We start from the raw sequence: 113,655 nt of genomic DNA, 5'->3' as shown, positions 1-113,655 counted from the left end.
AACCCTAACCCTAACCCTAACCCTAACCCTAACCCTAACCCTAACCCTAACCCTAACCCTAACCCTAACCCTAACCCTAACCCTAACCCTAACCCACCCACTATTTTAATTATTTTGTTTATTATTTTATTATATATACGTATTTATTAATAATTATTATTATAATTAATATTATAATTATTATAATTATTTTTAATATTTTAAAAAATTTAATAATAAAATTAATATAATTATATAATTAATAATTATTTATTATAATAACGCGTTAATATTGTTATTATTAATAATTTTATTAATTAAATAATATTAATATTATTTTTTAAAATTTTATTAATAAATAATTATAAATTTTTAATTTATTTTAAAATTTTATTATAAAAAGTAAAAGTTAAAAAAAAAAAAGAAAAAATTTTCCGTTAAAATTTTCCGAAAAAACCGCTTAAACTTTTAAGTTTTAAAAGCGGTTATTTTATAAAAAAAAAAAAAAATTATTTTTTTTATTTTTTTAATAATATTTATTTTTTATTATTTTTTATTATTAATTTTTATAATTATTTTTCATTATTATTTTTATTTATTTTTTATTATTTTTTTTATTTTTAAATATCGGTTATTTTTTAAATTAACCATTTATAAAATTATTATCATTTTAATTAATTATGTAAACATTTATTTTAATAAATTTAAATTATAAATTTAAAATTGTTTATACGGTTATACTTTTTTTAACCATATAACTTTTTAATTAATTATAACTTTAACATAATTTTAAAAATAATCTCGAATTTATAGTTTAAAATAATTCGGGTAATTTTTATTATATTAAATTATTTAATATTAAAAACAATATTAAAATACCATTAAAAATAATAATATTAACGCGTTTAAAATAAGTTTTAATTAATTTAAAATATATATTAACTTTATTATTAATAAATATACACGTTTTAAAACTTTTCGAAATGTTAAAATTAATTATAATATTAATTATAACATTATAACTTTAATTATAATATTGGTTATAACACCGATTATAACATCGGTTATAACATTTTAAAAATATATTATGTTAAAACTTATAATATTATAACGTAATATTATATAAATATGTAAAATTATTAAAAAATTTAAACAATTAAATTAAAAACTTTAAATTATAAAAATAAAAAGTATTTTAAACGTGGTTATAAATGTAAACGCGTAAATGTAAATATTAATATAATATTTTTAATATTATTATATATTTTTAAACGTTAAAACTTGCGATATTATAACGTAATACCGTATAAATATATAAAAAAAATAAAAAGGTAAAAAAAGTAATATATTAACTTTAAATTATAAAAATAAAAACTATTTTATACGTTATTATTAAATATTAAATCATTATAAATATAAAGTTTAATTTTTAAAAAAACTTATTTTAATGTAATTAAAAACGCTTAAATTATTTTAAATTAAAATTCGTTAAAACTTAAACTTTATATTACTTTTTTAAACTTTAAACCCATAAATATAATAACACGGGTTAAACGTTTATATGGCGTTTATAACGTTACCGGATATTAATAAACGTAATTTATTAATTTAACAAATTTTAATTTAAGTTTATTAAAATAAATAAACATATAATTATAAAATTAAAAGTTATAAAATTAAAAGTTAAAAACGTTAAATAAATGCATTTAATTAAAACATATTACCGGTATAAAAGTTAAAAAAAAATACATTTAATTAATTATTTTTAAAATGTAAAAGTTAAAAAAATACATTTAATAAAAACATTTAAATAATGTATAAACGATGTAAAATATAATTAATTAAATTTATAAATGTTAAATTTTATTAATTTATTAAAATTTTATTAATGGTTTTATTAATTTTTAAATATTTTTTACGTAAATATATATAATTTTTCATTAATTATTTTATCATTTATTTATCATTTATTTTATTAATTATTTTATTAATTACTTTATTAATTAAAAAAGTTTAAACGTAATATTTTTTTAAAAAATGTGTTTAAAATAATTTTAAATTAAATTTTTAATATTTTTTTTAAAAAAGTTATATAAATTATAATTAATTAAAAAATAATATAATTATAAAAAATAAATTTTTTTAAATTAAATATCGAAATTTTAATTTAAAATTATTTAAAATAAATTATAATATACGTTATAAAATTTATATAAAAAAATAATGTTATATAAATATAAAAAAACGGGAAAATTTAAATAATAATATTATAAAATTATAAATAATTAAAATAAAAAACATTATTTTATATATATAATATTAATTATAATGTTTTAAAAATTAAATTTTTATAACGTTTTAATTTAATATATAAAAACGTAACGTTATATATATATGTAAAAAAATAAAAAAAATAAATTAAATATATTATTAATTTTAAATCATTTTAATTAAAATTATTTTATATATTTTCGTAATATATTAAATTATTTTAAATTAAATCTTTTATTATTTATTATTAAAATTAAAAAATAAATAATGTTTAAATTTAAACGACTTTTAAATTAAAATTCGTTAAAATTTACGCACGTGTTTTATAAATACAAACACACGGGCCATGCGTTTTATGGCGTAAACGGGCGTAACCCGCTTTAATGAATTTTAGTTTAAAAACTAAAATAAAGTTTAAAGTCACTTGAAATAAGTTTAAGGTCACTTAAAATAATATTACAGTTACAAATATCAGCGCTTAATTCTATGATATTAGTACGACGTGTGTTTTAACAATAATCGTTACTTGTGAATAATTGCCGTTCTTGCGCCGTCTTGCATCCGCCCATGTAAAAAGAGCCGCCCGCGCCTTAGCGACGTTATTAAATGCTTTCGTCATGTCCATTTGCATACATTCGCAAGTGGTCGAAATACTGCTTAATCCCGGTTCAGTCGAGCCAATATCTCTCTATGAAGTGATATATGCTACGAGGTTATGTCTGGACTGGTCAGTAAGACAGCTCATCACCAGGCCCAGCGGCCTTAGGAGCAAACGGTATACTCTCCAACGCCTTCGGTCGCAATGTATCTAGTAATTTGTACATCTAGCGGAATATTTTGACCGGGAGCCAAGCCCTCTCCATTCTTTGTTAGGGTTCAGGCAGATATTGGGACAACTCAAGATAGTTAGTGGTGTTCTTCTGAATTTGACTAAGGAGTCGTAGCGCAGGCGTGGACTGGGAAGTTTCCATGACTAGGTAGTTATTATATGGCAAAGGATAGCTGTGGCATCCAAACGTAATCTAAAGGTCCCACGAACTGACTGTTATATATTGAACAGCCGACTTTACGATCCGCAAGTATTTTGTGATAATCTAAGCAAACCTCCCGGCTTGATAGGCACTACTGTAATTATTCGTCGGATCCAAGCCTTCTCACACTATAATAACCATAAAGTTACATGTGTGAACAATGAACTCTCCGTATTATATCTATGGATACGGCCCAAGGCATGCTAACTATTATGATAATTTTTTACAACGGATTAATTGGCAAATTTTATATCACAACCACGGGTAGTTATAAGCAAAAAGGGGCATAAATTTACGGGCGTGAGAGGACTTTCAGTAAAGCGCAACCAGCTTCAGCTGCTACGTAGATGTATTGAAATATATGTACTAAAATGAATGTGAATATAGGAGGTACCTATGTATAATCAAGTCTATAGCGCACCTTAAGAACGCGAAACCATGAAATTTAGCATCTCTCCGCGCCAAAGTCCGTCAGTCAGCCCCTAGGAATCTTCATTAAATTATGCCGAGGTCGAAGCAGGCGAGACTGATGTACCGCTGGGAATTCCGCTCGGCACGCCGCTTGGAGGAGGACCGCCAGCACCACCGGCACCGCCGGCACCGGAGTCAGAGTTTGCGATACCACCTTCCTTGTAGTAGAAAGCAGCCGGAGTAACCGACTGAGACGCAGTGGCATTGATACCGAAAGCGACCCAGGCGAAGAGACCATCAGTGATGCTTTCGCCGAGAAGCGTGTATTCAAAGAACGGGTCGACACCGTCGGTAGCCGTCTCCTGGCTCAGGATACTGTCATCAGCATTCGAGGTGAGCTCTTGGGTATTAGTAGAGTAAGGCGCAGTAAGCTCAACAGCAGTGATCAGATCTTGGTCGAAGAAAGCTTGACCAACATGGCTGGCGCTCACGTTGTTACCAAGGGTCGAGTTGTCGAAGAGCACAGCATTCTGGTGGATCATGATATGGATGTGAGTGGCGCGGCTCGTATAGTGTCCAGGGAATATGGACTCGAACTGAGCGACGCCGTCGGAATCGGTCTTTTGGATGCCGCGGAGCCAGGTATTATTAATGTTAGTCTCGTCCGAAGAGTCTCCGTTACCGCTTGCGACGATACCGCTATATACGCCGGTAGCATTGCAATGCCACATCTCCACATAGACGTCGGGAACGGGCTCGCAGGTATTGACGTCGATTACCTGATAGTCGAGGATGGTGTCGAGTCCAGCCTGGTCCTCGATGATATTCTGTCGGACATACTCGCCACCGACGTCTTGATCCGGCATTAGTAATTATCACCCATTGGTACGAACTAGGGTACGTACAGTAAGGACCCTGAGTGACTTCGGGGGTTAAGAGGCAGGAATTATACCCAGAGAAAAGGGTGGCGGCGCTGGTGCAGGGCGTGTAGCCGAGGTCGGTAGCATTGTGGCTAGTAGCCAAGATAGAGCTGAGGTCGCGTTTTTTCAAGCCCCCTATAGGTAGGTAGTTAGCATTTCCAAGTCAGAATAGGCGCGCAAGACCCTTTATTTAGGTATCTACGTACTCTTGTCCCGGGCCTTTTCAAGCATAGCAGCTCGGCGCTGGACATTACGATTCGCGACACCGCGTGCTTTCAGCTGAGAAGCGCAGTGGCCTAGGCTAGTGCGCTTAACGGAGCCGAGAAATTCGCGACGCTCTTTAACTTCCTGGGAGATGTCGTGGCCGGGATGAGCAGCAGCAGAGCCGGCTAGCAAGGCTAAGCCAGAGACGATGGAGATGGAGAATCTCATTTTCGCTGGTCAATCGGTGGTAGATAAAGAATGATAAGTACTAGTAAACGAAGGGAGTATGACTGATAGTCTTTTCGATATAAGAGAGCGATGGATGTTGGTGCTGGTATTGTGTAGACAGACCCGGCATCGTCGCTCTCTTATACTGCCTCACTTCTACTCCATGATGATATCTCATTCTTCTCTTTGAGGTTCTCAAACAACCTGTGGGTCAAGATTCATCATCGTGAGATCTTGGCAGTTGAGGATTACGTATGTATTGGAGGTTTTATTATTGGTTGCTCCATGGGGCACAAGGGTGAATATTACGTAGATTTGATCAAGCCTATCCGACATGGCTCTATAATTGGTTACACTGTTCCCAAAACGGACCGAGCCCCTGATGAGCCCGGCATTCGATATCCTGCAACCGTAGGGCTAACAGCTAGACCGGGGGTTATCCCGGTGTTCTTACAACAACTGCCGCCGGGTTTCTACCAATAACAATTATTGTATATCAAAGTCGGTGGCAGGAAATAACCCACTTTCTACCTTGAGACCAGAAACCCGGTAGAAGCTGCGTAAGCCGATCTTAAGGCCTTTAAACCCACATTCATATACTAGCACTGACTTCTACTCTAGCTTCTTGTGCGAAATGTGGAAATATGGGGCATAGACGCGCGTAAATATCCTCTTACCAGGTCAACGTTGTCGCGTCAATCAGCCTCTCCGTCTTGAATGTCGAATGTTACATACGGTCCCGGCTACTCATTTCCCTCCAAGTATATACCATTCCCTAATGTACCAAGTCACGTATTAGATGAGGTGCTTATTACTGCATCATGATACTTAGTTGGTAGTTAAAAAGCGCTATACTAGAATAATCCTTAATAAAGCAATAGCATAAGTTGTGATATAATAATAAATACATCAGCAAGTTGAAAAGAAAAGCTCATAGATAGTTTAAAACAAGGAGCTTAACAATCTCTATCAATAGCATGCAGATCAACTTTACAGCAAGGGTTAATATCCATTTAGAAAGAATTATCAACTTCTCTCCTTTTCTTGCTTGCCTCAGTATTTCAGCTCTTCTTACGTTACCCGTGAAGGGATATGATAGTGCATTTATTCGTGACCAAACTGGTTTCCGGAAACTGCATTCAGAAATTAACGACCAGTTTTAATTCATCTTTGGACGCGTATTGTAGAGGTGTATACAGATAAAATGGTGCATTAAGGAGGGTCGACATACTCGTTCATCTTCTTTTAATATCAAATGTACTCCATGCCTTATTACTTACCAATGAAAACAATACTTCAACTGTACTTCGCTAAGCTATTATTATACCGTAGGCGTTACTTGTGCGTGATACGTGGCCGCTGCCGTCACGGTAAACGAAGACGAAAGCTGGGTAAGTCCTAAGGCCCAGTCCATCCAAGCTAAATTCGAGTGAAGGGACATTAGAGACAGTTCTCAAACTACTGTTAAAGCAGTATGCCATAAAACGGGCTTCGGAAACCTTCATGTCGCTCTCCACATGCTAACGTTAGCATAACAATACATTCGTCATCATTTCAGGAATACCTACACGCCCCATGACGCCTTCTCAAAATACCCTAGTTACCTAGGTACCTAACCTACGTGACGACACGTCCGATTGTAGAGCCGGATTGCCGATATGAACCAACAAAGATAGACACGCAGTAGATTGCTATTCGGTAAAACGCAGACGCATCCTTACAGCACATCGAAGCAAGAACCGTTATCATGTAGCCTTTCTCGCATGTATATAGCATGGGCAAACCCGAGGTGTGTCATTCTGGTACCTAAAACGTTTAAGTACAACTTCACTCCGTGTCACCTACTAATCTCTGTAGAACTGGGTAGGTTAAAATACGGGCACTCAAACAAATAGTTCCAGTTAGTTAATTATTTCGTGGTTGCCATATCTTAGTTTCCTTCATTAAATACCTACCTACCTAAGAGATGCTCAGGTATTCTTGCCTCGCAGAACGACATCATATGTTAGACATCTTATCGTTATGTTCGATTTTATACCCAGTCCTTTCCAGGCTATTTAGTAATCACGTATGTATAAACGCAAACGTTTAGCCTTGATCCAAGTTATTCAACCATGGTCCTCTTCGGTTACTTTTGTCCCGAAGGAATACTATGTCCGGTGGATACCAGGATTGTTCGTTCTGCCGCCAGGTGAGGAATTCTGCCGGGGTTTCCGCTCCCCTCGATAGGTCAGGATAACTGTACACGATTATTAGATATTTTCCTTATTTGGTTTGAGGAAGAAGGCACCTAGTGTTCCCGGATATTAGGGAATTTGATTTTACACGACAACATTTGTGCGATCTTTGAACGCATGCGCCGTAACAATACCGCCCCGGTTTAATTGCTATTATTACATGGCTTCAGGCATAAATCTAGGTATTGGGTAGGAAGTAGGGATTCGAGTATATATGAGTGTGCGAAGGGTTGGATATTGTGAGCATCAACATGCGCCTTAGATATATCTCTGTCTCTTTTCGGCATCTTAGTTGATACACCAGTCACAGTGTTAGGCGCATCCGCTGTTCTGGCCTTAGCATGCCTCAGCGGGGGTGCCCTCGCCGCGTTCGGGCTTACTACTACAAGTAACATATATAAGGTTTGCGAATTATTATTTAGGTATCTTACATTATACAATGCCCAGCTGATTATTGCTATACTAGGTTGACACAAATGGCGGATTGGTATTCGAGGTCGACAGGTCCTGACCACTACTCTGGTTATATGACCAGCCAAGCTAAACTATCATAGAGCCAATGGAGATATTACCAGTTTGGTATTCAACGGGGTCGAGTATCAAGGAAAGGGAAAGGCTTCGGCTATTAATTCAGGCCTCGGGACGTCGCAACTGTCCGCGGAGACGATAAGTAACAAGTATATCAAGATTACAGTGAAGGCCAATTCACTACCTGTAACACAGTACTATATAGCGAAGCCGGACGATCCGACTATCTACATGGCAACTTATATCACTGGGGAGGTTAGCCCGGGAGAACTTCGATGGCTTGGCCGCCTACGGCAGGAAAATTTGCCTACTGGTGTGCACGGGGACGTCGGCAACACCATCGGTTGCACCGCTTTTGAAGGCAAGGATACGTTTCGATGCCCAAATCAAGAAACTCGCTGCAAGATGTACACAAGCGATCGTTTTATCGACGACCAGATACATGGCGTCTCGGGATCTGTAAGCGTCTCGGCATAATCCATAACCTATGTAAAAAGCCGACTAACTTCGTACCTCCTGCAGAACGCGGCTGTATGGATGATCATGCCTGGTGTTGCGTATGAGACTTCGTCTGGGGGGCCATTCATGCGTGACATCAATAGCCAGACCGGTAGCAGCGATCAAGAACTATATTGGTACATGAACAGTGGACATGTTCGAACGGAGCCGTGGCGCTTTGGATTGATGGGACCATATGCCATGAAGTTTACGTAGGTTTCGAAACCTTCTATCCAAAAAGAAAAACCCATCTTATAAGCCTGACAATTTTACAGCAATAAGGCGGACAAGCCTTCTCCTAGCTTAGACACGTCCTTCTTTAGTACTCTCGATATTCAGGGCTACGTACCGGATAACCAGCGTGGCTCCGTCTCCGGTACAGCTTCCGGGGTTCCGAAAGATTTCGAAGCCGTCGTCCACTGGTACAATGATAAAGCGCAGTATTGGACCAAAGCCGCGAACGGAGCTTTCGAGTCCCCCTTGATGAAGCCGGGCACGTATACTATGAAGCTTTACAAGGGTGAGTACGAGGTAGCCAAAGACACAGTAACTGTTACGGCCGGGAGTGATACAGCCAAGAATATCGCTTCGGCAGAGCCAAATACTTCGGTCGTGTGGCGTATCGGAAATTTTGACGGACAACCCCTGGAGTTGAAGAATGGAGACAAGATTGAACGGATGCATCCCAGCGATGCTCGCATGGGATCTTGGGGAGGTACTTATACAGTTGGCCAATCCTCCGGGCGCGATTTCCCTATGGCCCTCTTCTCGAAGACCGGCGGCAATGTGAAGGTTAACTTCAACCTCGCCGCCAACCAAGTTCGAGATCTCACGTTGAGAGTAGGGACTACGCTTTCATTCAAGGGAGGTCGCCCATCGGTGGCCATTGGAAGCTGGACCGGAAAGGACCCAGGAGCTCCGGTAAGTCCACCCAGAGCGAGATTGCGCAGTGTTCTTTGCAAAGCTAAATGATATCTCAGAAACTAATCGATTCTCGCGGGGTTACTCGCGGAGCATATCGCGGGTATGGCGAAGTCTATACGTGGACAGTTCCTGCGAGTGCCTTGAAAACTGGGCAGAATACCCTTACACTTGGTGTATATGGCTCGGGTGATGCGGACTTCCTCAGTGCCAACTATATTCTTGATGCCATTGAGCTTCAAGGCCCGGCAGGTGCTGATTGAACCATCATTATGAGGCAGACAGCAAGTCAGCCATCCATTTAACTTTTTTATGTTCATTTCTAATAATCAGGAAACTAAAATGCGGAGTATGTGAAGATGAAAATTCTATCATATTTTTTATGCTCCCCTCGGTGAATGCTTAGTGCCACTTACAAGTTTATCCAGACAGGAAACTGGCCTTCAATTATATCCCGCGCGACGATAATTTAAATGGCTAATCCCGAATCTTTTAAAGTTATCATAGCAGGTGGAGGCATCCCTGGCTTAGTCTTAACCAATGCTTTGGAGAAGGCCGGTGTTGACTTTCTTCTGCTAGAAAAAAGAGAAATTGCTCAAACCGGGGCCTCTTATCATCATACAATGCCACACTGCGAGGATATTGGAGCAGTTGGGCATTTGGAAAGAAATATACGCGGCAATGTTTTCGCTCACGGGTCGCCTTCATTTCGATGAACAGGGAAATATGTTCGACAATTCACCCATTCTCAAGCTGGTAGAAGAAGCAACTAGACGGCCAATCGTGCTTATAGAACGTTGCTTCTATCTTGATACTCTATATAACGGTCTTAAGGACAAGTCTCAAATTCTCACGAACATCGGCGTAGCGTCTTTTCGGGGGGGCGAGTACGGTATAACAGTCATAACCGACCGCGGGGATAGTATCAGGGGTAGTATTCTCGTAGCAGCTGATGGTGTTCATAGCACAATCCGCAGTCTCTTAGCTAGCGCAGTATCTAAGGCTGATCCTGAGAGATGCTAATACCTTACCAAAGGTAAGTCAATTTGTTCTAGTAAGGAGGAGTCACCTTTAACATATCCCACAAGGGTTCACTTCTAGCTACAGGGCAGTCTTCGGTACGTTGACAAATGGGCCAAGTATTCATAAAGGAAGAAAATCACTCAACAACGCTCGACAGCCCGCGGTACACAGATACCGACACTACAGTAACTATTGAGAAGTATGGAAATTTATTTGCCTGTCCAGAGTACCCATTCCGCGACCTATGGGAGGCTAGATCTTATGCAGGCATGGTTTCCATGGAAGAGGGGGTGGTTCAAGGGCCTTGGAATAATGGCGGTCGGGTCGTACTTGTTGGAGACTCTATATGCAAGGTAAGACTCGGGCAACTCTTTAAGTCTACCTAACTAGTAGGTATCAAGTTGAAATTTGTTACAGACAACAATAAATTCCGGTTTTGGAGGTAACCTCGCTATTGAAGGGGTCTGCAATCTTGTTAACGGGCCAGTGTCACTGCTGCAAGGAAATCAAACGCCCACAACCAAAGATATCGTAGCTATCTGGTAACTTAGAGGTATCCAAGGAGAAAGTCACCGCAAGAATCGTAACCAAAGTAAGTCCATTAACTCATAAGGTGTGATGGAGTGTGATATCTTTACAGAAATATAGGCCCTCGGACGTTTTACTTGCTCGTATCTATCAAAGGTCAAAAGCTTTCTAATGGATCCAGCGCCTATTTTAGAATTTCTATCAGATTCCGACTCGAGCAGACCTTGACTCTGGCTAATTCATTTAATAAATATGAGTAGGAGTTTGAGATACATAACAGACCAAGACTCGAGAAGTTAACAAAGCCAACCTGCAAGAATCTACTCAGTTTGGAATGTTAAAGACCTCTTTGCTACAACTTATTTTCATGAGTTAGCGGATGCGCCATAAGTGAAATAACAAATTGTTATAATCACCAGCTCGGACTCCGGCTCACGTGGTCTTTCTTACAAGGACCCATTCATCTAGATGTCTAAGGAAAACATATTGAGCAATTACTTAATCTAACTAACCGATTTAACCACAAGATAAAGCATCCTTAACTGGGTATCAATTCCCATTCAGGATCTCTTGAAGACGGGCTCGTACCGTCTTTCCTTTGACATCTGGATATAACTCCTTGAAATCTAGGTATCCTAGATACGATGCGATCTCAGGAGTATTATCTCCTCGAAGTCCCCATGAATCTATGTATTGATTCAGCATGAGGCTAAACTTAGCATTCGGATCTCCTGGCTTCTTTTCTAGGGCAGATCGCGCCGAAGCGATGGCCTCGTGTACCTCGTCTGCGCTCATCTGGAGTAATGTTATATTAGCTTCACTATTCGTAGGGATCTTCTGGTTCTCAGCCATCCGACTTACATAATTTCTTGCGACCTTTTCTCCGCTAAGCTCCTCCAACAGGTCCCTCATTTGGATTGCACTGAGTGTTTCGGTATGCGCAAAAACCTTCTTGTTGAGGGTTCTTGGGTCGGCAATAATTTTCGCTACAAACGTTCCGATGTCTGGCAAGTTTGTATAGGCCATGGGTACCGATCCGTCGCCAGGAATTATGTCGAGCACTTTAATACTTACGTGATCTGTTCGGCCTGAAGGTATGGCCGGTACTGACTGGTCGATCCACCACCCAACATCTATCACAGTGTATGGCAAATACAGGCGTTGGATAGCCGCAAGGATATCATCTTTCTATGGCCATGGTAAGTTTCGCACCAAAACTACTGTTGGTATGGAAACTTACCTCGTCATGCATATCCATTACGCCTCTTGGTGCTGGCGTGCTAAAGTTGCATGGTACAAATCTCTTAACGCCAGCTTGTTTCGCTGCCTCGGCCAGGGGTATCTGATCACCCAGGCTAGAGAATACTATGCACGATATTATTATATCAATGCCTTTAACGGTTTTAACAAGGTCATCCTTCGGACCGGTCAAGTCTGCAGCTACGATGCGAATGCCGCGGCTTTTGAGTTCATTATTAGCCTCGCTATTGATAGATGTAGGTCGTGCAAGAACGGTAATATCCTAAGGACTCTAGTCAGCCAACTAGAAATGAATCATTGTATGAGGTATTCAAACAAATTGTGTCTCGGAAGCTAGCAACCCGTTCAATATTGAGCTTCCCGCTCGACCAGTGGCACCTACTATGCCAACCCTGATTGCCGTAGACATTTTTGCTGCGTTCGAATTCGATGGTGTTGGATAAGATGATAAGATGAGAAAAATAAATATCACGTATCAATATAATTCCAAGATTCTTTTCGATCCTCTCGGTCCTTTATATTCCGATACAGCCTCGACTTGGAGTTCTCAAGTCATTATTAATTGATGTCTTGCTTGTGTGTTAAGACGATGGAACTGTCGTATGCTAACCCCTTAATTGATAAGCAACACGAGAAATCTCACGCAGGGCATTTGTCAGCAAGACAATATAGGTTAGGTGACAAGCAGTGTATTTCAAATCGACAAAGTGATGGATGACAGAATAACGCCCGCATCCCCAACCATGATAAGCTAAATGAATGAGGAAGCGGTATGTAGTGGACAAGAGATCCCTGTCTAGTTCAAAAGCGATTCCTCCCAAACCCATATCACCGATTCATCAACGGCAAGATCAGATAATCATGTATTCCGAGTGCCTTAGAATAAATAGCATAGATTAAGCGTCAGCGAATTCCATGAATCATCTATGGAAAGGTCAATATCTCCGTCGTAAATAGTAACAATCATACCAGTATCGTTAACAGGTAGAGTAATTGCAAGAAGAGAAAACACCTACCTAAGAGGTTATACGGAGCAGCCAAGCTGTCCTCGTGAGGAATTCGTAATGTCCGACTGGTAAATCTAATACATGGCATAGCCCTACGCGAATGAATGGTCAGCACTAAATAAGACCCGGAATATAACGTAGGTAATAAGTCAACTTACTCCGGAGGCGCAGATTGTTTGGCCTGTAATCCAATCGCCATCCTTGCCGGCCAAACTCGCAACTATGTTTGCAACTTCAGGAACTGTTCCTATTCTGTTTTCGACCGCCGTCAGAGTCTTCTGGAGTTCCACGAGATCTTTTGGGATATTGTCTAGCATGTCGCTCTCGACGGGTCCCGGATTTACACAGTTGACCGTTGTTCCATTACCACCTAACTCGTGGGCCCATGTCCGAGTCAAACCCTCCAGTGCCGCCTTCGAAGAACCGTAGAGGCAAAATTTCTTGAAGCCGCCTCTTGAGGCGACGGAACCGATGTTGATAATACGTCCGTGGCTATTCAGATAAGGTAGAACAGCCTGAGTCAAGAGCAATGGACCGCGCACATTCAAGTTGTAGACGGCATTGTAATCGTCAACGGTTAGCTCAGCTAGGGTGGCCACATTTTCCACACCGGCATTATTAACGAGTATGTCGATCGCGAGATTTCGTTCGCTCCATACGAGAAGGTCGCTAATAAGGATTTGGGGGCCTTCAAGGGTACTAAGGTCGACTCGACAAGCGTGAGTGCGAGGCTTGTGCGGAAAAGATTCAATAGTTCGGCAAACTTCCTTCACGAGGACCTCGCTGCCTTGAGACACGTAGGTCAAAACTACCTTAACTCCAAATTAGTTATTATTTATTCTTTCAATAGACCATACTTCTGATAGATTCATACTGTTGCTCCTCGGCGCGCGAGCTCCACTGCGATTCCTTTCCCGATACCCCTAGATGCTCCGGTCACGATGGCAACTTTGTTAGAGAGCGGAAGACTAAATTCGGACATTTTAGGGACTCAGGATAGGTAGCTATGCTTCTAGGTTGATTTGGACTGTTTAGAGAAGGACCTGTGTCCTACATATATACTAAAGCTAACTTAGATTGCCCTCTTTTAAATATACGCTTTAGAAAAGATTGCCGTCATATTCCGATTCGGCTTTGATGCACTAAACGCCGATAAAGTTCCAATATCCGAACCATTGAAGTTTATTGTCAACATCCCTCGTTATCATGATCTAGAAGTTTCGTAGACTTGGAATAGGTGATAGTTGAACTTATCTCCGCGTAGCCACCATCGACCCATACCTAGTATTACATGACGTTATGCATTATGAACAGCAAAACCAACCTGCTAATTGACAACCATAAAAGAAAGTAGCAAGCAAGATCAACAAAATTATATTTAATTATTTCTCCACCTCACGATATATAGATGTATCTACTATCGTGTTTTCTGTGAGTACCGTACCTACTAGGTGGCCCACTAGGTGGTATTGCGAAGACGACGTAGATAGGTATGTAGAAAAAGGTGCTAGAGATAGAATTTTAAACATATCGCGGCACAGCACTGACTATCCCAATAGGGTCTCTAGATAGGTTACGAGAAAATAAATATACACAAGCTATGTTTACACACGTATATATATACATATACTCATTACGCCGGTCTTAAATCATCTATATATCCAAGCATATCCCGTTTCTCGTCACATACGCGTGCAAATTCGAGCAGTAGTCTCCAAACATAAAGCAACATGTCTTCCCTCCTGAGTACCTTTGAGCTCCAAGACCTACCTTCCTCAGCAATGAAGCGCGCGGAGACGTCGCCTTTTCTGTCCCGAGTAAAATAATCGAGGATGGCGTACAGATCCTGAAAGGTGTTATCCATAGGAGCAAAATGTAGCCACGGAACCAGGCGGTCATCATGCCACTCTGCGTATATGGTAGCCTTGAGCGGAAGGGATGTTGACAGCAGAAAACCTCTAAATCTCGCACTGAAACTATTCCCGTCGACATCGGGCATGAACTTATACTTATATTGCTCCTTCATGGGAACACTCTGCACTTCAGAGAAGTAAGGCCGGACATAGGTGCAGTTGGAATCCTCCGGAAAGCAGAGGAGATTGACAAAACCGGCGTTGGAGAACTCTTGCAACCAAGTGCCAACGGTCCCCTCGCGCCGTCGCGGGAAGTCGTACTTCTGCATTGGTGGCATCTCAAACGTCATGGCGCGGGAGCTGTGCTCCTCTATTCCCGATACAGTTGTTCCGTTTAGCATTTCTATAAGTCGATGCCGCTGGAAATGAAACCAGTTCTCTTTCTTATTTCGACCCCCAGATGCGACACCCCGCCATACGACGCCATTAGTCTTCCTCCTCCAAGACGGCCCGTGAGTATCTCCACCGGAATAGAAAGGGTCGTTTGTCAAGTACATAGCGCCGGGGATAAGTATCTCGTTATTTACAGGTAGCTTACATCCACCAAACAATGGGATAAGCTCCTTGCTCGTTGACATCGTCAGGGGCTCAACAAATGTGCCGTGCATGCCACGGAGGTGGGGCTGGACGCAGGGATCCGTGGCGGCCGTAAAGTTACGGACATATCCTTTGTACGAGTACTCAGGTTCCCAGTCTTCTGGGAACACAGGCGGCTCCTCCAAATTTTGAATTGGTGTCACATTACGTGACGGAGAATCGGGAGCGCAAGCCACTCGTGTAAGGTCCCAGTAACTTCCTCCAAGCCAATTCGGATTATAAGGTGAAGCATCGTCGGCCTTAGCATCAACCTGAGCAAGGCCGCTATATTTCGTCACCACCTCGCCGAGAGGCTTTGCCGAGCGGCTTGCCTGCTCTTTCTCCATAAGACTCGTCATGTCTTCCCAAGGAACAATCAGCCGAGATTCGTCCATATAATTAATAGGCATATCGACGTCCGGTAACCACGGCGCAGCCTCGGCCACCAAGCCAGTCCACAGTTGCAGCCAAGGAACCTTGCCTTGTGTGTTGCCTATACCGCTGGCGACGCCTCCGCGAACGCGTACGACATAATCCCACGACGCGGCTCGTTCGGCAGTCGTCCGGGGGTCGAGGCCCCAGAATGGCGAAATGTCAGCATATATCCTATCGAAGAAAGACTCGACAATTATCGCCTCGTGTTCTGTCGCATACTGGAACCAAGCATCAAACCCCGGAGGCGGATGTCGCCCTCGTCTCTCGCGATAGCGGGCTGCAGCCGTGGGAAGGTCGAAGCTTCGCTGCTTCAGCAAGTTCTCGTGGAAAGTGTGCGCATCGCTGATAAGTTGGTCGATGGGATGGTTCGCTGTGCGGTTCCAAAAGTATTCGAAGTAATGGGATCCGGTATTACGGAGGAAGCCCTCGGGACGGCGGAACAAGAAGATACCGGACAAGGTTATAGAGACTATAAAGGCGACGGCAGCATAGCGAAGCATAGATTGCCATCTCAGGGAACAGATGCGACTGTCTGGGAGGCTAGCTAGCCTGTCGCGAATATTATGGGCGCTTAACATCGAAACTTGTCGATATGGGAGAAGATTTTTTTTTCTTTCGTTTTTATTTCCCACTATCTCGACTAATTAATCAAAATAGGTATAGACCTAGCAGACCTCATGATGATGGCTACAGTTCGAAGCGAAGCGAAGCGAAGCAAATTAGCAAGCCGAAACAATGTACAAGATCGCTAGGAGTGAAAAGAATGGAATGAATATTTCATGTGGTGAATCAAGAGGAACAAAAATCTCAAGCTCTCATTAACGCGACTCATCGATGCCACCATACCACCCCTTACTCGCAATACTTATGCCTAACCCATCAGCCAAATTTCGCTATTGTGACTACACTACTAACAATGATGTTAGTCTAGCCCATGACAGACTTTCGAGCAGCACCAATCGAGCAGGAGCGTTGTGGTCTTGGCTGATTCCTTTACCCCAACTTCATGATAAAGAGGCATGTACTCACTACACTCGACGAGCTCAAAGCTGCCGATCATCGATCAGATAGAGAAGGACCATTAGGTACCCGGTACAAAACCATTGAATCGGGCGAAGCGAGAGGGATGGAAACCATGTTGAAGTAACCTATTTTAGGATTAGTCAATCGCCATCTCCGCAGGCTTCTCTCTTACATTCCTGGCTGCCTTGGCTGCCCAGCCAGTTGTATGCTGCCGTTTAGCTATCTGCTCTCCACTCTCTAGTCTAATCGTAGTGACGGAACAGGGGTCTTCGGGAAGAGCCCCCAGCCCCTTCATTCAAACATACATACCAGATGCTCGCAAATTAGGTCTTAGAAATGTATTTATGACCCTGCGGCATCATAAAGAACGAAGTATGACGGGACGCATATAAGGTACTTAATTCATATCACTTATTAGGCATTCAAAATACTCATTTCCTCAGTAACTATCCATTTGTGGTATGTTTGTTTTAAGTTTTAAGCCTCGTATAATAGACTGCCAGGAGTATTATTGGTAATAAGCTGCTAAGGTCTTAAGAAGTTCATCCGAACTCTCAACGCAAGACACAGTTTACGGATAACAAAAGTTAACTTAGTTAGTGAAGCTGTTAGATATACGTTAAATTTTTTAGCTATTAGACAGCCAAGCTAAAGGCCAGAATGTTAGGTCCTTACGCCTGTGATGCCCCTTTTCTTCCGTAAAAATTCGGTCTCTTTGTCTTTTCGCCATTGACAACTTTCCGCAAACTCACATGACCTACACTTATAAGTTTCTTCGATGGAGACGCCCTCAGCATCCCTCTCGCCGCGCCACCACTTGAGGTTCTGTCTGAGGTACCCCTCTAAAGCCTCAGGATCGTTAGGAAACGAATTATTACCGAGAATGCGACTATCCTCCCTATGGCGATACTGGACAGCGAGAAGTTCGCCGATAGTGGCGGCGCCCTGCGGGAAGGTTTCGCGCAGTTCGGACTGTAATAGCGGAAGTATCTGCGTAATGGATCGGTATCTGATCAGATCCTGAGGAAGCCGATTTGAAGACGGATCCGGCCAATCGGTATCACACCCACTACGCGTAGAATGCGACGACGAAGCACCCCCAACATCCGAATCCGCGTCGTAAAATATTTCATCGTGTAAGTCGCCTACCTGAGCCATAAAAGCATCAGAAAATAAGGCATCAGCTGTAAGGCCATATCGATCCAAAATAGCAGTAAAATCTACCACGCCGGAGGCCATTTCGCCCAAAAGTCGATGATACAAGAATAGCTGGACCCTGGCGGGCCTGAGCGCGGCGCCGGTAGGCAGTCTATCCGAACCTCTTGTCTTGACATCAGTCAAGTAAAACTTTTTACGGGGCGCTTCCAAAAAGTCTGTCATGGATGTCTGCTGCTTTGGGTAGCTTGTGGCGAAGCCCTTGGATGATTCGGATTGGCTGAGCTCTTGCTCAAAAGCGGCATTCGGACTATCATGGCTCACTTCGTCTATGATGCCGTTTACGACTTGACCTTCGATGATCCCCCATACCTCAAGCTCTCTAGTCATGCCAACATCCCGGAGCGTGCGGAGGCCCTGGATCACGTTCCATATTCGCAGTGCAAACGCCTCTTCTTTGGTGGTAATGCTGACTTGGACCGTGGTGTGTACCTGATCTTCCAAGGTTTGATGGACACGAGTGCCACCCCGCATCGCCGCCGTTCTCGTCTTCCTCCCTCCGGGTAGCAGGGTAAGCGTGTACCAGTACTGTAGCTCGCACCAAGCACCAGAAGCTAAGTCGGAGACCGTGAGCGGCTTTTTGGGAAAGGAACGAAAACGCTGCAGGGGAGAAGGGGCATCTTTCGGAGGCTCGACGGTTTCAAATTTGGACGTTGTATTAGATCTAGGATCGGATAGGATACGACTAACTAGACACTAGTAGTTAGTTAGACGTGCCATGTACTAAATACGAATATATAGGTATATATGTTGCTCAGAGAACTCACGATCTGGGTATTGAACGCCACCTAATAGCAAAGGCGATGTTACATACGGATTCGAGTTGGAGAATTCGTGAGCAGTCGTAGGCTCTTCGATCTTAGTAGGAAGAGTACCGGTAGGCCGAGTACACAAACTCGACGCATGGTGCTTATCATCTTGGGTAAGCGGCACGGGCGGGATAGACAAGCTACTAGCAGTCGTTGTAGTAGTAGTACTAGTAGGCGAGGCGATGGGAGAAACGACGGGCGAAACGACGGGCGAGACGAGTTGCGTAGAATTGAGAGCGGTAGTTGTAGTGTTGCTAAGCAATGGTGTATTATTCCCGAGGTCCTTTAGGAGTTTATTTACAATATCTTCCTCTCCTATCGAAAAGTCAGACCCGTAGTCGCTCTCGCCGTCGTCGTCGTCCAAGGTACGGCCAGCTGAGGGAGCCATGGATATCAGCTATTCGACCAGCAGACCATCACGCTGTATTCGAAGTAAAGGGATATATATGGAAGTTATTAGCTAGCGCGGTTATAGCATAGGAAGTCGAGTCATGATTGACTCATTGTTTTAGAATGTTGACGACAACACATTGATGATTTGATTGTTTTGATGATACTTTAGGTACCTAACCTTAGGTACATGTAGTACCTAGGGCTACATACGTACATTATGGGGCTGGGGGGGTCTATTGACATTATGTCAGCAATGGTGTCAGTATAATTACATAATTACAGGCCCCGACACTATGTCAAGACCATGTCAACAGGTCAACATAATGTCTGCAAGGCTTGTTGTACCGATTTCATTGCAGGTACTTACAAGTCAGTACTAATAGATAGTATGTCAAGGTATATATAATGTTAGCAATACTTTCCACTTCGTCGTAATTACCAGGCCTGTTGACGATGTCCAAATAGCCACTATGTCCACAACGATGTCAGGAATTTAACACGATGTCAGAGATTTAATACAATGTCAGCCCCGGGTATATACAGGTTAATTAAGGGCCTGGACTATGCATATATACTGCAATACGTCAAACTTTAATCATTCGTAATTCGTAATGACCTCGTAATGTAATGGTAAAACGCGTAGCCCGTAATCTCGTAATAGTAATTCAACGTAATCTTTTCAATTGACTTTTACATGTGCCTATGCCTTTTCTATACATATATAAGTATGTTGAACGCCCTGTATTAGATTACAGGGCCTTCTATTCTTTTATTTTTTATTAGATTACTTGGTCTAACATTATGTCCTGGCCTAACATAGTCTCGTACGTGACATATATCGATTAGGTGACCGTAACTGCCGTTGGTGACGATCTCTAAAAAGCTATTATTTCCCAATATATTAGTATTTTAAAAGTAATACTATTACAATAAGGTATAATCGTGTACGTACGGTAGCTATTTCAGACTTGGTCATCTTTATATTTTAGATACAATTACCCCCGAGGGTGACTATATTACACGTGCTAGCCAATCAGGTAGGGGACTGATTCTTAAGCGGCGCACCGCCGACATTATGTCCACACCTTATCACTATTGCTGACACCATGTCAATAGACCCCCCCCACCCCATAATGTACCTAGAGTGGTGGGGGTTAGGTACATACATAGGTACCTACCTGGTTAGAAAGCGATAAAATAGGTACCTAATGAGTACTCCGTATATTCCCCAGGCTCTCGACGCGCTAAAGCAGCCTAGTCAGTTGCGCAGTCGCGTCATCACATGGCCACTAGTAGGACCATGTAGGCAGCTGCTAGGCGATAGCCTACCTAAGGTACAGGGGGTTAGGGACCTCGGGATGAAATCGGGTACAAACCCGACTTGAAGCCACAGCAACAAGTTTAATCCAACTAATCCTCAACTCACTTATCCTTTAGAATAGTCTTGTTGCCTACCTATGTTACGTTGATGCCTAGTGATTATATCGCCACTTAAACTACACGTCCACTTGCGCATCGAGCCATGCTGGACTCTCAAACAAAATAGAGCTGAGCATTAACAGAGCTAAGCATTTAGGCAGCAGGATGATACAAAGCAACTGAAATTTCTCCTTCGCGTTCAGATGCAATAACCCTACCCAGGTAATCAGCAGTTTCATCAGGAGCGTTTTACAGTTGTCTTCATTTCGCTCCTTTTTTCATATTTTTCATCGTCAACCAGTTGGCTACCTGGGTCTATGGATATCCCTTGGCAGGCTTCTACTCCTATGGTCACTTAAACACGCCAGTCCGATAGTACATAACCCGACCTTGACAAGAGGATTACAACCCATCTAAACAATGGACATTATTCACCGTGGTCATATGTTTCAATTAGGCCTAGCTGGAAAACCTGTTACCATATCTCCCTCTGGCGGGGCAAGAAGCCTTGAAAGTTTACCACCAGAAATACATCTCCTGATCAGTCAACATCTCACGTATCCGGACGCCTTATCTCTAAAGCATGCCAGTAGATACTTCTACTGCCTTGTTGATACCGGGCTTAAGCTCAAGGTGGATTGGCTGATCGAGCGTCGGAGCTTGCACTTAGAGTGTCCAAACGATCGTCGCTGCGACCTGGGAAGCGACTTGAAGTTCTGCAGAGGTAGCGTCAGGTAAGGATTGTGCGGCGTACTTAGGGACGAATATGCCAAGGCAGCAGCCTCGTATTGTCCTGGGTGAATAAATGGCGTTACTAAATATTGATCTCAGGTTACTCATGCAGCGGCGCCGCGAACACGCAGAATGTGAATCCCGTCCCGGTTTAGGGTGCCTCGTATATGGGACGGCAAAATGTGCACATCGGCGCCAGCTAAAATGGCGCATCAAGCGATGGCTCCGTTCCCGTCTTACCATCGAACTCTGGTGGTGTCTAGTTCCCTTAGTTCCCGTTCTTTTAGGATGTCTATGGGTAGCAGAATTCGCAAGATGGCACGCCGAAGAATGAATTGGATTTAGCGGGTTAGGCATTATAATACCGAAATGACTATTTAGCCATCTTATATAATTTCACAGTCTTGACAGTTAAAGAGTTGACACGAACTGATATATATATACATTGCCCCTTTGATACTCTACACTAGACCTGAAGCTACCTCTGTATCTTAATATATGTTGAGTCGTCTCTAGATGTAACATTCGGGGACCAAAAGCGTAATAGATACTTGTCCTCGTGAATATCATAGAGAAATTATAGGTTGGTTGAGGGGTTTCCGATGGCTCATTATACAAGGCCACTCAAGTTGACTCAATGTCTTCATACATGTATCACTCACGTTCATGAATAGGGGATGCATTGCACAGTATAGATAAACAGTAAATATACTATCACGCACATGGCATATTTTCTAACCTATAATTTTAGATACAATCTTAACAACGTTCCCACTCAAACCTGCGATTTATACCTGAACTGATATACCTTTTTTGGTTTATATACAGTGACTTACACCTTTATTCCTTAGTAATTATATTGCCAATTATATTGCTAGCCACTCCAGGACCCTTGCCTGTTGTTCTATCATGTCTTCAACGAGGCACTGGTTGGACAAAGTCTACCTTGTGTATTTCCTCATCCATCTGCCCGTCTTGTTCTGTAAGTATATGATAAAGTATTTTCACTTCTTGTTTCTGTTAGATTATTTGAATAAAAAGCAAGGCTTTCCAAATGAATACTATGGTTTCAAGCAGCATGACAGCCGGATACCATGTGTTTCTCCAGCTTATGATCCTGTCATCTAACATTTGCAGGTGTTGACCTCGTACCCCTCTACCCAACATCTCTCTGGGTACCACCCTCGTCACCATTTCACTTTCTATACGAGTTGCGGGTCTATTATATAAATACATACAATGATCAGTTCTTCGCACCGCCGCCGGCAACCATCCCGAGCTTCTTCCCGCTATTCGCTTTCCTAGAGCTCGTTTTCCATCTACCGGTGTCGTTATGGGCAGTCCGTGCGCTCTTTAGTGGCGGACTGAACGGTAATGCCGAATTGCTGCTCCTTGTATACGGAATCGAGACGGCATTGACAACCGCGACCTGCATGTACGAGGCATTCCTCTGGGACCCAGCCGTGGTGACCGCTGAGCAGAAGGTGGTACTACTAGGTGGCCTATACGGAGGGTATCTTGCCATTGGTAAGTTCGATATGAATCAATTAGATGTGCCCAAGGCATACTAACTGTAGAGTAGCTGTCCTGTTGACTGTCGATATGTATACGCGCCTGCTGAAACGTGTCAACTCGCTTGATACTAGGAAGAAAATCCAGTAGGATTCCGTCCAAATTCGAAACGCGGAGATGCTAGTATCATGAGTGGACATTGCGGAATAGAGGATATGGGTATTGACGTTGTTTCATCGATTGTAGCTACCTTTTCCCCTTCGTTTGGTATCATTGCCGTAACTATATTTTAATACAACCGGTAGCCCCCAAGGTCATGCATAGCGACGCGCACAGTTCCTCGTCGTCTTCATAATATTTACAAGATTCCACAAGATTCCACGTCGAAGAGCTATGCTAAACGACTTTAATCCATTCTTTTTGAGTAACCCCATCCATTGCCTACGCCGTTTAGCCCGTAAGCTAAAGGCGTAGCACCACCGAGGCCGCGACTCTTCAGTCGCTTAGGCAGGATAATGCCAAAGAAATAAACGCCGGAAACCAGAACGCCGGCAATGAATGATACGAGGGCATAAAATACGGTGCTGGCGTAGATATGCCCACCCATACCCTGCCACTCGACTTTACCCTCGGTCTTGGGAAGTGCTGGGGTTGGGAACCACCTAACACTAAAACTTAGGGGTAGAGGATCGCCAATGACCAGCCTCTTGGTAAAGCTGCCATCCATATGGCTAAGCGGGCTCGTGCTATATGCGGCGCCGCTATCTAGAACGCCGCTATCGTGAGGATGGATGTGATGCTTTGGTGTGCTGTGCAGGAGGATATTGAGATGGGTGCTGATATGCAGATGGCTAAGCTGCAAAGTGCCGGCCAAGGCAAACACGAGCGGTATATACTCTTGCTCATACGGCTTCTCGCCGACCATCTCAATATGGGCAGGAGGCCGAGCAGGAAGACGACAAGCAAGGGGCGCGTCGCTGTGGATGTAGAATTCCAACAGATGGAAAAAAGGGTCGTCTATCATAGGGATAGTACAGTTCATCTCGTCTTCGACGCCGTAACCGAACTCGAGAGACTTGCCGGTCTCGTTGCAGGTTGGAAAAGGGATCCATTGGATCTCGTCCTTGGCATCCTGGATATGTTCGCCGGTCTCTCTGAGGACGTTGGGTCAGCAAGTGTCGGTTGGGTCGCGCGCAAATAAACTCACACGCTCCTATTCATGCATTCGACGGCGATCGGTGCGCCATAGTGGTAAGATGGTAGAATGCCTTCTTTGAGACTGGCGCTCGCTGTGGCTATGGAGATTATGGGGAAGAGGAGCGGCAACGCGCCTAAGATCAAGCGCGCAATTGAAGGCATAATTGATTGGCCTCGGTATTAATATTTTAACCGTCGAAAGGACATGTCGAGGTTTAGACTAACGGCTGTCTACGCCTATCGAGAGAATATAGAAATCATAGAAATGAACGAAGGACAAAGGGCTAACTTATGTATTAACCTTAGGTGTAGACGAGTAGACGACAGCCTGGTCAAATTGTTGATTGCGTTGCATTAAAACGAACGATCCGCTGCTACGGACAGGGAGCTACTTTGTACTACGACGAGTTTAATAGTCTTATCGATACCTAGATATCCATCCGCTTACACGCATACACTTTAGGGGGACTAATGCAGTATCTAAAGTAGTACGTACTCGAAAGTATGAAGATGAGGTCTTGTACAATGCCGTCTTATACGAAACAGTCCTTAGCAGCAATCAACTCTTCTATATTTTATTAGTACTGCCACAATTTTTCTAGCCAATCAGATCCTTAGAATCGCCCCGCAGTTGGCGACTTTTCCCTTTGCCATTCTATCGCATAAGGTCTGAAATACATGCAAATAGGATAGAAAGGTCATGCAAAACGCGCTCTATCTAACAATACCAATTATTAAAAGTTTTATACAATAGTATAGTAGGTCAATTGATTTTACAAAAAATTCATCGGACGTGCGCTGAGGTGTGGCTAGCCAATCAGAGGCCAGACTTATATGTGGCGTAAAAGGCACTCTTGAAAGTTGAAGCTACCTAGGCACTCCCCGTAAGCGCTTGCGCGAACGGGTAACGCAGCTAGTATATTACATATCCAAATCATACTATACCTAACTATCAATACTCTATAATCTCGCAATCCTACACCTCCTTTTCACGAACCCGGCTTCTGACAAGTAGCTAGAATCGCTGTCCAACTTAGGTCCCATCCCTCACCATTATACTTTTCTTTAAGATGGTTCACGATGTGCTCATCCAAAATGCCTTGCGCCTTCTGCTTGCTCTCTTCGCTCCAGTACGTATTGACCATCCAATCCTTCATCATTCTATAATTGTAGAGATAGTCCTCGGCACTATTCACGCGAACCACGTGAGGCACAGCTTTAACTTGAACATTCTCGAACCCATAGGCTTTCAGTTCTTCCTCTACACCCTCCGGATCCGTCCACTGGAGCTTCCCGTGAATTGCCATGGGTACCGGGTTAGGCATAGGTGCGTCGAATGGCAGCGCCTCGAAGCACGACCTCATATCAGGGCTCCATCCCTTGGTGTCTCTGTGCCAGGTGCTAAACGCTAACACGCCTCCTGGTTTAAGGATCCGCATCGTGTCTGGAAGTTTGTTAGAAACAATTCTCCCATGTTATCTTTACTAAGAACATACCTGCTAACACAGCCTCCGGCTTTGGGATTACGTGCATAGCAAAATTGAGGGTTACATGAGTGAAAGACTGTTCTAGAAAGTCCGAATGCTATTGGAATGGGTCAGGTATCAACTGTTACAGATACAGTCATGATTGAACAAACCTGAGCATCAACAACGGCCGTCTCAACATTCGTCCAGCCATATTTGGTAGCACGCCTCTTCAATATACTCACAAGGTTTTCATTGAAGTCAGCACAAACCACCTTGCTCTCTAGCAACAATTTAGAGTCAACGTGGTCTTGCAAGTGCGCCACGATAGGACCGGTTCCGCAAGCATTGTCGAGTAGTGTGAAAGGCTCGCTTGTCGACTCGTCGAGGCCCGCTTGTGTGAGCAGCAGCCCAGCAGGACCTCTCATGATTCGTTCCGAGCCTGCAATCGTCCGCTCCAAGTCTTCATCGGCAAGGCCTCCGGCGAAACTTCCGTGTAGCTTCTGTAGCTCTTTCTGTTCAGCACTAGTCATGATGAGCGACAGGTGGCTGGTGATAAGGAGAATTATATACGCTTTAAATACGGATAAGTAATATTATTAGCACAACAAGTCTACTTTGCTCCAAGTCATATTAACGACCGTTCCTCGTGTCTAATTTATAGACGCCAGCAAGCTACGTCTACCAGGACTAAGTCCCCGGAAAGTCTCCGAGTTGGGGCATTGGTAAAAGACCTTGAGGGCCAACAGCTAAAAGAGATTCCACATTGGGGTCCTAGGATTTTACGCGGTTGGGAGTAGGTACATACCGTTTAAAATTGTATCAATCCTAATTGTCCTTTGGAGCTATCCATGTCGTTTCAGCCCGAACGATATTATATACAGTAAACACTTGATATAACGAATTTATTATATAGCAAATTTAAAATATAACGAATTTAATCTTATATTTTTAAAAATTTGTATATATTTTAACGAATTTTTTTATATAATAAAATTCGTTAATTTTAATAATTAATTACCATTAAATTTATTATATAAAAAGTAAAGTTATACTTTTTTTAATTTAACATTTAATTATTTTAAAAAAAGTTTTATTTAATTTTACTTAAATTTATAATTATAAACCCGTGTTTAAACATTTTACTTTTTTAAAAAATATATTATTAATATATTTTTTTTATTTAATAATAAATTTAATATATAATAAATTTAAACCCATGTTTTTTACGATTTGTTATATCGAGTATTTATTATATAACAAATATAACCCATTAATAATAATATGTTTTTTTATTAATTACGTTACCCGTTTACGTAAACGTTTACGGGAAATGTTTAACTTTAAAAATACTTTTTACATACGTTACATATAAATTTAACCTTTTTAATTAATTAACCACACTTTAACGTACGTTTAATAAATTTTTTATAAAATTAATTAACTTATTATATTATTAAATAAATCTTTTAATAATTAATATTATTAAATAAAATTTATTTTATATAACTTTTTTATTTTATTTACATATATTTTAAACTTTATACGATAAAATGGTAAAAAAAAAAATCGTTAATTATAAAACGATTTTAAAAATTTAATTAACTGGAAAAATTATAACAATATTAATAAAATATAAAAAAGTTAATTATATTAATATTTTATATATTATTTACGTTTATTAATATAAACGAATATTTAAAGTTATAATCGTAACGTAAATAATTATTAAATAATTAAAAACATATTTAACTTATTTTATAATTATAAACGTTTTAAATCCTTTAAAATTATACCATAATAAAGCCATTAATTTATAAAAAAACATTTTAACAATCCCAACTCTAGTGAATATCTCACAACTTCATGCCTAAATTTGTTTAGATTTGCTTAAATTTGCCTAGATTTGCCTAAAATGTAATAGATTGCTGATCTTCTCAACCAGGAAACTTGAATCGATCACTTAGAGTTGAGTCGTGCGTGCCTCGCGGTATATTTGTCCATCCAGAGAACATGCTCCGCAGGATCCTGTATCTACTACCAATGCTGCCTACCCAACTCTCCATAGACACTAACCAGCGTCGTAATGCTGCTAATAGAATATCTGTCTCTTGTGATTCGAGTGCACCACCGACAACAACTCGCTTCGGCCAAACCAGGTCTGACCTTGCTAACACATTGAATGCACAGTATTCGTATACCAGAATGCCGAGACGCCTATTATCACTTTCTTTTTAACCCCATTGTATAGAGCCTTGCTATTCAAACACCCGGCACATATCAAGCCGCCTGATATCTCGAGCTTCCAAATTCTGAGTAATACGTCATACTAGAATTGCCCTTTCTCAATAGAAACCCATACTCCTATTAGCTATTGGTGATACGACGAAACCCTCCACAGCTCGTTTTATTTCTTTCACGCTCCGTGTGATATCTCTCATGTCTGCACCGCCCTCATTGCTAATTCGTAAGTTCGTAGACACCCAGCTTTCGCACTCCAGAATCAAGTCGTGAATCCAAGGTTCTAACCTCGCCTCCGGGCGACCATTCCTATTTAAATCGCGGATCCATTGACTGACAGCAAACGTAATCCATTCGACGATTCTTACGCGACCAGGGCCCCGAAAGGGTACTTCCTGTGCCTCGAACATTTGTTCAAGGACGCGAACCACCAGGTCGAAGCTCACTCCCAAATTGAGGAAGACTATTACCGGCCAGTTGACATCTGCGGCGATTCTTCTATCCTGCGCATTCTCAAAGGCGTAGCGACAGATCTCCGGTAAGAGAGTAGGGACGGGGAATATGAAAGAGTCGTTGGAAGAGCGGTGACAGATGTCTTGAATCTGGCCGACGAGCACTTCGTACGGTTGAGGAGGTGGATCTCCTGCCTGTGCTCCACGCTTGCGGCGCTCTACGTCATATGCTGACCACTGTTCCGCGACGTTCTCGTGAGTTTGCTGAATAAGGCTGCTCCACGTCTGAGCGATGGTGGTGGAGTTTCGGAAGTCGGCAACGTGGTAAATAAGAAGGCAGAGATCGTAGTAACCGGCTTGGTCGGCGTAGCCGTTGAAGAGCTAGTTAATAGATGTTAGCGACTCCGAAACCGATTTATAACTCTAAAATAACGCGCATATCTGCGCGTAGAAAAATACTCACTTCGGAGAGAGGTTGAATTTGGCCATCTAAGGTCTTCTCAATATCTGGGAGGCGTTCCGCAGGGATTCTGCTATCCACCCTCAGCCTCTCTAATAGGTCGTCCTGGATGTGAGCCACCTCGAGAAGCTCTGTCACCTTGTGGTTGAGGAGCTGCTGTTCTTGCCGGCTAACGCCAGCGGTCATAACACTGGCGTTGGTCTTCGCTTTGCTTAGCAGGGTAAGACGATCTTTAATAGAAATTGGGAAGTCGGATTGCGCGAGTTCAGCCTGGACCTTGGCAGCGTCGAAGTACTGCTTGCGCATAGTGTAAAACCTGCAAAGGAGGTCTGCATGCTCGACATCCTTGGAAGCTAGACGGCGGAGGAAGGTCGTGACATGCGGCGAGTCGATGCTAAGAAGGCGATCGGTCCACCCTTGCTGTATATACCAATCATATAGATCAAAATGGAAAACTTCGTCTGACGAGCTGCTGACGACATCATAAGCCTCTGCGCGCTTGGTTGCTATCAGTGTCGGTTTTCCGTCGATCATTTCGGGCTCCCGGCCGGAGGCGGCGTCGAGGTCCTGGAGAACGCGATGAATTAAGTCATAGCAGACTTTGCGCTGGTCAAAGAATTTTGCCCTGGGGTCACCGATGGGCTTACCATCGTTAACCCAAGAAAGTGCAGCGTTGCCCCGGTCCTTTTCGCTAGCAACGACAAGACAAAGCTGAATAGCTCCGGCGTAGTATCTCAAGCCGACATATTGCTCGATCGCATACTCGAGGTTTGCTTGCGTGAGGCTTTTCGCAACTTTCTGGAACAACCTCAAGCTCTCATGAAGAAGTGTACGGGAGGTGTTCGGATTGAGAGACGGTTCTGACGCCTTTTTTAGTTGCTCCTGGGCCTTGAATATGACTACGTCGTCGGGGCTGCAAAAACTGCCGCATTTGCGACGTAGCGCATCTGCTACGGTTTCGACATTGGACCCGTTCTCAATGTTCCGATTGACAATAGCCTTGACGAGGGTCTTGGCGAGTTCCTTTCCATTTTCTTGAGAGAATAGTTGCTCGTACGTAAGATCGCGAAGCTGCTGCCGCGACGTATCATCAAGACGAGCGAATATATCCGTAACTCGCTCATCGAACAGGGTCATAACGAAAGATATGCCTTCAGTAATACCCATCATCAACGTCTCCAGGGCACGCATAGCTTGATGCTCACCCTGGAAGCCAAGTTCCTCCTGCTTGCTTCCAGCTCTGCGTAAATCCGCGGGACCCGAGAGACCTTGGATAAACGACCGGTTCGCATCTAGGAAACTTCTTAGACCCTCTACGCTCGCCTGAACTTCCTTTAACTTATCGGTTGAAATGACGCTGGTTATCGCTAGCGCGCCGCTCGCATCGGTCCCCAATCCAACGACTCTCGAGTTCCATAATGATCGGACAAGCCGGCTAAGATACATAGTTAAGGCTGCGTGCCGAGTCGAAGGCTGGACCATTTCAACCGTCGCTGGTTGTCCATCCTGCTCGGGAAGCCTAGGATTTCCGCCGAAGTTGATATAGACTTGCTTTGCTCGGTCTTGGGTGGCTTGGTCGATCGCGCCACGGGCTATCCCAGGACGCCCATTATCTCCTTGGCGACACGCAACGGCTAATGCAGCCGTGATAGTCTCAACATGGCCATAAGCACTGCGAAACTTGCTCACCTCGGTTTTTACACCTTCATCCCCTGCAGCAGCCCTAATAGCCGAGGCGAAAATGTCTACCAGTCTTCTGCGACGCACCAAATGTATTCCCGTATTTGTCAGAATAGCAAACTCGCTACCGTTCGGATCATCAAATTGGACCGCTAATTCATTCCCAAAGCCTTGAGGTTGGTTGGTCGCAGCGAAAGGCTTGGTAACAAGACCGACATCTTCAGCTCTACTACCAATTTCGATCCAGTTGGCATGCTCATAGTACCGCATGTTCTGAGTCTGGCGCCCATGGTTGATCCGCCCGCTGTCTGGGGCCGACATAAACAAAAGATCAACGTTGGGTTGTTCCGTTTTAGATACAAAATCAAGAAAGTAGCCTGGAGGGAAGCGGATTCCTCGCCGACTCCCCTCGAGAGATTTCGCATGGATATCGACCTGGTCCGCAAGGCCCCCAAACCGGTCGACCCTAGACCTCCGTTGGTCAGTCGGAGGGAATTTGATGCATTGGAGCTGCATGCTCTGAGGCGCCTGGTTCGAAGAACCCAACATGTAGGAGGCAGCGCTAGTAGCGCTCATAAAGAGACGGCATCCCGTATTTGTCAGGGCCATAAGGTGAACCTTGAAATCTTCAATGGCAGAGATAGGACTAATCGACACGATATCGATGCGCTCGTTAAGCAGAGGCGACACAACGCTAAGCACGTGGGCGATATCGCGCAAAAAATCGTCCTTGGTCTTTTCGATAACTTTGGTGAGCTTGTTCGGCGGCTCCATGTGATAAGTGCGTACGGTCGACGTGTTAGAAAGGGAGTAGAGAAGACTTCTACTATCATCCACGACGATATCCACGATGTGCTCATTCGTAGCCTTGCCCCAAAGGATCTGTGACGGGTTAGGGACTGCTGCAGTCCATGGGCGATACGTGTGGTTGATCTTCTCCGTCCTGTTGGTAAACCATTTCTCTTCTTGCTGGTACTTAAGCTCATAAATATCGCTATCCGACAGGCCGGAGAAAAATATGCGGCCGTCTGCGGAACCGGCTATAACGCGCGCCTCTGTACCTTTTAGGGGTAACGACATCTTCGTACCATAGAGATCAATGCTCTTGGCGCCGCCTGGAGCATCTTTGGCCGCGACTCCTAAGAGGAATATCTCCGAGGTCGTAGCTACAACCAATATGTGTGTAATGACCTTATTGAACACGTCGGGCTTGGGGGCGACGAGTTTCACGGCGGTGATGCTATGCTGGCTGTCTTCGTAGCCAGTAAGCTCCGGGTTTGGGTGAGTGTAATCCCAAAGGTAGAGACAATTGTCAATCGTCACCCAGGCGTGGTTCAGCTCGGCGAACAGCCCCATCATCGTGGATACTTCGGCCCTGTTATACTGTTCGAGAACGTTTTGAGGAATGGGATACATATTTGTCTTCTGGAAAGGTGCCCAGGCGGAGTCGTCCCGAGTGACATCGTAGTCGGAGGATATTTCTGCGGTAGGTATGTTCTTTAGAACTAAACTTGTTAATAAGGATGTATAAGATATTACTCACGTCTACAGTAGGAATCAAGCTGTGGATAATCGCCATCTTTAGCCAGAGCATTGTTAATATAGGAAGCAGCCTTAGCTAATGGAGATTGAGGAGGCATGTTTTGAGCTTGTAGTCCTGCTCGTATGATCTGCTCTTCGGCAGGCTGGGTGGGAGCATTAAGCCCGAGACCGTGATCTTGACTGAATCTTGCGACTTCACCGCTAGGAGGAGCTGAATTATCCCGAAATAAGCGGCGACGAACCGGATCTTGCTGGGCGTTGAAGCGCGATGCAATAGCAGGAGTATGCAAGAAAGCGCCGGGCAGTGCATGAGACGGCGTCTGCGGAAAAGCCATGGCGACGATTCGTATGCGTATGCGTATGCGTATGCGCCTGAATATAACAAATCAGGCGCGGCAACGAGGAAGGAGGATGGGATTGGTCAATCAGTATTGAAAGGAGAGAGAGCCAATGCAGGCGGGCAAGGCACCGAGCTGCTATCGGATCATCAATGGCAACGTCGAAGCTTGGTTCCTTCTAGAATGCTAACAGACGAGAGCGCAGGAAGATGAGAGAAGGGAACCACGGTTATGCTCCCTCTTTATAAATTCCGACCCTAAGTCCCCAAAGTTCCCAAAGTCAAGAGGAGCTTATCTTGGAAAAAAAAAAGAGAGCTATCAGCTGTCAGCTTTGGACGGGACTTAGTTTTAAGATGAGGTATTAGTATTAGAGAGAGAAAAAGGCTGGAGTTGGAAATATGTTTAGCTTATTTTTTCGAAATTCGAAAGCGGGAGCTTTGACGACACGCGCTTCAAGTTTCGTTGCTTGGGTTGCTGAGGTTGTAGCTTTGTCCATTTTTTTCCCTTGTCGCGACTTAATCGTTCTAATCCCAATCAAGCTTCAAGCTGGGTTAATAAGTGGAACTACATGCTGAGTACTGCATACATGTACCCTACTTTATGCAGGTATCTAGGTATTCTCACAAGCAAACAGCAGCGTCATTGGCTCAAATCATTGGTTTAAATGCTCAAATCTTCTTTGACATTCACTTCAACTTTCCAAGCACAATGCTATTTAAGACATCAATAAAATACCTAACCAACCTCTAGGTACATTGTGTTACCATAACATATACCATAACATAAACTTCTGGCTGTGACTTGACAATTACCTAGGGTTAGGTAGTTAGTACTTACAATAGCTACCTATATAGTGACTACATACCTAAATACCTAATCATCTCGTGTTGAAAAATTGAAGGTTAGTACAGGCAGGTAATAAGTCATCGAATATGCATATTAATACGGTAATGACGTATTCGTTTCAATTGAACAAGCTTAGACGTAATAAACCATCTCTAAAACAAAAGAGCGAAAAATAATAATATCAAGTCAAATGTGAATTAGATACCTAAAGTACGACGCCAGTCATCTCTTTACCTCTATAAATACAGGCAGCTCCAACTGCAGCTTTTTCCATAGTTAACCAATATGAAGCCTACGGCTATTCCTTTTTAGTTCCTGGAGAGCTTTGCCTCGGGCTTAATTATTCCTTCTTGGCATTTCGGGCCGCCTTCTTCAGATAGCGGTCCCGGATATCCATTTCCATCTTCAAGTTGACCCAGATGCAAAGCCAGTGACCAACGCCAAGGGTATTCTCAATGACCCAGGCCATCAGCGCATGGCTCCAATGCGGTGTATAAGTATATGCCACGCTTTGCCAGCCTCCCAATCCCACCTTGCCTAGAGCAGCTCGCACAAATTGTTTCTGGCTAGGAATAAGTGCGCTAGCCCGTCGTACCTTACTCATTGCTGTCGTGACAAGGTAGCTGAGACAAAGTTGGACGTCGACGTTGCTCGGCTTGAGCTCGGCCGCAAGAGCAGAGGACCAATGCTGTAGGAATGCCTTGCTACCCGAGTAGGTGGCCAAATAAGGGGTTGGGATCCATCCGCCGAAGCTACCCATTGTGAGAATCAAACCACGCTTACGGGCCTGCATTCCCGGAGCGATGAGCTGTGTGACCTTGAGAGTGCCTAGGCAGTTGATAGTGACAATATCTTGAAGCTCCTTCGATTCGGTGAGCAGGAAAGGAACAGCGGTGTGGTGACTCTGACCGACATTGTTGATAAGAATGCCTATGTCGAGACCGGTGATCAGGTTGGCGAGACGAGCATAGTCGGCCTCGTCGTCAGCGGAGAAGTCCATGCCGAGCACCTTCGTCTGTAGTCCCGCATGCTTGGTTTCCAGCTCTTGCGATAGTGCTTCTAACTTGGATAAGGTACGGGACACCAGGACGAGGTTGAAGCCCTTGGCAGCGAGTTGAGCAGCAAATTCTTTTCCTAAGCCATCAGATGCGCCCGTTACAACAGCCCAGCTACCCTTCTTTCCATATTTCTTAAGCTAAATCGTGGGATTCCCAGGTGTTAGATGAAGATACAGCATACACGAGGGAGTAAAATAGTATATAAACAGAGACTTACGTTGGTCCCACTGAGGATGAATGTGTTTAAGAGTAAACGGAGAAAGCTCAACGCTTTGAATGTTGTAAAGAGAGCTCCCAGTCCCGCAAAGGTCAACAGCACGCTCTGCGGAATAGAAGCGAGACCATCGCTAACAAAATCCATATTGGATAGGATGAGATATGACAGGTACTTCCAATAGGCCGTCCTATAATTCGTGTTATCCTATCCAGTATATATGGAGGGAGTAAAAGTAGGAAGAAAGGTAAAATTTAGGTACTATCGATATTGTGTGCTGTTGTGCTGTTGGGGTTTTCCGAGTGCGAGTTACAAGTAAAAAGACCAATTGGAAGCTAAGGTGCAACATCAATACCTGATAGGTTAGCGACGGGCCTCGGAGCTTAGAACATTGAAGCTACCCAGTAGGAAAATTAACATATGCAACTTTATGTAATCACCTATAAACTGCCATACATATGTAGCACCTTGATGGCCTCTCTTTATATTTACCTAGATATATCAAGCATTCCCGTTTACCAACCAGAGTTTTAAGATCCACCAACGAATCAATCATCATGGATGTTCTTAAAGACTATCTTCCACCCGCCAAAGGCTATCTACCGTACTATATGATGCTGGTATGCGAAATTCGTCTTACCTTACCTTTCTAGCTAACCCCCTTTTTTTTATTACAGACCTCCATCCTCGCGGTTGGAAATGCCGTTCAGAATTATATAACATTACACTTTTCCCGACGCCTTTACAACGGCCAGTTCGTACCAAACCTCTCCCTATCTCCCAAGTCGGCTACCTTCGATCCGGAAGACTCGACTCGGAAACTTGTACCTGCGTCCGCAACGTCCAACCCCAAAGCCGGGCGCACTCAGGATCAGGTCACCCCCCTCGCTGCCAGATTATTCGGTACCTATACTACCGTTTCGGCTATCGTGCGCCTCTACGCTAGCTACAATCTGCATCTAGCTCCCGTCTACCAAATCACCCTGTGGACCTACGTCGTTGCACTTGCGCATTTCGGCTCCGAATTCGCCGTCTATAAAACGGCGCACATGGGTGCGATTGCGACAACCTTCTTCTTTGCCACCGTCGGTATCGTATGGATGACTAGCCAATATAATTTCTACGTCGAAGTATAGGCCTGAAGGAACAGGCTTTTCGCAGGGAGGGAGAGGTGTAATGGGTATAATATCATCAATAATATAAGTAATCAACATACACAATCGAAAAGTTTGATGTGGGACGCATTTATAATACCAAGGCCATGAAGTTCTGCCCATGTATGTTGCCAACTACTAGGCATAAATACCTAATCTATTGCTATAGTACCTTCGCCATTCGCTATACGCTCCCCCTATCATTGGAGCTTTTTCCGATATAGCTCTCCCGCGCAATCCCTCAACCTTGCCGAGGCTTGTTCGGGGGTAATATCTCGTTGCGGCTCGGCCATCAATTCGTATCCAACTAAGAATTTTCGCACGGTGGCCGACCGTAGTAGAGGTGGGTAAAAATGCATGTGGAACCAACTGTTTTCGATTTCCTCCTCTGTTCCGTCTAGCGGAGCCTGATGAATACCGGAGCTATACGGGAAGCTTGTCTCGAACAAGTTGTCATATCTCCTCGTTACCTCCTGGATCGCATCCGCAAACCTAAACCTCTCTTGTTCGGTCAGGTCTACTAACGCTCGCACATGCCGCTTGGCGATTATCATAACCTCAAATGGCCAGATCGCCCACCACGGACAGACCACTAAGAAGGACTCGTTCTGGTACACGATACGCTCCTGCTTCTCTAATTCTAGCTTGACATAATCCTCCAGCAGGTGTCGCCCTTGGTGCTCGGCTCTATATTTGGTCAACTGAACAATTTCTGCGGCTGGCTCTTCCGGCAGTGTACTGGTTGTCCAGATTTGGCAGTGCGGGTGAGGGTTTGAGCATCCCATTGCAGCGCCCTTATTCTCGAAAATCTGCATGTATCGCAACTGCTGCGAGGGCGGCGGCACGAGGGACTCGGGAGGTGCTTCGCGATTTAGGAGATCGAGCTTGGCGGCGACTTGGGAAAGGGGGTTATTCGGCGCAAGGTGGGCAGCATAAATCCTTGTCCACGTCTCGATAATTGGGAGAGTCTCGGCCGCGGGCATGTCGGCGAGGGTGAGGTTGTGCTTGGGTGAAAAGGTAAGGACAAAGCATTTGCCTTTGACACCCTCGGCGCGAAGTAGCAATGAGGCGAGATCTACTCGGATTAACTAGGCCCAACCATAAGTTAAGAGGCGGCTAGGGGCAAGCTCATTACCATGGCTTGAAGGCTCTGCCTCATAATCTTGCTGTTGTTCCTTTACGGCACTATAGTCGTTTACAAACACAAAGGTCTGACTATAATCAGGGTTCGCATCGCCTTGCGCTCGTGGGTTTCGAGGACAGAGGTAACACTTGACTCTGTTAGCGATCAACATCTCTGGTATTACGGGGAAGTGTCGCTTGCCTTCGGGTCGTATTCAGGCAGTGTGATGATTCCTGGGGCTTCTTGCTGACCCCTGGCCAAGAACCTGGTGAGCAACTCGTTTCCTCCTTATACAAAGCACAGATATATCACAGCACACTTACTGCCAAGGTCTCTTCGTCCTGTGGGGGGAAACTAAGAGCCATGATCCCCTCAGCGGATTGTAGCGCCGATGGGAGATATCGTCGAGGATTTTGTCAGGCATCGCGACGAGAGAAAAGACTGGGCTGGGCTATGAGGATGAAGTTTGATAGATGTATATAATGGATGAGAACGCCCTTGTAGCGCAGAAAGCGATGCGATTCGAAGCTTGAGCTAACACGATGAAGGAGTGAGGGTAGTTTCCTATTGGAAAGAGCAAGTATTTATCTCAAAGAACAAAGCAAGCAGATGTAAGGTTTGCGAAGATGTAAGGAGACGGATAGCTGCGGTGTATATTGCATTGTACCTGATTATCGGTCCACATGGCATAGGTAGGTATGTACATGTAGTTGAGTACCTCTTAGATACATCTCATATGTATGTGGTGGGTTGAGAAAGCACAACCCCGCCTGGGGTATTCTACCTACCTACATGTAGGTATGATGCAATTGGACAGGTGCGAGGTATCTCGGTGGTTACGTCGGCCGAATACCAGGAACGACTTTTAAAGCTAAAGCAGTTCAAGCTTACCTCATATTTTGGGTAAGGAAAAATACCGCGCCTTCTTCACTCGTACCTTCCATATAAGGGAAAGGAGAATTACGAGGTGACACAATAGATGTACACGTGCACCTAGAAATATTAAAGTTTTAATGTTTGCAACTGCCTTAGTTTAGGTAAAAATAAGTAAAGCTTATTCACGTGACTAAAGAACCTCAGCCTTTTTCGGGTTAAAGCAGGTGATACTTCGTACATCTATTTCTATTTGTCAAATCGTCGCGACGCATTCCGCATCTGCAACCTTTAACCTACCTAGGAGTACCTACATGTAACCGACCAGCAAACATATTGGAACCTTAGCTTATTATGGCATACGTACTATAGTAGGCATCCAACTGCTATCCGCTATCGCCGACTAACCTCCATTACTTGTCGCGCAACATCAAATCGACAATACTCTTCAAATACGACATCCTGTTGATCTCCCTCTACCGTATTCCTCCGTCGTCGGTCGGCGTGTCTTTATCAGTCCATCTCAACCATAATCTGATAATCGATTGCGAAGTCCTTCCAAATCGGACTTCGTAATCCCGAACTTCACACTGGACGACAACATGGGTGTCATCCGCAAGAAAACGGCTACGAGGGGTGGCGAGAGCGGTGTTAAATACGTTTGCGATGTTTGCTCGGCAGACATCACCTCTACAGTACGTCTTCATCGCGTCCCTACCTCTATTACTACTCCTCTCTTCGCCTATCTATCAGTGCTAATTGAACTCTGTTTCTACAGGTCCGAATAAGATGCGCCCACAGCGCATGCAACGAGTACGACCTTTGTGTTCAATGTTTCTCTATGGGTGCCGCGAGTGGCTCTCACCAGCCAGCTACCCATCCCTACAGGGTCATCGAACAAAATTCATTCCCTATTTTCGACAGAGACTGGGGTGCAGATGAGGAACTGCTGCTTCTCGAAGGCTGCGAGACTTACGGACTTGGATCATGGGCCGATATTGCAGATCACATCGGTGGCTACCGTCACAAGGATGAGGTTAGGGACCATTATCTCAAGGTGTATGTTGACTCGCCGTATTTTCCACTGCCGGAACGCTGCAAACCATCCGACATGGAACTAGCACAAGATGTATCCCGCGAAGAATTCCAAGCGCGCAAGAAGCGACGCATCGAAGATCGTAGAGAGGCTCAGAAGAACGCACCCCCGATGCCGCCCAAGACAAAGCCCACGGCCAGTGTACCTTCCTGTCACGAGATTCAAGGCTACATGCCCGGCCGACTCGAGTTTGAGACCGAGTATGCTAATGAGGCCGAGGAGGCAGTCCAACTGATGCAGTTCGACCCCGGTGACGGTATCAATCCCCATACAGGAAACCTAGAACCGGAAATGGAGCTCAAACTCACGGTCATGGACATCTATAACTGCCGGTTAACCCAGCGCGTGGAACGAAAGAAAGTGATTTTCGAGCACAACTTGCTGGAATACAGGGAAAATAGCAAGCAGGAAAAGAAGAGAACCAAGGAAGAACGAGACCTTCTGAGCAAAGCCAAGCCTTTTGCGCGCATGATGAACCATGATGACTTTGAGGCGTTCTGCCAAGGTTTAGTCGACGAGTTGAATCTACGGCAAGCAATTACGCAGCTGCAGGAGTGGAGGAACATGAAGATTGGTGATCTTCGTAGCGGAGAAAAGTACGAACAGGAGAAAAGCCAACGCATACAGAAGGCCATACCGATGGGTTCGATGGATCGCGAACGACTAGCTTCAGCGCAACGATCCAAGCAGAACATTCAACCGGAACCACCTAGTGGAGCTGCTCTGCTCGTAGCGCCCGAGCTCCCATTTAGACCTGCTACAGCTGGAACGGTATCTCAAGACGCCCCAGATACTTCAGCAAACGGCGAGCCGAAGCCGCTCGCAAATGGGCACACGAACGGAGTTACCAACGGAGTTACGACCAACGGGACACTTGCGCCGGGAAAGCAGAAGTTCATCTCACAGCCTATTTCGGGCGTACAGCCACTGGCGCTAACCCAAGACAACGCCCCAGACTTACATCTACTTACACCGGAGGAGGTAGAACTGTGTAAGGTTTGCCGAATACAACCGAAGCCGTATTTGATGATAAAAGAACAGGTATTCAAAGAAGGTCTAAAAGGCAACGGAGCTTTAAAGAAGAAGCAAGTGAAGGAGATTTCTCGATTAGATTCGCAGAAGGGGGGCAGGATATTCGATTTCTTTATTAACTCGGGTTGGATTGCTAAGGCCTAAGCTTTTCCGGTAGTAAGTTTAGGAATACCGTCAGATGCGATCGGTTCAATATCCTATAAATTCTTTGGGGATTTACCCTTACCTTGTCCCCTTACATTGCAAGCATATTGGAGTAAGGGATGTATATCTATCAACCCTGTCAAGAAAGAAGAATGAGAGAGAAGAGGGGGTGAGATGGCTGATAACATGCAGCACATTCATCGCTTCGGCCAAACAGGTTCTCCACAGTTAAACTTGAACCGCGGCAGAATCCGTAATTAATACAGTGGCCTTTGCATTCATATGGGCGATGATTTTAGTTAGACAGGCTCTTGGAGTCCGAGTCTTATCCCGAGTAACTTAATACGACGTACCACACGTTAGGTACCTACCTAGTTAACAATGTGATAGCAGCTAATGCAAGGTTATAAGTCTCTGTCTCTTCGCGATGTCTCAATATAGTTTCATTTTATGAGACAACTCGTGGTGCGTGTTAAGTACAGCAAGAAGTTACACCGACGCATAAGAATGCGGACATACCCGTGTTGATGTAGTTAGCCGGTGTAAGATAGACGGGATTATGCACATACTATGTACTAACATAATTCTGGTAAGCCGCAACCACAAGCCACAACTCTCCACCCGTCCCCCCCCCCCCAATTCTAATCGCGCCTAGGTTAGACCATTCCTATTTCTACCTGCCGGTCCGCGCCCTAGTGCGACCTTTCCCCCCCCTTCTTCCCACGATGGTAATTGGCTATCAAACAATCGTAGGCTTCATGCCGCGTCGAAACCTCCTCCTCCCGACCATTTGTATCGTCCTCCTTATTGCGGCATGGACATTCCGAACTCCGAGCCCCTCTATTGAAAGATGGCTTGACACATCTGCCATACGAGGTACTACGTCGCCGACAATACCACCGAACTCATCGCCGCCCCTCTCATCTTCTAACAGTCCTCCAAACCAACTCCACAGCGATGTCGACCTATCCTCTCCCGACGCTCCCTTTGTCGGCTGGCCGTTACAAAGGGTATGCAAGGAGGCCATGTGGGTGGAAGGGTTAGTTTACATATGCGACAACAATTCCGGTGGGATTGGTAATATACGAAATTACATCCAGACCTGCATACGGTATGGTCTCGAAGCTGGCGCCACGGGTCTCGTTGTGCCCAAGATTCGAAAACGCAATGAGACAGACCTAGCCGACCTCTTCACTGACTATCTACCACTCGATTACATGTTCGACGAGAAGCACTTCAAAGATGCCTTTACCCTCAACTGTCCCCAGATCACTCTCTACGACAATATCAAGGATATACCCGGCATAGGTAGCAAGCCTAATATCGAGCATATCACACCCAAGAAGTTTGGAAACCGCGAGGGCTGCGATTGGCGAGATCAGAATCGTCACACGGATCGTTTCGGTGATAGATTCCGCAAATGGTTGAACGATCCCAAGAATGGACAACTTCCACCGTCGAGGGATCACCCGCGGTTAATACGTTTTAATTGGGGTGTTCTCTGGGACTGGCAGATCTATCGTGACGGCCCCGAATTTGCGAATACGTTCGGTAACATCCTAAAACTCAATGACCAGCTACTCCGCTTAGGAGAGGTTACGTTACAAAAAATGCATGCGTATGCGAAGGCCAACGGAGTCGAGGATGGCAAGTTCCTCGGCGTACACTTGAGAACAGAGAGCGACGCCCTGAGTTTCTGGCCGACGTACACTACTCAGACAGAAGCCTATCTAAAACAAGCCACCAAGCGAGGCTTTGAAGCGGCGTACATAGCCACGGGAGACCCTCTCGAGGCGCAAAACTTTGCAGGGGCGGCCATCGAAATGGCACAGATGAGAGTGGTTAGCAAGACAGATCTGCTGGAGGACGAAGATCTGGAAGAGCTAGAGTCGTTGAGCTGGGATCAACAGGGCCTAATCGATCTAATCGTCCTCCTGGGAAGTGACTACTTTGTAGGCACAATGCCGAGTAGTTTCTCGATTTACATAGCGATGAAGCGGCACCTGAAGACGGAAGGTATCTATACGAGGCCTTATAAAGTCGGGTCGGAAGGAGATGGGCTGTCGTATCTCGTGGGCAACTATGAAAAGTACTGGGAAGGTTGGCTCTACATGTGGGATGGTATGTGGCCTTGAGACATGTCTTTAGTAGAGTAGCATCTCCTTAGATGCGAGTATCATAGCAATAGTATGTACTATAGAGTAGTAGGTATCTAAGATACCTACAACTTCTATGTGAAAAGAGTCCCTTACCTGCATGTGTATCCAAAATGGGTTCCTTTATGTGCATATGCCTACCTAAACTAATATCTATGCATTATTTAGGTGCCCACCCTAATGTAACCGTACTCTATTAAAGGCATATACATGTACCTAATCTTCAAGGTTCTAATAAGCAGAAACTCAAGCAAGAACTTAAGCAAGAACTTGAGCAAGAACTTGGGCAAGAACTCAAGTTCACAACCTCGACGTCAATTTTAGAATCGTCTTGACTAGCAAACTCATTTGGCTCCCGGTTCACTCCTTGGACAAATACTAAGCTACTCTACGCTGAGATAACTTTCTACTACGTTCAAAATGTCCATGGTAACCATCTCTAGCCTACAGCGCATCACGGCGTCAAAGCTAGCTGAGATGTTACTTGTCAGCGCGAACCCACCGTCTTCGGACGCAACCATAGCCATTGTGGACGTGCGAGATGACGGTATGTGTTACTCTCTCTTTTTAAGGCTTTGACCTTTTGATGAAACTAGAGGAATCGCCTGTTAACTAGATCTGGCTTGGTTTGGCCTAACCTCTCCTATCCTATTTATTATACCTAAGGACATACTAATATAACTTCTATACCGGCGCGCAGATCATATAGGCGGGCACATCAAGTCGTCGCTGCATTTCCCTAGCCGCAGCCTTGACGCTACCATGCCCACCCTATTGCGCAAGCTCGCCGACAAGGAGATAGTTATCTTCCACTGCGCCTTGAGCCAGCAGCGCGGTCCTAGCGCCGCCATTAGATACATCAGAGAAAAAGAAGCGGCAACCGCTGCGGTAAAGAGGGCTGCGGAGGAGAAAGAGGCTAAAAAGGAGGGTAATGCGGCCAAGCAACAGCAAGTCTACGTTCTAGATAGGGGCTTCGTCGGCTGGCAGGAAGTCTATGGCCCTGATGAGCGTCTCACAGAGGCGTATAGAAAGGAGTTATGGGAGAATGGGTATTAGACCAAGGCCACGACCAGGAAACCGTAGCATTAGAGATTGGCGTTTTAGTCAAGATGGACCAAGAAGCATGTCTATTTGGCGAGTGTGGTTGTGGTTTATATTCGGTAAGCCTGTTCTATCACCTTCCCTTGGTAACTTCTTCCACTCACAAATGCTTAGAGGGGGGGCCAATTCCTTGACGCCGCTGTGTGCAGCCCTTGGGATGGCGAAATCGAGTTCTGGACTTCAAGGTCAAGACGTGACATTCCATTGTAGATCGAGCATAGTTTATTTAGCCAAAGCTTTGTACCTCAGTCCCCATTGGCCCCTTTCAGGTTGAGCTTGGCCCTATACAGGATTTGGCTTATGTGATAGAACTATACTTTTGAACTTTAATACTCGCGGCTTTATACCCCGTGAGTCATTTACAGTACGGACATGCGCAGTGATTTTCTTTAAAAGAGTTGAGGAATAAGATTTGACATTACTCGGATGACTGAAGCAAATTTGAAATTCATTACGTTAGCGGATCGTAAGAAAATATATACATAAACGTTCTTTATATGGAGTTCTATATATTTTCCAAGTTGATGGGATACAAATTGTATCTAGAGTATATCAATAACTTTATAAGCAACCAGCCGAGGTTGTCTCACTGCATGAGTTCAGAATTTACGTAGGTCTCAATGTGTCTTAAGATCTACACGATAGGCTCATGCTTGCCGAGGGGCCAGAAGCTTTTAGCCAGAGAAGCCCCATTCTTAGATGTACAATAAAGACATGCTCAAGATAGATCGAGAGAATTTGAGTTCTCGCATTGACGCAAGGGGGAGTTCTGATATACTGGCAGACCTTTCTCCGATAGGGGATATACTAACATATATAGAGCAGCATTTGTATTTAGATATGCCATATACTTCTACCTAATAGCTGTTAGATAACCCGTTGCTCCCTTCCTGATCTAGCTTGAAAAATATCTCGATAGACTCCTCGCACTCGACATCTTGAATCTGCAGCCATGATTCGCTCACCTACCGATCGGGATGAACTACACCGTCACGTATCCATCAGTACGCTTCCAAGGTTAGCTCGAGCGGGTACATTCGAGATCGAAATACATTATTTCATGAAGCACCTCCGCTATCGAGCCCGGAAACTTGGGAAACTCTGCAAAAGGCTCGCTAGGGTTATCGGTAGAATCCTGAAATATCTCGCGTTCGCTCTATACCTTCCTTGTGTATGCTTCTTCATCCTTGCAGACGAATTCGGAATGTCTACGACACAAAAATCTACAGAAGAGCCTTTAGACGAAATTGTATATTTTCCACATCCGGAATCCTCTAGCGACGTCAATTTCAATGTGGTGATCATAGAGACACGGGAGGTTGAAGGCTGAATGGCGAAGCTTAAACCCTGAAGGAAACAGTCGGCTATCTTGAGCTTCAAGACAATGATATTCTCGCTCTAAGGGGCCTAACTAGGACCCAAATGAGGACTGGTACCGAGATTGATAAAGTTAGATATCGAAGATATATGTTTTATTTCGAGGGGTTAGGTACATTGTAAAGAGAGAATAAAGGTTTTAGATAATTACACTAGATCTACAATAAATCTAGCGTATATAATAGATGATAATGCTACTTACTTAATATTAATGTAGGTTAGCAGTGATTTGAAAAAGGCTTAAATTACTTCAATATTTTTATAAAAGCTCCAAGACAGTTCTCGTCGTGAAATAGCTCGTAGACTCGAATCATAGGTACTTGCAATCTATCCAATCTATAGCTTTCTGGTCCTTTAGATATTTATTAATTCTTACTAGCTAAGTTCCGTGTAATATTATTCATGAATGAAGGGGTAAATGAGTGATGAAAGGGGCTTCTTTCAAAACTGAACTATATAATAAACATCCGTTGATATAGATATTGCTATATGTAGAGGTTATGACAACAAGGGACGCGAGATTAGTTGCGCTCAAGTATATGCTGTTACGATCTTAATCTTATGGAGAAGAAACGATGTGCTAGAGCCTACGATATAGACACCGATAACTATTTCTCCAACTAAGCTTTGAAATTATTTGTAGTTGATCCGACTTTTCTTTCTTCATGTTCGATAATATCTGGTGGGATGGCTCAATCTGCTTTTCATCAAGCTCTAAGCAAGGTGGTACCAATAAGAACTGGTTAATATGTACAAGAATACCGCCAAACGAATAAAATATGTCTCCTTTTCAAAATGTCCCCCATGACCCCTATTTACTTCCAATGCTGAATAAACAATGTTAACCGCCTTCCCTGTCTCGACTCATATTTTTATATTTTCCACGTAACCCATCTCATCATCCAATGCTTACAGTTTCGAGAACGAAGTCGGCACGCTCCCGCCCATCTCGACCAACGTGCTCTTATTCCTAACCCACGCCTCGAGCCCTCTCTTCCCGTTTTCTACTCCGACACCGCTTAGCTTCCAGCCGCCGACTGCCATCTCGGCGGGACTCTCGCCCCATGTATTTACCCAGGTAATGCCGGCCTCGAGTTTCGAGATAACACTGTGGCATAGGTCGATATCGCGACCCACCACGCCGGCGGCAAGTCCCAGATCTGTCGCGTTGGCGCGCTGGACCGCCTCATCGACTGTGTCGTACGCTAGGATTGTCATCACAGGTCCGAAGATCTCTTCCTTCACGATGGTCATCTCATCAGTGCAGTCCGTAAATACTGTCGGTTGGACCCAGTAGCCCTCTTTTAATTCGGGAGGTATGTTGGCTGGCTGCTCTAACCCGCCGCTCAGTAACGTCGCCTTATCTTGCTCGATGCCCTGGCGTATGTACCGAATCACTTTGTCGTAATGGATCTTGCTACTAAGAGGCCCGAAGTTGGTTGTCGGATTGAAAAGGTCGCCCGCTCGGACGAATTTTATCTTCTCGAGCAAGGTGCGCTCAAATGACTTTTTTATCGAATTTGGGACAAATACCCGCGTGCCGTTTGTACAGACTTGGCCGGTACTGAAAAAATTTGCCATCATAGCTACGTCTACGGCTTGGTCCACCGCCGCGTCTGGGAGGATAACTAACGGGCTCTTGCCACCCAGCTCCATAGTCACGTACTTCATTCCCCCGGCAGCAGCGCCGGCTACCTTCATCCCGGTGCTGACCTGTCCAGTGAAACTGACCTTCGCGATGGCCGGGTGTCTCGTTAGATAGGATCCGACGTCGCCGCTGCCGTATACGACGTTGAAGACGCCGTCCGGAAGACCAGCCTTGCGGTAGAGATCAGCTAGGTATTCGGCGTGTAGTGGCGTGTACTCGCTCGGTTTGTAAACCATGCAATTTCCGGCAGCCAAACAAGGCGCGGACTTCCAGAGGGCGATTTGGATTGGGTAGTTCCAGGCCCCGATGCCGGCGCAAACGCCTAGAGGTTCTTTAGACGTGTATACCATAGCCGACGGCCGAAGGCGAAAGGATTCGCCATTTAATCCACCGCTGGCTACTAAGTTTGCATAATATTCGAGAACGTCCGCCCCCGTGGTGATATCCACTGTTGAAGTTTCCGAGAAAGGCTTCCCGGTGTCGATGGTTTCGACACGCGCGAGAGCATCGTTGTACTCACGCAGGAGAGCGACGGCTTGCTGTAGAATACGTGCTCTTTCTACAGCGGGAGTGCGAGACCAGGAGGGAAATGCTTCTTGGGCCGATTGGATTGCGGCATCGACAGATTTTGGCGAGGAGCTATGTATCTTGCAGACGGCCTTCCCGGTTGATGGGTCGACAGATTCAAAACTGCCCGAGGATGGTGCTAAAGGCCGCGGGTGTCCCGCGTAAAATGCGTATCGGTCTAAATCTCTGAACTCCATGATATATATAGCTACGCTACTGATTTGATAAGAAACAGTAGTGAAGTTGTAATCGCGGTTGAATCTCTAGGTAGTTAGTAGGTCGTCTTCTCTCCTACGAGTAAAATGTGAGGCTTGATATGAGTGGCTGGTGGTGATTGAGGGCTTGATTGAGGCCCGAGGGTAGGGTGTGTTCCTATCTTCAGTATCTTGAATATGAACAGGGAGCCCCTTGATACAATATATTGCTAGAATGAACTAAAGTGAATTCGGTGCGTAGATACGAAGCTATCGGTGTAACTCGGACTTGAAACACGAACTTCGGACGTGGATATTTATTGGGTCGGCTCCGGGTAAAATTCACGTCATCAAGTGGAGATGTCAAACGCGGTGTTGGCGGTATTGGTAGTATGTATTGGCAATATATGGCTCCCGAACGAGCCCCGCCAGTTTGTTCGAAGCTGACGCCTCGTGACGGTAGAAGGTTTATTAGTTATAGATAGCCTCCACTCGTTGAATCCCAAGTCTCAGCTGGACCTCATCTGTTTTCGTATCTAGCGTAGATTGCGCCTTTGATAGACTCGAGATAAGAATCGAGCAGTGGCAAGTATGTAAACGTTGGAGCGCGGGTAGGTTAACTTCTTAAGATATGTAAGTTGGTCATTAGCCAAGTGAAGTTGGTGGGCTGGCTGGGCTAAGAGGTTTATCTTTACCCAACTTAGGATAGCCCAAACCACCAGATCGACCTTGTTCTGCTTGTTCCGGTTTGTGCTCCCCACAGCGTATGTGTTCTTTGCCCGGCAGCCCGGCCACGATTCGGCGAGTCAGGTAAGTCAGGCCATCCAGTGCATTCACCGCTCTGCACATAAGATTTTTGCTGCACGTATAACAACTCATGTAACCGTGGACCGGCAATACTAGTGGGGTCGATTGTGAAGGATCAAGCTTGTCAAGGGTCCTTATCTCGAAATTTGTACAGCGCTTGACCGAGTCCCGAACCGCCTTGGCAACTTTGTTATGGAATTCGCCGAGGGGTTTGAAAGATTAATAGACCCTGACTGCCACATGGCAAAGTGCTGTCTCGCTGGCTTGTAACATCACAGGATCTGCAGCTAAATATACGTGTTTAGCTAATCTCCAGTTGTTCCAAGTCGTTCCAAGTAGAAAGAAACGTCCACAAGGGAAAAAACCACAAGAAAAAAAAATCTCCCCCAAACCAAGATGACCACTACGCAGCTCCCAATATCAGATTCCGACAAGTATGATTATGTAGTTGTTGGTGGGGGTACCGCGGGCTGCGTCGTTGCGGCGAGGCTGGCAGAGTATCTACCACACAAAAACATCCTTCTCATTGAGGCTGGCCCTAGTGATTTTATGGATGATCGCGTGCTCGACCTTAAGCAATGGTTAAAGCTGCTGGGTGGTGAGCTCGACTATGATTACGGCACTACCGAGCAGCCTATGGGTAAGTTCTTGTACTCTAAATTAAACTTGTCCCTTATCTTACCGTAACCTATAGGCAATTCTTATATTAGACATTCGCGAGCCAAGGTTCTGGGAGGCTGCTCTTCGCATAATACCTTGATCTCTTTCAGACCGTTTCAGTATGACTTGGATATCTGGCAGTCATTGGGAGCACGGGGCTGGACTTTTCCCATGTTCATGAAAGCGTTGGACAGACTGAAGAATACTATTCAGCCAGTTCATGCAAGACATCGCAACCAATTGTGTCAGGATTGGGTTGATTCGTGCAGCTCTGCCCTGGATATTCCCGTCATTGATGACTTCAATAAGCAAATTTCGCAAACTGGTTCCCTAAAACCTAGCGTTGGATTCTTTTCAGTGAGCTACAATCCAGACGACGGAAGACGATCCAGCGCTTCCGTCGCGTATATCCATCCCATCCTGAGGGGTGAAGAGAAGCGGCCAAACCTGACGATCCTGACGCATGCGTGGGTGTCGAAAATCAACGTTAGCGGAGATGCTGTTAGTGGAGTAGCTCTGACGTTGAAAGATGGCTCGTCGCGTACTATCAAGGCGAAGGCCGAGACGATATTGAGCGCAGGGGCTGTAGATACCCCTCGCCTTATGTTGTTATCAGGTCTTGGGCCTAAGAAGCAACTGTCAGATCTTAATATCCCCGTCGTCCGCGATATTCCGGGCGTCGGTGAGAACCTTCAGGATCACCCGGAAAGTATTATCATGTGGGAGCTGAAGAAGCCTGTACCGCAAAACCAGACAACGATGGATTCCGACGCGGGAATCTTCTTGCGTCGCGAAACACCTGGCGCCGGAGCTAAGAAGTCAGCTGCCAATCCACAGGGTCTTTCTGATGGAGATATTGCGGATGTCATGATGCATTGCTACCAGATCCCATTCACGCTCAATACCCTCCGATTAGGATATCCCGATATCCTAGACGGCTATGCTTTCTGCATGACGCCGAATATCCCGCGGCCGCGCTCCCGAGGTCGACTATATCTTACATCTGCGGATCCCAAGGTTAAACCGTCGCTTGATTTCCGATATTTCACAGACCCGGAAGGCTACGATGCGGCTACTTTGGTATACGGCATGCGAGCGGCACGCAAGGTAGCAGAGCAAGCACCGTTTAAAGACTGGATCAAGAAGGAGATTGCACCTGGACCGAAGGTTCAGTCAGATGAGGATCTTAGCCACTACGCGCGCAAAGCAGCGCACACGGTTTACCACCCATGCGGAACAACCAGGATGGGCGACACAACGAAAGATGAGATGGCTGTTGTTAACGAGAAGCTAAAGGTCAAAGGACTGAAGAAGCTGCGCATTGTCGATGCTGGAATATTCCCGACTATCCCTACTATCAATCCTATGTTGACGGTACTGGGTGTTGCTGAGAGGGCTGCTGAACTGATTGCCGAAGAAGCTGAATCCGAAAAGGAGAGGGCAAGGCTATGATCGGGTGTAAATGTTGGTTCATATAAGACGTAATTCCAGGGTTAAAAAGACCGTTGTAAGAAAATATATCCCCAATTTAGTTAATACCTTAGGTACCTAATTTGAAGGTTGAGAGAAGAAGTTCAATGCTCTTAATAATTTCCACGATCTCCCGAAATTTGATTTGACATGATGGTTCCATACAGCGATGATGGTTACAGGTACTTACATAGGCACAACCACCCCCTGTATTTCTTCTATTGGACTAGGTTAAGCCTCTGTGGCTGAAAGGCGGTCAAGACCTAGATAACGGAGCCAGTGGACCAAAACGCGCTAAACGTACGGAAGAGTCTAGGCAGAATCCCCGCCAAGTCCAATTTTTTCTTCCAAGATTTACAAGTTACAAGGTGCATCAAGTCCAACATTGAAGTTTAGATTTCTATTATAAGTCATCGGTAATTGAAAATCGCAATGCCTGCGGTTCGTGCTGGGAATCGTGCGCCACAAAAGCAGCAGTCACACAAAGAAAATACAAAGTCGTTAAAGAGGAAACGGGATCAGGAAGATGTCCAAAAACTACAAAATGCCGTAGACGAGCTTGTAAGTGATACTCTTCTTGAAATGTCGTTTCGAAGAATAGAGCTGACAGAATCTTTTTCTTCTTTCCTTTTCAGGACCTAAAGTCTGACGATACATCCAAGTTCTCAACGTTGCCACTTTCAAAACCAACTGCTTCTGGCCTCGAAGCGTCGCATTTCCAAAACTTAACCGATGTCCAGGCCCGAGCGATTCCCCTTGGCTTAAAGGGTCGCGATATTCTCGGCGCCGCGAAGACCGGTTCCGGAAAGACCCTTGCTTTCCTAGTTCCCGTCCTCGAGAAGCTTTACCGCGCGCAATGGACCGAGTACGACGGACTAGGAGCTCTGATTATCTCCCCTACGCGCGAGCTTGCCGTACAGATTTTTGAGGTGCTGCGCAAGATTGGAAGATACCATACCTTCTCCGCCGGTTTGGTCATCGGAGGCAAAAGTCTACGCGAAGAAGCTGAAAGGTTGGGGAGGATGAACATTCTAGTTTGTACCCCAGGCCGTATGTTACAACATCTAGATCAGACGGCCGGATTCGATGTCGACAATCTACAGATACTAGTCTTGGATGAGGCTGATCGAATAATGGATATGGGATTCCAATCTGCTGTGGATGCACTTGTAGAGCATCTTCCCAAATCGCGGCAGACGATGTTGTTCAGCGCTACGCAAAGCAAGAAGGTCTCGGATTTGGCAAGGCTAAGCTTAAAGGATCCCGAATACGTAGCTGTCCACGAAGCTGCCGCTGCCGCGACCCCTACGACGCTAACACAACACTACCTTATCACGCCCGTAGCAGAAAAGATGGAAACTCTATATGGCTTTATAAAAGCTAACCTCAAGAGTAAGATGATTGTATTCCTGTCGTCGGGAAAGCAAGTTCGTTTCGTATATGAGAGTTTTCGCCATCTACAACCTGGTATCCCGCTACTACATTTACATGGCAGGCAGAAGCAGGTGGCGCGGCTGGAGATTACGTCGAGATTTTCCGCGGCTAAATATTCCTGCCTTTTTGCTACGGATGTGGTCGCGCGTGGTGTGGACTTCCCTGCGGTTGACTGGGTAGTACAGATGGACTGTCCTGAAGATACTGACACCTACATTCATCGAGTTGGGCGGACTGCGCGTTACGAAAGAGATGGAAAGGCAGTACTATTTCTGGACCCGAGCGAGGAGAAAGGCATGCTCAAGCGATTAGAGCAGAGGAAAGTACCCATACAGAAAGTTAATGTACGGGATAAGAAGAAGCAGAGCATCAAGAACCAGATTCAGGATATGTGTTTCAAGAATCCGGATCTAAAGTACCTTGGGCAAAAAGCCTTTATCAGTTACACCCGTTCTGTTCACTTACAGAGAGACAAGGAAATCTTCAACCTGAAAAAACTAGATTTAGATGCGTATGCTGCTAGCTTGGGATTGCCTGGTGCGCCGCAAATCAGATTCCAGAAGGGTGAAGATGTGAAGAAGTTGAAGAATGCGCCTCGTGCTGGGTTGTCTAGCGACTCGGAGTCCGAATTCGACGAAGAAAGGAAAAAGCGAAAGAAGGGCGAAATCCGGACGAAGTACGACCGCATGTTTGAGAGGACGAACCAAGACGTATTAACAAGTCACTACAACAAAATGATTGGCGACGAGGGGCGAGGGGCGAGCGATGACAATGACGACGATCAAGACTTCCTTTCCGTAAAGCGAGTACTAGAAGGAAACGACTTGGATGAGGCCGAGGAGGGCAATGGACTGGCTCCCGGAAAGAAGATTATCACAGGTCTTGGCGGCGAAGAGCCATTCGTGGTGGATTCTAAGCGCAGGGAAAAGATGCTCAAGTCTAAGAAAAAGATGCTCAAATTCAAGGGCAAGGGAGATAAGGTGGTATTCGACGATGAGGGGGTGGCGCATCATCCGTACAGAATCAAGGGCGAAGAAGACTTTATACAAGACGGATCCGCAGAGGCTCAGCGACAGAAATTCGTGGAGAATGAAGCGGTTAAGGTCAAGGAAGCGGATATTAGCGATAAGCAGCTCGCTAAGGACAGGCGGCGGGAGAAGAAAGAGAAACGGAAAGCTCGGGAGGCAATGGAAAATGATGAGGCGATGGGTAGCATGCCCAGACTCTCGGGTGGCAACGACGGGGAAGATCCCCTCGCTCTCATGGCATCTCTACCGATGGTAGGAAAAGGGGAAGAGGAAAGGAGTGGTAGCGAAACGTCCGAAGAGAAGCGTCCGAAGAAGAAAGCGAAGAAGTGGTTCCAAGACGACTCAGAAGACGAGAGACAGAAGGCTAAGAGTAGAAAGGGCAAAGGAAAAGTTATCGAAGTTGGCGAAGCACCAGATACCCTGGAGGATTACGAGGCGTTGGCTGCAGGACTGCTCGAAGATTGAAGAGTTTGAAGGCTCGATTGATGTACCTATTAATGTATTTAGGTATAATTTAAATAGGACGATGCGATTGCAATTCCACGAAGTTGTTTGGGTTAGAGTAACTGCTTCTAGCGGTTTCAAAGGTTCTAAGGGTATCACAAGCTAAACTTGACCAGCGCAGTCATACATGTAATACATGTATGTAGCAGGAGGTGATTATCGATAAGCTCATAAAGCAGGTACCTAGGTAACACATGGATGTGGACATTTATACCATGCCGTAATGTAATCGGTACCAACCTTAGGTACCTAGGTACATACCTCCTTTTAGGTATATACTACCCCGCGACCCCTCCATGCCCCTTCTCACCTTCCCACCTACAAAAAGGAGGGGACCTTTAGCTGCCTTGACCCATAAAATTGTCAAGTCGTCTTACTGTAAGGAACGTCGCATTCAATCATCAACTCTCAACCCCCAGCTCTCGTCAGCCGCGACAACGAGGTCCCACCTTTAGTCTACCCTTACTCATATAATTTCGTCAGACCATAAGTTCTTTGCGTCCCCGTCGTCTCGGTCCGATATGAGAAAGACGACCTTTTCCTAAGGCTCCTAAGGCGTAGCATGGCAAGCGACATTCCATGAACAATAATCCTCCCGCCGTTCTCAGCCTCGAGGACATATAACTCTACCAACTGTCAAATTAGAGAGAATAGAATAGTAGATAACCGGAATATACTGAGACGGATATGGCGACGCTTGAGAACGGGTCGGCTCCGTCCCATCCCCGTACGAACGGCACGACGTCCAACGAGCTCGAGGTTCTATGTCACAGGTTCAAGGCTAAGGTGGACAGCTTTCTCGATACACCCACAGAGGATAATATCCTCAATTCCGTGAAGAACCAAATAATTATCGCAAGAGGTGTTATAGACGAAGCGTTACGGCGATATAGGTGCACAATCCCCCTTTTAATATTCTTTCTTTTCCTTTCTCTTCCAATTTCCCCGAGCTAACCGCAATGCGATAGACCCGAAGAGTTATCTATATCTTATAATGGCGGGAAAGACTGCCTCGTCCTATTAATACTAATTCTCGCCTCACTCCCCGCATCCATTTCATTACAGCCATCCTCGTCACAGTCCTCGGCAGCCGCCCAACCCGAATCTTCCTCGCCTCTGCCGTTCCCGCACCGACTACAAGCCCTTTATATTCGGCCGCCTCTCCCCTTTGCTGAGGTAGATGAATTCGTCACGACGACCTCGTCAGTTTACCACCTCGATCTCACCACGTCGAACCAGCCCATGAAGCCTGCCTTGACTGAATACCTGCGCGACCGCCCCGAGGTCAAAGCCGTGTTTGTCGGAACGAGGAGGACTGATCCACACGGCGCAGCCCTGACTTTCTTCGATGAGACAGATGACGATTGGCCTCGCTTCATGCGCGTACACCCCGTCATCGACTGGCATTATCGCGAGGTTTGGGGTGTAAGTTCTTCCCTTTGTTGTTTATTAGTTCTTCCTTCCATTCGGCAGTTTCCTTGGCTAGGATTTAAACCGGAATAATATAGTACACTAGTTAGCTTATGGACAAATACTAAAATGAGGGATTAGTTTATACGAGCTCTAGACATTCCATACTGCCCACTTTACGATATGGGATACACATCGCTAGGCGGCATAGACGATACGCACCCAAATCCGGCGCTAAAGGAGGGCGGGAAAGGGTCTAGCAGCAAAGTAGACGGGCAACACTTTCGACCGGCGTATGAGTTAACGGAAGATAGAGAAGAGAGGCTAGGTAGAGATCGATAGTGTTATCATGTTCTTATAAGGAGAATAAGTAGGTAAGCAAACATCGGGATGGCTGTCTCTTTTATGGTTTACAATTTAAAATAGCGGATAGCTCGCACGAAATCCTAGTGATGATAAACACGATTCGGTGGACTAAGGGCAGCATCTTTGGTATTATACACAGGCCTATGTCTATACATATGTACTCTTACACGGAGACAGGAAAGTTCGAAGATCCGAGCTGCTCGGACGGGTTGGTTAGATAAAGGGAGGATTGGTTACTCACCTACTTATTTGGTTTCCTCCTTATAGATATTTATCTCCGCTTACTTTCTCTAGAGTTACTGGGAGAAGCAATAGATAGGCAGATGCGCTCATTATGAGATTTGGTTGATTTAAACGTAATAGACGACTCTTATGTGTTATGGATCTAGTAGGTGTAGGGAATAGAGAGGCTTGTTAGTTACGGGTGATACAAGACGGGCTGCTGATTATATATGAGGGGTTGATCGGGACAGAATGAGAAATGATGTCCAACCTTAAAGGATCTTATGTAGCGGAATTAATATTCAAAGGCTTACTGTTAACCCCCCCTTCCGTCATAAATAACATGCTGTACTTGAAAACAGCCGCCGCCTTCAAGGGCGAAGTCATTCAAAGCAATCATGTGGATTTAAATAGATCAAGACAGCTACCTGTTTATAGTATTTGCTTAACCAGAGTATCAAAGTGCGTATGCACATCTCCATGATCGACGAGAGAAAACATCAAGGGAAAAAATAAAAGCTAAAATTGAGCAAAAGATTATCTACCTATTTACAGCTTGGTATCATCACATCAATCCCTCTGACCATCGTCAGCCCTTCTTCCCTGCCGTTCATGCGAAATACCAAGAATCGATACCAAAACTCCGTAAGCTTTCTTGTTGGGTCGTTGGTTAGATGAACTAACTTAACCCGTCTATTGTGACGGCGTGTCCGCCTTGTTCAGTTTCGCCTATGCGATCTCATCTCGTGATTGTGTTGCTGTTGCTGCCTCCTTTCCCCACGGGATGACTCCAAATTAAGTACCTAGGCACGTATCGAACGCCTTATTCTTGACGGCCCACCCCCCACGTCGCTTTTACGACCTCGCCATATAGTCTGAGGCGGTAGAAGCACGTATGGTCCGCGCCGTAGTTCGTTACCGCCTTGATGATGATGTGGCTGGTAGCGGCACGCATGCGCGTAAGCTCGCTGCTCATCTTAAAGATCTGAACGCCATCGCCGTAGTCCCTGTGTTCGTACGTGAAGTGGCCAATCTTGACAAAACCCTCCGGTCCCGTGGTAGCCTCGGTTGCGAGTGGGATGGGCATTTGACTCGCCGAGAAGGCGCGTACCTCGTCACGCAGCGTCACCTCTTCGATATACGCCCACACCTCGATATCCTTGGGCATCGCGCCCGGGTCTAGTGTTGAGCCGGGCAGGATATGCTCTACAACTAGGTGCTGTGGGATGATGGTGCGGCTTGTCATAACCCCAATCGCGTTGGCGATTTGCGGTACCCCCCTGACGGTCTTCCCGGCGCAGAAGCATTCGCCTTCTTCGCTCCAGGAGGTTACGGCAGACGATAGGGGCTGGGGCATGTAGCCGTCACGTTTGTACCACTTCTTAGTTCTTGACGAGTAGTCGCTGGGGGGTTCCCAGGGTGACGAGCTAGAATTCGGATCGATGACTGCGCCGGAGCCCATGCCGAAGAAGTTGACCTGGTTTATGAGCATATCATTCGCGTGGCCGCGTATACGGCCGCTGGCCAGGGCGTCGAGTTTAGCGTTCTCGATAGCTTTCCGTATTGCCCCATCGCAGATGGTTTTGACTTCCTTTTCGGTCAAACCTCCATGTGTATTCTTAGCAGAATTACGGAGCTTGGTCACGGTATCCACGAGCTCTTTGATCCGAGCATCCTGAGCTACGAGCTCCTTGCGGATTTCTTGCTGGTAAGATTTAATTTCGCCTCGGAATAGTTTTATGAACTCTTCCCTAGAGACGGCAACCCCACCCACCATTCTCTTCAATTCTTCCCGATTTTGACTCACCCAGTGGTCCCAGGACCGCAGGAACGATGCTTTATCAACTGGTGCTGCATGCTCTCCCGAGGAAGTGTTTGACCCAGTTTGTAACCCGAACCCGTCCTTGCTTAAACGTGATTTTATCGCGAGCCAGTGCGCGTTCGAGATTTCCGGGGCCGCCTTTTTGACATTTTCTAAAGTCAGAATGATATCATCTTCCCTAATCAAGTCTCGTAGAGCGTGCCAGAAATCTTGTGATATCTTAAACTTGCCCTTTCCGTCCTTCTCGACGAAAACTTGATCAGGGATTTTTGGTGTGAGGTTATTGACGAGTTTTGTTTGCGTATCCCCCGACTCGATATCAATATTATTTCCACCCCCACTGATCCTTGAAGGTATAATCTTACCAAGGTTATTCTTCATACTATCCCAACTAGGCCATCGTGCGCCGGTGTCAGAAAAGACATCATCTCGTGATGATGTAGAGGCTCCGCCAATAAGAGTTAATAGAAGCCAGGCCCAGAATAAAATGGTTAGAAATACGAAGACCGTGCTCACCCAGGCATTCGGGCCTCCAAGTGCCGTCCAGTTAAACAATGAGCGACGCTTCCGAGCGTAATTTCGTTCTGTACGACGCCTTCTAGGTCGATTTAAATCTGATTTGATAGGAGGAAAAAAATCCGAGCCTGAGTCGCTGGATGAATCATCCACGGCATCGTTGGTAAAAAATTGATTATCCCCGTCATTAACACGTCCGTCCTCGGCTACATCTTCATATTCACCAGCATTATTGGACTCGTTACCGAGAGGATTCAGGTCTTCCATCTCCTGGACCGGACGAGAACTCTCCTCGGAAATTTGACCACTATTAGTATTTATGTCAGTGTTTGTGACTGTGTTGTTATCAGCCGCATTGGAGGAATTTCCGTCGGGAATACTATTAACGGCAGGTTCATCGTGGATATTGTTTCTAACGTTGGAGTTGACTGAATGGTTATATTTGGCAACGTAATCTTTCCTCGACGCTTTTGCTTGCTGATCATGCTCGGCGCGCTTAGTAACTCTGTCAAACTCGGCCATGATTTTTGCCGTCGTCGCCTGATCGTTACCCATGTCCTGTATTAAGGCCCTTATCGCCCGGATTTCTCGCGGCGTCAGATGGTCTAATGTGTAAGCAGGAGCGGAAGCCGCGTCGAAATGTGGGTGCCGTGGCGACGTTCGCATGTCTCGGATGAGACTTTCCACCCTCTGCCATTGAGCTGGGGTCAAACCTGGCTCGTTAGGAGTTTCTTCAGGCCCTAAGGATGTAGGCTCATTGTTGTTAGCGGGAGGAGAGACGAAGGTCGTGAGATTGTTCCCATTCGGAATCTCTGTGTACCCCGTATTCTGGGCCGTAGAGTTGTCGCCCTCGCGAGAAATAGGCTTAGTTTCGTTTACCGAAAGTCCAGGCGCAGGTGCCTGGTCGACTCTGCTTAAGGGTGTCGTGAGCGTTGCGTCACTATACAATACATTCTCGGTAGTGAAGCTCCTTGACGAGTCAAGACGTATAGGAGCGCGTGCAGGAGCAACAAATGATGTAGAGGGAAAGGGGGCACCTCGCCCTGTTGGAACTCCGTAGAAAGAGCCTTCAGATGGAGACGGCGCCGATGTATGTGCATTGTGGATAAGAATTTCAGGATCAGGGGATCTATACTGAATAGGAGCATACGGTGGTTTCTGCTTGTCTTTCCCCTTGGCCGTGAACATCCGGCCCAGCTTAGTAACACCAGGACCCTTGTAGTCGTCGACACGTTGGGTGCGTGGTTTCCACCCGTGCTTTGGATCGTATTGGTATTTGTTGTATTGGTTTCCAATTTCGCCTTGATGATTGCCATCTCCTTCGTTCGGAAGTTGGGGCTGGGTCTGGGATTCATATCGAGCAGACTGCTGGACGCTCGGTTGAGTATTCGGTTGATAGGAATCATCCACAAGAGCCATACTTGACCTCAGCTCCGGTTCTTCAATATTCGTTCCCTCGTCGACTCCGTTGTCTTTTTCGGCTTCCTCGACGGTCTCCCCGACAATTCTTTTGAGATCATTCTCCATAGTAAAACGCTTACCGTCTTTACTATTCATTCGTCTGGTAAAGCGCTTATCTTCCTCATCCTCATTAACGAATCCAGGTTTGGCCTTTCTACCTCGACCCCTCTTCGCAGAGTCGAGGTTTATATGCGTATTGACGCCATACGATCCATCATGAACTGGATATAGACTAGGAAGATCTGCTGGTGGCGGTTCAGAATAGAACTTTTGGCGCGCAGTGTTAGGGGTGCTACTTGTGCCGGTAGCACGACTTCTCGCACGAGTGCTACGTCCAGACATGATAAATTAAACCGGAATGATCCCGGCGAGAATGCTAAGAAGGACCAGATTAGCAGAGTATAAGAAGGAAATAATGCGTGATACTTTATGTGTGAAGGAGTCAACGCGGCGAGTTCGAATGGGACGATGTGAAATATAACATGATTCACCACCTCGGCCCTCCTCATATAAGAAATGATAAGAACTCACAAGGTAGGATGAAAAATTGCGCTGCTAGAACGTACCTAAGCTCTCACCCCTACCCCGGAATTCAAAATATAGGTTAAGTCACTTCACAGATCATACGCAACTAGCCTATCGCGGAGACGGTTGGTTGATCTGAGGGATCACGATGAAAGATGAAGGAGTAATGTGATGTTGATGAATCCTTTTTTTGATGGAGGTAGATGTAGATGAATGGATCTGGATCTGGTCATTCTCCCGTTGTCCTAGCCACCTTGCCTAATACCTAAGACCTCGCGCGATGATGTGAAGCTGAAAGCGTCCGGGCGCAAAAGTAGTACTATGCTTTGTTAAGGGCTACTAGAGTTACTAGAGCTACTACAGCGCACAAGGGCGGGAGTCTACCGGGTCCGGCGACACTCTGTAGGTGTAGTACTGGATGCATAAAGGTTGCGGGCCGGAGTTGTTAAGCTAGGAAGAGACTTGATATGAAGTTTCCGAAGACGGCTTTGAGTAGACGGCTTTGAGCATGAGGTGCACAATGCTTTTCTTTGCTCTTTGTGTAGTATCTCTATTGGTGTGACTAGAATCGTCAAAGAGACGATTGGAATGGACTTGGCGTATTGGTCAAAATGCCGACGACATAATTCATAACTAATCGTATCGTATATTTCAAGATTGGGAATAGATTAGGAAGGGGATTGGGGTATCAGAATTCCAACATGCATAGAATTCCAAGCTTGAAGTTATCCGGTCGCGTCGCGCCGCGCATATGGAACAACCTATTTAGGTAACAATTTAATAATCGGGTACAGCGAAAAAGTTGGGCTTGATAATTCACGGCGCCACACGTAAACGCTAAACGCGTAAGCCACATTTGTATAGGTATTACCTTAGGTACCACTTAGCATTCCCGGCCGGATGGAGCAAGTGGGGTGAATTAGGTACATTAGGGACCTACCTGTATTCCATACCTACATGTAGGTACATGTACCTACCTGTGTAGTTCAATCATTGATCCTTGGTTTTTCATCTGATCCAGAGTCCAGACGAACGGTTTGGATTTCCCTTTACATTAATCCTAATAGCGTTAGAATTTATTTTTGGATCCTATCTCCTATTAGATTAACTGTATACGCCTGTTGGTGATAAGCGTATCTCATATCTCATATTAATTACCCACATAGTAGCTCCTAGATCGTCGACGCATCGTCATTACAAAAAGCTTATGCGGTATCAGTAAATTACCAGTCACATTATCCATGTTAATGGCGACACAATGTATAGCGTTGATCTGACCTGTTTGTGTGATAACTTCTAACAGACTACCGACTAACTAATGGTTAATAACCCATGTCCTCCAATGTCTTCATACTGTGCAACTCTAACCCGGCTACAGCATCTTCTACAGTCCCAATACGGTTCATTTACTGTAAATACATCTATGGGAAGGAGGGGCAAACCGCAACCCCTCCAATTTCGTTCCGATTTTAAAATGGAGATGGCTGTTGACCGCCGCATCCCCAAAAGTCGCGACTCTATCGCATATCAATCGCACACCCTCTTCTCCCCCCCCTCTATAAACAGGTGCCCCTCTATAAGCCTCGATTTGTATTGTGGTTCGTATCCTCTATCCTTTTCATCCCATCAATTGGTCTATTCAACTTTTAAAGATGGCTGTAGGAACCGTTCTGATTACCGGGTAAGTGAAGTTTATTTTGAATCTATTCACATACCTCTTCGCCCTTTTCGCGCACCTCCTTTATAATTATTACATCTTAGAACAAAGACAAGCCGTCAATTAAGCTATATGCTCATGCTAATAAACATGCGCACACAGTGGCACTGGCTACATTGGATCCTTCACCACGCTTGCCCTGCTTGAGCATGGTTACGAGGTCATCATTGTAGACAACCTATACAATTCGTCCGAGGTTGCTCTCGACCGCATCGAGCTCATTTCCGGCAAGAGACCAACTTTCTACAAGGTTGACCTTACAGAGCAGGATGAGCTCGACAAAGTCTTCGCTGCTCATCCCCAAATCGACAGCGTCATTCACTTTGCCGCGCTCAAGGCAAGCTCGCCAACTCTCCATCGCCCATGCCATGCCGCTGACTTACGAACCAGGCTGTCGGCGAATCTGCCGAGATCCCTCTCGAGTATTACCGCGTAAACGTTGGTGGTACTATCTCCCTCTTAGGTTCCATGAAGAAGCATGATGTTACCAACATAGTGTTTTCCTCCTCAGCAACGGTCTACGGTGACGCGACTCGTTTCGAGAACATGATTCCCATCCCCGAGCACTGCCCTATTGGGCCTACAAATACTTACGGAAGAACTAAGGCCATTGTCGAGAACATAATCGAGGACTTTATCGGTGCGCAGCGCCAAAACTTGAAGAAGGCCGACAAGCCGTTTGAGCAATGGAATGGCGCCAACCTGCGGTACTTCAACCCGTGCGGTGCACACCCCACCGGTATTATGGGCGAGGATCCTCAAGGCGTACCATATAACCTACTGCCGTTGCTGGGCAAAGTTGCGACTGGTGATCGACCGAAAATTCTGGTCTTCGGAGATGGTAAGCTAGGTTTAGTCCCAAAACTTTGATGATATAGAAGACGCTAATAAAAATGTTACGTAGACTATCCATCCCGAGACGGAACTGCCATCCGCGACTACATCCACGTCGTCGATCTTGCAAGGGGTCATTTAGTTGCGTTAAACTATCTTCGTGAACACAAGCCCGGCGTCAAGGCATGGAACCTGGGTTCTGGCAGAGGTAGCACGGTTTTCGAGATCATCAAGGCATTCAGCAAGGTTGTCGGTCGCGACCTACCATATGAGGTAGTGCCACGAAGACAGGGTGATGTGCTAGATCTTACTGCCAACCCGACGCGGGCGAACGAGGAACTGCAGTGGAAGACAGAGCTCACCATGGAGAAGGCATGCGAGGATCTATGGAGATGGGTGTCGAACAACCCGAAGGGATACCGACAGGAGCCTCCAGCCGAGCTGCTAGCCGGCGTCAAGGGTAAGACCTCTTGATACGTGAGCAGATAATTACCCCGAGTCGCATTATTGGTGAGAGTTGATTAGCAACTTAACTTGACTGGGCAATGCAATTTGATCCTTGCGCGTTTACCAATAGAATAGACGAAAGCTCCGCCTTGATACCGAAACGCGAACCGCCTCCCGTTGACAGGTTAGGTGAATAATGTTAAAGAGTCGAGATAGTGATGGAAGTATAGGTACCTACGTTAGTATTCAGACGAAGATTTTACGAGCGTCGTGCTCGAGCTGAACCACAACCACTAGATGATGATAACATCAAGCTGTATCGAACATGAATCATGCACTCCCATTCAGTCAAGGGTAACCCAGCTGTTTCCCGATTTGTCATACGTGGTGAATTGTGCCTTGTCGTCTATGATATCCCTGCAGTTTCGTTTATCCAAGACTTCTACAACCCACGATATTCTGGTTACGTACCTCAACCCGATAAATAGAGTATGCACAGCCACTCTACGCTTCGAGCTGCCTACCCATCTACCAAGACGCTTGTCTAGAAAGACGGTGTCGAATCAGCTGTTGAATCAACGTACTTGTCGTACTCGCTACCACCATGAGGAGGGTGATCGGTTGGGCAACATGAGCATAGTACGCAGCAAACTGCAGATTGCTACTACATGTACTAATAATTGTGTTACTGCCTGGACGCGACGGCAGCCCACATACTGCAGGTCGGCAGGCCGGTAAGCGAATCAGAGACCGAGGGATGCGTGGCAGTTCACGACAGCGCGAGGTTAGACGAGGTTAAACGAGGTTACTATTAGACGAGGTTAGATGGAGAAATGACGGAAATGTTTTTTAATCGCAGATTGACCAAGGCAGTGCAGGGATGGCAGGAAATATTATGATGGACCTCGTCTTCACAGCCACTATCTGTGGCATCTAAATCTCTAAGGTATACAGGTAGGTACTGAATAGGTAGGTACTGAATGTACCTATAAGAACCTTACTTTAGCAGCTTAGCTCCACATGTTTCCCGCTCCGTAGAAGTTAGAACCACTCAAGACCCCTGGATGTGGCTTAAGCTCTTTCTCTCCTGGGCCCTGGCGTGTCTCATACTTTCGAGGCGTACTGAAATATCCCATGTCTTTTCTTCTCTTTTAACTACTCGTATCTTTTTATTCTTAGTTATTCGACATCGCATTCGTTCTTATTATCACTCGTTTGCCTCGTTCTAGGTAAACAGGTAATAATCAATTATCTACATTGATTGAAGCATAGAATTGTATTTCCGCCACCTAATTTCGTTATCCGTCACATCGTTGGCCACGATTTATCAACTGCCTTCATCCTTCTCCTTTAGTGCAGAATAGCTACCAAGAGGCTATGAGATAGATATCTTCTAAATAGATATCTTCTAAATTTACTGGGGTGCATTTGCATTCATGACTAAGCTCGTAGCTTAATTCAACATTGACATCCTCAGGGAGTAGTGTTCTCCTGTGTCTCCCTAAAAGAAGATCTCACTCGTTTAATGCTACGTGCCTAGTCTCGTCTATAGCATGGAGCGCACTTATATTCAGGAAAATAAGCAAACGCGACTCCAAGCGCTGGGCGAAGAATGGGGTATAACTAGTCGATCTCCCCCGTCACCCTTGCCGAGGCCTGATCAGCCGCCATCCTACCGGACAGATAACGATGAGTTTATAGCAGAAGAACTACTTAAGAGACAGCGCATCAGCGAATCCCAAGGTCACCAGCCAAAGGGGAGTATCTCGCGTGCCTTCACAACAAAAAAGAAGACGTGGGAATACCGGGAAATTTACAACACCCTCGTGGCTCATATTACCAACCAAGGATCACCAGGCGTTGCCGAATGCCTAATACTCAAGTTAAATCTAGCCGGAGGGAACCTCAACTTGGCGCAGAAGAGTCGAACTAGTTTATTAAGCAGAAGAAAGAGTCTCGATCTGGCCGAACGCAGCCAAGTGCTCCAAATAGCCGTCAAGAACGGCCATTATGAAATGATCGAGGTTCTTTTGCCCTACGCCGATGCTTTAAGCCTAGATACCGCATTGCCTACTGCGATTCGTGATGGAAACGCGGCGATTGTCGCACTTCTCATAAGATATGGCGCGAGTGTAGCTCAGACTGCTGACGGACAGGATGCATTTCGACAGGTATGCGCCATTGGAGGCCAGCCCGATCTAGTCGCGCTTATTCTGGGATCCGACGGACGGCCGTCATTATCATGGATATCACAATCCATGGTTGAGGCAGCGAGGGTTGGGTGCCTGGGTACAGTAATGCACCTCGGCCAGTCGACAGCAGACGGCAACCACGATAGTGCCGCGGCGTTGAAAGCTGCTGTAGCTCTCGGCCGGAGAGATATCGCCCTCGCTATTGTTCTCGGTAATAAGCCACCAGCTCAACCCGGCCTTAATGAGGCGTTTGATCAGCTCATGAGTCACCAAAACATCAACCCCAACGAAAAGATAGCCATGGCGGAGATTTTGTTGTGCGCCGGGGCGGAAGGTGATCTGGTATCGAAAGCTCTGGTGCAATCGTGCGCCACTTACTTCCTCGAAATGGTGCATCTCTTAGTCTCTTATGGTGCATCAATCGAATACCAGGATGCGATCGCTGTTCGCAAAGCTGTCTCAAAGGGAAAGGTCGACTTGGTAGAGGTTATGTTAAGTGGGAAATCCAAATTCAGCTCTCATTACGCGTCTGAGTGCGTAGAGCTTCTGCCAAAAAAGTTGAGATTTGAAGAACGTCACTCGCTCCTTAATCTGCTACTTCGCAAAGGTGCATCCGGAGCGCCCTTGGACGAGGCGCTAATTGACGCAGTAGAAGCCGGCGATGTCGAGGCGGTTAAAATACTTCTCACGCCGCTGTTTCCCGAAGGTAAAATCGTCGGGGCTAAAGATATTCGGAAAGGTCCGCGAAGCATGGTATTTGAGAGACATGAGACTGCGTCGACAGACCATAAAGGTGCCCTAGCGTTGCAGATCGCCGTGAAGAAAGGGGACGTAGCTATTGCGAACTTGATTCTTTCGAATAAGCCGCCCAACCCCGTTGCTCTCGCTCAGATCTTCCCTAGCGTGCGGAATCTACCCCCCCTTGGGCGGTATCAGATCTCGGAGTTATTCTTAAGAGCTGGACTTACTGGACCGTCGGTTCATTCGGCCCTCGAGAACGCCATCGACGAGCAGCCACCACACCGAGATGAGAAGCTCATCGCACTCTTCCTCCGCTATAATGCAGACGTAAATTTTAACGAAGGCCACACTATTACGGCAGCTATTTCACAGAAGGATGTCCGACTCTTAGAACGATTGCTCAAAAGCAAGCCCACAATCCAGGTAGCAGCCAGAGCGATTCCTAGGGCTATGGATGTCGATGAAGGCTCGATACGTTTTCAGATGATCAACATGCTCTTAACAGCCGGCGCATCACAGGGGGGACCTGAAGTATCAGCAGCTGTCGAGGCAGCTATACAGATTGATCCGCCAGATAAACGACTACTTAAAATATTGCTGCAGCAAGGGAATGCGGATGTCAATGTTAATGAAGGGGTAGCTGTAGAGCGTGCCGCGCTACATTCCGACTCGGAAATTCTAGGAATGATTCTATGTCTGGGGCAGCCCAATGCTAGTAGCCTAGAACGGGGTCTAAAGAGCATAGGAAATCTTCCAATGTCCACAGGGAAAACCGAAAAGCTAGATGTGATATTACGCCGAACGCAGTCGAAGGATACGGCCACCAGGCTACTCTTACAAGAAGTGTTGGCTATTTTGAAAGTACCTTCGCACGAACAAAATTTCTCTTCAATAAAAGTCCTACTAGCAAACGGTGCTGATATCAATGCTATGAATGCCGAAGCGTTGTGTCGAGCAGTAGCCGCGGCAAACATGCAATTGGTAGAGCTTTTGTTCACAGCCACTCCGACCCCTACTTCGATGGCATTTGCTATGCCTCACGCCCTTCGCATTCGTGAATTGATGGATAGACTGACGTTCGCGCAAAAAATCCTAGAAGGCGGTATACCGGCAACCGAAGTGAATAGAGCTCTCGTATTTGCCGTCAGTACTTATCCAGACGACATACCGCTCATCAATACTCTCTTAGCCCGTGCAGATACCCGAGACGGCCTAGCTTTGATCGAGGCTGTTAAGGGAGAAAAGCAGGACGTCGTAGAGCTGATTCTAGGCAAGAAGACTTTCCCCGTTGAGATTCTCAACACAAGTTTTGCCCAGGCAACGAGGGGCAAGAACAAAAGATCGAGAAGCATGTCGTCTATCAGTTTACTAAAAGCTGGCGCATCGGGAGAAGTAGTATCGGATGCGCTATTAGCAGCCGCTTCCGATGGCGACGTAGAGTTCGGTACCATCTTAGTACAGAATGGAGGCAGCGTAGAACATAAGGACGGTCAGGCCATCATAGAAGCTTGCAAGGCAGGGGCAGTCGAGGTCCTCGCAATGCTGCTAGCAGGCGAATCAAGAGTCGCCCAAAAAACGCTACAGAGAGGATTTCAAGCCGCTACGCAAGTAGGAGACTTAAAGAAGCGAGCAGAGATCTTCAAATTGCTCTTGCAAGTGGGAGTCTCTGGAGAAGTGGTCGATGCTCAACTCGTATCAGCTGGGAGGTATGGAGACGACGGGAAAGATCTCGTCAGACTTCTGCTGGTGTACGGAGCGAGTCCCGATTACAATGATGGAGAGGCTGTCGAAAAAGCAGCGAGGAGCGCCTTTTTGGGTAGCTTGGAGATGTTATTAGGCATTGTTGAGGTTGGTGGGCGTCAGAAACGACCATCTTCCCACACCTTGGTCCGCGCGATGGATGCTTGCTGGGATCTAAGCAGAGACACGAGATTTGCCATTATGAATTGGGTTCTCCAAGCAGGAAGGCCTGTTCCCAGCGCTCTCCATTCTTCTCTGAACCGTGCTGTCAATGAAGAAGATCCCGATGAAAGACTTATCGAGCTGCTTGTGAACTACCGTGCTTCTGCTACCGCAGATGGTTGCCAGACTTTAATTGACGCGACTACAACGCTATCTCCGTCAGCATTTTCCAAGCTCTTAGATACTAAAATCGCTGTCGAGGACACCTCCTTGGTGTTTAGTAAGGCATTTGCACCCGATCGCGTTTCGTCGTGGCTATCTGGTCGAGGCTACGAGATTGCCAAATGCCTGCTAGAGAAAGGTGCTGCCGGCGATGGAGTTGGATCAGCATTCGCCACAGTACTTGGGTTATACATCGAGACACATACGCAATTAGCAAACGACTTTGTGGATTTACTTCTCAAACACGGCGCCGACGTCAACTACAACCACGGAGAGGCGTTGCAGAATGCGGCTGCGCAAGGAGACCCCAATCTTCTTAAAAGACTCCTAAGCGAGAATCCCAACCCCCAAGCGCTAACGTTTGCGTTACCACGTGTATTCGACGCCTCTGCATCTGAAGATGACATATATGATCTTATCACGCTATTCGTCGAATACGGTGATGGACAAAGCCGGATGGACGTTGCGTTCATCCAAACTGGTTCGGAGCCCATCCTCGTCAAAGCTCTAAACCAGTTCCCACGATCTACGAAGATTCTCGGGGCATTATTAGATGCCGGGTTCTATCATGACCAATTGACGACGTGCAGAGTAATGCAGGAGATAGAGGAAGAAGAGGCTGTTACTCTGCTCATGTGGGCCCTTATTCAACCTCAGAAGAAAATCAGTAGCGGAGTTATCAACTTACTGATCGAAAGGGGTGCTAAAGTTAACTTTGAAGCGCCTATCTCTCGTGTTACTCCTCTCATGCTAGCTATACAATGCCGTCGGCAAGACATTGTGAAGTCTCTACTACTGGCAGATGCTGAAGTTGACGTGACAGATGCGACAGGGAAATCCCCCTTGTCTATGGCATCTTCTATCGGCGGTGACTTGGCTATCACCATAATGTCCAATTTGCTAGCGGCAGGGGCTTCGAGAAATGATGGTTCACTTCACAATGCAGCACGAGAGCTTAACCTGCAAGCCATGCAAGTATTGGTCGAATATAGACACGACCCCGACTTTCCGAGCCCTCTGCATGGTGGACGCAGTGCACTTGGCGAGCTATGCCTACACGCAGCTGACTTCAGCGAGATGACACCCCGCCGAGAGAAGGCGATGGAAAAGGCGATAAATTTCCTCCTCCAGAGCGAATCTGATATCACGCTACAATCTGATGGGAAATCCGTCCTCCTTTTAGCTCTCGAATCAACTGACCCCTTAACCACAACGAAAACTCTGCTGCGGGCCGACATGTGGAGATATATCAATAAACCATTCAACTACTTTAACGACGGCAAATTCACTTACTCTCCCACCATGTATGTTCAACGCGTGCTACCAGATTCGGATCACAAACCACAGCTCTTAGCACTACTAAGGGCGAATCGGGGGACTGATGTATACTATTCCAACTCCGGTCCGCAGCCTGACGATGCTATCGGCATGCCGACTAACATCCAGCTCGAAGAGCAAGAACGTAAGGCGCGGTTAACCCGTCTCCGAAAGGATAACGAGGACCACACGCTCGCGATTCAGCGGAACAGGGAGTTAGCGGCAGTGCAGGCGCAAATCTGGGCTAACCAGGCGGAGCTAGAGGAGGCGCGCAAGAGGCGGGCGCACAGCGCAGACCTATCAGCGATACAGGACCGCGCGCGTGTCGAAGAAGAGCTATTCAACAACGCAATGCGGCAGCAACGCGCACGCCACGTGGCCGAGGTCAAGCACCAAGAGGCACTAACACACGCCGGGTTAACACGCGCGCAGGCCCTCGCCGATGCGGAGCTTGCCGTTGAAGCGCAGAAGCAAAGCCGTATGCTCCAGTGGGAGCGTGACGTGGGCAGCGAGCGCGTTGGCAACGCAAACCAGCTAAGCAGCATAAGACTCCGGGAGAGGGAGGAATTAGAGCGCCTGGACCAGGTAGCAGACGCAAGACTCAAGAGTAGAATACAGGAGCAACGGAAATTGGTTGATAGCCAGAGTACATTAGCTGCGAATATAGCAGGCGCAGGACCCAGGGCGCAGAGACAGATTGGGTATGTGAGTGGTGAGTTAGATTAATTACTACCTAAGGTAACTAGTCAACCACATCTGTATATCCCACATATATCCGTGGAGTCGGACTCGGTCCTGTCGGTTTGGATTAATTAGCACGTAAATGGACACTGGCTACCGCTTTGAGGTGGTTGGAGCAAATCATACAGTTTTCGGCACCGACGGCGTAAGGGTTATTCGATCAGAAAGCTGAGTTTTTATATACTCGGCATATTTTGGAAGAGTTATTCTAGTAATAGTAGCTGAAGATAATGCTACGGGTGGAGTTTATGAGTTCCCAAGATGTTGGGAATTCCCGTTAAGCCTCGGACCTCCGACTAAGACCGAGTAGGATCCGACGCCATTGACTTTAAAACCTAACCGGGTAGCAACTTACAAAGCCGTTACGCACTCGGAGTATCAATACGCGAGCGTGTGACTCCGAAATCTTGCAAACGAGTCTAATATGTTGATATTATCTTCTATCTCCCCTTTACAGTTTTCCATCTTCGTTTAGCAAGATACCCTAACATATTTTCCTTTTCTTTCTTGTTCGGTCTCTACCTAAGTACCTAGATTACTTTCACACTTGGATTACAAAATAAAAAAATAGAAAGTCGATCATTCGGCATACGCGTGCAAATAAAGTACTACCACTAGAACATATTCTTTAGACGCCTTTCCTCAGCTTAAGTTCACCCGCCGCAATTAAGCTACCATGCTACTTCCAACATCCGCGCTGCTCCGCAGCATATTCCGGCATCGCCTAGAGCACCTACGCGTCGGACACCTATCACGCTCAGCGCCCCGCCGCTTCCAATCCAGTACTCCCGGTCCGAAGCCCGGCAACGGAGGTGAGACCGCGAAACCAAAACCGCCAACCGGGGATCCGATCCCGGTGGGTAGCACACCAGTTCCTCCCGTACCTCTGTGGCAGAGACTCGGCCCCCTAACACGCGCCGGTGAAGCCTATGGTCGTGCCCAGCGGAAAAGACCCTGGGCTACGCAGATCGTCTCCGCGCTCGTCATCTATCTAGTCGCCGATATTAGCGCGCAGCGCATAGGCGGCAAGGACTACGTGCCTGAACGTACTGCTAGGAATCTAGTTATTGGTGGCGTATCTGCTGTGCCGAACTTCCTCTGGTGAGTTCTATTCATTTTCCTTGTCCTCCCCTTTGAGTTAGTTATGAATCTAGAGCGTTATCCCCCCATGTCTTGAGGTATATATTGGACAGCAATACATATGCATAATAGGTACCTACCTATACATAATAAGGCAAAGACAAACATCAGAACTGATACGCTATCTAGGTTCGTCTGGCTTTCCCGACACTTCAACTACCCATCCCACATCCTCTCACTTGGCGTCAAGATTGTTGTCAATCAACTCGTCTTCACGCCCACTTTCAACAGCTACTTCTTCGGCGCTCAGGCGCTGCTAGCCGGGGACTCTCTTGCCGAGACCTGGGACCGAATTCGCCGCACTGTTCCCGTTAGTTGGGTCAACGCTTGGAAGCTGTGGCCTGCCGTTACTGCCTTTACCTTCACTTTCATCCCTATTGAGTACCGCAGCGTCGTTTCGGGCGTCGTTGCCGTCGGCTGGCAGACCTACCTGAGCTACCTGAACCGCCAAGCTGAGATCGAGGAGGAAATGGCTCATAGAAGGACCGTAGCTGCTTTGCCTGCTGTTGAGGCGACGTCCTTGCAGCTCAATACCCAGAAACCTCGAATAACTGCATGAATTCAAGTTTCGTTTCTTTGCGGATTTCCCAAAAAATACGGATTCGGGAACGAGATAGACTACCTAGACTTATGGTTGGCGTTGTAGCATGCACGGCCTAATATCAACAAGGGGGTCATTAGCATGTACGGAGGTGAAATGGCATTCATATTAATCGGTTAATAAAAGCTTCCTTAATACTAGCATATCTTCTCTCCGTCACTAGATCTGCTGTCAGGGCTAGGATTCCCAAGATTGGTTATAAACTGTTGTTTATGTTAAAAACTAAAGGGAGGACTAGGCTACTACAAACTCACGTTATAGATTCACCATAATTACATAGATGTGCATAATATATATCTCTTTAATTATACGAAGTAGGTGTCCTTCAAGAAACTTGGACAGGGGCTAGAATTTCTGGTGTATCTTCGATTCCAATATGTAAAACTAACATTAACCCTGACATAATATATATAATTCTTAGTCCAGATAATTTAAACGATAAGTAGGTACTTCTAAGATTTAATTTAATATTGATCGAGGATATCTCTTCTAAATGTGCTTATATACTAAAATGGATTTAATTATTTAAAATTTTTATATTCGTACCAACCTAACGGCGGCGCCTCTCTTGTGGTCGTTGGCGGTGGTGTAGTGGTTTTCCCTGTTCCCGGGCTTTCTCATCGTTTCCCTGGCGCCTAGATAATGCGGTGTCTGACTCGATATCATGATCTTCTCCATTTTCCTTAATAGTATTAGCATTCTCATCCTTATCCTCTGGTCCTCGCTGTCTCGTCCCTAATATCCTGCGCTGTTTTAGCTCAGGCGGCGTTTCCTTCAGTCCGAACTTTGTTATAGCCCAGGACCACCAGCCTCTCTCGGGCGGTAGCCATTGTCCGATATCCATAGTATAATGTTTTTGGTCCTCTGGTAAGTTAAACCAGACGAGCTCCCTAGTATTATGAATGCGCCCTTCTATGACAAAGTCTCCGATGTCATCCGGGATTTCGAGCGCCTCTGCAATAAGTATAGGCTGGTAGGCTGGGATGAGGAGATGTAGGCGCACTGGCCGGGGCGGTTTCCCGTGCTTTTGAGAACGCGCATTCTTCTTTTCTATATACCTTCGTGTTGCAAGCATAAAGACAAAGACCGTGTCGATCTGGTTCGTGTAGCCGCAGAACCGGGGATCAAGTGGATTGGATTCGATAAGATGAAAGAACTTGGGATACCAATCGTTGTCTGGGTGGAAGACATAGAACCAGTGTTCGACCTCGGGATCTTGAGAGGTCTGGGCCAACCGCTCGCGGATCATATAATAAACCAATTCGGGAAACTCTCTTTGAGCCATGAGGGCAGTTTGCGCTGCAAGGGTATCTGAGATGTCCTTGAGCCTAGTGGCGATGAGGTTGAGCGCCTGGACTCCCTGGTAGGTCAAGATGATATTAGACCCGATACCAACAGTAGTTGCGATGGTACTGAAATAGCCAAAGAGCTTCAGACTGTCGCAAACTGACCGGCCCATCACCTGAATCGAAGGGACGAACTGATGTGCAGCTCCGACTAATTCCGTGGCCTTAGGGACTAATTCATTTATATGGCCGGCTGTCTCATGTGCCTTCTTGATCGTATTCCCTAATTGCATAATGCTGTACCCTGCTTGTATGGTCTTTACAACTGGATTAGCCTTGGCTGCTGCCCCTGCGGCCGCCCCGATAGTCCTCGTAAGAGCCTCGCGGATGACCCTTTTCTTCGTCTTGTTTCCGGGGATCCATGATGTGAGATCGGATGGCATAATGATACAATGATATTGTCGTTGTTCTAATGATAGTGACCAAAAAGGGTAACTTGTAGCAAGGGCCGCAGAGTGCGGGGCGGGAGTGCTTTTAACTAGAACGTGAGAGAGCTATGTAAGTATGAGAATGGTAAGGCATCTATGAAGCGTATATTATTCTGCTTAGTCCCCTATTGACGTGGCAGTTTAGCTGGCCATTAAACCTGGATCTCATTTGAAACTACCATTTTAGACGGTGTTCTCCTGCAAATGTTGATTGGGCTGATAGGCAGCTTGCGGTGAGAGGTTAGTTTTGGGAAGCCTGAAAACCAATAAAATCCATGGATATTGGTTAAGGGGTAAGGGATAGTTCCCGCTTGGCGGAGTCCGGACATACGTATATCCGTACCTCTTTAGATAGGTACCCAGTAACTAGGTAACTACCTAGATAGTAGAAGTACATACAACGTGAGGGTTGACATCATTACCTGTTATTGTAGGTATAGACAGTTATACGGTTCTTGAAACTTAAGTCTTCATACGAACATTACCTCCCAGGTACCTAATGTAATACAAATCTACTTCGTACCTTGATGCTTATTGGTACAACAAGGCAGAGAGAGGTGTGTGATCGGCATATCGTGCACGGATATCAAAAGAGCACATGCCAATTATTTTCACACGGCCTTAGCTTCGTAACATTCGCAAAAGACAATCACGGCACTGGTTTTCACCTAACATATCAAGCCGCCAAATAAATATTTGTGGAATTAACTATAACTAGTTGGGTACCTAACCTAAGACCCAGGTAGGTATACATGGGTAACTTAAAGACACTATTTCTGGGGCATCAGTATTCGATATGACGGACGTCGAAGAGGATACACTTACCTGAGAGTAGTATTCGTTCTGATACTTGCAAGTGTACGGCGCCGCGCACTGGAAGCTGCCCGTCCACTGCAGTCCGCCGCATTGAGCAAACTTCGGTTGTGCCTTAGGTGATGCCAAGGCGAGGATCTTTTCTGCGGCGTGTTCGGCAGCAATGACGATGTAAGAGGCGGGGTTGGTAGTGATATGACCTGGAAAGATGCTAGCATCAACGACGAACAAGTTGTCGGTACCATAAACCCTCGTATCGAGGTCAACTACGGCCGAGCCGCTGTTTGTCCGACCGTCGTCTGTTCCGAGCTTACTCGTTCCTGGGAATTATTATTAATCGTTGTATTGAGTGCTAATACGATGCTAGCCAACTTACCAATCCAGTGGTTTGATCTTCGGTTGGTGTATGAAACGAGCATCTACAATTATCAGCTTTGTTTTCTTATCGCATGATATAGCGCGACTAACATCATTGACAAAGTCTTCGACGGTGGTGTTCGATGGTGGGTAGGTCCACGTGAGGCCCTCAACATTTGCTAGAGCCGCTTGAAGGTTCTTAATGCCCTGAATAACAGCCTGGACATCATTCTTATCCTGTAAGTAAGGGAGCGTCGAGACTACAGTAGTTAATGCCTTCGTGATGGTCATTCGGCCCCTTGACTTTGCACCTCGTCCAAGGTACTGACTCATAGTCATAGCATCTACTTCTATTAACGAGTGCAAACCTCAAGGTATGAGGATAACCTACATCCATTCGGTGTTCCGGCACTCCCTTCGACCCTGGCGGTCCACTGGAGCTGTCGAACCACACCGTCGTCACCCTTGATTTCATCCCAGAACCTACACAGGATTAGAATACTGGTGGACTTAAAGGTTTAGCAACTTACATTGGGCCGATATTTGGCGCTGCTTGAGCCAGAATACCCGATCGGGAATCTGTGATTACAGGTCAGCTGCGGCCCTATTATATGATACAAGAACTAAACCTAGCTAACCTAGATATAAACTCTTGTCGGTGACATTAGGGTTATCCCAAGCTTCGTAGAAGTCGTAAAACACGACGTTGGGATGCGTGATAACAGTGTCAGTCTAAGTAGATGTAAGCATATTTAGAGGTACGACCATTTACAGGGTATCGAACGTTTGTGTGGTCTTCCAGATTATAACCGACAGGAAGATTGATCCAAGAGCTATTGGAAATCATGGTTGGACCATCGGTCGACGATTGGACAACAGATAGCTGATCCGACGGTCCGATTCCACCTAGGCAGGTAGTTAGTAACGTAGAGCATAGGAGGGCTTCTGAGATTGAAGTAACTTACTTCGTAATAGGATCTTGGCGGTCCCAAATGTTCCCGCAGACAAGATGACGCGACCGGTAACTGTAGTAACATTGACAACGCCGGTGTATCCTCCGTTTATGAACGGCTCGACCTCAATGCCGGTAACATGGCCACCATATCTAACAATTCTCTTTACTGCCGTACCCGTCCATAAATGGAAATTATTGCGCTTGCTAGCAGAGACCAAGTAAGTTGCCATAGGCCCGCCACGTTCGCCACCAGAAAACATGAACGGCGAGTGAGAGAATGTGTGATTCTTCTGGTTTGGCACGTCGTTAGCGGTAACTTCTGACCATCCACCGGCTTTTAAACCACTAGCTAGAACTTCGAAGCCTTGCTGGTAGTATCGTTTTCCGTCCATCGAAGGATGGTCAGTACCAGGAATGCGAGAGAATACCCTCTTGGTTGCAGCGGCCATATCTGAAGATTTCCATCCGTTGGGAAAGTTATAATCCCAGTCTAGAGTATATGGCTAAGTTTCACCATCAGTATCGCCGTATCTGTGAATGTATCATATGACATACCTTCCACCATAAACCAGCATTAACGGCGGTGCCTCCACCCAGCACGCAGCCAGCCATCTGATCAGTATCAGTGCAGGCAATGCCTGCGGAGTTGACCCAGATCTCGTTGCACAGACCGGGGACATCAAATCGAGTCAAGTTAGTGCCATCTAACCATTCCGGCTTAAGCGAGCCGCCCCATCGTCCTGAAGAAGGTGGCCCCTTTTCAATGAGCAATACACTCTTTCCAGCCTCGCTCAACTTGTCTGCCAAAGGGATTCCGCCAGCACCGGCACCAACAACAATGTAGTCATAAGTGCCGGTCGGGACTGGGATGCCAGTAGCAGTAGGAATTGACGTCGTAGTGGATGTGGTGGTCGTGGGTGTTGCTCCTCCGCAACTTCCGGTAACCGTAGCGGTAGCTTGGGCGGCCCATTCTGAATACGATGGGTTTGCTGCGTTTTCGTCTAGGGTGGCGCCCCAGATGCTTTGGCCGTTGCTGTGGAAGTCGATAGTAATATCCGCTGGGCAGGCCGGGTTCCCCGGAGATTTAAGTGAGCTAGCCCATCCTAGTACTAGGGAGCCGGCACTAGTCGACGCGGAACCTGATGCACCGTCTTGGTCCCATACTAAACAGTTCTGACATCTAAAGATCAGAGTATAGTAGTCCTTATCGATGGTAGACGAGATTTGAGTTAACTTGGCATTGCCTGTATATATGTCCGGGCTAGTATATCCACTGGCGAAGCGGAGCGATGTCAAGATTTGATCTTCGTATGGCCAGGCCATGAGAAGCAGGCTATTTGTCATCGGCCCCCCGAAAGAAAAACCGCACCATCCGTTCGTGGTTGTGCCGTTGGAGCCGCATTTCTGTTATAAGGATTAGGGTGCTGATAGATTGGATTTGAACTTGTTATACTGACCAGGTATCCTATGAACTCAGTAGCGTCAACGGTCAAGGCATTCTCTGGTAGCGCAACGCCGAAGGTTAGACCACCCCAGGCCGACACACTACCAGAACCGTCGGCCTTATCCGGTACGGTCCATATGTCGAATACGATGCCGGTTTTGCTGTCCTTGTACAGGGTTGGTGCGCTTGCCTGGCCGAGACATTTCTGGACATCTACGCCGTGTCAGTAAAATCATCGTCAGCGTATACCTAGGAAGCGTAGCTCACTTAAGCTGACTGCAAGAAGCAGTGATGCAAAAATACCGAGACGACCCATGATTTTATCAGCGTATCACGCTAAGTACTCGCGAGATAGGAACCGGAGGACTCGACATTGTGAAAAAAAAAAAAAAAAAAAAACTCGTCCAGAAGACTCTTATATATATATATATATATATATATATTAATGGATTATGAGGCTGCTGAGTACAAGTGGGCTGACGGGAACTCATTCCGAACGAGATCTGACTAGACACACTAGTAGATATATACATGATCGAATACGACCTAAGTAATAGGAGGAAAATTATTGATTCCATATCATGAACCGGCGGACACTCGTAGGGAATATTGGCCTAGGGAACCGATCAACCGTGAAGCGCAATAGTAAAGTGGAGCGCGGGTAGGAGAACCTGGAAGCTGGGCGCGGCTCCGATTCCCAGGAACAGAATCATAGTCCTGTATGAGAGGTTCTGGACCTTCGATGCAATCCCGCGGCGTAACGGCGGGCGCGCTCTACCCTGCTCTTGAGTCTTACTTGCTTTACACTATTTCACCCTGCTTCCCTGCTTCCCTGCATGCTGACAAAGGTGCAAAGGAGCATCTCCGTTTGGACGAGGTCTAGTGACAGGTGATAAGAGCTATTCCCCTCCAGGCCTCAGGAATAACCAGCAGCATTGGAGGTAGTATGGCTGGAGGAACATGGCCATGAGGGTTAGACCGAGGACGTCTTGGCCTCGAGCGACTTGCCTCTTCTGTCAACGGAGTGTCGTAAAACGGAGGGACGCCTTTCTGCTTTACGGGCCGAAATTAGCGACTGTAGCTGTAGCTGTGTAGCTGAAAAGCTGGAGAGCTTGTTTCCCTTTTTTTACCCCCAGCTGTTCCCCGCCAAAAAAAAAAGCCCTCTAGAATCCACATCGTGAAGAACGCCATTCGGGGTGAACGCCATTCGGGGTTGGGGAATTTGTAATGTTACCTTGGCTCGTCTATGGGCGGGTCTAGACTTGTAGCAGCTCAAGCCTCAGGTGGCGTAAGGTACAACTACAGGATTCATAGGTACGGATTACCTAAGCCACAATTCATAAATCACAATTCATTAGGTACCTAAGCCACCAGCTAGCTATCTTTCAAGCCACATTGAAACAGGTACCTTAGATTAGGTACCTAACCTACCTCCAAGGTTCAGTTCAAATCGTTGCGTCTTCCACCATCAAAACGCTCAAACTTTACCTTTCATAAGTTACCTGTACCTAACCCGATGTTGAAACCGTAATATAATTCCTTTTTTATTCTTGTCAAATGGTTATCTCTAAAGATATGAACCGGAAGTATTCAACTTCAATAGATACACGGCCTCATTGCTTCTCAACATGGCTACGCATTATCCCCTCAACGGTATCGACCTGGATTTTACCAAATATGAGCATAGGTCTATATCCGATCGCGAGGTCATAGTCAATCGGATTATGCAGGAATATATGTCACCAGAGAGTGTGAAAGCAGCTGTCTATAACAAGAGATATCAAGATGCCAAATTCAATCAAATCAAAAGTCGCGATCGAGAACTCGGCCTTGATATGTATCTTCTATATAGGATGCTTAGGACTGATAGCAGCTCGTCCTTCGTCGGAGCAGAACTACAGCGCCTCTACTTGCCCTCTGCTGGCATATTCATTGACGCTCTAAATTACTACCCGTTACCCGAACCTGAGGTCACTATTGGCAAGGTTACGTTGGGGCTTATAGAACAGTATTATCTCGAATCCGAACCTTCTATGCGCGCTTGGCTTGGCCATCACTACCGTTCTCACCCAGACTTAGTACCCAAACACAAGTCCGGCTGGACAAAAGATATGAAAGAGCACGTCAAAAGTTACAGGCCATTTTCAAGAACACATTACCGTTATTCTTTGTTTTCCGGCGGCCACCACCTAAGAATCAGCACCTCTTCTAATGTCGAATTTTCTATCGATCCTCAGTTTATTAGCACGCGGTGGCTCGGCGTTCTAATAAGTCGGCATTCCTCTAACCCATCACGAGCATGCAACCACTCTAAAAGTCCGGCCAAACCCTTTCATTCCGTCAATACATTATGTGTGCGTCGAGGGAAGCCTCAACGGTCTAGCAGTCTACCTCCACCTGATTCGTGGAAGACGGTAGCTTTAAATACCAAAGACTGGAAGAGGGACCTCGAAGATGGATGGATCATCTACTTCCCTCGACGCCCTCTGTCTGAACTTGATAAACTATCACGCCGTAGAAGCTTAAGCCGAACTCACATCCGAGCAATGTTCACTAATAAACCCAAAGTGTTTGAGAAGAAGTCTACGCAGAAACGGGTCCAGGGGCAGATTAGGAATCCGTGTGCTAACTGTTCCCAGCATAGTAGTCATCGCTCTTCAGCCTGCCCCTTAGCATGTGGTTATTGCAACTCGTCGTTCCACAAGGCATATGCTTGCCCAACCAAGGCGAGCAACCGATGTAAATGCATGCCCTTCCCACAATACCACACAGTTTTCGAGTGTCAAATTAAGTGCAGCCGAAAGTGTGGATGTCCAAATTTCCCAGGTTCAGGCCATCACAAGAACGCCATGCTTTGCTCCTATCGTTGCTGCATGTGCGGTGCCAAGGGTCACTCAGGAAGAAAATGCTCCTTGAAGAAATGTCCGTGCGGAGGGGATCATCTCACTCAAGACTGTCGATGGAAGGTTGAGTGTCCCGCCAAAGATTGCAATTTCTACCTATGTCATCTTCATTGCAGAGAATGCGGAAAGAAGAAGGATAAAACTTCAAAAGAACACTTTGTCGGCAGAACCTGTCAAGACTGCTTGAGGAATGGTAAGCCAGTCTTGGAAAAGGTCGCATCAGAGTAACAAAATTGGCTCGGCAAACGTTGCGACTACACCTCAAACCCTTAGAGAGTCCGGAATGATTATCCGCTGGCGATAGTTGATATCGTAAGGGTAAGCGAAGTGACTATGTTTCTACGCAACCTACTAGTATATAAACACAAGCGAATATAACTCCTCTAGCGGTATATCAGTATTGGAATAATCTGCAGAGTAAGATAGTATAAGTACCAGGTTATATATGCTCAGAATTGCGCTAGAGTGTTGCAACCAAGACTGGAACAAATCCTATGGCAGTGCGTTGTTAAAGAGGCCTCCATATTTCAAGTATATAAACATAACTTAAGCGTATACTCCATTATGTATTGCTCATGCTGCGAATATAGGTAAAAAACCCCCTCGAGGACCGGGAAAGTCGAGTGTCGTGGAGCGGCCCGGCCCGCGGCTAATATATCCGACCCGGCCAAGTGGAACGAAAGATCTGACTGAATTGCATTCATGACGCCTCTTCGACGTCATAGAGGGACAGGATTACCAAGATAACTTGAAGAAGATTGTTGAAATAACTACAATTAAATATTTCATACATATCCTTGAAAATATTTTGGAATTGGTTAACTCTTTACACTAAGGGATTAATGGTGTGATTATTAGTTGAGGCGTCTTATGTTAAAGGCCAGAATCCGCGGCAAACTCTGTCGACATCTTACTACTTATCCCTAGCACTCATATTTCATCTAAGTACCAATCTTTGAAACTCATAACCTCGCATCATCTATCTACCAAGTCAACAACCCCAAGAAAAACAAGGCAAAATAGTAAAATCATGACTCCACTTCCAGGGGGTTGTTACTGCGGTCTAATAAAATACATCATCACACTCGAGGACCCGGAGTCGCAAGCACGCACGAGCATCTGCCACTGCGGTAACTGCAAGAAGTTTGGGGGCGGCGAGCACGGCATCACAACTAAGATCCCCAAGTCAGCATTCAAGATTACTCAAGGGACGGATCATATAAAAATACACGAAGCGGACAACGGGAGCGGCGTATTGCTACATCGCGAGTTCTGCGATACGTGTGGCGGGCCGCTTTTGGAATACGGTGTATGTATTTCTCTTTGATTGTATTTGATGAGTTCGGAAGGTTACTCGAGCTTCTCGCCCCTATCATTTGACTTCCATATTTTTAAAGAACCTCTTGCGGCTGTCCTCGGACGTCATAATGATGAGAATTGTTTGCAGGGAAATGCGGGAGATAATATATACATCTTCTACGGTACGATGGAGGACCACGCCCGCGGTCAGGTTGAGCCTAAGGGCGAGTTCTTCTGCAAGCTACGGGATCCGTGGATGCCTAGCGTCGAAGGTTAGTTAGTACATGCCCAAGATCCTTTTCGTTGCTATGATAACAAGGATTACTTACCCAATGTCTCAGGGTTATTCCAAAAGCAGGAAATCAAGCAGTAATAAGAGAGATATCGCTAGTCCCAACAGGACTGGGTAGTAATGTACTATTCGGGTAGGCTCTATTGTAGCATGATGGACTAAATTCATGTAAACGTGGATGAGAGAAAGGGGGTTAGGGGGTTAGGGACGTACAAGTCTGAAGGATAAACGTGGAAACATAATAGTAATAGGAAGTAGGTATTTAGGTATGTATACTAATTAAATAACATGGTATATTAAGTTCTGCAACGATACTTCATTCCGTCCCAGACTCTGTAACACATTAATCGGGCGATACAGACGGTTCGTTGGGGGGTTGGTAGACTGCAAGAGCCCCTTCTCCTACTTCTGGCTCTAGCTCGCCCGTATGTCGGTATCTTTCTACCGAATCAGTACGTCTTCGGCCATGACGCCTCGAGTTATGGTTCCTAGAGTGATGGCCCCTAGAGCGATGGTGCCTGGAGTGATGGTGATTTCCTAAGTGGTGACGCCCTGAGTGGTGATGTCCTGAATGATGGTGTCCCGAACGATGGCGATCCGAGCGATGTCCAGAGTGATAGTATCCCGAGTGGTTGCGACTGGGCTGGCCAAAGCAGTTGCCCATCTTATCTTCGTCGTTGGGATGGAATTTGACAGAAGCTGTAAGGTATGACGCTTGATTTCGTTGGAGATGACCACAAATTCATTTCAGTCCTTTCATTAACATAGGAATAAATGCAGTAAGATGAAATCTCCGAGAGAAACGGTCGTAGGGGTTGGAATCATATAGGTAGGCTGTCCACAAACTCGATAATCATGTAGCATGTTTTCGCGTAGAGAACTCGTGTTCTGACTCGAACACCTGACAAGGAAATGACTAGTAGAACACGTACATTAAGGTGGCTAAAATGAAAAGGAGTGTAACTGAAGAAAGTATGCATCATGAAATTATGATCTAATGAGATTTGGTAGTATATGATAGAAATAGAAGGAGGCCAAGAGGTTGAAGGCTTAAGAATTAGGGTTAGGTACCCAAGCACGAGGATAGTACCATGTATATTTAAATAAAAAAGGATTTCTACATTAAAGCAATCTCGACAACCCGTCATTCCAACTACGCAGTATCGACACCTTTGTTTCTCATCGTAAATGATACTAAGCTAGGATGTGATACGGCCACTCAAGATTATGATCATGCTAAGATTCTACGGCCAAGATACTCCTTTAATCTAGCCGATTTAATCAGTCCCCGGAGCTTATAGAGGGCCGTTTACCAGCAGTGCTTTCTGTCTTTGAAAAACGAAGTTGGTGGGTGACGCCGATATTAACCTTTAGATCCGGTGGTGATTGCCGGCAAACGTGTTTAGGTTAGATGGTATTGGAAGGTATAGGGAAGGCAAAAGTCCTAGTTAAAGATTAGGAGGAATTATATTCATATACTTTATCCTGCCCGTGAAGGGTCTCTTGCTAATAAGAGTAGCACCTAAGGACGGTTCTCTAGTATGGTATTGGTGGTCTGACTCGAATGCCTGACAAGGGAGTGACTGGCAAACGCGTGGGTTAATGAAAGGGGTGTAAAAGGAAAAACATTGACTCGTGGAATTGTAATTACCTTTCGAATAACATTAGGTACTGCGTGAGTATGAAGCTGGTATCGTTATTTGATCTGATCTTCTTGCTACCTAGCTGGTACCTTGTCTACTGGAGGACTCCTATCTTATTATATTATAACGGTGCCTTATAGACCGATTTTCCTCCTTCCCTGCCGAGTTTTCACGATTAAAATTTCATAGAGTACACATTTACAATGTACCGTGGCTTTTGGCCCGTGTCCAATTGAAATATTGTAACCCGTGAATTCTGACATGTAGTCACCGGGAGACATCTCACAGGGGTTATCAGCAAAGACTACAAACACTTCCACTCTCCACACCACCAATACTGAAGGGGACAATCAAACCTTCGAGAGCAAAATACACAGATCAGCTAACCTCTTAGAGGCTGTATTGAATTTCCTTTTTAGATGAGTACCTATATTACATTGATTAGGTATTTATCGACACATGAGTCTAAGGATTACCCCGTTAGTTATCCAAGAAACGGATTTAAATTTCATCTAAGCTACGAAGTAACATCATTCTCTAAAAAATCTACGCTGAAACAAGCATCTCATCGTTCCTAAACCCCGATCCTAGCGTCGTGTAGCAAAATGCGGCCCACGATTCTGATCTGTGATCTCCACGACGGCGATGACTATGCGGTGGCCACGCCTACGAATAGGCGAGTACGTGAATGAGGCTCGGGATGGTTGGCAAAAAATATGGTCTCGTCGCTCTTGCCCAACAACAAATACACGGCGACACGCACGTCGAGATCTACGCTTGTGGATATGCTTGCTGAGAAGCTGACCCATTGCCTCTGTGATATCCTTACCGCTATTGTACTTCTTACTCGAAGAAGTCGAGGTAAATAGAGAGATAGTTGTTTGGTAGGTAAGTGTGGATCTTACTAGATCTTTGTGATGCGGGATTGAGGTATGGGCGACGTTGTGAGCTTAGGAGAAAACGTCTTCAGCACCGTAGAACTATGTAGATCAATAATTCATGAACATGAAGAAGGAGTATGCGGAAGACGGCGAGGGCCCAACGATAGAACCTGGGAAATATTAAATAACTATATTAATATTAATTTATAAAGGGTATGTTAAGTCTCAGTCACTGGATAAGCTTTTGGGGCCTAATTACATACTTTCAAGCAATGTTTTTACTTGGTCAGGGGAAAACCGGATGGGACTTCTATTAGTCAATCTCTACCCCTTGGGAGATGGTAATAGTCATGAACAAAGTTATTTATATCAGTTTGGCACAGAAAAACTGACTGGGATGAATATATAACACGGTTCATAGCTCTTCTATCAAGAACTCACCACTTGAGGAGCATAAAGAGGATCAATACCTTCGAATAATCTTAGTAGGCGGACCGGGTTCAAGCCCAGGTAGTCTGGGTCATTAATGGTCACTAACAAATACATGAGGGGGCGTGACGAAGAATAGGGGCAATTGCATACACGCAGCTATCCTACAACATACGGATTCCGAGGTCCTTGGTGACAGGTTGATGACATCAGGCATTTATTCAGTAGTTCGTAATGTGATCATTATGAATTTGTACAAATGATCCTCCTATACCCTAGACCTGTGACCATATCTAAATAGGTGCTGTAATCCCAGCAGAAGCAGAAAACATGAAACTGGTATCAAGTTGGGGTTGAATCATTGCACCCAAAACAGAAACAGAAAATATCCCTAAACGCCCTTTTATTGGACTTGAGCCACGCCATCGGTTTTGTAGCCATGTCCATAGTTGTGATTGAAAAAAAGAGGAAAATCGTTGAACTATCGCGCTTTACCTCGTCATTTATGCGTCTTCCCAAGTATCCACACCCTCCATATCGTCATGTATCTCGACATCCACTTTTGTCCCGAGTGCCTCCTTTCCTTGGCGGATCATATCCCTCAACCGAGCGTTGAAGTCATTCATCCGCATGTCAGTTTCCATTTCTTCCTGGAGTCTCTTAGTAGCCAGGTTCTTCGCCTCGTCATCTAGTCGAGGGCTATAGTCTTTAAGCTCCTGCGTTGAATCACCTCTTCTTATCCTGATAGAGGACGTACCAGATGCCGCTGATGCCGTACTATGGTTTCTCCCGTGACTACGCCTCGGGTGAATACTAGGACTAGGAATAAGAGAAGCTGGTTGTGGAATACGAGAGGCCGAGAAAACGCTAGGTGATTGCGGTTGGCTTGGGACGGGGATTCTACTAGGAGTATGCAATGATACGGCTGGCGATTGAGCTCGAGGAGAGGCAAAGCTTGCCGGCCCAATATTGGATATAGGCGTGGTTCCGACATGGCTTATCCTGTTAGACTGGCGTCGGGTGTGGCTAGGTGTGTTTACGCGGCTCACAGGTCGACTAATACGTCGACGAAGAACGGGCGGAAACGTTTGCTGTTGAGATGTACGGACTGTTGAGGCTGGAGAAGCTCTGCTCTGCGGTCGTGTCTTTTCGGGAGATTCCCGGACCATGACCCAATTCCGGCGCAGTTCATCTCCAGGAGCTCCGGTATCGATCTGTCGCCGTTTTGCCGCAGGAGGGGGCGAGGATTCCGGCGATTCTTGTCTGTAATTAGATGGGAAATAGTGCGACTGAGGAATTTCGATTGGTACTGTGCTAGAGCCGAAATCTGGAAGGGTGGGAATATCATGCTCGTTACACCAAACCTGACCGTTTGTAGTTGACGGTTGCCTAGGTGGTGTCTTCATCCCGTATCCCGTACCTCCACCTGCATAGAATCCGCGGAACACGCCCGTTTTACAGAATTGAAATACTTTTCCAACGACTCCGCCTATAGTGCTCAAAGCAATGGAACCCCATCCGTTCGTTTGCCGTGTTCGAGAGGGTGATGATGATGATGATGATAATAATATAGTAGATGTAGCATTAATAGCGGACGGTTCGATCTTCGCGGGCGCACATTTAGGGCCTAAGGCGCGCCTGTAATCGACGTCGGAATAAATGCTGTCTTCCATCGCATCCATGAAGGCTCCAGGAGCCACTCCATTCGGAGCTTCGATTTGACCGGCTAGAACATACTTCCTCCCCTCCCCCGCAAACAGCCTGTTGACTTCGGCCTCTTCCTGATGTTTATTATCGGTATTAGATGCTGCATCACCTCTGTTCGTACCCCAGCTATTGAATGGTCTAGACTCGCGAGCCACCCTCCGTTTCCTCTTCGCATTAAGGCCTAATGTTGATGCATCCGAGTGTAAGCTGTTGGTAGATTTACCTAGATATAGGGAGCTCGAAGCGGAGGGTGATATAGGAGGTCGAAACATTCCTGGATGAACACCAGACAAGGAGCTACCGTCGTTAAGAGTTTCGAAGTGGAATGCGCCCGGCATAAGGACCCGCGGCCCGAATGACATGTTGGGACGCACGCAAAGGAGTCGAAACGAATGCGACCGAGGTGAAAACAGGTGAAAACGAGTGTTGAAACTATTAAGTTGGAGCCGATATTTGATCGTAGGGAATAGCGAGTGTAGTAGACGGAAATATATCAATAGAGAAAGATAGGCGTAACTTTGTATCGTCGGAGCTCTTTGAAAGATGAGACAGCAAGACAATCCGTTTGTTATCTCACCATTACAAAATTTCCCAACAATGCGTTGCCTCGCTTTGTTTAAAGATACTCAAAAAAATACTTATTAATAAGAGCTATCGGTGCCTTTGTCGATACCGGACGAGTCTTACTCTTAAAATCCCCTTGATGCAGCTTGTACATCTGTTGTTTTCGAAGGTTATCTCAGAGTACGCGAAGCAGGAAAAAAGGTATGATATGATGTAAGAAGGGTGGGATGGATTTTGGTGCTCGTGATCATAAGCCTTTTTTTTATTTTTTATCTTCTTCTCGTTAGAGTTCGCGTGGTGTCGCTGGCACGCGGTTGGGGACTTGGACTTGGGGACTTTGGGACCTAGCGACCAATAGGGTCAGCTCTTAACTCTACAGCTCATTAGCTCATTGACCCCTGTCTAATTTTTAAGGTTCCATATCCGTATCTGCCTAGGCGGCTGGAAAATGGCTTAGCTACCTCCTAACTTTAATAAGTACAGCTTGGACATGTTGGCAAGACTTACATCTTGTAGAATAATAGAATAAGTGTTTGAGTGCTGCACCCTTAATTCTAACTACAAAAGTTGTAATTGTTGAGTTTGATCACCACACCCGTTGCTGGGTCAGAATCATTTGTCAGTAAAGCCAAGAAAAACAGCCAGGCCGCCAAGGAGCCAACCCCGGGTGCCAGTCCCGGGTACAGGATTCAATATAGCGGGTCCCCAGCTAAATGTACATTTACATTCAATGTGCTGTTCTGTTTTAATGAATTTTTTTTTTTTTTTTTTCTCCGCGCATCCTCACCGTTAAAATAAAACAAGCGGTCGGCAGCGTTGCAATATTCTATCATTATTGGTCATAACCATATGCTCCATTCTCTAATGAGGTATGTATGCCATCCCGAACCCCTATTCCCATTCTACCTACCATGATAATGTGATGATGTGATAATGTGATCATGCTCCATACCTGACATAAAGCAAAAAGCGTAAACGACGACCAAGAATCTTTCAATATCGGCGCAAGACTGCAATACCGCAATATGCTTCGCTTACCGCCATAGCAACCTATCTCCTGTTTAGCTCTCCTCTTTAGAGTAGTAGGCATCTTGATCCTGTGTCGTCGTCTTTTTCACACCGCCATTCACACCGGCTTCGCCATGAACATGCGGTGCCGAACCCCAGAACTCGTCGCGTTCCTTAAGGATGTCCTTTGCCCACTCCTGCGTTTCCGGAAGTACAACCCTAGTTGCAACGTAAGCGAATTCGCCCAAGTCCAGGCGCTTATCTGCCCGCTTCTCGTACTCCACCATCTGCAACAATAATTCCATCTTGTCCACGTCATGGACAAAGAGGCTTTCGGGCGTTTTGGAGTCCTCGTATTCCTGCCAGATCGCTCGGATCTCCTGTCCGGCAACCCCTCCATACACCTTGCCCAATAAATTCTTAGAAATATAGTCCATCGTCTCGGCCTCGCGACGGCTTTTCTCCGGTTTCGGGACACCATCTACCGGCGTAATGTCCCCGACGATCGATTCGGCCATATCGTGAATGAGGCACATCTTCATGCATTTGTTAAGATCGAGCTTGGATGCAAGCGAAGGGGGGCATAGGATGGTCATTAAGGACATGCGATACATATGATCCGCGATCGATTCGCCTCTAGCCTTTTTGTAAGCGACCAGTCTCTTATCTAGTTCGGAGAGAGGAATACTCTACCTGTTGATACCGAACCGCCGCCATCCTTCTCGCTTGCCCGTCTTTAACCGCTCGAGGATATGAAAGAAAGGAACTGGTGAGCTCGACCCCTCGGCAGGGGTTTCGGGGTGAATTTGTGCCAGCACCTTCTCGACCGTCCATGGTTCAGAGACCTTGGGAGTTGTTACAACACCAGGTTCTGCGAATGTAGCCTGTTTAGTCGAACCTGCTTCGCCTAATGTTCTACAAGATGCTTCACTTACCAGTGCCTTCCTGGTTATTGGAGGACATCCTGCCTTTAAGTACTGACAGGATAGCTCGTACTTGAAGGGGATGTTCGTGACCGCGGCTGGTATTTGTATGGGGTGGTAAACTCTGGAGATGTAGTTGGGAATCGAAATGGGCAACACCATCAGTTAGAACTTGCTTCTGGATGAGGTGAAGAAATACCTAAGCCCGAAAGATGGCTTATGTGATAACGGTACAAACAAGAAGAGATGAAGAAACGTTTCAAACGACAAATCAAAAAAAGAAAAGACAGCTGCATAGAGAAAGCGCTAGAGGGTCCCCACGTGGCCGATAGACTGATAGACCCAAGCTCTCTAAATTCCGAGATTAGGTACCTACCCACCTAGTAATCTATTGGATACCAGCCGTGGGATGGGAGATCTCATGTGCCTAAACTTACCTAAGGTACCTAAGATCCGCCTCAAACTCCGGTAGTTTACGACCCCCCCCCCGTTATGTACTACCTATCAGACTTGTAGCTGACCGTAGCTACCTCTTTACCCCGTACATATGATGTCAGTCTTTCGTTTGCGGGTTACACAGCAGTACGCCACGTCAGATACATGTACTAGCGTCTGTGATTCCCCCTTTCTTGTTCTAGACCCTTATTCTAGATCCTTATTCTAGAATTCAGCCGCCTGCCCCGATACATACTTCTAAACAGGGACGAGCATTCCTCATCAGCAATGATGGTCCTTTGAGATCTTATACCATAAACGCAACCTCGGTAGTACCATCACTATGGGTCAACCAGTAATAGTTTCATCAAGGCCCCCGAGGAATAGATAACGTTGTGAAAATGTAGTGTATTTAACAGTTAATTGTGAATAACCCATCACATAACGGACAAGTTGACTACCTAGGTAGGCTTCTATCAATCGTCTAATCTATAGCAATCAAGCACAAAGATGAAAGGACACTACGTTATTCAGTCTTATTTCTCTAATAAATAAATACGTCAACTACCTAAGTTTAGGACTATTTATTTTACAAGGCCGTATTTTAATACCTGCCAAAATCTACTTAATTCATCTCTAATTTCAGAGGGAATCTTCATAATGGTCCACATTAGTTGTACTACAAACGAGCATGCTTGTCTCATCCTGCTTAGCCTATAATATGTATCATACAGGGAGCCCTTATTACCATGGCGGCACTTGAGTTTGATAGTATATACAACTGTATCGTCTTGCCATTTAATATCTAGTGCGTAGACTAATAAGCATCTATACACAATCGTAGAGGTTCTTCGATGGGTCTACTATATTACGGCTCGATGCTAAGCTGGGCGAAAACATTGAATAGGGTCATGCTTGACGAGGAACTATTCATTTTCACTTGATTCGGCCTAAAGCCGCGGTGATGAACACATGTGTGACTCTGTGATAGAATAGAGATACAAGTATTTAGACTTAGATTACTATTAAATATAGTCGTGCGGATACGCTAGTCACCATCTATCAAAGCATCACAATACTCCCTGGATTAAGCTGGCTAAACCGTACGAGCTCTTCTTTTTGAAGGAGAACTGGAAATCAAGATTTCTATCCCATAGCTTTATTCCTTCACGATAGTCTAACCCCTCTTTTTTCGATTTATCTATTTCGATCTAATTACGCCTAGGTAGAATCTGAGCCGGCAATATGAAGGTCGGTTTAATCATTCCTATAGTCACTTCGTTAGCGGCGGCTACGAGCCTGAGGGGACATGGTTTCATTGGATACGGTATATCTATGTACGATCCGATCTGCGCCTACGCCTGCCGCAATGCTATAAGTCTATATCAGCTTAGCTGCTCTGCTACTATAGACCATAACAGCATGAAAAGGCACTACAATCTGGGTTTTATGACTTCAGACGATTGCTACGCAACAGATGATAATTTCCTCCGCAGTATTGCCTACTGTATCAGTACTCACTGCTCTGGTACTCCTCTCTCCGATCTCGAACATTACTGGACCAACTTCCTCACAAGCCATAAGCCCGGCCAGAATAGCCCAAAGGAATCGTACTCTATTACTCTAGCTCATATTGATCCGCCACCGGCCGTCGTGGTTAACCCTACGTCGGTACTAAACCAAACTACACTGGTTGCCGAGGAAGAGTATCTGCGCGAATATGATCATGTCTTCTCCTTCCAGCAGGCAGAAACTAGGCAGACCGAGTTTGGGTTCGTCAATCACCAATATCTTCTTTCTTAAAATGTTTAGTGCTAACTCGTAGCAAAGACTAATTCTTCTGATCACTGGTGCGGCTATACCCATAGCATGCTCCCTACTCCGCTTCGTCCCATTCCCTAAGGAATTAACAAGCCGGTTTAACGCGTACTTCATTGATCCGCCAATATTCGGCCGCAGACATCGACAGCCATTTCACAATCTTGCCCTTGTGCCTACCCGTGGCCAAGCCTCGCTGATAGTGTACTTCATACTCATTAATGTGGTATTATTATGTATCGACTATCCACCAATGTCGAACGACGATGGAAATGACGAACTATTGCGATGTGTTGCTAATCGCATGGGGGTATTGAGCTTTGCCAACTTTGCGCTCCTTGTGTTGTATGCGGGCCGGAATAATATACTCTTGTCTATTACTGACTGGTCTTACTCGACATTCCTCCTTCTTCATCGCTGGGTCGCAATCATCTGCACGCTCGAAGCATGCATACATGCCTCTATATATTTAAAGGCATACATCGCCTTTGGCACATTTGCTGCCGAGAGCAAGAAGACTTATTGGATATGGGGAATCGTGGCGGTCTCATTAATGTCCATTTTACTTCCCACAAGCTCACTTCCCTTACGGCAGAAGTTCTATAGCCTCTTCCTCACTTCCCATTTCGCTTTCGCTTTTGTCGCTTTGATCGGCTGTTACTTCCACGTCTATCACCGATACATGAACCAGTGGGGGTACGAGACATGGGTGTATATCGCCTTCGCTTTCTGGGCTTTTGATAGGCTTATGCGTTTTGCTCGACTCGCGCGTAATGGAGTAAGAAAAGCCAAAGTCAATATTATAGACGAGGACTACATCCGCGTCGATATTCCAAATATTACCGGACAGGGCCATGCATATCTATATTTCCCTACTCTCACTTGGCTCGTATGGGAGAATCATCCATTCTCCGTGCTGGGAACCATGATGGCCGATGAGATACAAAAAGCATCTAGTGTGGCCACGTTCAGCGAAGATACTAGTATACCTTCAGGTGATATAGAGAAAGCACCAGCTCCCACGTCCACCACTGCCGCCGTCCATTCAGGCGGTTTAACCTCTCCACAAACCATGAGTCAGTCGTTCAAGCCAGGCTTAACGTTCTTTATTAATACTGCCGGAAAAGGTCTGACCGCCGCTCTCCGTAAAAAGAAGACATTACCCGTTCTGGTCGAGGCCTCTTACGCCGCTACGTCGCTCGACGAACTCCGCGTGGTCCCAAATTGCATCCTCATTGCCGGAGGTGTAGGAATCTCGGCCGTGGTCCCAGTGCTCCGTACCCGTACCGGCCGTGTGCGTCTTTTTTGGGGTGTGAGGAATAAATCGCTAGCTGAGGCGGTGACGACTTCCTTAGGCCCAGACATCCTAATACCAAATATAATAGGGGAGATTGCTGTAGGAAGGCGATTAGATCTACGGGCAATTCTAGAGCGCGAGGTCGTCGGGGACGGAGAGACAGCCGTCGTCGTCTGTGGGCCAAACAGCATGGCGGATGAAGTAAGAGCTATTGTCTCTGAGCTTGGGAGAAAAGGTAGAGTGGTGAAGTTAATTGATGAGGCGTTTAGTTGGTGAATAAGTTGGTAGAGATTACAGCGCAACTTATTTAATGGACATGTATTGGCAATTAATATAACGATTTTGCCCCTTTTCCTAACCAGGACATTCTACATCTGAATACCACCGTTTAGATAATTTTAGGCATTGGTAAAGCTAACCACAGCACTCGCACTATTTCGTCCATCATTATCCTTCAAAATGCGCAGGATCGCTTAGATTTAATAGGCCGTGGTAGGTTTGTTCCCGATTACCTAGTTAGACTCGCTACCGTCAATCTCGCTCCAGATCTCAATTTGATCGGTGTCAAACTCCAGTACCCAATCACCACGACTCGGGTTTGCCTTGTAAGTCACTTCTCCTGCTCGGCTACCTGTGCCCGAATCTATATCAACGTCGATGCCTCTACCCCGGTGTCTGACTTCCCCGCATGTTAAACCATCCCGAAGTATAAGGACTACTCCCCCCCTTTCCCCTTCAATATCGTCAATACTAGTAGCACGTCCAAATATGACATTCTCACTACCGTCGGCATCGACGGTGGTACTCCATCCCGCTGCCCCAGTGACCCCCTGGTATAAGTCCTGCCTGGGCGCAAGCTGGAATAACGTGCACTGTTGTTGCCCCTCGGCGTTAGGCCTGAAATCTGCACGAGCTAGGATATGGGAGCGGTCCTCTTTGGGCTTCGGACTGAAAAGTCCGAAGACGCAGAGTTCCCCCTTTGTCGGCCCGGGACCTGTAGTCTGGCCGGCAAATAGCACTATGGCCTCGTCGGGCACGTCTTGGATGGCTTGTGCGAGGAATTTTGGTGTAGGTAAGTTTGATGAGACATAGTATTTCATACGCCGTAAATCTGGGCCGTAGGCGGAATGAGCGAGGAATGTATTGAGCTGACTCGCTCGCGACCGAGTGAGCACCGCATCAGCTGGGATGCGAGGAATGGGTTCGGATGAATCAAGAATATCGAAAGTGCCCGGCTTATCCAGAAAAGCGAGTGTGAGCAGCCGGTAGAAGGGGTAGAGTAGGTACGGCGAAGATGTTTCTAGGGCTTGGTAATATGAGGGCCAGGTTATAACTCCAGATGCACCCGCGTTTAAGCCATGGGATTCGTCCTGGTCCTGTATAAAAGCGGCACAGATGCATCGTGCTGCATCTTCAAACTGTGATGGCTCAGCAGCATCCTGTTCAGAAGTGGCAGGCTCAAATTGTAGCGCCAACATGACCTTCACAAATGCCTCGAATCGTGGTACCGGGATCGAAAGAGTATGCAACTCTGGCAGTTTCTCGTCCAGTTTGATCTGCTTTGCGATAGGCCGGAACTTGTCCCGCGGTACGTTTGCTAGCCCTAGAGGTACCTCCTCCTGCGTCGAGTATATTACTTCTAATAGGTCATGGTAAATCTCGTCGCCATCAGCGTCGTTGTTCAGCCCGCAAAGATCATGATAGAACTCCTCAACATCGAAAAGGTTGCGGTGAGCGAGCTCGTTCACACGCCGCCGCACCTCATCTTGCATTGTGGCGGGAATAGTACTGTTGGCTAGGCTCTGAAATAGTAGGCGTTTGTGGTCCGATCGCGTTCGCATCCGCGAGTGGTTACTCTCATCAAAGATATACTTAGTCCTGTCCGACAGCGCCCAAGCCAAGGCTCGAGTGATCTGCGCTAAGGTGAGACCCCCTGGTTTAAGATGATGCGGTCGCGTAGGAAATGGTAGAGTGCTAAGGTAAGCAAGCATCTCATAGATAATTTTCCCAGCTTCGGCGCCTTCGGGGTTTCGGGGAAGGCCAGCCTTGGACTGTAGAAGAGAGATGAAGGCCGGCTCGGTCAAGATGTCGCTGTCGCCTGAGGGAGCGCGACTGGAAGCCGACGCGAAAGTAGCTTGAAGGGCCTGTTTGTCTTCTGAGCTAATTGCGTCCCTCTGGGCGATACTGTCGAGACGTGACATAATACGGTCTCTTGTCAGCTCACCTTGCGCAATCCACCCATCGATTTTTGCCAGGTCGTGGTCTCTCGCCATAGTGTGTATCGAATAGAACAAATAGGGGAATGGTTTCCTTAGGAGGGGAATGATAGGAATATAATTGAAAGTGGGAAGAATCAGGAGAGCTAATTATTTGTTTTTACAACTCCGTAACTTTGGTATTATATCTACGTGACCATTTCAGCTCAATGTACAGGTGTCTTTGTTTAGGTATGACGAGATGGTCCGCCAGATTAGAAATACTATATTCACTAATACAAGAGAGGATATAGACTTAATGCAAGCCACTATGTATAAGTGGGAGAAAGTAGTTTATTCGAGGCGATGTTGACCCGTGGTGTATAAGTGTCATTTAGTACCTAATGTAAGTTACTTAAGAGCTATGATCGGGAACAAAGCTCTACACATCGCACAAGCCAGCTCTGTAATGGTAAGGATTTAGGGGTTATTTTTAGTAAGCGTAGCACCCTTTTCCCAGATTAAGGACCCTTCATATCCCCAGATCCAATGATCGGCAGTAAGTTCAGCCCCAAATTCTTGGTTGGGAGTTCCCATTAAATGGCTCGACAGAGGACCTACGCAGATTGCCCAAAAAGGTAGGTAGATGAAGATGTTGCTTTGTACGCCACATGCCTTCGAGAGGCGCGGGCAGCCAAACATTGCGAACTAACCAACCAACAACAATAAAGGATATCTATGTTTAGAATAAATAGCTTAAGATAATTTCACACTTAACCCGTTTGAGAACATTGTGGGTGACTACAGAAAATGTTGGTGTCAGCAGATAATTATTCTGCTACCAACCCGACAAAATTATATGAACGTTTTGGATTTCATCGCGGGGTTCATCATGTAGGATCAGAACGATTGATCAAGCCAAAGCCGCCACAATGTTTCATTTCACTACAGAATTATGCGCTTCGTGCCGCAGATGCCTTTTTCCCTAACCCACCTATGTACTAGTAGTTAAACGAGAGGCACGCACTCCAGAATCGGAAATCCCCCCCTCAGTGGATACCCGTTGACGGCGATCAGCCCTAAACGCTACCTCTCTTTGGGTTGCTGTCTGTCTGCATTAGGTAGGTAGTTGAAAAAAGTCGTGAGGCTCCTTTTCGCTCATAGCACATGGAAACAATCCTTCTCGGCCCACTGGCCGTGTACTCGATCGACCCACGGTTAATCTTCAGCACATGCTTAAAATAGTACTCGTAGTTCTTTATCCGAATAGCATAGCTGAAACAGGCAGTTTTTCGTGGTTCAATCCTCAGCATACTGGCATAGTAGTCTGCTGATTCCTAGGATACTTCATATCATGTCCAAGTTGAGTAGGCGCAAGTGTATCAGTTATAGACCAAGCTGCCGATAATTCCGAGAGTGTGAACCGACAAGAGGAATGGAGGAATGAATATTTCAAAGATATAGTAGCTACCTACGTAGAGAGGAGGGAAGAGTACCTATATATATTCTCTATTACCTCCCCTCATTGTATAACTCAAATTAATATAGTATCACCACCATCGTCAACCTACTTCCATATAGACGAGCATTCATTTCCTCAGACACTCTTTACATTTTTCTGCTACGCTCATTTCAATCTACGATGAAGTTCGGTTACTTACTCTCTGCCTTCTTGGCTACGTTAGCCGCCGCTAGCCCTATTTCCACCATATCTGACCCGGCTGAGAACACAGAGCTCGTCACTCGCACTGATAATGCAGTAGAGAGCGCAGAGCTAGTTGCTCGTTCTCCGACTGTGATAGAGTCAAAGGAGTATGAGGCTATCAAAGCCAAACACTCGAATCTAAAGAAAGATCACTACTATTACTTTTACGTGACATGGCCGCGTGGGTCGTTGATCGATGGAGACCACGAGACGAAGGCTGAGGTAGAACAACTGAGAGACACTCTGGGCTTCGACCATATCGGGATTATAGTCGGCAAAGTAACCGAGAAAGAAGGCGGCACGAAAAAGAAGCCCACCCTCAAGAAGAACTTCGAAGCCAGATTATATCACATGGCCAAGGACGCTTCTGGCAAGTCCATACTCAAAATGAATACCTGGGATAAGAAGGACAGCGACCATAAGCCGATCCGCTTCGGTGGTGAGACAAACAAGAGAAAGCATGATGCGGTCCAAGGAAATGCGCGGGACTGGATTCATGATCACCCGACTTACAACGTCCAAACCAACAACTGCAACTCATTCGTTCACAATATTGTTGCATCACTTTAATGAATGAATCGATCTGTACCTACTCATAGATTAGAAATAGGTGGCCTACACCGGAGGTATTGCCTGGTGCTGACCGGGAAAAGCATACTTCTCATTCTTGCATATAAATTTTACATTGGATCTTGACGGGGATACTGGGACAGGAACAGGGACTTGGTGTCGGTAAATATAGGATTCGGTCGTACATAACACACTCGCTTCGTATTTGGTTTTCGGTTTATAAAATTTGATATATTACACTCAATCCTATTTGGCTTTGCCTTGTGAGATCCGATTAGCCACAATAGCAGGACATCTTAGGCACTTATATATGTGCGTCTATGTAATATCTTTAGAGTTGCGACATAACAAATAACTAGCTCTTATAATGTAATATTAGGTTAGATCTACCCTCTGCCAAAAACTTGAAAGTCTTACATGAGCGCGATATAATATGAAGCAAGCTTATTCTAGAGTCATAAGCCTATCATCGATTTTCCTCTCCTTTAACCTCAAATGCTACACGGGCTTGTTTACCGTAGGTTTGGACAGGTAGGTTGATAACTACGATGAGTAGCGGTAAATAATCTAGTATTCTGATTCTGGTCTATTGATAATGATTCGGTTCCGTTTTTTGCCGACCGGAATCAAGGAGAGAATTGACATATCCAAATGATACACCGGCCCACCAAAATAGACGAATGACGACTCGAGGAAGGGTTCACAAATGCCTATTAAAGAACAGTACTAGTAACTCCAGCCAATGAAATTCAATTAACATAACAGGTACTGCTCGAACGGTACTGTAAATTTAAGCGCGCCGGCTCCGATAATTCAGGTGTATTGCCAACTGCACTTCATATATATATATATATATAGAAATAAGTGTAGAAAATAGAAAAAGCCTTAAACCTCGATTCTTTACATGTGGTAGATGGCAAATTACTGGTTAAAACTCACTCTACTTATAATCGTATAATTTGACGCTGTTCAACCTCTCAAACGCACAGCCGATACATGTCTTCACCCATGACCGGCCCAATAGAGGGCCAAAGTCATGAAACTGACAAGGAACATGGGGATCATGATATCAGAGACAATGCGGCGTACACTGTTGAATCTTTGGCTCATCAACTACCTAACTCAACCTCAAATCCCCATAAAACCGACGATATTCCTCTAGAACCTTCACATGAGTCTTCAGATATAACTGAAGTTGATAAGAACAGCGCTGGAGGAAGCCATATCGCTCCTGAGGAGGATCCATCTGAACCTCCATATAGTGTTCTCAGTGAGCCTGCTAAGATCTCGATTATCATTACTGCTTCTTTCGCCGCCATCATTTCGCCAATATCTAGTAGCATCTATTTTCCAGCCCTAAACTCGCTTGCAAGCGACCTTCACGTGTCGGTGTCCTTAATCACATTAACGATTACTACATATATGGTAAGTAAAATAATCCCCAAGTCTCTTCTATTTTAGTAAAAAGTAACGCTTATACGATTTCCAGATTTTCCAAGGGATAGCTCCCTCTCTCATCGGAAATTTCTCAGATATAAGTGGGCGGCGCCCAGCCTATATCATCTGCTTTTCTATCTACATATGCGCCAATATCGGTCTGGCTTTACAAAATAGCTATGCTGCTCTGATGGTACTTCGTTGTCTTCAAAGTTCTGGCAGTAGCGCGACTATTGCCCTAGGCAGCGCAGTAGTTGCCGATGTATCGACGCGAGCACAGCGCGGTAAATATATTGGCTACGCATCTATGGGAGTGACGTTAGGCCCTGCTTTAGGCCCTATCATCGGAGGCCTTCTTGATTATTACCTTGGCTGGAGGTCTATATTCTGGTTTCTCACGATATTCGCGAGCGTTTTCTTTGCGATTGTCATCGTTGCCATGCCAGAGACCTGTCGGGCAGTTGTAGGTAATGGGTCTGTATCGCCACCTGTATGGCAGCTCTCGTTATGGCAATATTTTCGGCAACGAGGCAAAAGAGGAGAAAATCCGGATGCTGACGTACAAACCATGCAGAGAGGTCGGAAGCGTCCTAATCCTTTAACTTCAATAAAGATTGCGGCCCAGAAAGAAGCGGGTATGATCTTGTGGTATGGCGCACTGCTATATTCTGGCTACTTCGTAGTCTTAAGCACTCTATCAACACAACTACAGCAAAGATATGGATTCGACTCGCTGAAGATTGGACTATGTTACTTACCGTTTGGGGCGGGTAGCCTGACTTCTCGCTGGACGGTGGGCCGCATCCTTGATAAAAATTTCCACCGGCTTGCACGTCTTCGCGGCTTAACTATTATCAAAAACAGGCAACAAGATATTCGCAAGTTTCCCATAGAGTTCGCCCGACTACAGATATCTATCCCGCTCATATATGCAGCATGTCTCGCCATTATCGCATATTCCTGGGTTATGTATTATAAGACTAATCTGGCTGGTCCCCTCGTTATGCTCTTTTTCACGGGGCATTTAGTAACGGGCGCCTTCAGCTCGCTTAACACACTGGTAGTGGATATAAACAGAGAGACGCCGGCTACCGCTGTAGCAGCGAATAATTTGTTCCGCTGCCTCTTAGGCGCAGGCGCTACCGCCATCGCAAATCCTCTCATTGACCGCATCGGCATAGGTTGGACAGGCACGCTCGTTGCCTTCCTCTGGATTCTGTTTAGCCCTTTGCTCTGGGCCGTGATGATATTTGGGCCAAAATGGAGAGCTGAAGCGCATGCCAAGGCAAAGGCGAAAGCGGAAAGGAAGAAAGAGAAAAAGGCTGCGGCGGATCTTGAAGCTGGTATGAGGAAAGAACTTGGTCCCCCACAAGAGAATGGCGAAAAATCATAGTCTTACTAGTCTACTGCTCATATAGGGATAGATGGAGCCCGCGATTCGCTTTGTTATTCTGATTTGATAGATCAAAACGTCGTTCCTAAGGACATGGTATATCTATTAGTTCACATATGATAAAGTAAGAAATATTCGTTTATAATATAATAGTTGAAAGGGTTATTCTAGGTACTACCCGCCTTATCGAGAAAACGGAATGATAGACCGATCTATTTAGATACAATGATCAACCCGAATCCAAACCCATTATCCCATAGCCTCCTTTTCCTCTTACTGTTTTCCCAGTGATCAAAGCAGAGCATCGGTTCCGAGGGTAAATAAAAGATGTAATATTACCAGTACTATGACAATGGCCTCATCATTTCACTGGTGTATGTTTTGGGGCATCTTCGCCGCAATTGGGATATTCGCATGCTGAGAACGGACTTGCATGGCACTCGATACAGTTGCCTTTCCAGGTGTCCGAGTATTTTGTACCGCAGTGGTAACAGGGTATGATCTTCATTGTGAAGTGTAGTTTTATATTCAGGAGATACGATGCGATATTGAGGAACCTAATTTGGTTGGCGAAGTTATGTTAAAAGAGATGATGATGCTGTTGACAAGAGAAACACGATCAAGGGGGTAATTTCATATTTATAGTCAGTTCGAATTCTACCTAAGTAATGATGGTCCGTAAATAGCCCCAGCTATTGTCTAACCAGCCCAGTCAGCTTATTTCGTGTCACGTACTCGTCACTTATGACTGGTAACTGGTTTGTGGTATACGTAGAGCTACACGATATGGTTAGATTTATAAGTTCAGATAATTAAATCGCAAATATTCATGAACTACCTAGGTACCTAAGGTATCTACCTTATACTAAGATATGCTCGGTGTTCCGAATGCCTAGAACAGGAGGCGTTGGCTGATATAAAACTCAGAGAAGCGCGCTCCATTAATTGGTATAGCCAGCTTTCGCTAGTGCTCATCTTGTTTACTACTTGTTAATTACCTTCCAAGACAGGTATGTGACCCTTGGGGGTGAATTTTAGCCGTGTGTCCTGACAATTATGATTACAATTGTCGGACATCTTTCAATTAGGATGCAAAACTCTTGATCGCCTCAACACATCCAAAGCCACTGGTATTCTCTGACGAGCTGTTGAAATATTACGTTCAATGACAGGAGCCCCGTCTCATTTAGCCTTTTCCCTAACAACAATAGGTCGTCTTGCTGACAGCCAAAAAGTACCTATTCTATTAAGGTGAATATCCCACCGAAATTCGTTCATGTCCAGTTGGGCAACATCTTGTTATCAGTCATTGTGATATCTCTCGCTTACGACTAGGTCAAACTTCTTAGTGAATAGAACTAGTAATTGAATGACTTGTTTTCCTAGACTTTCGGCAATTTGATGAAATAAGAAAGATTAGTTCGTTTCCACGGATGTGACCGTGTTTTCCTCGGCCTCCTGAATACTCTACTTACCTTAAGCACCCCTATGTTCCAAGACGATGAAACTTGATCGATGCGGTTAGATCGATCCGCGCATGGAGCGCGGCTAGGATATTACATACATATTCGTATCCTCCCGCCATGGCGTCGCGGGGCAGGGGGGTAAATCGTCTCATCATCTTGCGAGCTAACCAGGGATGAGGCAGGCAATCTCCACGTGCTAAGAATTCACTCCCTGCTTCACACGCATCGTGAGACGTCGCCTACCCAAAATCGGCCTGGGAAAACTCGTAGCAAGCTAAGATGAGACGAGCTTAACAAACTGGCTAAAAGAGTCTTCTCCGTTGTGCCTGGCGATCTAAAACCCGAAGCCATGGATACATCTTACTCCACTATCATGGTGATCATTTGTATAAATAATAGTTCATATCAATCTCTACAACCCAGCGCTTCATCTGTATCATTCAGTTCTTGACGGACATTTGTTTCAATCTTCTCTTTATAATTTGCTTCTTCTTGGCTGGGCCATATCATTTTCTTTACTATCTCTAATAACCTCTTTACCACCAACAAGTTACATCTATCCGTTCACTATGAAGTTCATCAACGTACTTTTTCTCGCTACTTCCGTGTCAGCTATTGCTATTGATCGCATGCATGTCGGTTCTGCGAGATCCACCGACCTAGAAGAGGCATCATCCTTACTAGCCAGACACGATGCAGGCCGGCCAGCAAACAGCCAGGGTAACATAATTGGAAATGGGAAAGCTAGCAAGGCAAAGCAAGGAGGCAACTCTAACGCAGGCGCCGCGACTGGCAATGCAAATAATGGTGCTACTACTGGTGTCGCTACCGGCAATACCCTCGTGCTAAAAGAAGTCAACGGCGTACCGGGCAACGAATGTCTCACCTTCCGCAATAATGGTATGCTTTCCATCATGCATAGTTATTTCTAGCGAGCAGATACAATTGCCCTTTTTCTTTTTGCCCTACTTACTTACGGACTACTATAGGTGAGATTGTCGATGCCGCTTGTGTCAATACCGCAGCCGACCGACAGATTACACCAACGACGCTAAACGGCAACTCCGTCCTAAGCGTACAGCGTAGCTTCACAGCTGGGTTCCGCCCGGACCTTGTCGGCGTTAATGCCTGCGTCGGTTTTAACGGCACACACTTCCGAGCTGAGGACTGCGCCGCCTCAAACATCGAGCTTGTGCAATTTGACGGCACGGCACTACGGGCTCCCAGCGGCGCTTGTGCTCAGGGCCATGACGGTGCCGCTCAGATGGTTGTCGATACCACAGGTGCTAGCTGCGCAACTTTCCAGAGCACAACTGTTACGCCCACGCCTCCGTAAAGGATGGGGAGGAAAACCTGTTAGGCTAGCGATAATGTAATTAGATATGGTGCTTATTTAATTATGTTTTCTACGGGGCATCTTATAAGATGCTATTTTTATAGAAGAGGGCGTATGCAGCGCACATTTAGAAGGTCATATAAGTTATCGACATTGATGTGTAAAATAGGTAACAGATATAATGGGTAGGATCTACTAGAGACAATTCGTAATGGTAAATATTTGTATGAAGCTATTCGTTGACGTCATGGCGAGACAATATAATAGCAATATGCATGCGCCTTTGAGTACTCTTTACCAGAATTGCTATCTACATAATTACTATCCGCCAATGGCTATATCTCCCTACCTCTTAAAGGGCTAAGTTTGTGGCGGTATGATCATGGCTGGTGGCGCCATGAGACAGACTTTCCGTTTTTAGGGGCCAAAGAAAGGGATTCGTAAGGAAGGATACAAGTTGAAGATATACTGCAGTTAACTAGCTACTTTATTTACTATATGTACTTCGATTTATATAATGATTTATTCCTTGCCCTTCAATCCTTATTTTCGGGCGGCGGTGACACATCAGTAACGGTTATATGTTACAAAGCAATGCTCATTCTCCAGGCCATCGCGGGCTCCGATAAGTGGGTCATCCGGTCGGAGACTTTACGGGCTAGCGGCGGAAATATTTGAGGGCCCCGCCCGGTCGCTAAGCCGAATCGGCGGGTAAGACAGAGCCGGGATGTGGTGACATCCGGGGACTATCCGTGGACTTTCTGTACATGCCAGACTGAATGGGGATCTAACTACGGGAGTTTTAATAATATCATTAGCGCAAAATATGCGAGTCCTAAAGTGCCCAAGCCAAAAGTCGCCGATATATATGTCCGATAAAATACCACCGTTAATAGCAAACAAACAGGTAATCCAAGTGCCATGAAGTAAATCAAAAGGCACCTTTTCGGAACCATTTGTCTCGGTTGATAGTATAAAGCTCGCTTCATACAAGCCTTCTCAAGCAATACCACATTATTTCAGCGACTCAATCTCAACATTTCCCACTCATCTACCCCTTATGTTAGCAATTTAAAAAACCAACATAATATAAAGTGTACGAATAAAACAAGCCTAAAGATAGCCATGACTACTGCGCCCATAGTCGACGTTCTAATCCTCGGCAGCGGGCCCGCAGGGATCGCTTGTGCCGGAGCGATAGCGCGACAGCTACACAGCGCTATAATCTTCAGCAACAACACATTTCGTAACGCACGTGCGCGGCACATGCACAATGTAACCGGGTGGGACCACGCGGACCCGGCGGCATTCCGTGCTCGGGCTCGTACCGATCTGATTGAGCGGTATGCAGGCCCTGCGGGTATCCAGTTCCGCGACATTGGTGTCTCGAGCGTGCGGAAACTGGATGACGATGAGCGAGGAGGGACCAGGTTCGAGGCCGTAGATATCGAGGGGACCAAGTATCTAGGAAGAAAGGTTGTCCTAGCGATGGGTGTGAAGGACATTATGCCTATGACGCCCGAGGGGTACGCGGACGTGTGGGGTTATGGCATGTAAGCCTACCTTTCTCCTTCGCTCTGATCCGGATCGTATATACCCCTATATCTTGACTTGCGACTAATCAAGAAGATTAGCTTCCACTGTCTTTTCTGCCACGGCTTCGAGGAACGGGGTTCCGAATCCGCAGGTGTTCTGGCGACGGGTCCTTTTCTCGGAGGCGGAGGTGACAACGGCGCGCCACTAATGGCGCCCGTCATTTCGCGCATGGCCTCTCGGCTCGCAGGCCATGCCACCATATATACCGATGGTAATAGAGAGTAAAGTGCGCGTATCCGAGCACAGCTCAAGAGCACCCAGAAATTCAATATTGAAAACCGTCGCCTCGCACGCATAGCTAAAGATCCAGATGGAAAAGGCGAGGCAGGTGTGCTTGTTACGCTAGAGGATGGGAGTGTCAATAGGGAAGGGTTCTTGGTACGATTTAGCCTCTTCCTTATTTTTATGTGTAAGCGCTATTAACTAACGCAATTCTGAATAAACAGGCCCATGCTCCCGCCCTTGAGATAAACGGTCCGTTCGCGGCAGACTTGGGTGTGACACTGACACCACAGGGCCATATAGATGCACAGCCGCCGTTCTACAGCACTAATGTCCCCGGCGTCTACGCGGCCGGCAACTGTGCCACGATGATCAAAGCCGTACCAACAGCTACCATGATGGGAGCCTGCGTGGGTGCGGGCCTGGTCCACGCTCTACAGGCCGAGGATGATGTGGAGGATTAATACATGAGACAGCGAAGAAAATGGAAAGTTGAGGTCTCTTCTGCCCACCAGAGAAAAGGGCAAACGTATAAACTTATTTATCTCAGCTAGCTTAAACCAGTGATGCGAACTTTGTTATACCCCTCCCGCCACACCTTTTTTTAACCAATCACATCTCCAACTTATCCTTTCCACAAATTTCGCATCTTTGGTCTAAAACAACTCGGGTAATTTTTGGCATATTATTTTATTTAATATTAAAAATAATATTAAAAATAATAATTAAAATAAGTTTTAATTAATTTAAAACATTTATTAACTTTATTATTAATAAATATACGCGTTTTAAACGTTTAAATATATATATTTTAAACGTTTTAAACGTTTTAAAATAATAATTAACCGTAATACCGGTTATAATATTAATTGTAATATTAATTATAACGTTTTTAAAAATATATTACGTTAAAACTTATAATATTATAACATAATATTATATAAATATATAAAAAAAAATAAAAGGTTTAAAAAATTATTATATTAATTTTAAATTAAAAAAAAATATATATATTATACGTTATTATAAATATATATATAAATATAAATATTATTTTAACATATAATTACGTATTTTTAAACGTTAAAGTTTATAATATTATAATATAATACCGTATAAACATATAAAAAAAATAAAAAAGTAAAAAAAATAAAATATTAACTTTAAATTATAAAAATAAAAACTATTTTATATATTATTATTAAATATTAAATTATTATAAATATAAAGTTTAATCTTTAAAAAAACTTATTTTAACATGGTTAAAAACGTTTAAATTATTTTAAATTAAAATTTATTAAAACTTACATTTATAACTTATAAATATAATAATACGGGTTAAACGTTTATGTGGCGTTTATAACGCCAAGTGTTAACAAGCGTAATTAACCAATTTAATAAATTTTAGTTTAAATTTATTAAAATAAAAACTTATAAAATAAAACTTTTTCAAGTTTTATATAAAAGTTAATATAATAAAACTATTAATTATTTGTATAAAATTAAACTTAATTAATTTAAATTAAAATATATTTATTTATTATTTATTTATATTTATTTATTAATAACGTAATAAAAATAATATAAAAGATTTAAATATGTTTATATAAAAAACATTTATTTTAAAAATGTTTTTATGTATAAATAAAAAAGTTATAAATATTAATTTATGTTTTATTTTATAATAAAGTTTTATATAAATACGGAATTTTTTAAAATTTTAAATATATATATAATAATATATATAAATATTAACGCGTATTTATATTTTTTTATAATAATATTTTATTATAAATTAATAAAATTAAATATTAATTAAATTATTATAAATTTTATATTTATTAAAAAAGTTTTATATATTAAATAAAATAAATAAGTTTTAATAATTAAGTTAAAAGATATAAAATTTTAAAAATTAAATAAAAATAATTTAATAAATAACGTTTTTTAAAAATAAATAAAAAAAAGTTATAAAATGTTTGTAAAATTAAATTAATAAATAAAAAAATTTGTTTAATTATTTTATGTATAAATAATTAAAATTGTATTAAAAATTAAATAATTAATAAAAAAAATTTTGTAAATTATGTGTTAAAATAAATAAAAAAAGTTATTAATTAAATAATTATTTAATTAATTAAAAAAGTAATATGTTTATTAATAAAATTAAGTTTAATAAAATTATAAAAATGTTATAATAAATAAGTTATAATTAATAAATAATGTAATAAAATAATTAAAATTGTATAAACGCATTTTAAATATTATTAATTAATATAATGGTATTATAATAATTTTTAAACGTTTAAAATATACGGGGTTATTTACTGTTTATGCCGGGTGCGTTTTTAATTAATTTAAAAAGTTTTATTAAATAAATAATAAAAAGGAATAAATTAAAAGATTTGTTTAAATTAAAATTGTTTACGTTTTTTATATAATTGTTTAATTTAAAAAAACGAGTAATAAAATTAAATTACGTTAAAAGTAAAAAGTTTATTATATATTAAATTAAAGAAAAAAGTGCTTTAATTATAACGTAAAAAAAATCGGACTTTATTAAAAAAAAAAAAACAATAAACGTAAAAAAAAAAGAATTAATAAACGTAAAAATAAAAAGTTAAAAAAAGAAAAAGTTATTTTTAACGATTTAATTATTTTAAACGATAATTTAAATTTATTAAATTTATTAAATTTATTAAATTTATTAAAATTATTAAAATTAAAAAGATTTTTAAAGTTAAAAAAATTATTATTATTTAAATAATTGTTAAATTTAAATAAAAAATCAAAAAAAAACGTATAATATTAATATTTATTTTAAATAATATAACGTTAAAATAAAAACGTTTTAATTTTTTTATTAATAAAAATAATTATTTAAAAAATTAATTTAATTGGTAAATATATAAAAAAATAATTATATTAATTTTTAAAAAAATTAAATATATTAAAAAAATAAAGATTATATTAATAAATAAATTAAAAATATTTAAAATTATAAACAAAAAGTAAAGACTTTTATAAAATATAGCTTATTATTTTAACAACTTAATCTTTATAAAAAGCTTTAAATTATTAATAATAGTATTATATTTTAATTTATAAATATAAATTTAATTAATTAATAATTAAAAAATAAAAAGTAATAAAATAAAATCAATATAAATTAAAAATTAAAATAATTATTAATTAAAAAATAATTTAAAATAAAAATATATATATTTTTAATTAAAAAAATAAAATAATTTTAAAACTTTTATATAATTTATAAAGCTAAAATTATATAATAAAATATTTTATAACCAGGTTTAATAATATTATATTTATTTAATATTTTTTAAAATTAATAATATTAGTAATAATAAAGTAATTTTAATAAAAAAATAAATAAATATAAAAATTTTTAATTAAATTATTTTAATAATAATGTAATAGTTAATAATTAAAATTGTTTATATTTTTATCTTTTAATTTAATAACTTTTATTTATTTTTTAACTTTAATTTTAATTTATTTTATATAACTTTTTATTTAATTGATAACCTTTTTAAACTTTAACTTTATTTATTTAAATTATAATTTAAATTTATTTTAATTTAACTATTTTATTAAAAAATTAAGTTATAATTAACTAGCAGCAATTTTATATATATTAATAATTTATCAATATAGCGTAAGTTTTTTATATTTATATTAATCAATTTTATATAAATTAAAGTTGTAAAAATAATATTTATTTAAATTTATTATAAATAAAAAGTTTTTAATAAAGATATTATTATTATTAATAACAGTTTTAATTAAATATTTTAAGGTTTTAAATATATTTAAAAATTTAATTATTTATTTTTTAAGCATAAAAGGTTTAAAAAGTTTAATTTAAATAATAAAAATTTTAAATTAAGGTTTATTTTTAATCATTAAGCCTTTATTTTTTTAAAAAGATATTAATAATAATAAATTAACAGATAAATTATTAATTACCTTAATATTAATATATATTAAAATAGAAATAATATATTTATTTAATAATATGTATAAATTTATTTTATATTTAATTATATTAAGAAAAAATTTTAAGTATTATATAATTAAATATAAAATAAATTTATATTAATATTTATATAATTATTTATTTTATTAATTAATTATATTAAACGTAATTATTTTTTTAAGTTTAAAAATAAAATTTTAACTTTTTAAAGTTAATATTAACTATTTTTTAATATAATTAATTTATTATTTTAATTTATTATTAATTATGTTAAAAACGTAAATATATTATTATTTAAATATATAAATTGCAAAAAGATAATAATATAAATTATTAATTATTTTTTTTGTTTTTTTAAAGTTAATTAAATTAATATATATTAAAAATGCTATTATTTTAAGTTATTTTTCGAAAGTTATTTTTATTTTAATATTAAATCTTTTGGTAATATTATAATTAAATATTTAATTTAATATTTATTTATAATTTTTTATATAATTAAAAATATTTATTATTATTAGTTTTTATAAAGTTATAATTTATTTAATATAAAATAGTTTTTTTTTTTATACGATTAAAAAATGCAAATAAATTTAAAAAATAATTTATATTTTTATTTAATTTTATTAATTTTTAGGGGCAATATTTATATATTAAATAAATTAATAAATTTAATATTTAAAAATATAATCTTATTAATTATAATTATATAAAAAAGGTTAATATTAATATAATCTTTTTAATTTAATATAATAATATTATAAATAGCGTTTTTAAATATATAAATTATATTATATATATTTTATTATTTATTAAATATTTTAATTTTAATAAAAAAAAAATAAATATTTTAATAATTAAATAAAAAAAGGTATTATTAATAATAGTATAATATAATAATATGTTATAATAAAAAAGATTTAAATTAATTTTAAAGTAAAAAATAGCTTAATTAAAATAATAAAATATTTTAAATAATATTAAAGAAAAAAAAATTAAATAAATAAAAAATAATATAATAATTAATTTTTTTATATTATATTTTAAAAAGTTATTGTTAAAGATTAAGTTATTATAATTAATTAAAAAGATTAATTAAAAGATAATATATATATTTATATATATTAATGATTTTTTAATATAAAATAACTATTTTAATATATATAATTTATATAAATTGTTTTTTTTTCTTTTTTTCTTTTATATAATCTTCTTTTTCTTTTTTTTTTAATAATTTAATTTTAATTTTTACAATTATTTTAATTTAAATTAATATTATTTAACTAATTTATTTTATTTTTTTATTAATATATTAATATTATTATATTATTTTATATATTATAATTATTTAAAATCTTTATATTTATTTATATTATAATATTATCTTTTTTTATTTTTATTAATAATGCAATATTTAAAAAACTTATTATTATTTTATTATTTTATTAAACTTTTTTTTTAAATTTTAACATTTTTATTAATTTAATTAATAATAATAATAATAACGGTAATAATATTAACAATCTTATTTTTAAACCTTTTTTTTATTTTAAAGCTTTTAAATAATTTAATTAAAAATTTAATAAATTTTAAATAATAAAATATTAATAAATAATTAATATAATAAAAAAATTATATTTTTTACTTTATTAATTTATAAATAATTTAAATATTAATATTATATTATACTTTTAATAATTAAAGTTTATAATTATTTAAATAATTTATTATTTATTTTTTTAACAATATAACGTTTAATTAATATATCCGTTAAATAATTATTAATAAAAAGTTTTAAGTATTATTTAAACCAATAATATTATATACCAATTATATTTAAAATTAAGATAAAAATAATTTATTTCCCATTTACATAAATATTTGTTAAAATAGTCCAACTGGATAAATTATATTTTATTTGTAAGATTTTTAACGTATTAAAAAATTGGTTATTTAAGTTTTTAATTACTTAAATAAAATCTTATATCGTATTTACAAAAAATATTTTAAATTTTTAAAATTTTCATTTTATATTAACATATAATTATTCTTTAATTATTAATTAATTTTAAATTAATTTAGCAATAATTATAACAATTATTTATTTATAATAAAATAATATTTATTTTAAAAATCTTGTTTTTATTATTTAAAAGTTAAAAATAATAAAAAACCTTTAATTATTAAAGATATTAAGCCAAAAAATTTACTATATTTAAAAAAATATAATAATAAAACTTTATTAAAAAAAATTTTAAAAATATAAAATAAATAATAATAATTAATAAATAAATATTAATAATATAAATAAATAAATATAATTTCTTAATTAAATATTATTTTATATATATAATATCCTTTAAAAATAATTTAATTAAACCGCATTTTCTTATACATTAAATAATAATATAATTTTCTTTTTATTTTTTTTAATTTAATTTTATTAAATTTAATATTAAAATAATCTTTATATCTTTTTTTCATTTTTATTAAAATATTAACTTTAATTTAAACTTTTAATTATTAAATCTTTTTATAATTATTTTTTTCAAATTTAAAAATAATTATCTTTATTAATATTAAACTTTTTTAATCAATATTTTTTACAATTAATCCGGTAATTTATTTATTATTTTTAAAGTTTACAAATTTTTAATAATTTTAATAATCTTATATAAATAATTTTAATTTATTCTTAATTATACTCCTTTATATTTTATTTTTTCTAAAATATTTTATAATATATTTATTAATATTAAAAATTTTATTAATTAAATCAAATCTTTACCAATTATATTATAATTAACATTTTCAAAATATATTAATATATTTAAAAATATTATATAAAAATATAAAATTATTAACCTTTAAAAACTCTTTTTTTATTCTATATATATTTTATTAATTATTTTTTTATACCATTATTTAATATTTTTCGGTAATAATTTATATAATATAATTTATATTAACTAATTAACGTTTAATTATTTAAATATATATAACAAATAAATCTTTTTTTATATTAACTTTTTTCCAATTTAATATTTTTTATAATAAAATAATTACTTTAATTAAAAAAATAAAATAATAATTATAAATAATTTTATAAAAATTAAATTTAATAAATTTAATTATAATTTTATTAACTTATATTATTACGTTTAAATATTAAATCTACTTTTTACCAATACCATTAATTATTTTCATAAATCCAAATTTAATTAATTTATAATCAATTTTTATTTATCCTTAAATTTATAAAAAATAAAATAATCTAATAATTTTTTTAATCTTAAATTTAATATAAACCTTTATAATTTAATTTTTAAATTTTAAACCTTTGTTTATTTTAATTTTTAATAAGTAACTATATTATAAAATTATCTTTTTTTTTATAAACTTAACTATATTAATTAAATTTATTACTTTTAAAAATATTATTTTTAAATAATTTAATAATTATTTTTATATTTTAATAATTGTTTTATATTTATAATCATTAAATATATATTATATATTAAAAATTTAATAAATTAAAATAATATTAAAATTAAAATAATTTATTTTATTAAATAATATTTTTTAATTAATTTTTTAATATTAAATATAAACTTTTATTATATTTACTATATATTTATATATCCTTTTTTAATAATATATATTAAAAATATATTAATAAATTAAATTTTAACTTTTATATTTATATTAAATATATAAATTAATAATAAATCTTCGTTTTATAAACTTATAATTAATAATTTAATAATTTAATTAATTTTTTTTACCTTTTTTCCAAAAAATTCCTTTAAATATAACATATTTTATAACTTTATTCTTAAATTTAATTTAAACCTTTTAACCTTTTTTTATTTAATTAATTAATAATTATTTTAACAATTTTAATATTATAAAATATTAAACAATTTTTTAAAATTTAACATTCCATTTATTTATTAAAAATAATATAATTAATTATAATTTATTTTATAAATTATTATTATTTAATTAAATTTTAAAATTAATTAAAAATAATATAATTATATTAAATTAAATATTAATAAAATTATTAAAATCTTTTTTTTATTTTTTATTTTTTTAATTAAATAAACCGTTTAATTTTTTTAATAAAATATTTATTATTATATTATATTTTTTTAAAACATATTTTATTTTAAAATCAAACATCTTAATATAAATAATTTATTATAATAATATAATACTAAATAAATTAAAAAAACTATTATTTAATTAAAAAATTAAAATTTTTACATTAATTTTAAATAAAAATCAAATTTTATAAAAATAATTTTTAAATTATTTTAATATTTTTATAATTATAAAATATTTTTATTTTATAATATTATATTTTAATTCAATTTCTTTCCATACTTTTAATTTATAATAAAAAGATTTAAAATTTTTTTAATCATTAAATTATTTTATTATTACTTTTTATTTTTAATTAAATATATTTATTTTAAACATTATTTAATAATTAAATTTATAATTAATTATAATAAAATAAAATAAATTTATAAATATTTTTTTTAACTTAATCATAACTTAAATTTAAAACTTATCTTATACAAATAATTCCTTTTTATATAATAATTTTATCAAAAATAATATTTTAATAACATAATTTTTAATCCATATACAAAAATATATAATTAACCTTAAAAATAATTAAATTTTTAATATATCTTTACATATATTTTATTTAAAAATCTTCAAAATTTTAACTTTTCCAAATAAATAATTATTTAATTTACAAATATAACCTATAATCTTAACTATAAATTTATAAAATTCTAATTTTTTTAAATTTATAATAATTTTAACTAACTTAAAATTTAATAATACTTTTATTAAATTTTTAATATACTTAAATATAAATTATTAAATTTTTAAATAAATTTTTTAATTATTATATTTAATATTTAACTTTTTAATACCAATATTATCAAAAAACAATTCGTAAATATATAAAATTAAATTAAATAACATACAATTTATAACCTTTAAAAAATATACAATTAAATTTATTACTTTTATTAAAATTATTATAAATCTAAATAATCTAAATAAAATAATAAATATTATTATATCTTAATTATAAACAAATAAATTTAAATAATTATATTTTAAAAATAAATTTATACATAAAAATATTATATAAATAGTAAATTCTTTAACAAATATATTATAATTTTTAAATAAAAACGCATTTTTAATCATTTAAACGTTTAATTTAATAATTAAATTAATTAATCATAATCCACCATTTTTCTTCTTAACAACAAACCAAACATTTTAATAAAAATTATAATTTTTTTCAAAAATTTTTACTTTAATTTTATCCTATAAAATCTTAATCACACAATCTTTTAATAATATTAAAATCAAAATATTTTTAACTTACCAAACCTTATACTATCATATTTTAATAATATAAAAAAATACAATCTTTTCTTTAATTTTCCCAAATTTATTAAATCCTTATATTAATACTTTTTTTTAATAAAATAAAACTTTAATAAATACTTTTTTCTCTTAATTAATAAATTTTATATCTTTTAATTTAACATCTAAAACTTTAAATCGTTTAAATATTAAATATATTCTTTAAAATTCTTTAATAAATTTAAAAATAATATTCTAATATAAACCGTTTATTTTAAATAAATTAAAACCTTTAATATTTTTTAAAATTTCTTTTAACACATTTTTTTTCTAATTTAATAATTTAAATAAAATTAATTTATCAAATAAAATATTATTTACAAATTAAACCTTTTAAAATTTATTTTTATACATCGTATTAATTTAAATTATTTAATCTTTTCTATAATATTAAATTTTCCATTTTTTTTTTATAATATTTAAAAATATTTTATAAAACTTTTATTATAAATATAAAAAATTTATTATTTAATAATATAATTTTAACTTTTTTATCTTTTTCCAAATTAAATAAATAACTATTTTCCATATTTTAATTTTTTTAATTAATATTTATAAATTTTATATTAAAAATAATAAATATATTAAATTAATTATAAAAATTTAAATTATATTTTTTAAT

The 113,655-nt window shown here is 42.7% G+C and overlaps 41 protein-coding genes across 41 annotated transcripts; 24 read left to right on the top strand and 17 right to left on the bottom strand.

Moving 5' to 3' along the window:
* Positions 1-3,618: 3,618 nt before the first annotated feature.
* F4817DRAFT_353200 (aromatic compound dioxygenase) lies at positions 3,619-5,417 on the bottom strand. Its single transcript, XM_049305331.1, has 3 exons — positions 4,819-5,417; positions 4,598-4,747; positions 3,619-4,545 (listed from the first exon to the last, which is right to left on the bottom strand). Exons 1-3 carry the CDS (start codon positions 5,042-5,044, stop codon positions 3,782-3,784), a joined length of 1,140 nt encoding a protein of 379 aa, XP_049154113.1. The 5' UTR covers positions 5,045-5,417; the 3' UTR covers positions 3,619-3,781.
* Positions 5,418-7,495: 2,078 nt separating this feature from the next.
* Positions 7,496-9,491, top strand: F4817DRAFT_369527 (polysaccharide lyase family 4 protein; the record flags this gene model as incomplete). Its single annotated transcript, XM_049307361.1, has 7 exons — positions 7,496-7,520; positions 7,598-7,683; positions 7,748-7,785; positions 7,836-8,268; positions 8,332-8,519; positions 8,583-9,228; positions 9,288-9,491. The coding sequence occupies 7 exons, from the start codon at positions 7,496-7,498 to the stop codon at positions 9,489-9,491; spliced, it is 1,620 nt and encodes a 539-aa protein (XP_049154112.1).
* A 297-nt stretch (positions 9,492-9,788) lies between these two features.
* On the top strand, positions 9,789-10,251 carry F4817DRAFT_369525 (uncharacterized protein; the record flags this gene model as incomplete). Its single annotated transcript, XM_049307360.1, has 1 exon — positions 9,789-10,251. The coding sequence occupies exon 1, from the start codon at positions 9,910-9,912 to the stop codon at positions 10,249-10,251; it is 342 nt and encodes a 113-aa protein (XP_049154111.1). The 5' UTR covers positions 9,789-9,909.
* A 1,018-nt stretch (positions 10,252-11,269) lies between these two features.
* On the bottom strand, positions 11,270-12,714 carry F4817DRAFT_369521 (isoflavone reductase family protein). The gene is made up of 4 exons (XM_049307359.1): positions 12,356-12,714; positions 12,020-12,301; positions 11,641-11,967; positions 11,270-11,574 (listed from the first exon to the last, which is right to left on the bottom strand). Exons 1-4 carry the CDS (start codon positions 12,446-12,448, stop codon positions 11,329-11,331), a joined length of 948 nt encoding a protein of 315 aa, XP_049154110.1. The 5' UTR covers positions 12,449-12,714; the 3' UTR covers positions 11,270-11,328.
* Positions 12,450-14,128, bottom strand: F4817DRAFT_353195 (NAD(P)-binding protein). Its single transcript, XM_049305330.1, has 4 exons — positions 13,921-14,128; positions 13,205-13,858; positions 13,056-13,138; positions 12,450-12,915 (listed from the first exon to the last, which is right to left on the bottom strand). The coding sequence occupies exons 1-3, from the start codon at positions 14,026-14,028 to the stop codon at positions 13,121-13,123; spliced, it is 780 nt and encodes a 259-aa protein (XP_049154109.1). The 5' UTR covers positions 14,029-14,128; the 3' UTR covers positions 12,450-12,915; positions 13,056-13,120.
* A 144-nt stretch (positions 14,129-14,272) lies between these two features.
* Positions 14,273-16,650, bottom strand: F4817DRAFT_353192 (glycosyltransferase family 90 protein). The gene has a single exon (XM_049305329.1). It carries the CDS (start codon positions 16,546-16,548, stop codon positions 14,680-14,682), a length of 1,869 nt encoding a protein of 622 aa, XP_049154108.1. The 5' UTR covers positions 16,549-16,650; the 3' UTR covers positions 14,273-14,679.
* A 587-nt stretch (positions 16,651-17,237) lies between these two features.
* F4817DRAFT_353190 (exonuclease V) lies at positions 17,238-19,863 on the bottom strand. The gene is made up of 3 exons (XM_049305328.1): positions 19,778-19,863; positions 18,976-19,643; positions 17,238-18,897 (listed from the first exon to the last, which is right to left on the bottom strand). The coding sequence occupies exons 2-3, from the start codon at positions 19,403-19,405 to the stop codon at positions 17,657-17,659; spliced, it is 1,671 nt and encodes a 556-aa protein (XP_049154107.1). The 5' UTR covers positions 19,406-19,643; positions 19,778-19,863; the 3' UTR covers positions 17,238-17,656.
* Positions 19,864-20,762: 899 nt separating this feature from the next.
* On the top strand, positions 20,763-22,158 carry F4817DRAFT_353188 (uncharacterized protein). The gene is made up of 2 exons (XM_049305327.1): positions 20,763-21,563; positions 21,661-22,158. Exons 1-2 carry the CDS (start codon positions 21,250-21,252, stop codon positions 21,893-21,895), a joined length of 549 nt encoding a protein of 182 aa, XP_049154106.1. The 5' UTR covers positions 20,763-21,249; the 3' UTR covers positions 21,896-22,158.
* A 312-nt stretch (positions 22,159-22,470) lies between these two features.
* Positions 22,471-23,223, top strand: F4817DRAFT_320896 (transmembrane protein 6/97; the record flags this gene model as incomplete). The annotated part of the gene is made up of 3 exons (XM_049301231.1): positions 22,471-22,543; positions 22,699-23,088; positions 23,144-23,223. The coding sequence occupies 3 exons, from the start codon at positions 22,471-22,473 to the stop codon at positions 23,221-23,223; spliced, it is 543 nt and encodes a 180-aa protein (XP_049154105.1).
* Positions 23,224-23,376: 153 nt separating this feature from the next.
* On the bottom strand, positions 23,377-24,560 carry F4817DRAFT_305486 (uncharacterized protein). Its single transcript, XM_049299845.1, has 2 exons — positions 24,281-24,560; positions 23,377-24,227 (listed from the first exon to the last, which is right to left on the bottom strand). The coding sequence occupies exons 1-2, from the start codon at positions 24,430-24,432 to the stop codon at positions 23,480-23,482; spliced, it is 900 nt and encodes a 299-aa protein (XP_049154104.1). The 5' UTR covers positions 24,433-24,560; the 3' UTR covers positions 23,377-23,479.
* A 549-nt stretch (positions 24,561-25,109) lies between these two features.
* Positions 25,110-26,394, bottom strand: F4817DRAFT_353181 (S-adenosyl-L-methionine-dependent methyltransferase). The gene is made up of 3 exons (XM_049305326.1): positions 25,910-26,394; positions 25,767-25,854; positions 25,110-25,714 (listed from the first exon to the last, which is right to left on the bottom strand). Exons 1-3 carry the CDS (start codon positions 26,267-26,269, stop codon positions 25,260-25,262), a joined length of 903 nt encoding a protein of 300 aa, XP_049154103.1. The 5' UTR covers positions 26,270-26,394; the 3' UTR covers positions 25,110-25,259.
* A 1,210-nt stretch (positions 26,395-27,604) lies between these two features.
* F4817DRAFT_305437 (uncharacterized protein) lies at positions 27,605-28,028 on the top strand. The gene has a single exon (XM_049299844.1). The coding sequence runs from the start codon at positions 27,750-27,752 to the stop codon at positions 27,972-27,974; it is 225 nt and encodes a 74-aa protein (XP_049154102.1). The 5' UTR covers positions 27,605-27,749; the 3' UTR covers positions 27,975-28,028.
* Positions 27,605-32,968, bottom strand: F4817DRAFT_353180 (nucleoporin-domain-containing protein). Its single transcript, XM_049305325.1, has 3 exons — positions 32,113-32,968; positions 28,893-32,050; positions 27,605-28,810 (listed from the first exon to the last, which is right to left on the bottom strand). The coding sequence occupies exons 1-3, from the start codon at positions 32,444-32,446 to the stop codon at positions 28,082-28,084; spliced, it is 4,221 nt and encodes a 1,406-aa protein (XP_049154101.1). The 5' UTR covers positions 32,447-32,968; the 3' UTR covers positions 27,605-28,081.
* A 450-nt stretch (positions 32,969-33,418) lies between these two features.
* F4817DRAFT_353177 (NAD(P)-binding protein) lies at positions 33,419-34,911 on the bottom strand. The gene is made up of 2 exons (XM_049305324.1): positions 34,571-34,911; positions 33,419-34,490 (listed from the first exon to the last, which is right to left on the bottom strand). The coding sequence occupies exons 1-2, from the start codon at positions 34,712-34,714 to the stop codon at positions 33,636-33,638; spliced, it is 999 nt and encodes a 332-aa protein (XP_049154100.1). The 5' UTR covers positions 34,715-34,911; the 3' UTR covers positions 33,419-33,635.
* Positions 34,912-35,033: 122 nt separating this feature from the next.
* Positions 35,034-35,871, top strand: F4817DRAFT_353175 (transmembrane domain-containing protein). The gene is made up of 2 exons (XM_049305323.1): positions 35,034-35,187; positions 35,245-35,871. The coding sequence occupies exons 1-2, from the start codon at positions 35,125-35,127 to the stop codon at positions 35,701-35,703; spliced, it is 522 nt and encodes a 173-aa protein (XP_049154099.1). The 5' UTR covers positions 35,034-35,124; the 3' UTR covers positions 35,704-35,871.
* Positions 35,872-37,837, bottom strand: F4817DRAFT_353172 (galactose-1-phosphate uridylyltransferase). Its single transcript, XM_049305322.1, has 4 exons — positions 37,168-37,837; positions 37,046-37,097; positions 36,857-36,992; positions 35,872-36,796 (listed from the first exon to the last, which is right to left on the bottom strand). Exons 1-4 carry the CDS (start codon positions 37,266-37,268, stop codon positions 35,922-35,924), a joined length of 1,164 nt encoding a protein of 387 aa, XP_049154098.1. The 5' UTR covers positions 37,269-37,837; the 3' UTR covers positions 35,872-35,921.
* F4817DRAFT_353169 (transcriptional adaptor-like protein) lies at positions 37,837-40,715 on the top strand. Its single transcript, XM_049305321.1, has 3 exons — positions 37,837-38,412; positions 38,496-40,578; positions 40,650-40,715. The coding sequence occupies exons 1-2, from the start codon at positions 38,320-38,322 to the stop codon at positions 39,987-39,989; spliced, it is 1,587 nt and encodes a 528-aa protein (XP_049154097.1). The 5' UTR covers positions 37,837-38,319; the 3' UTR covers positions 39,990-40,578; positions 40,650-40,715.
* Positions 40,716-42,241, top strand: F4817DRAFT_353168 (uncharacterized protein). The gene has a single exon (XM_049305320.1). It carries the CDS (start codon positions 40,748-40,750, stop codon positions 42,122-42,124), a length of 1,377 nt encoding a protein of 458 aa, XP_049154096.1. The 5' UTR covers positions 40,716-40,747; the 3' UTR covers positions 42,125-42,241.
* Positions 42,242-42,392: 151 nt separating this feature from the next.
* F4817DRAFT_353165 (Rhodanese-like protein) lies at positions 42,393-43,708 on the top strand. Its single transcript, XM_049305319.1, has 3 exons — positions 42,393-42,692; positions 42,846-43,305; positions 43,361-43,708. The coding sequence occupies exons 1-2, from the start codon at positions 42,566-42,568 to the stop codon at positions 43,199-43,201; spliced, it is 483 nt and encodes a 160-aa protein (XP_049154095.1). The 5' UTR covers positions 42,393-42,565; the 3' UTR covers positions 43,202-43,305; positions 43,361-43,708.
* Positions 43,709-44,055: 347 nt separating this feature from the next.
* F4817DRAFT_353164 (uncharacterized protein) lies at positions 44,056-44,604 on the top strand. The gene has a single exon (XM_049305318.1). It carries the CDS (start codon positions 44,199-44,201, stop codon positions 44,574-44,576), a length of 378 nt encoding a protein of 125 aa, XP_049154094.1. The 5' UTR covers positions 44,056-44,198; the 3' UTR covers positions 44,577-44,604.
* A 599-nt stretch (positions 44,605-45,203) lies between these two features.
* F4817DRAFT_305313 (aldehyde dehydrogenase) lies at positions 45,204-47,385 on the bottom strand. Its single transcript, XM_049299843.1, has 2 exons — positions 47,335-47,385; positions 45,204-47,101 (listed from the first exon to the last, which is right to left on the bottom strand). Exon 2 carries the CDS (start codon positions 47,033-47,035, stop codon positions 45,533-45,535), a length of 1,503 nt encoding a protein of 500 aa, XP_049154093.1. The 5' UTR covers positions 47,036-47,101; positions 47,335-47,385; the 3' UTR covers positions 45,204-45,532.
* A 688-nt stretch (positions 47,386-48,073) lies between these two features.
* Positions 48,074-49,995, top strand: F4817DRAFT_305285 (putative GMC oxidoreductase). The gene is made up of 2 exons (XM_049299842.1): positions 48,074-48,479; positions 48,534-49,995. The coding sequence occupies exons 1-2, from the start codon at positions 48,236-48,238 to the stop codon at positions 49,949-49,951; spliced, it is 1,662 nt and encodes a 553-aa protein (XP_049154092.1). The 5' UTR covers positions 48,074-48,235; the 3' UTR covers positions 49,952-49,995.
* Positions 49,996-50,283: 288 nt separating this feature from the next.
* Positions 50,284-52,993, top strand: F4817DRAFT_353159 (DEAD-domain-containing protein). The gene is made up of 2 exons (XM_049305317.1): positions 50,284-50,530; positions 50,605-52,993. The coding sequence occupies exons 1-2, from the start codon at positions 50,402-50,404 to the stop codon at positions 52,894-52,896; spliced, it is 2,421 nt and encodes an 806-aa protein (XP_049154091.1). The 5' UTR covers positions 50,284-50,401; the 3' UTR covers positions 52,897-52,993.
* A 269-nt stretch (positions 52,994-53,262) lies between these two features.
* F4817DRAFT_353157 (adenine nucleotide alpha hydrolases-like protein) lies at positions 53,263-55,253 on the top strand. The gene is made up of 4 exons (XM_049305316.1): positions 53,263-53,828; positions 53,904-54,360; positions 54,487-54,719; positions 54,772-55,253. The coding sequence occupies exons 1-3, from the start codon at positions 53,623-53,625 to the stop codon at positions 54,685-54,687; spliced, it is 864 nt and encodes a 287-aa protein (XP_049154090.1). The 5' UTR covers positions 53,263-53,622; the 3' UTR covers positions 54,688-54,719; positions 54,772-55,253.
* A 332-nt stretch (positions 55,254-55,585) lies between these two features.
* On the bottom strand, positions 55,586-59,586 carry F4817DRAFT_305203 (uncharacterized protein). The gene is made up of 2 exons (XM_049299841.1): positions 59,299-59,586; positions 55,586-59,108 (listed from the first exon to the last, which is right to left on the bottom strand). The coding sequence occupies exon 2, from the start codon at positions 59,072-59,074 to the stop codon at positions 55,757-55,759; it is 3,318 nt and encodes a 1,105-aa protein (XP_049154089.1). The 5' UTR covers positions 59,075-59,108; positions 59,299-59,586; the 3' UTR covers positions 55,586-55,756.
* A 1,323-nt stretch (positions 59,587-60,909) lies between these two features.
* F4817DRAFT_362317 (UDP-glucose 4-epimerase) lies at positions 60,910-62,282 on the top strand (the record flags this gene model as incomplete). Its single annotated transcript, XM_049306520.1, has 4 exons — positions 60,910-60,938; positions 61,077-61,311; positions 61,365-61,815; positions 61,879-62,282. 4 exons carry the CDS (start codon positions 60,910-60,912, stop codon positions 62,280-62,282), a joined length of 1,119 nt encoding a protein of 372 aa, XP_049154088.1.
* Positions 62,280-63,127, top strand: F4817DRAFT_305051 (uncharacterized protein). Its single transcript, XM_049299839.1, has 3 exons — positions 62,280-62,318; positions 62,386-62,493; positions 62,553-63,127. Exons 2-3 carry the CDS (start codon positions 62,452-62,454, stop codon positions 62,991-62,993), a joined length of 483 nt encoding a protein of 160 aa, XP_049154087.1. The 5' UTR covers positions 62,280-62,318; positions 62,386-62,451; the 3' UTR covers positions 62,994-63,127.
* A 519-nt stretch (positions 63,128-63,646) lies between these two features.
* F4817DRAFT_305149 (uncharacterized protein) lies at positions 63,647-69,963 on the top strand. Its single transcript, XM_049299840.1, has one exon. The coding sequence runs from the start codon at positions 63,809-63,811 to the stop codon at positions 69,353-69,355; it is 5,547 nt and encodes a 1,848-aa protein (XP_049154086.1). The 5' UTR covers positions 63,647-63,808; the 3' UTR covers positions 69,356-69,963.
* On the top strand, positions 69,702-71,425 carry F4817DRAFT_305011 (uncharacterized protein). Its single transcript, XM_049299838.1, has 2 exons — positions 69,702-70,471; positions 70,640-71,425. Exons 1-2 carry the CDS (start codon positions 70,047-70,049, stop codon positions 71,067-71,069), a joined length of 855 nt encoding a protein of 284 aa, XP_049154085.1. The 5' UTR covers positions 69,702-70,046; the 3' UTR covers positions 71,070-71,425.
* A 133-nt stretch (positions 71,426-71,558) lies between these two features.
* On the bottom strand, positions 71,559-73,214 carry F4817DRAFT_353143 (uncharacterized protein). Its single transcript, XM_049305315.1, has one exon. It carries the CDS (start codon positions 72,838-72,840, stop codon positions 71,662-71,664), a length of 1,179 nt encoding a protein of 392 aa, XP_049154084.1. The 5' UTR covers positions 72,841-73,214; the 3' UTR covers positions 71,559-71,661.
* A 432-nt stretch (positions 73,215-73,646) lies between these two features.
* Positions 73,647-76,770, bottom strand: F4817DRAFT_320876 (carbohydrate-binding module family 1 protein; the record flags this gene model as incomplete). The annotated part of the gene is made up of 12 exons (XM_049301230.1): positions 73,647-73,655; positions 73,711-74,018; positions 74,075-74,117; positions 74,167-74,399; positions 74,447-74,538; positions 74,586-74,634; positions 74,694-74,787; positions 74,840-74,961; positions 75,021-75,513; positions 75,566-76,414; positions 76,468-76,667; positions 76,722-76,770. The coding sequence occupies 12 exons, from the start codon at positions 76,768-76,770 to the stop codon at positions 73,647-73,649; spliced, it is 2,541 nt and encodes an 846-aa protein (XP_049154083.1).
* A 1,122-nt stretch (positions 76,771-77,892) lies between these two features.
* On the top strand, positions 77,893-79,940 carry F4817DRAFT_353140 (uncharacterized protein). The gene has a single exon (XM_049305314.1). The coding sequence runs from the start codon at positions 78,083-78,085 to the stop codon at positions 79,583-79,585; it is 1,503 nt and encodes a 500-aa protein (XP_049154082.1). The 5' UTR covers positions 77,893-78,082; the 3' UTR covers positions 79,586-79,940.
* A 7-nt stretch (positions 79,941-79,947) lies between these two features.
* Positions 79,948-81,258, top strand: F4817DRAFT_353138 (Mss4-like protein). Its single transcript, XM_049305313.1, has 3 exons — positions 79,948-80,666; positions 80,805-80,928; positions 80,998-81,258. Exons 1-3 carry the CDS (start codon positions 80,388-80,390, stop codon positions 81,027-81,029), a joined length of 435 nt encoding a protein of 144 aa, XP_049154081.1. The 5' UTR covers positions 79,948-80,387; the 3' UTR covers positions 81,030-81,258.
* Positions 81,259-84,261: 3,003 nt separating this feature from the next.
* F4817DRAFT_304943 (uncharacterized protein) lies at positions 84,262-86,553 on the bottom strand. The gene has a single exon (XM_049299837.1). The coding sequence runs from the start codon at positions 85,968-85,970 to the stop codon at positions 84,405-84,407; it is 1,566 nt and encodes a 521-aa protein (XP_049154080.1). The 5' UTR covers positions 85,971-86,553; the 3' UTR covers positions 84,262-84,404.
* Positions 86,554-87,233: 680 nt separating this feature from the next.
* Positions 87,234-88,143, bottom strand: F4817DRAFT_320872 (HD domain-containing protein; the record flags this gene model as incomplete). The annotated part of the gene is made up of 3 exons (XM_049301229.1): positions 87,234-87,816; positions 87,874-88,051; positions 88,116-88,143. 3 exons carry the CDS (start codon positions 88,141-88,143, stop codon positions 87,234-87,236), a joined length of 789 nt encoding a protein of 262 aa, XP_049154079.1.
* A 1,640-nt stretch (positions 88,144-89,783) lies between these two features.
* Positions 89,784-92,047, top strand: F4817DRAFT_369503 (putative rerric reductase like transmembrane component; the record flags this gene model as incomplete). The annotated part of the gene is made up of 2 exons (XM_049307358.1): positions 89,784-90,310; positions 90,675-92,047. The coding sequence occupies 2 exons, from the start codon at positions 89,784-89,786 to the stop codon at positions 91,927-91,929; spliced, it is 1,782 nt and encodes a 593-aa protein (XP_049154078.1). The 3' UTR covers positions 91,930-92,047.
* On the bottom strand, positions 91,949-94,270 carry F4817DRAFT_353129 (uncharacterized protein). Its single transcript, XM_049305312.1, has one exon. The coding sequence runs from the start codon at positions 93,924-93,926 to the stop codon at positions 92,166-92,168; it is 1,761 nt and encodes a 586-aa protein (XP_049154077.1). The 5' UTR covers positions 93,927-94,270; the 3' UTR covers positions 91,949-92,165.
* A 1,100-nt stretch (positions 94,271-95,370) lies between these two features.
* Positions 95,371-96,319, top strand: F4817DRAFT_353128 (uncharacterized protein). The gene has a single exon (XM_049305311.1). The coding sequence runs from the start codon at positions 95,491-95,493 to the stop codon at positions 96,121-96,123; it is 633 nt and encodes a 210-aa protein (XP_049154076.1). The 5' UTR covers positions 95,371-95,490; the 3' UTR covers positions 96,124-96,319.
* Positions 96,320-97,131: 812 nt separating this feature from the next.
* F4817DRAFT_362307 (putative MFS transporter) lies at positions 97,132-98,953 on the top strand (the record flags this gene model as incomplete). Its single annotated transcript, XM_049306519.1, has 2 exons — positions 97,132-97,548; positions 97,613-98,953. The coding sequence occupies 2 exons, from the start codon at positions 97,132-97,134 to the stop codon at positions 98,951-98,953; spliced, it is 1,758 nt and encodes a 585-aa protein (XP_049154075.1).
* Positions 98,954-100,561: 1,608 nt separating this feature from the next.
* Positions 100,562-101,828, top strand: F4817DRAFT_369501 (uncharacterized protein). Its single transcript, XM_049307357.1, has 2 exons — positions 100,562-101,319; positions 101,409-101,828. Exons 1-2 carry the CDS (start codon positions 100,989-100,991, stop codon positions 101,753-101,755), a joined length of 678 nt encoding a protein of 225 aa, XP_049154074.1. The 5' UTR covers positions 100,562-100,988; the 3' UTR covers positions 101,756-101,828.
* Positions 101,829-102,489: 661 nt separating this feature from the next.
* F4817DRAFT_369495 (FAD/NAD(P)-binding domain-containing protein) lies at positions 102,490-104,037 on the top strand (the record flags this gene model as incomplete). Its single annotated transcript, XM_049307356.1, has 4 exons — positions 102,490-103,308; positions 103,390-103,562; positions 103,593-103,729; positions 103,798-104,037. The coding sequence occupies exons 1-4, from the start codon at positions 102,881-102,883 to the stop codon at positions 104,035-104,037; spliced, it is 978 nt and encodes a 325-aa protein (XP_049154073.1). The 5' UTR covers positions 102,490-102,880.
* Between the last annotated feature and the right edge of the window lie 9,618 nt (positions 104,038-113,655).

The sequence above is a fragment of the Daldinia loculata genome, assembly GCF_022478755.1.
Source record: "Daldinia loculata strain CBS 113971 unplaced genomic scaffold F4817scaffold_91, whole genome shotgun sequence".
In the NCBI taxonomy this organism is placed as follows: Eukaryota; Fungi; Ascomycota; class Sordariomycetes; order Xylariales; family Hypoxylaceae; genus Daldinia; species Daldinia loculata.
This window is presented reverse-complemented; position numbering and strand designations above follow the sequence as displayed.

Excerpts from the sequence above, each read along its gene's own strand:
- F4817DRAFT_353200 (XM_049305331.1), bottom strand. The coding sequence starts at position 5,044 with ATGAGATTCTCCATCTCCATCGTCTCTGGCTTAGCCTTGCTAGCCGGC. Across the intron at positions 4,748-4,818 it reads TGAAAAGGCCCGGGACAAGA|GGGGCTTGAAAAAACGCGAC; the intron begins GTACGTAGATAC and ends ACCTACCTATAG. Across the intron at positions 4,546-4,597 it reads AGTCACTCAGGGTCCTTACT|ACGTCGGTGGCGAGTATGTC; the intron begins GTACGTACCCTA and ends TGCCGGATCAAG.
- F4817DRAFT_369521 (XM_049307359.1), bottom strand. The coding sequence starts at position 12,448 with ATGTCTACGGCAATCAGGGTTGGCATAGTAGGTGCCACTGGTCGAGCG. Across the intron at positions 12,302-12,355 it reads TAGCTTCCGAGACACAATTT|GATATTACCGTTCTTGCACG; the intron begins GTTTGAATACCT and ends TAGAGTCCTTAG. Across the intron at positions 11,575-11,640 it reads AAAAGGTCGCAAGAAATTAT|ATGAGCGCAGACGAGGTACA; the intron begins GTAAGTCGGATG and ends ACATTACTCCAG.
- F4817DRAFT_353195 (XM_049305330.1), bottom strand. The coding sequence starts at position 14,028 with ATGTCCGAATTTAGTCTTCCGCTCTCTAACAAAGTTGCCATCGTGACC. Across the intron at positions 13,859-13,920 it reads TCGCGCGCCGAGGAGCAACA|GTAGTTTTGACCTACGTGTC; the intron begins GTATGAATCTAT and ends TTTGGAGTTAAG.
- F4817DRAFT_353192 (XM_049305329.1), bottom strand. The coding sequence starts at position 16,548 with ATGTTAAGCGCCCATAATATTCGCGACAGGCTAGCTAGCCTCCCAGAC.
- F4817DRAFT_353190 (XM_049305328.1), bottom strand. The coding sequence starts at position 19,405 with ATGGCTCCCTCAGCTGGCCGTACCTTGGACGACGACGACGGCGAGAGC. Across the intron at positions 18,898-18,975 it reads TGGCGTTCAATACCCAGATC|TTAGTCGTATCCTATCCGAT; the intron begins GTGAGTTCTCTG and ends ACTAGTGTCTAG.
- F4817DRAFT_353188 (XM_049305327.1), top strand. The coding sequence starts at position 21,250 with ATGGACATTATTCACCGTGGTCATATGTTTCAATTAGGCCTAGCTGGA. Across the intron at positions 21,564-21,660 it reads TTCTGCAGAGGTAGCGTCAG|GTTACTCATGCAGCGGCGCC; the intron begins GTAAGGATTGTG and ends TATTGATCTCAG.
- F4817DRAFT_305486 (XM_049299845.1), bottom strand. The coding sequence starts at position 24,432 with ATGCCTTCAATTGCGCGCTTGATCTTAGGCGCGTTGCCGCTCCTCTTC. Across the intron at positions 24,228-24,280 it reads GAATGCATGAATAGGAGCGT|AGAGACCGGCGAACATATCC; the intron begins GTGAGTTTATTT and ends CAACGTCCTCAG.
- F4817DRAFT_353181 (XM_049305326.1), bottom strand. The coding sequence starts at position 26,269 with ATGACTAGTGCTGAACAGAAAGAGCTACAGAAGCTACACGGAAGTTTC. Across the intron at positions 25,855-25,909 it reads CGGCCGTTGTTGATGCTCAG|CATTCGGACTTTCTAGAACA; the intron begins GTTTGTTCAATC and ends CCATTCCAATAG. Across the intron at positions 25,715-25,766 it reads GCCGGAGGCTGTGTTAGCAG|ACACGATGCGGATCCTTAAA; the intron begins GTATGTTCTTAG and ends ACAAACTTCCAG.
- F4817DRAFT_305437 (XM_049299844.1), top strand. The coding sequence starts at position 27,750 with ATGCTCCGCAGGATCCTGTATCTACTACCAATGCTGCCTACCCAACTC.
- F4817DRAFT_353180 (XM_049305325.1), bottom strand. The coding sequence starts at position 32,446 with ATGGCTTTTCCGCAGACGCCGTCTCATGCACTGCCCGGCGCTTTCTTG. Across the intron at positions 32,051-32,112 it reads GCTTGATTCCTACTGTAGAC|AAATATCCTCCGACTACGAT; the intron begins GTGAGTAATATC and ends TACCTACCGCAG. Across the intron at positions 28,811-28,892 it reads AAATTCAACCTCTCTCCGAA|CTCTTCAACGGCTACGCCGA; the intron begins GTGAGTATTTTT and ends TCTATTAACTAG.
- F4817DRAFT_353177 (XM_049305324.1), bottom strand. The coding sequence starts at position 34,714 with ATGGATTTTGTTAGCGATGGTCTCGCTTCTATTCCGCAGAGCGTGCTG. Across the intron at positions 34,491-34,570 it reads TCATCCTCAGTGGGACCAAC|CTTAAGAAATATGGAAAGAA; the intron begins GTAAGTCTCTGT and ends CCCACGATTTAG.
- F4817DRAFT_353175 (XM_049305323.1), top strand. The coding sequence starts at position 35,125 with ATGGATGTTCTTAAAGACTATCTTCCACCCGCCAAAGGCTATCTACCG. Across the intron at positions 35,188-35,244 it reads TACCGTACTATATGATGCTG|ACCTCCATCCTCGCGGTTGG; the intron begins GTATGCGAAATT and ends TTTTTATTACAG.
- F4817DRAFT_353172 (XM_049305322.1), bottom strand. The coding sequence starts at position 37,268 with ATGCCTGACAAAATCCTCGACGATATCTCCCATCGGCGCTACAATCCG. Across the intron at positions 36,993-37,045 it reads TGCCTGAATACGACCCGAAG|TGTTACCTCTGTCCTCGAAA; the intron begins GCAAGCGACACT and ends AACAGAGTCAAG. Across the intron at positions 36,797-36,856 it reads GGCAGAGCCTTCAAGCCATG|ATCTCGCCTCATTGCTACTT; the intron begins GTAATGAGCTTG and ends TAATCCGAGTAG.
- F4817DRAFT_353169 (XM_049305321.1), top strand. The coding sequence starts at position 38,320 with ATGGGTGTCATCCGCAAGAAAACGGCTACGAGGGGTGGCGAGAGCGGT. Across the intron at positions 38,413-38,495 it reads CGGCAGACATCACCTCTACA|GTCCGAATAAGATGCGCCCA; the intron begins GTACGTCTTCAT and ends CTGTTTCTACAG.
- F4817DRAFT_353168 (XM_049305320.1), top strand. The coding sequence starts at position 40,748 with ATGCCGCGTCGAAACCTCCTCCTCCCGACCATTTGTATCGTCCTCCTT.
- F4817DRAFT_353165 (XM_049305319.1), top strand. The coding sequence starts at position 42,566 with ATGTCCATGGTAACCATCTCTAGCCTACAGCGCATCACGGCGTCAAAG. Across the intron at positions 42,693-42,845 it reads TGTGGACGTGCGAGATGACG|ATCATATAGGCGGGCACATC; the intron begins GTATGTGTTACT and ends ACCGGCGCGCAG.
- F4817DRAFT_353164 (XM_049305318.1), top strand. The coding sequence starts at position 44,199 with ATGATTCGCTCACCTACCGATCGGGATGAACTACACCGTCACGTATCC.
- F4817DRAFT_305313 (XM_049299843.1), bottom strand. The coding sequence starts at position 47,035 with ATGGAGTTCAGAGATTTAGACCGATACGCATTTTACGCGGGACACCCG.
- F4817DRAFT_305285 (XM_049299842.1), top strand. The coding sequence starts at position 48,236 with ATGACCACTACGCAGCTCCCAATATCAGATTCCGACAAGTATGATTAT. Across the intron at positions 48,480-48,533 it reads CACTACCGAGCAGCCTATGG|GCAATTCTTATATTAGACAT; the intron begins GTAAGTTCTTGT and ends CGTAACCTATAG.
- F4817DRAFT_353159 (XM_049305317.1), top strand. The coding sequence starts at position 50,402 with ATGCCTGCGGTTCGTGCTGGGAATCGTGCGCCACAAAAGCAGCAGTCA. Across the intron at positions 50,531-50,604 it reads AAAATGCCGTAGACGAGCTT|GACCTAAAGTCTGACGATAC; the intron begins GTAAGTGATACT and ends TTTCCTTTTCAG.
- F4817DRAFT_353157 (XM_049305316.1), top strand. The coding sequence starts at position 53,623 with ATGGCGACGCTTGAGAACGGGTCGGCTCCGTCCCATCCCCGTACGAAC. Across the intron at positions 53,829-53,903 it reads GAAGCGTTACGGCGATATAG|ACCCGAAGAGTTATCTATAT; the intron begins GTGCACAATCCC and ends GCAATGCGATAG. Across the intron at positions 54,361-54,486 it reads ATTATCGCGAGGTTTGGGGT|TTTATACGAGCTCTAGACAT; the intron begins GTAAGTTCTTCC and ends ATGAGGGATTAG.
- F4817DRAFT_305203 (XM_049299841.1), bottom strand. The coding sequence starts at position 59,074 with ATGTCTGGACGTAGCACTCGTGCGAGAAGTCGTGCTACCGGCACAAGT.
- F4817DRAFT_305051 (XM_049299839.1), top strand. The coding sequence starts at position 62,452 with ATGTTAAAGAGTCGAGATAGTGATGGAAGTATAGGTACCTAC. Across the intron at positions 62,494-62,552 it reads ATGGAAGTATAGGTACCTAC|ATGATGATAACATCAAGCTG; the intron begins GTTAGTATTCAG and ends CACAACCACTAG.
- F4817DRAFT_305149 (XM_049299840.1), top strand. The coding sequence starts at position 63,809 with ATGGAGCGCACTTATATTCAGGAAAATAAGCAAACGCGACTCCAAGCG.
- F4817DRAFT_305011 (XM_049299838.1), top strand. The coding sequence starts at position 70,047 with ATGCTACTTCCAACATCCGCGCTGCTCCGCAGCATATTCCGGCATCGC. Across the intron at positions 70,472-70,639 it reads GCTGTGCCGAACTTCCTCTG|GTTCGTCTGGCTTTCCCGAC; the intron begins GTGAGTTCTATT and ends TACGCTATCTAG.
- F4817DRAFT_353143 (XM_049305315.1), bottom strand. The coding sequence starts at position 72,840 with ATGCCATCCGATCTCACATCATGGATCCCCGGAAACAAGACGAAGAAA.
- F4817DRAFT_353140 (XM_049305314.1), top strand. The coding sequence starts at position 78,083 with ATGGCTACGCATTATCCCCTCAACGGTATCGACCTGGATTTTACCAAA.
- F4817DRAFT_353138 (XM_049305313.1), top strand. The coding sequence starts at position 80,388 with ATGACTCCACTTCCAGGGGGTTGTTACTGCGGTCTAATAAAATACATC. Across the intron at positions 80,667-80,804 it reads GGCCGCTTTTGGAATACGGT|GGAAATGCGGGAGATAATAT; the intron begins GTATGTATTTCT and ends AATTGTTTGCAG. Across the intron at positions 80,929-80,997 it reads GTGGATGCCTAGCGTCGAAG|GGTTATTCCAAAAGCAGGAA; the intron begins GTTAGTTAGTAC and ends CCAATGTCTCAG.
- F4817DRAFT_304943 (XM_049299837.1), bottom strand. The coding sequence starts at position 85,970 with ATGTCATTCGGGCCGCGGGTCCTTATGCCGGGCGCATTCCACTTCGAA.
- F4817DRAFT_353129 (XM_049305312.1), bottom strand. The coding sequence starts at position 93,926 with ATGGCGAGAGACCACGACCTGGCAAAAATCGATGGGTGGATTGCGCAA.
- F4817DRAFT_353128 (XM_049305311.1), top strand. The coding sequence starts at position 95,491 with ATGAAGTTCGGTTACTTACTCTCTGCCTTCTTGGCTACGTTAGCCGCC.
- F4817DRAFT_369501 (XM_049307357.1), top strand. The coding sequence starts at position 100,989 with ATGAAGTTCATCAACGTACTTTTTCTCGCTACTTCCGTGTCAGCTATT. Across the intron at positions 101,320-101,408 it reads TCTCACCTTCCGCAATAATG|GTGAGATTGTCGATGCCGCT; the intron begins GTATGCTTTCCA and ends GGACTACTATAG.